Here is a 112,159-nt window from a genome sequence, read left to right as displayed (position 1 = left end):
GTACATGTGGTTCTGACATTTCCTGACTAGCATATCATTGGCATTGATTCCAAGCACTTTGTTTGTTCAAGTTGTCATGAACAAGGTACTGGCTGTTCCAGTTTCCAGCTGCATCTCAAGCGCTTATAAACAATGAAGCACGATTTCCATTTTGACTGTAATTTTTCCTTAATGTAACAAGTTAACAAAGAACAGTCTGGTGGATACAGACCTGCTGTGATGAAATGAAGCTGTCATCAATATATTGGAGCAGACTTTGGAAACCATCTCAAAGCTGAAGAAGTAAATGGTGGCTTTGTAAAGCTTTGTTTCCAATTTGTATTAATTGGAAGCAATGGTAGTGATATTAGAATTACTTTATATTGGGGGTCAGATGAATATTAAGCCACTGAATGTGATAAAGGATTGTTCTTAAGTGAAGTGGATATGGTATTCGTTTCCAGCTGTCCTCATAGTTTACTAATTGTATTTCTTCTACTCAAGTCTTCCTTTTAAGAGGGTAAAGTATTTAAGTAATATGCCTGAAAATCCTAGAAAAATATCCTCTTTAAAGAAGTAACATTTGTAACATGATCAACCTCCACTTTTAAACTACAACAGAAACGGTAACATCAAAATGAATCCGTACACTGCAACAGAATCATTCATCAGTTCCTTGTAGGGAGTTGTCACTTTTCAATAGAGCAAACAAGGATATTCTCAGTTAGCTGTTGCAAATGGTGCCAACAGATCCTGGCACAAAGTGCTACTCTTAAATCACACATTGGGAGCTTGATGAATAAGCTGCCAGTTAAAATCTAGCCTTTCTGGGTAAACACCAGACACATGGCAACCCTAGCTTCATTCATCCTGAGGTAGTTTGTGTTTGCTCTGATTAGAGATATTCTTCAGCTTGGGGGAAAAAAAATCTTCAAAAACAATTTAGATGTATAATGTCTTAATTCTCAAGCTTTTTTTGTTTAACCTTTTTACTTATTTGTCCTAAGCTACTCAAAGCTTTCTTTGTAGTTTGGTATTAACCTTAAAAGATGTTTAAATTACTATTAATGTATATTCTACACATAAAGGTAAAAGTCAACAAATAGACTTGAGTATCTTTAAATATTAGATGATTTAGTTCCACCATAGACAAATTCATATCCATTCAAATAACAAAAAAAGCTATTTTACAGGTAATGACCGCAGTAATGTGACTGTCACGCTTTTAAAAAAGCAAGCACTATCTTGCATAATTTTTCATTTTTTTGTGTCAGTTTTTTAAGAAGTTTGGTATTCTATATTTTTGACTTACTGTATATTGCAGTTGCTAGGATATTTTTCAACATCCATTTGGTTTTAGTCATTTCTGGTTTTCTTTCCTGGTGATTCTTAATTTATTGGTTTAAAATTTTAAAGCAATTGCACAATTTCACAGTTTTGTTAGTTTTGGCCTGCTTTTCATCAGTATACATTTGTGAAAACAAGTGACTTTAAGTTTCTGCACTACCTTTTTGTGATGTGATCTTTGTGTTGGCACTTCACAAGACACAACACTGTAAAACCAATAATACATTGTTTGAACTTTGAGTAAAAAAACCTTATCTACCCCAAATCTAGTTAATATCTGAAGGCTTAACTATAGTACATTCCAGTATTGACGTGAATGCCACAAAAGTTATTCTTTAGGAGCTTATATTTTAACCATTCAGACTAAATCTCAGTTTCAGCAATAGTATTTTCTTCTCAAGATAGTTGAGAAGGAATTGAGGTGATTGCTGTGGTTTGAACCAAGTTAGGTTTAGGAAAATGGTGAGAGAAGACTAGGCTTTAGCTGTTTAAAATGGATAAATGTAGAGATGAGATGTTCAGTTTGACCTTAGCCTGGAACTCAAAGCTAGTCCTATTTTACATTTTTGGCTCATTAGGTTTGATACTATATCAATTCACAATATGGACCTCACAAACATTTGCATATCAGCACTTGTGGCAATCGATAAGGCTTTAATCTTATTTTCTATGGAACTTTATTTTAGCTGCAGACGCTAGAGTAGCATTTACCTGATACAGCTCCAACACTAGATCCAAATACATAATTGTGTATGATGAAATTAGACAAATCATTATATGTCACCTTAACATGTAAAGAATGATGACTATAAAACAAATATCTTAATATTATAAGCCAATTCTGGTTTGCAAATAAACCTAGTGCTAAGTTTGTATTAAGTCTGGAATAGGGGGTACTTTTAGTTCGGAAGGCGAGAAAAAGCAAGGTAGTAAATAATATGGCTGTAATCCTAGTTAAACTAGTCCAAGTAATATCTGAACTGCCCTGCATTCCAATAGTGCATTCATCCAATGTTATTCTCGCTGATAACTCAATTGATCAGCATTCAGACTTGTAAAATTAATCTTAGTTAATATTAAAATCATGTACAGTAGAATTAAGAAACATTGCTTTCATGGCACAATGTAAAAAAGCAGTAAGGAGGTCAGGCTTGGTGTTGGGTGTAGAAAAAAAAGCAATTGTTTTCAGTAACAATCACTAATATCTGATTAATTTTAGCTTAAATTCATTTCATCCTTGGAATTAAAATAGTCTTGTGAGAAACAAGTAAGTTTAATGCCAATGATTGAGACCTATTAGTGCATAACTGATAGAGTACTATGTTGTATTCACTGATATCCAGTTTTAAGAAGAAAAAAAAGTTGCCCTACTAGAAGAGGTAGTTTTACTGTGTAAATGAACAATCCATTTAACGTCCTGTTTGAATTGCTGGTGTATTTCAATTTAATTACCACAAGAGAGCAGTAAAGAGTCATGGAATTGTTTAATTATTTCATACCAAGTTATGTATAGTAAGTATGGATGTAATTAGAGAAAAGAAAACTACTGAGACACTTGTTTTAAGTTGTATTTTCTCATATCTACCAAGTGTTTAAGTTAATTGGTTGAACAGTTTTTTTTACGAGCAACAGTTTGAGGTTTCAGCAGCTTTAATCAATTTCAGTGCAGACGTAATGCAGAAAAATTTTGAAATTTGAATTCTAATATTTTAATGGAGGATGGGTCTTTTTTTTTACTTTAAATGTATTTATATCAGGATAATAAATTGTTTTTTGATTAAATCTGCAAAATTTAAAATTTAACTGGTGAAACAAATCCCCTAATATTTTAAAACTGCCAAGTATACAGTATTTTGAAATACTGTATTTTTGAAAACGGTTCAGGTCATCAGCCTGGTTGATGCATTTTTAAGATCTATAAAATTTTTCATATTACATTATTTTTCACTTTATATTCGCACTGACAAGTTTCCGAGTTGATCAGTAACCTAGTCTTCTTGCCATCTCTATCCATGTTTTATCTAACTCATTAAATAAAAATCCTGACTTTCATTACAGACCTAAAGCTCTAAAGGGAATTTCTTCCACTACAATATTTACAGGATACATATAATTAGTTCTACAATGACTATGAGCCAAGCTCAACAGAGATCGTTAAATACTGCAAGAATAGTTGAACTCAGAATTTTGTTTTTGGAGATACAGCTGTAGAGGCGTTTTAAATCCTGTTTTTGAACTTTTCCTTTATGAGATGTCGGTACAAATGTCCTGTGATAAAATATTTTGAAATTTCCAGTTTTCACCTTCCAAACTAAATCAGACCAGCAGGTATGAAAGTGCAAATAATATCATGCAGCTTTCTTCCATTTGTAATCAATACAAATTACAGACAACAGGGTTGCGCTATGAGAAATGTTTATTAACTTTGTATAAAAAAAACAAACATTTGCAAAATGAATAAGCAGGTGCAATGTGAGTTTGTTCTTGGAAAAAAAATAGCTATTACAGTACTTGGTACATCAGAAAAAAAACAGCTCTGACTCCCTTAAGCACACAATTCATTGAAGGCACAGTACATACATGTAATAATTTAAGGAAATGGCTTTTTTAGTAAGGCATATTTGTGAAGACAAATTACTTTAAAAAAAAAAGTTAGGAGGCCAAACCTGTTACCTTATGTTTAGCAATCTAGGACACGACGCTTTCAATGGGCCTTCTTGACATCTTTATTTTCCTTACGGTTTTGTGACGCCCTGAGCCCTCTGCTGTTGAACGTTTCTCAACCTCCTACTGTATATGATTGCAGTGATTCTATAATGCATTTGCATATATGTGTAAATATATATAAAGTGTTGGAGAACATTACCTGTAAATTGCAATCAGTTATGATTACAAGGAGCTTATGCAAGGGATAATTTTTTTTAAATAATATATTGAGGGAAATGGTTTTTTGGTTGTTTTACAAAGCAAACAATTTCCCAAATGTTTTTTTTTTTTTAAAGTAACCCCAACCTTCCCATACAGTTTATATATATATACACAAACACTTATGCATTCACATACACATAAATATTTGCTGATTGCATTTTCTGAAACTGACTGTGTGGCTCTTTGGTCCATTCAACCTTACATGACTTTGTATTTTAAGTATTTATAATGTACAGCTGTAGGTGGTAATGGGCTCAGTAATAAGTTGCAAAGCAAGTATTTACCTACTATGAAGATTAGGGATCAAAAGGTAATGAAATCTTACTTGCTGCCTTGTCAGAATCCCAAATCCATGAACAAAATTGATGTTCATCCTGTTTCCTGGCTGCCATCCTTCCTCTCTGATTGCTTTCCCTTTTCTTTTGATTGTTTTAGTAGGAATGTTGCACGGAATGTACAGATTTAAAAACTGACTGTCGACACTGACAGACATTCAGTCTTCGGAGGGGGGGGGGGGAATTGATCTGAACCTTGTTAGGTGCTGATGACTCCTCTGCCCTAACTATAGTTATAGTCATAAAACAGTACTTGAGTAAGACTTTTCTGATTGTTACTGTTTTTACCATTAATGCATTTATCTTCTCTTTAAAGAAAGTCTGTTACTTTTAAATGTTTAGATAATCCTAAGAATTGGTGCTCTAACAACTTTAAAATAGTTAAATCAAACTTTTTTACATCTTTGATCCTTTCTGAAGTATACCAGGTAGTGATATTAATGATTTTTATATTTCTTCTATGGATAAACATTAGCAATAATAGCCTTACTAGGTAATGAGCTCTCATTACATACTGTGAGGCAAAACACATGGCAGAGAGTGCAGATTTCTGTCCAGCACCTAGCCTGTAAACAGGACTGGTACTGTACATAGCACAGTATGTTAAAGGAGAACTTATCCAATCTGATGATAACTTTGCTGTCCCCTTGTAGCAGCCATGGGAAGCCATGTGTTTGAATAATCGAGTTGAATACAAAACTATTCGCTTACTGTGCTCCTGGCCTTGTCAGTAAATGTCATTAGTACAAATCCCCCAGTCTGTCATATATCGCATTCCTCTGCCTTTTACTGTATGTCTTTCTTTTAAACAAAAGTTTGCACAGTTCTTGGTATGTTCAACTGATAACCTTTGTTCCCCACCACTCTGGCTCAATGTGAGGTACAAGAATCCTAATTAAACAGATAAAATTACTTCATTTAAAGAAGTATTCAGAAAATCAAACAAGACCAAAAAAATGAAGTGTCTCACAAATCCTTGCTTGAAACCAGTCAAGCAATTGTAGTGTTTTTTTTTTAAAGAAACCTAAAACATACTGCATTATACATGAAATATTAAAGCACCTTGTTAACAGTGTACTTAAATTTTTTTATAGTAGTACACACAAATGTTCACAAACAGCTAAGATGTATATTTCTGGTAGAGAGGGTTACCACTCATTGCAGTTATCGAATATGATAATTATATGCAAAATAGATGTATACAAAAACTGATCACAATTGTTTCCTGTCGTGGAAGACAACATCAATCAGAATAGGTTTGCTGTTGCCACGTGAATAATATCAGCATGTGGTAAAGCCAAGAACAAGGCTAAACAGCATTTAGAGAATAAAGCACAGAAATGACTCGGATTTCCTAAAATGCCTAGCTCCAAGCTAACCCTTTAAAATAGCACTGTCATTACTTTAATAAAGTAATGCGTATTGTTCTAGCTCAATAAGCTACACTGCTCATCGGCATATTTCACATCTTGAGAACAAGAAAGCCACAGTGAATGAACCCTGATCTACTGCCACGTGCATTGAAAAGTGCATAAGGATGCTCACTATTAAAGTTCAGTGATGAGTCATAAAAAAAGACACTGGGGGAAACAAAAGACCCCAAAAACACAGCACAGAAAAAAATCTGATTGGTTACAATTCAAAAGATCCACATTTTAGTACTTTAAAGAAGCTTACTTTCACTGCCATTGTTCCTTTCTATTGATGTGAATGACCAACTATTCTTTGAGGTATTCTACTGCACAGCCTGTTCCCTAATTTGGCAGTCCTGGCTGGAAAATCTTTTTTTTTGTGTACATTTTGCTCTACAACATTTCTGGTACAAATTCTACTGGTCTCATTTTGGTATAACGGTTACCTTATTCAGGTGTACACATTTAAGCTTGGAGCAATTCTAGAATATATTGAGTAAAACAGCACAGACATGGGTATATGAGTGTGTTTATATATTGCTCGTCTAATTTAGCTTTTGGCTACATACAAAATTACATTAAAGGCTTGAGTAATATATGGCACAAAAAGGTGAAAAACAGGACCTTAAGTTGTATTTTTAGTTGTCTATTAATATGGTAACTGGATTAATGTGTCCAGTTGAAAAATAACTTATTTACAGAAAACAGGATCCAATAATGCCTGATTATAGGGCTGTTTCTCTGCTGTTTTATGCCAAACTTTCATCATAACTTGAACCAAATGAAATGTAATAAAATGACAGGATAAAGGTAACAACTATAAATTAAAAAAGCTACTTAAATATAGCGTAAAAACAAATGCACTGTGTTCAATAGCTATGGTTTCTTTGTCAAATAATTGGAAGGGATCCAGCCCTCCATAGTTGACCCACTGTTAATATCTTTACAAAACCACCAGCCACTGGTGTTCTTCTCCAACACCTCAAACACTGTTCCCTCTTTAAACCCTGAGGTTTGGTCATCTCCTTCAAAATCTGCAATGGCCATATAAAGCTCTTCTTTAGGTGCTCCATCCTTGATCAGAGGTGGCAGCTTTTCTTTTGGTGGTTCCGGTTTTTCCATCTTGTTGAACGACTTGGGTCCCAAGGCTGCTTTAGGTTTTGGGTCATCCTTGGGTGGCGGCAGCACAAGAGCTTTGGGTTTGGGGGGAGCTGGTCTGCCTTGCAAGAGGGGTGGTTTATACTCGGGGAGCTCCTTCTGTGGGGCTTTAGTTTCTGTTGGGCTGGAAGGGCCTGATGTCTTTTTCGGTGGTGGGGGTCTTCTGGGTGGGACAGTGGGCCTTTGTGGTGGTTCTCTCTGAGCAGCGCCAGGTGGTTTCTGTAGCTCTGATTCATTTTGACCATGGCCGTTTTGCTGCTTGGGTGGAATTTTGTGTTCCTCAGATCCTTTGCCACTGTTAAGGGAGTTATTGGTAGCTTCCTGTTGGGAAACGTCAGCTCCTGAACCATTATTGTCAGCCAGTTTGGAAGGCCGCAGCCTACTCCTCAAGTTGGTTATGTCTACCTTGTTTTCAGCTTGTGCTTCAACACGTGGGGCAGGGATGGGTTTGGGCCTGAGCTGAGGTTTTGGCTTAACAAACGGGGCTTGACTGGCTGCTTCCGTTTTGTCTTCGAAAGATTCTGACTTACCCTTGCTTTTAGTGATCGGCTTGAGGTTAAACTTTTTGACCTCTTTGGCAGAAATCTTGTGTCCGCATTCCAAGCCCATCTCGTTTCTGAGGTGTAGCACTTTGTTCTTTTCTTCTTTTTTTGGCTCAGGGGGCTTGTCGAGCTTGAAAGGTGAGGTCTTGGGTGGGATAATGGGCAGAATCACGCCTGGTGCTGGAGGCTTCGGCGGCAGTGCTTTAGACATGTCAAGCCTCTGTTTCTCTGCAGCTTCGGCCTCCAAGCTTTTATTTATCGATTCCCTCCTCGGTGGCAATGCTGGCTTTTCTTCAGCTGCGGGGCAAGTGGGTTCTGGAGGGAGGGGGCCTGAAAAGGCATTAGGGACAAACCCCTTGTTATCAGTTGAGCCTTTTCCTGCATCCTTTACCTTCCAATCCTTCAGCTTGGGCCTAGCAGAAGAATCGCTGGATGATGGCTCATCGGGGAGAGGCCTTGAGGGACGGGGAGCGTCTTCATGACCTGTGCTGTTGAGAGAGCTGTCTTCAAGCCTCAGCTGCGCCATTTCATTTGGTAGAGGTGCCAAGAAGTTTGGTCTTGAGGCATTGCTGGTTTTCTTATATTTGTCTATGAAGGTGACTGGAGCCCAGCCTTCTTTATCATCTATCTGAATGTACCACCAGCCACTAGAGTTCTTCTCGATCACCTGGAGAAAGAAAAGCACACAAAATGTCTGACAGTATTATACCAACACAGCATCTTTGACTTTGCCGTGGTAGACAATTTGGCTGAAAAGGAATGACAGTCCAGTTTCTAAAGTCACCAGATTTTCTTAAGGAGAATAAATACCACTATCTTATTTATGTGTTGGGCCTATCTCGCTCAGCTCTCCTCTGCCAAAATACATATCTAGTGATAAGAATTATTCCTCAGACTCCAGTCTGAATCTGTCATTGTATTAGTAACACAAAGAAGCATGCATGCTGATACTTTTGGCAGTAGTGTCCTTAACTATAAAAACCCTTACTATTAAAACATTAAAATATACTTTTTGAAGTCTAACATAAGTATAACACACACAACTTAAACGTTCCTTCCAATGAACTGACACTGCAGAGGAATGGCTGCTGCAGGTTTTATACCCCTAGGTTGTCCTACCTCCACTTTTATTCCTGCCTGGAAACTGATGCCATCAGGAATGGTGGTCTGGAAGTTGGCTATGGTGTAGTACTCCTCTTCCACCTGAGGTGGGGTGGGAGGCTTGGGAAGGTTCAGTCCTCTTGGCTGGGAGTTACCAAGAAATAGCGCGTTTAAACGACACAAAACAGGAAATAAGGCGATAATAAAAAAGGCAAATATATCAGATGACTTCGGCAATACTCCGCTTCCAAGAAAAAGAATAAATCAATGAAGTGGTCAAAGATTTGTAAATGTAACAATCACAATATTTTGCAATTTAAAAAAAAAAAGGATGCAGAACAGAAGAGGCTATGAACAGCTGTATTTGACTTCAGTGTGTTTAAATATGTAATCTATACTTACACATTTATTGTTCTCTACAACGTATATATTGTTCAGGTTCTTATTATTTATTATGGTTGTAATGTCTACATTGTGTGGTGCTGTCTGCTGTACTGTGACTCGAGAGAGCAGAGCGAATAAGAATTCCAATGTACGAGTACATATGCCTTCTCTACTCTAAACATGCTATTTCAATCAATGAAAGAAGTGTTAAAGATCCATGATAGAAGGGATAGTTCTTACAATGGTGAGGTCACGACGTGGAGGGGGTCTCTGTCTCATGTCAGAGGATTCTGGGGGAAAAGAATCGGTTATAAGACCCAGACACTGCTAAGTAACACATGTAACTTTGGTTCTGTTAGCCATTATTACTCAGATTCTTCCTGAGGACCCTCCTGACAACTTTCGAAACACAGGAAAAGGTCAAATGAGGAAGTGTGAATTAGTCCAATAAGGAACAAAATTGATTTTTAGAAACCCTCATTTGCAGACTTCCATTATCCTATTGCAACACATCAGTGAACTGTACTGTTTGCTGTATGCGTGACACACACTTACTGCGCTTTGTGTCAGGGAAAACTGAGAAGCGGTTGTCACGGTCTCGGCTATCTTTGGCCAAATTCTGCTGTTTGGAGAAGCCATCCAAGTCTGTAGTGCTGGAGTGGGCAGCAGCACCTGCAGCCAGCTTCTGAGATAAGATATCTGCCTTCTTCAGGTACGACGCAGGGGCCCAGCCTTCCTGACCTTGGTACCTGCAAATGAGCAGGTGGTCAGCAACCTGGGCTCCCGGGTTACACACTGTCCAATTAGCAATCGTAAAGAAACAACATACAATACTGTTTCTTCCCACGGGGATGAAGCAAAGACATTACTAATTCAATACAACTGGTTGACACTGAGTTTGTATTGCTCACACAGAAGTCAATGAAAACAATAGGGTATACGTGCTGTAAAGGGCTTATTTTACCCACCTTTAGCAGTCTGCACTATGTAACACAAGCAAATAGAAAGAACTGTGAGAATGCTGTATAAAAATATGTATGTCTTAAAGGTCCAGTCACTACTTTGAGCTTCATAGGATAGCTCTTGGCTTTTTACCTTATTTTCCACCAGCCCTCCAGATTTTTCTGGATGACTTCCACGGTAGCGCCTCTCTCCAAATTGATTTCATCTTTATCTCGGGCAGTGTAAGGATAAATAACTGCGTACTTCTCTTCTGGAAAAAGAAAAACAAGGAAAAATAAGTAGTTTCAAAGGACAAGTTCAGCTACAGTATGGTCACCCTATGTTACTACCATCAATTGATGTTTATGAGTAACCATTAACAAATCATACTGGAATTATAGAATGTACTTCCACTTCCTTGAGCACAGTTGCTACTCCTTATAATGTCATCCCCACCTTTCAGTTACTGAAGTGTCAAGTACAACATTAATTTCTTACATGTCACCTACAGCAGGTGTCTGTTTAAATGCATTTAAACCAGGTCAGGGGTTCTCATCCCAAGCCAGTAAGATTTTTACAGAACCGTTTTTAAAATATCTAACTCAGGGGTTCCCAATTCTGATCCTAGATACCCACAAACCAGGCAGTGTTTGTTCCTACTGAGATTTGTGCTTAATTTAATCCTTAATTGAAGTGAAAATGTAATTGATTTGAAACTTTTCTAGCATTCTAAAAACTGTGGGAAATTCTGAGCTATGTACCATACAACCCTCTGTATCTTCAGGAACTGAAAACATTTAAAGAGTTCTATGAATCCTATTATCGCTTCTATTAATGGTTTAATCATTGCATTTCTATGACCAGGGTTAGAAAACCCAGCTCTAGTGCAAAATTATTAACTATACAACTAACTAGTTAATTTCTTTGTTTTTAAATTCTAATAAAAATAAGTTACAAGGGAGAAAAAGTAACGTGGCCCATTTTATTTATTTGGTTGGCTGTAGCCAACAACAACACTGAGCAGTTTCTGTCTGTGCAAAGAAGCACTTCACACAGGTTGCACAAATGGCTGGTGCATCTAAAACATACTGCAGTACTACAGGAACTATGCTCACAAGTAAAACATTATAACTCCATGAAGGTTCATATGGCAAACTCCTTTGGTTAACGTTACCAATGCAATAAGCAGAGGAAACAATCACTGCCCACACTGGCATAACAGATGCCATGAAAACCCTGTGCCCTGACACATGGCTGAGGTCTGAGGCACCACTGACACAGGCATGTGATCAGTGCAATACTGCTACAAGGAGGCAACATCTCTGTGACAGTTAGTGGTTGAGGATGCTTGTTTCAAACATGACGGCTCATCTCTTTCCACAGGCATTTAAGTGGGTATAAGTTTTTCCAATAAAGTGTTGAATTTGGTTTGACATTTTTTTTAAGCATGTGTAACCAAGCATAAGAGGTCAATGAAGGAAAACCGTTTCATCGGCCTTTAAATGTTCCATGTTAATGGAAGATGTGAGTTAACTTCAGCTACTTTTTTATTTTCCACTTTGCCTAACAAGTATCAAAAGTGCAACGAAAAGTTCATTAATAGAGAAACATCTCTATAGTAGCTATTACATCATTTGGCACTTATCACATGCACAGCACAAGAAAAGGATTAAATTTGACAAACAAAAACCAGTACTTCATCTTCTTTACTTTTCATAACAGGAACCTCTGTGAGAGCCCTTCCTCCAGACTAAAGTATGTCAATGAATCTCAGGGAATGCTTTCCAAGCAGGCTATAGAAGACAGCCATATTTTAGAAAATACATTTATCTTTTTCCCTCTTTCTTAAGTTATTTTTTATCCAGAGGCAGACATCTGTTAAATTTAGCAAACCATGGTGAAATGGGGAGAGAGAGAGAAGGAGAAAGTGTGCAAGTGGCTTTCATTGACTCTTGTCAGTTTCAGGTCAAAAATGATCTGCATGTTTATCAGGGAATTGAAAAGCCGAAAACATCCCTAGGGATAGTTCATTGAAAAAGTGACCTCCAAATGTCATAAACATCATCTTGCCAGAACTCCTGGAGTTTTGAACTCAATGTCAGGACATAAAGTGGCATGTATAAACGTGCCCTCCTACACCCCACATCTAAAACATACTGATTGTACATCTGGATTGAATTTATCTCATTTTGACAGAGTTAGTTATTTCCTGTCTAAGATGTTATACTGAATTAGTCTGCACCTGAGAGCATGTAGTTCCTCAGTAATGCAGCTTTTTCAAGTAAAAGCATGATGTTACAGCATCCTCACAAAGCCCTGGACAACAGATCTTCATTTACACAAAATCCTAAACCTCCCATCTAGTGTTGAAGGAATGTAGCTTTGGCGTTGGATGCTCTTACATGAGTAAATTATAGACATTGGATGTACTGTAAATGTTCAAGGTGACTGGTCCTGATGAGAAAGGGATTCTATCTTTGCCAACAGAATTCCCTTAAGCATTTAATTTTAATTCAGATTGGCAAGAGAAATGCCCTGAGAATTTATTACATGATGTCACCTTAGAGAATGTCATTGCATTTTTATTGCCTCTCAGTATAAATATATTACATATGTGTCAGGCATAAGGGTGCACTTTAGTATTTGGTTTCATAATGACAGGCTGGTGGATGGGTGGCTTGCTGGAAATCCTCATATATATATCCCTGCTGTATCAAGTGCAGTTTCACACTATTTTACTTTAATATTCCAGCTCCGTATGATACTTAAGAATGAGACATCCATGCTTTAAAACAAGCATTAGTAATGAATCCTTCATTTAACTAATTGCAATTACTTGACACGTGCAATATATAAGAGGTCAATGTGGTACCACATGCTTGAGGATCATGCATTGTGAGTGCATGCAATACAACATAACGCATGCACTGTTTTCACAAAATTACACATCCACAGACAGTGACAAAACACTGTCCACCTGTCCACCCATAACCTGTGCTGAACAGATCGCCTAATGTTCGCCGCCGACCCATGTGCCTCGGTAGAGACCAATATCTCCGAGGGACTGACAGCACAGAGGGGAAGTAAGCAAACAGGAGGTCAGCATCACAGACAGGGAAAGGCAAAAAAGCCAGTGAAGAAATGAAAAATTGTCACATCCCCCTCCCTTCTTCCCCAATTTGATAAGCAATTTATGCTTCTTTAAATGCATGTTTTTTTCCCCCAGTACAAGCAGCTTTTTTGTCATTTGCATTTCACAAACACTACCAGTTTGCCTCCTTTACTAAGAAGTCCATTTTACATTCCCACAATCCTCCGATCACAGTAAAAAGAAAACTAGTCCTTCACATGTACAGTATGTTGAGTTTCTGTTGAAGTTCAATAAATAGATTATTTTAAAATAAAAATAAAGAATAATAAAGTTGGTATAAAATCTATTTGTGTGACTAAAACCTGCTTTTCTTTTAAATAAACCTAAACAAGGCCATCTGTTAGAACAGGAATTAAAGGTTTGCTTCCCACAACATCCTATCACAAATTGTTTTGCTGCAGACTAATATAATCTGATACTGAGTGACCACACTGATTAGTGACCAGTGGAGATTGCTCTAAGAGTTCATTCCGGTGTCTGACAACCGAGGTAATTACCTTCTTCGGCTGGCAGGGAAAAGTCATCAGGGTCATCCTGTGCCTCCAGACAGGTTGCTGGGACCCAGCCCTGCGCATCCTCTGAGCTGACAAACCACCAGCCTGGAGAAAAGAGAAACAGTTCTTGGACACGGAACACTGTATTGCGGAGGTGGATAAGACTGGAAACGATTACTGAACTTGAACAGGCCTGTGACAGGAATTGTTGATATAAATTGCACAATGTAGCCTTGGTGACTCTTACCGATTCTCACGACCAGCAGAAGTTTGATTCAATCACTGGTAACACATGTTTACTGAATGCTGACAAAGGTGGAATAAAGGGTGAGAGCGTGCTCATTTTGACATGAGCTATATTTAAGCGGTTTGGAGATTTCAAGTACTAACTGAAAAGGAGAAGAGGAAGATCACTGCCCAGACCCCGGACTGGAGGCAGGGTAATACATAATCCTTAATTGTAAACAGTTTTGCGACTAAATATAAGAGCTTTTCTCACCAGAGTCCTGCATCAGATTTCAGATTACTGTTAAATAAAATTACTTCTCTTCTTTAAAAAAAAGTATTTAATTTTAATGTAATGCGATACCTGATCATTGATTTAAATCAGGAATGAGTTATTGCAAAGGTCTGCAATAGTAGAAAGGGAAAAGTCCAATAATAAATTATTTCAGATCCAAAAGTATATATTATTATATGTGATACAACAGCAGATCAATCAAGTTACCCTTACCTGTACTTTAGTACTTCAACACACACAAGTTTGAACAAATCAGACATTTTTTTCCCTTAATGAAACCAATTCTCAATTCCAGCACTACTTAGGAAGGCAAAATGCTTCATACAGTACCTTGTCTTAACTTAAAAGCTACAATATGTAAAAAACCTCAATTTTGATTATAACAAGTATTCTCCAAGTATAATCCTGAGAAAAACAGGTGACTCCTCTCCCTCTAATTTTCCCAATGTATGGCTGCTGTGTCCTCTGTGATGCACCACTGTTATCCAATGTCTCCCAGCATGAAGGCGTCCTTACCTGACTCATTCTTCTCAATGACCTCCACCACCTGTCCCACATGCAGGCTGATCTCCGAGCTCTCCTGTTTCTCATAGTCAGTCACGGCTACGTACTGATCTAAAAGAAGGGGGTCTCCTGACGTAAAATCTCCTACTGGAGAAAAACAGAGCACATGGTAGTCATCGGGCACTTCAGGGGACATGAGCTAGGACTGGAACACCCCTAGACACCCACAGAAGGGAGGACCCCTGAACAATGTGTTTCAAGAGAGAAAAAGGAGGATTAATGCAAGATTAATGTGAAATAATCACAGAGGAGGTACAAGATGATAATGATTCAAGAACAGTAAAAGAACAGAAGAGTGAAAAGATTTTCTTTAAAGCCTGCAGGATGTTAGAGCCTTTCTACTGTGCAAAATGGCTACTACATCTCTCAGTTTGGTACACACAACATAATAAATATAATAAAAGCACAAACAAGTACCTGAGCATCTTTTAAGATCTCTGGTAAAATACTGACAGGAAACATTTCCCCCACAATTCTTCATAAGATGTTTTTGATTAATACAGGAGAGAGGAATATGTTGATCAAAGGAGTGACAGTAGACATTTAAAAAACACAACCAACCGCCAAATACCAAAAGAAGGAAATATCACCAGTTAAGACAGCACCTACCTGCAAACTTCTAAAGAACGACTCCAGAGTCTGACTCCACAGCAACAGGAAATACATCTTTGAGTCAGACAGCTGATGCATTTTTAGCAAAAGGTAACCATTAAGTGGAACCACACAACTGAGTAAGATCCTAAAAATACCCTGCAATCACCAGGTATTCAATTCCTGTAGCTGTGCAGAGGCATAATTACATACCATAAAATGCATTGATTAAAGTTATAAAATGATAAATCTTTTAGAAACATATGCATGTGGCTGAAAACTAAGAAAAAACTTCCAATGAAACTCCTACTGTACATACGTATACACATTTCACAATATAAGTAACTTTAAGTGTTAGGAAAAAATGTCCAAGATTAAAAATAAATACACAGCACAACTTTTGTAGTTTGTTTTGATTTACTCTTGAGCAAATCAAACAAATATCTGATCAAACTTTATCACATCTGCTGTGCTTGTATATATTACTTAAATGGAGTTCCTAATATGCATTTAATATTAACCTGAACCTGAAGTATTTCATGATTTAAGAGCAACTGTTGGAATCTGCATATAAAGAATCCATGCTGTATATACAATGAGCAGATCAGAAATGTGTTCCCTTATCTTAATGATATTAACATTACATTAGCAGAAGCCTGAGGAATCATAAGAGCCCATGTTAACCCACTGGATTTAAAAGCAATTTATATATATATTAGAAAAGGGATTTCATGCAAACTCTAGATACCCTAATATTAACACAATTAAAGGATATTCTTATACTAAATAACAAACAGGACATTAAGTGAAAACACCTCCAAGAATCAAGCTGGCTTGAGTGATTCTATATAAATTAAAACTGAGCTAAATTAACTTTTACCAAGAGTGCACTATTGACACTGGCCATGCATGAAACCAAACCAAAGTGAGTGAGCATAAAGCTTGACCCCATACATCCATCTCAGTGCTAACTTCTTATACATTTTTTACAAGCTGCATGAAACCTCAAAGGCCGAATCAGACCAAATAAGCAAATCACTGGTTACGCAGAGATAGGGAAATGAGAGCATGGCCAAGCAAGTGTCTGTTACTACCTCTCTTTAGGAAAGAAGCCGCTCTCTCCACAAACCCTGACAAAGGAAATGAATGAAAAGCATGTGTAAGGGAAAAAAAAAACACACACACTGATGGAACAAAGATGGACTGGTTAGACACACATTCTTAACAAGGTTATGTGCTGAAAAAAAAGTAATTAGTTGAAAAAATAGAGCATAAAATGAAAGCTACTTCACACAATGAAATGATCACGTATGCTGTGCCCTTTTCTGCTGTCAAGGGAAAAAACAATTAATCCAAAAGACAATTTCAGGTATCGTTTTTCAGAGGCACACTGGAAATTTGTGAGCCATGAATGCAGAAACCAGACTGATTTACTTGTATTTGAGTCTTATCCCTAAATGTTTAAAATCTGTAAGATTATAATATAACCTTTATACTGTGCTGATGTGCAGTTCAACAGCAGGTGGAGCTGCAATCGCTGCTTTTAAATAGCTCACACTACCTACGAAATGACTGCAGTACCTATTAAGTTGTTCTTCCACCCACACATCATGATGTCAGTAAAAAACACACAAAAAAACATAAAATGCACAACAACTGAAAGGCATGACAATAAGAAATATATTCACCAATACATTTTTGAAAACAATTCAAGGATAGAAGGGAAATTGGAAATTACATTAGCTATTAATAGTCAATAGTGAAAATGTATTGTGAATTCATGTAGGAAAGAAGTGAAACAGCAGTATGAATGGTTTATGCTGCTAATATTTACTAAACATTTCTTACCCGTTAATATAAAAAAAAGTTTTGAAACTGCCTTACCTGACTTTTTCTTCCCAATTGGTTCCCTGAAAGATAAAGAGCTATTATAAATTTCATCTTTATGCAGAACAAGAGACAAGAACATGGGATATGAATATTCGTGGAAAAGTTAAATATGAAATACACTTTGGAATTGTATTTAAAATTCTCTTCACTTGGCCGTTCTGTTTTTTTTTTTATCCGCGTGCAGAAGGACGAAAGATACACAGATTTCTACACATACACTATGGTTCCTGTGCATAATGGTCCTACTGGACGAGTTTTACATGAGTTATTGCTGATCTGGTGTTCAGAGGGACAGAAAAGATTACTTTGACACTCAGAAAAACATCTCTTTTAAAAGGTATATAGAAAGTGAAAGGCTCTTTTGTCATCTGGAAAGCCTGTATTAGGCTTTTAAATTGAAATGCTAAAAAATAGGTCAGTGTACTGGATGTGTGTGATAAATGTGTTTTTCAATCAGAAATTTTGTGAAGATGACAACACATTACTGATTATTTTTTTTACGATGTTAGGTTTCCATTCGATTAGTTAAGAGAGGAGTTGAGCTATAGTTCACATACTGTACCATCTGATCTATTGGTTTTAATTCATTTGCTTTGTTTTCCATGCTTTCTTTGCTTTGTAACATTAAAATAATTCAAATTAAACTAAAATGTGCCACAACAAAATACGAGGTTTAAATGAACATGAACCAGTTTAAAAGGTCTGGATAATTCATCTATAGTCTGATATTCCACCAGGTTTTGTGTCCCTGCTCTAATCCAATATACAGAGCAAGCAGCAGACTCTGCACACAGCTAATGGCATCATGTTTTTTTCCCATCAGGACTTTTCTTCCCTGTACTGTTCATCCCTCTTGGTTCTTGGCAGGATACTCTATAGTTTCTGTTTCTTCATTACATTTCTGGCATAACTGCATAAGCTTGCCTTTTGACAATCTTCTTTAACTGATTTAGCCAGTTATAAATTCAGCCTAGTAGGAAACCTCTGTAAACTTCAATGCATATCGGAGGCAACGTGGCAAAAGCTAAGACGTCTTGCTCCGATTTTCTTAAAATCTACAGGCAGTGTGAGAAAATTATATTCTTCACTGACTCAGCACTTCAGAGACATGTTTATAAGCTGTGCCCAGATTTTAATATCAAATGTAATGTTGCTGAATCTCTTTACTAAAGCTGAGCAGATAAACTCAAGCCAAGACACACTTTGCTGAACGAACATCTTAATTCAGACCTGAAGGAGAGATAGAGGGAAAAGGTTTCAAAGTATTCCACCACACCTCCTCGTTTCCACTGTGGTGGTAGTTTAGAAACAAAAACAAACGTACAGCCAGAGCAAACTAACTGCTACTAAAAACATCCAGAAAAATCCAATCTACAGCTCACACCACGGTTGGATCTTCATCCAAGCACATCTGATCAGCTACAGTAATCTGTCATAACGAAACTGAGAAATGGGTGGAATATATCCCCATCTGCAGATGTCATTGCTGTTATAGGCTTACTAAATGAAATCTTAGGAATAAGTTTGCAGGTTTTCACCTTTTCCTATAGTACAGTATATGTCCATTTTACATCTACTGTAATTCTTAGATACAACATAAGCCTTTCCCAGAAACTACAGGATATTTATAATTCTCAGATTCCCAGCATGCTAATATGTGAAAGCTGTTACTGTAAATGAATAAAAATATAAAAACAAATACAGGGATCAACACTATTTCCTGGTATTTAATGGTATTTTGCGTTGCATCACTGAAAAAGTAAAGTCTCAGTGTGAGGCAATTCTTCACTGACAGCTAGACTATACACTCAGACCTTTATCCAAAGTAGCAGAAGTGGTTTTCTCAATAGGCAGCGCAGTACACACTACAATCTTTGATTCTTCAGCCTTTTTTATGATTTTAAGCAGGAGGTATCAGAAAAGTTACCACAGGGATAACAGGCCAAGCAATCACAGCAACATCACTTATTGATCCTTCAACCTTGGCTCTTCTTATCGTTGTGAACCAGAATTCACCAAGTGTTGGATTGGTCACCCACTGACAGGAAAGAGAGTCATGAGAGTTTTACCCTATTGATGCTGTGATGTTGCCGTTAGTAATCCTGCTCAGTGTGAGAGGAACCGTGGACTCAGACTTTTGGTCTTAACCAATGCTGAGAAGCTAAGGGTGCAAAGCGGCCATGCGTGGGAACAGCTCTAAGTCAGAATCCCCCCTAAAAGGTTAATGGCATTTTTGGTTCCCAAATTAGATTTTATTTGGGTGGAGTTAAAAATAAAAACAGAAGACGATAAACAAAACACCTTTTTTAACATGAAAAGGTGACTCATTCCTTGAACTAATATGCTAAACAGGAATCATAAAACCCACACAGCTGCTCAGAATGCGCCAAGTGACCAGCTGACATGCAGGTGCTGTGCCACAGAGTATTTTACGATCATTAGCTACACGAGGACCTGCTTTTCTTCTCTCAGCTGCTAATTTAATTTTCTAGTGTATGTTGTTTGACGTCCTGGCCTATACCAGAGATTTATAGTTGGCAGTATTTCATTCTTTAAAATGGCTAAATGGGGCCTGGCACAATGTCAAATTACAACAGCTAAATTAAAGGAAAGCTATAATCCCATTAAAATAAAGACAAACCAAGGTCTTTTCTATATTAATCTTTTTTTTCATATTGCCGGATACTTGGAGAATGTCTTGACGGTTAATGAGGAATATGTCCTTGGCAAGGTTGACCTCTCTTCATAAATTACATGTCAAAAAAACAAGATATGACAAGTTAATAACCTTATTGTTTCACTGTGACAAACAAAATGTAATGAGACATACTGTATCCACAGAAATAAGAGTGCAGTACAACAGGCCTTCAATTTAAAACTACAATTATTACAATCTAATGAATCAATGAAAACAGTGAAGTCTTAGCTATAAAAAGACCCACTAACTACTTAATCAACTCTACAACATAAAGTTAAAATAAAATGACATTCTCACTTTGGGCTCAGCATGAGCTGATCTTAAAACTGTAATTCACTCAGTGTCAGATTAAATTGCAAAAGAATTAAATGAAACAGAACTCACTCTTGAATCACTTGGTTAGAGACCCAACCCCTAGTGCTTGCAAGTGCATTTAATTTAATAAGGCTACAGTTCTTCTTACGTAAGAAACATTAAACTATTTTTAAATTTTCCATTTTAAATGAAAATTTGTCAGTTGATCACCAACATTTAGGAGCACAGCAATATTTAACTGTTTATGGTAAATTCTTGAAAAAGGCAAGGACATTAAACTAAATACACAGTATACCTATCAAGTAAGCCTGAGATAGAGAGTAAAAGTCCAAAACAGATTCTCTAGGCCATCGATCACAGATGTTGCTGATATTAATCAGGTTAAAACATCAGTCCTTTCTCTTGCAGACTGTTATTCTCATTAGAACCACTTGTACATATCTTGGTGTAATAGCTGGGAAAAAACAGGATGTTTTTCTTATAACTTTTATTATTTAAAGAAAAGACTATAATTTACATTTAAAAAAATGCTTTGGTGACATTTGCTCCTGAGGCAACAGCCAACCTTGTTTTTAGGATAAGAAATTGTCCTTTCAAAAAGACTAAATAGTGTAAAAAAACATCATTTGTCTCCTATCTCTCTGTATACTTTAATATTATTTCTGTAACTGGAAGGCAGAAGTTACAGAGTCTACAGGTTTTCATTGAAGTCCAGCACTAAATGTGCTGGTTAATGGCTTAGTTGGACTGATTTAACAGCTTCTCCTAGCTCTTCGAGTGCTGGTGATTTAAAGACACTTAAAAATTCCACTGACTCAATGACCAGGTTGGTACAGGGTGAAAACAAAATATTTTAAATAGTTTTTTAGCAAAATCCAAGCAATACATCAATCAATTCTACTGAAAATAGTTACTGTCATAGAATGGACTTAAGTGCACAATTCTAAGTGCACAACAGCAGACTACTCAGGCACATTTATAAAATATTCATTTCATCTATAGAAACTCACTTAGAACTTTTTTTTATCTGTAAATGAGAATGTCTCATTTAGAAAGCAATGCTGTAATAGCAGTTATTTGTTTCCATCCAAACTGTGAAAGTCACATGGAGCCAAGATGCATTTCTCCAGAAAGCCCTGGTTCACTCAGTTGTATAGCCAAACCACCAGAACACTGAATCACACTCCAGCAAATGCGAAATAGCTACCTCATTCTGTAAAATTCTGCAATTTCATGGTCACACATTAGATCTGTCAGATGCTTAAAACACTAGTTTTAAGGTAACGAGTAAATCTATGTAATTTATAAAAAATATAAATCAGAGACATTGTTGCAGCAGACAACCTCATTGTTTCCTTTACACTTTAACACTACTGCAGGCTTAATATCTCTGAAGGAATCCATCCCCTCATTACAAAAAACGTATAAGGCCTATTCCAGATTCCAACGGCCATTGGAGAACTTACTCTTTTGGAGGATTAAGGTCTTCAGGTCTGGTTTCAAAGAACAAGCGAACCTCCTCACATTGAGAAATGTATGCTGGCAGCTGGATTAAAGCCTGCAGAAAAGAACAGAACCCAGAATATTGTTTTTTTTTAATCAAGGATTATTGCAACACTTTGAAAAATATTGTGATCCAAAGCATCATACAGTAACTATCAGAATCTTGTATTGTTGTTAAATACACAGCACGGTGAACCGCTTAGTAACTGCATCCCAAAACTGAGTCGGTCGGATCAAAAGTTGTAACCAAACATTATTGAATCTAATACATTTGCACGAGTTTTTATCAATGGTTTTGACTGTTTCACCCTCATACATTTTGGTTTGGGGTACATGTCAAAACCCGATGACTGGAGGGCTTCAGATATTGATTGCAGAACTGCTCATTTGAAATCCCAGCAAAGGTTAGGATTAGGTATGTAAAGATGTAACATTTGAAGCAAAAAAAAAAACACCCCACCCTTTACATAATTCTGATTCCAACTTTATTAAGTGTATCTGTCCTGTTCATCTCATTTTAGAGTAAATAACTTGTCAAAATTGCCAAATTGTATTAATCTTCTGTCTTATTCCTGGTTAAAGGCACCAATCCTCTAATTTATCATTCTTCTGGGAAAGCACCCAGCCCTGGATACTCTATCAAAAACAACTTTAATTAGCAATGGGGAGATTCTAATGATAAAGTGAAACAGAAACAAAAAACACAGGGAATATGAAATAACAGCTAGTATGTTTTTTTTCTTGGGAGTTTTCCTTTGTATATACTAAGGGTCAAAAAGGAAACTGGAAAGTACACAGTGAAACATCAGCTACCAACCAGAAGATTAAATGCTATCATCATAGTGCGCACTGGTAAACAATTTCTCACTCACACAGGGAAATTCGCACACATCTGTACATATACTTAATACAGATTAATCATAATAACAAAGATGAAATCCAACTTGAATAAAGGGTGTTTTGGCCCCATCTAAAAAATGTATAAACTAAATTAACTGCTTACATACATTACCCTCTATATCTTCTTAAATTTTAAAGCTGCGTATTTTTCTGCTTTCATTCCCCTATATACTGAAGAAAAAAAAGTCAGCCTTTTTAATAAGATTAAAAGCCACAGTGCATTGTCCTTGCAGAAGGTTAAAAGAGCCTCTCAGCCTATTCTGTTCTTTAAATTATGTATTACAACCTGAGTGGCATAAATATGAACTAGCTCAAGGTGCCCTTTGAAGTCAAAACAGCACTTTCTTAATATCTCAGCATTCATTATCCATACCAGATTCTCAAAAAAGACAGTAGGATAAATGCTACAGACAGCAAAAATTCATTAGGCAATCCATTTATGTCCAAGTGAGTATAATTTTCAATTTTTTTTTTGTTTATAAGACTGAACTTCTATTTCCCATTTGACCTGAATCCTTAAAGATATGTTTCTGGCTGGGGATAAAAGACTTCAAATCCAGGATGAATCCACCTCCCTACCCCCAAACGCAACCTCCCTCCTCAAGTCATCAATGAACTCTCCCCTCATTAGCATTCCCCTAAGATTTAAAAGCCATGGAAACACATTACAGCAAATGGACTTTATTGGTGCAACTTACAGCAGCCAGCATTAACCTAATTGTGTATGGATGGAAAGGAAAAGCAATCTCTTCCAGAAGGAATACAAATGTGACAAAAATGGCTTCACTGCATGGCAGGGCCCACCTTTTTCAAAGCAGTCAAACAATCTAAGGTTCCTTCAAAAACAAACAAAACAGACAACTTAGTGAATATAATTCTTTGTAAATATGAATAGACTGATTTACATAATCTACGCTTCACAAATGTTGCAACTGCGCATCACCAGTTTGTGAAACGTGGCAATTCTATATAAATCTGTACAACAGTTAAGAAGCGAGCAAAGCTAAGGATAGCAATATGTTGTCTTTTATATAAGAGTGAGACATACATGTAAATTGCTCTAGAAAGTTTGTAAAATTAGCCAAGTGTAAAGGTGGGTAGCCCTATCTTATACATCATTCAAGATCAAGAACAAGCTGATTAATGGATCCTCTGAGTGAGTAGAGAATCCTCACAGACTTAATGCCTTCTAAGCAGGTGCTCTATGACAAGGAATCACAAGCCATACTGTACATGCTTATTTGAAAAGCAACCCACTGTCAGCTCTTCCTTCCTCCATTTGATTGTTTGCCTTTTCAAAGCTGAGTGGCACCACTTGCCAATAACAGCAGCGCCAAGAAAGCAATCCAAGGATGGGAAAGACCTAGGGAAAATGTCTCCTTAGTCAGTTAAAGGATCAATTTGCGTTCATGTTTTATTTTAAAAATGCATGACAGTTTTCTTAAACATCTCTGGTATGATACACCTTTTAAACTTTGCAACGAAGAAAATACTTTAAAAAGATCACCTAGACTGGCAACATTTCAGTGCAGCAGAAATAAGTAGTGGGGACCCTGAAAAGGGATCATTGCTGTTGAAAGTCAGCGTCATCACCTCACAGGCCTGAGGAGGCATCCAGTAAAGCTGACAGCCTCAGCATTTACCCCCTGCCTCTGCAATACACTGACATTCACACACTTCCTTTGATCACTGCATCAAAGCCTCTCCAAGAGTTCAAAGAACTAGTAAGGAAAACACATTAACCACAGGCTGGATGACTTTAATGTCACACCATTTAACTCAAACCAGTGCGGGAGGAAGTTAGGAATATTTCTAAAGAAAATGTTCACTGGGGGAAGTTTGTCTGAATGTAAATCTATCTAGCTGCTCTGTGGCTGAAGACAAGCAGTGCGTAAAAGACATTCAAGCCACATAGTATAAGAATGAAGCTCTTGAGGGTTCTTGTGTGCTGGATAATGTGGAAAGAATGCACATTAAGCAAAACTAGTCTCAGTCATTTTCTTCTATTTGTACTGACTGTATTAATGTAAGATGTACTTTTTTAAGACAAATAGCATGCTTCTAACATTCTACACAACAGTTAAAACACTTAGCCATTCTCTTCAATCTGGAATTACCTGTTTCTAACACTTCCCCCTCACGCTCTGTAAATTTCCGCAACTGGCGATCAATTGATCACCCAAGGTTTGCAAATTCTGTTCTGTCCTCCTTATCCTGTTTCTCTTCCTCTGACCCTCTAGAGGACAAAATACAGTTACTTGACAATGCTCTTTTATCTACCCTCGACACCTTTGCTCCTTTAAAAACTCGAACCATCTCCTTCTCTCGCCCTGCCCCCTGGTACAATGACCATCTGCGTTTCATGAAGGCAGCCTCTCGCAAACTTGAGCGTAGGTGGCGTCTTTCCGGCCTAAATGTACATTATCAGGCCTGGAGAGATTACTTATCTGACTATAAGGTTACTATAGAGTCTGCTAGATCCACCTACTTCTCTCACATCATTGAAAATCACCAAAACAATCCCAGACATCTTTTCTCCACCATCAACAGACTGCTCAAGCCAAACTGCCCCACCACATTACCTGCCTCATCACAACTTTGCAACACATTCTTAGATTTCTTTAGTTCTAAGATTGACAACATCCGGCATCACATTCTCTCCACTACGGATATAATTTCCACACCTCCTCCCTCCTCATCCAACTTCTCTGGTTCCCATCTCTCCAGCTTCTCTCTTCTTGACTCAGCATCCCTAAACAAACTAGTTACGCGCATGAAACCCACCACATCTATTTTAGATCCCATTCCCACCACTTTATTCCAGTCCTGTTTCTCTTCTCTCTGTCCCATTGTCCTCAATATAATACATGAATCCTTGAGCACCGGCATTGTACCAACGGTCCTCAAAACTGCTGCTATTACCCCAGTGCCAAAGAAGCCTAACATGGCTCTCGACAATCTTAACAACTTTCGCCCCATCTCCAACTTACCCTTTCTCTCTAAAATTCTAGAACGTGCTGTCACACTTCAGTTACATAACCACCTCATGACAAACAACCTTTTCGAACCCCTCCAATCTGGCTTCCGTCAACTTCACAGCACAGAAACCGCCCTAGTCAAAGTCACCAACGATCTCCTAATAGCTTCTGATTCTGGTTCTCTTTCCATACTCATCCTTCTTGATCTCAGTGCTGCCTTTGACACTGTTGACCATAACATCTTGCTTTCTCGTCTCGAGACTGTGTTTGGAGTCTCTGGCACTGCCCTCAAATGTTTTAAGTCTTACCTCACTGATCGCTGTCACTTTGTCTCTCTCAATGGGTACAGGTCTGAAATTGGTCTTGTCAAGTCTGGTGTCCCTCAGGGCTCAATACTGGGCCCCTTGCTCTTCAGCATTTACATGTTCCCACTTGGTCAGCTTTTAAGATCACATGGCCTCAGCTTTCATTTTTACGCTGACGATACTCAAATATACATCCATACCAAACCCGACACTGATGTGGCTGTCTCTATTCTATCTAATTGCATCTCTGACATAAAAATTTGGATGACTCAAAACTTCCTTCATCTTAACTGTGACAAGACTGAAGTCATGCTTATTGGTACCCCCCATCAACTTCGCAAAGCCAGTCCTGTAACCCTGTCTGTAGATGGCTCTGTACTTGAGCTCCAATCAAAATTGAAAAACCTTGGGGTTATATTCGATTCTGGCTTAACATTCGACCCACATGTACAGCATACTGTCAAAACATCTTTTTTTCACCTTAGAAATATCGCAAGACTACGCCCTATGCTATCATTAACTGTGGCTGAAAAGCTGATCAACATATTTGTATTCTCACGAATTGACTACTGCAATGCTCTGCTCCCTGGGGTATCTAAATCTACTCTGAACAAGCTGCAGTATGTCCAAAATTCAGCAGCCAGAATCCTGACCAGATCTAGTGCAAGTGTTCACATTACTCCTATCCTGGAGTCCTTGCACTGGCTTCCGGTCAAATTCCGCGTAGACTTTAAAATCCTCATGCTCACCTACAAGGCTTTACATGGCTTGGCACCTCAATACCTGTCTGAACTTTTATCGCCCTACTCCCCACCTCGCAACCTCCGCTCTTCAAATTCTGCCCTCCTTACTGTCCCCCAAGCCCGTCTACATTGTATGGGCGACAGGGCCTTCTCCTGCTATGCCCCCAAGCTCTGGAACTCCTTGCCCAAGGATATTAGAGAGTCACCTTCTCTAAACTCCTTCAAATCCAGACTCAAAACCCTCCTTTTCAGAAAAGCCTTTACTTAACTTGTTCCAATCTTCACCCCTCTGCTCTTCTTAATACCATCTTCCACGGTCTCCTCTATTGTTATTGTTGTATTGCTGTAATTATAATTGTGTCCTGTCTTGTGAAATTTTTCTTATTTATTGTTGTAGTCTTCTTATTTATTGTTATTGTCATCCTGTAAAGCGCTTTGAGAAGCCACCTTTAAAGGCGCTATATAAAATAAAGTTTATTATTATTATTATTATTAAAATGAATCCCTTTTGCTTTGGTTATCCTAATCAACCTTTGTAACATACAAAGTAGAAGGTCTATAAACTTCAATTACAAATTGAATTATAAATAATATTTTGAAAAGGCTTACCCCTACTGCAGACAGGCATCACCTTAAGTGTAACCTGTACTTTCTATGCAGTGCTCACACTTTGTGACTGTGCACGCACACTTGGTATAACTATGTAATTTCTCCTCATGCACTTAAGGGGTTAAACCCAGCAGTAACACTAGGATGGCCTGATTTCTAAACCTTCCTAAATTCCTGTTTTGTAAAAAGGTTCCCCAGGGCACAAAGACCGCAAACCCTCCCCGAGCAGAAATTCCCCGTCTCCCCACTTCTGTCTGGCAAATCACATAAACAAGAGAGCAAGAAGAGCTAACCGGCTAGATGTCTGAAGTTCACTGTTTTTACAAGTGGGAAGAACACTTTTTCTTAACGGCCACCTTTAGAGTCAACTAAGCCAAGAAAAACAAAGCATATTTGGTTTAAATTGGGCTTTAAACCCATTAAATTGAATGCAATTTGATGTGCTGACGAGGGCTACCTCAGCACTCTGAAAAACCTGGCACTGTTGAAAATTTGTGTACAAAGAAATCTGGCATCCTTTCTTAGTGTTACCAGTAAAACAGGACCAAAGAATGTCAGGGCTTTCTAAGACACGCAATTTCGTGAATGATTGTTTTATTTGAAAAAGGGGACAAAAAAAATCCCTTCATAAACTACAGCTCCAGATTGCCTTAAAAGGGCACAAAGACCTTGATGTGTGCACAATTTTCTTTTTTTGGTGGGAACTGATAGCAAGCCTTATTTGTTCTATTTACTTACAGTGATAATGATGTCATTTCAAGATGCTTTTCATATACTTTCATATACAAATGCTGAATATCAATGGCATCTTAATTTTTTTCCAATGTTTCCAAACATGAACAGAATCAAATTTAAGATAATCGAAAGATAAATTAACTGTCCATCAGAAAACCTACCTACTTAATAGCTATGAGACCCAGTAAATGGAATTATAGCATTTACCTTCTTCCTTAAAACGGTCGATAATATACAGTAGCTCATTCTCTGACAAAAAAAGGGTGTTTTTAATTTTCCACTCAGTCACAAGAAGTGACAATGAGCTGGTTTCACTTTTGAGTGAGATGGACACTTCTTTGAGACGGCAGACTTTATCATAGTTACATCAGTCCTTATTAGTGATCTGTACACACCTGACCCCTAGGACAGTAAACCAGCTTTGCCCTCCACTTACCCCACAGTATTCATTAATAGGTCGCAGCCGTTTCATTGCCACATCCCTGATGTGACTTCTTCTAAAGAGGATTTTCCCTGAAAACAGAAGACAAAGATATTGTTTGCTTAGACATGACTTGCATAACCACTGACATTTTAGTTAATATGACTTGAATTACTTTTGGAAGTGCTGCGGGTAAATTCAGCTATAATTCCATGACAGATGTATGGGTCAAACCAAAACAGACAGCCTGTTCGTTGACCCTGGATTGTGATACATGAAATATCATTTACGAAGCAATGAAGGAGCTATAGTTATTTCAAGAAAAGTAATGTTGCTCAATTAAGGAGCAGGGGCTGAGTCAATTTAGCAAAATTCTGTAGACCACATCTTTGCACAGAACATAAACTTGGCATGTAAACCATTCTTTAGTATTTTAAGGTCACCTTTATTAAAGCACAGGGCTAAATGTTTTCCATTAAAGTTATGAATGGCACTTAAGCTGATTGTACAGGCCTTCAGAGTCACTCAAACAAGGAAGGCCCTTATCCAAGCTCAATCATCAGGAGTTCGAGCCTGGGTCACGTCAGTACTGGGACATGTCACTTCACTGTGACCCGTATTCCCCAAGCAGCACACAATTGCCTAAGGGCCATCAAGGCTAAGGAGGTATTCAGTAAGTCATTCGAGCCTCTGAGCATTCAGTGACCCCTGCACCCTGTCCAATCAAACGCACAACGGGCACAACGGAGAAAAAGAAAAAAACTTAGAAAAAGGAACTGGATGTTCTAAATTTTACAAATTAATTATATAAGACACATTTAGACAGAAGTCCATCAATCCACCCTTTTTCTAAACCACTTTATCCAGTACAGAGTCACAGGGCAAGCCAGAGCCTAACCCAGGAAGCAACAGGTGCTAGGTGGTATATACTGTACAATGTGGGACACCTGTCAATCGCAGGGCCAGAGAGAAGACATTCAAAAAAATTAGTGATGCTTTAATGAACTGAATGAAAATTTCTGTTTTATTAGGCACCAATAAAATAGTCCTCTGGTTTTAACAATGTTATTTAGCAGCACTTTCAATTTATTTAAATAAACTCACTCTATATCAATATTAAACATTAAATCAATCTTAGTACTTTATTGTAATTGTAACTATTCCCTCCCCTTTTTATTCCCAACACACTAGAAATGTCACAAACAAGAACTGCCAAGAAACATGATGGAGACTCACTGCGCACGTTTATAATTCTGCAGATGGGAACCTCAGGTTGACAAACTAGGTGCTCTTGACGAAAACCTCTGATGGCTTTAATAAAGGTCAGGGAATGCTAACAGTGCAATGCAACACTAGCAAAAGTATTGCAAGCTTTTGAGTTGTTCGCGTATTGCAATTTTATGTTTTATCACACAATGAAATATATAGCAATGATTAATTTAAAGTAATTATTATCTGTACAGGTAAACTGTTAACATTATGTATGTGTTGCCTCACATAACAATAACATGAAATGAATAACATCTAAAACAGAGATTTCTTTTTTTTTTAGCAAGTTTACAGTCTGAGAGGATCATGGCTTAAGTTAACTGCATTGTCTGCTTGTCTTTGTCTGTCAAACTGGACAGCCAAGAAGATGAATATGGTGAATAAAATAGTCGAGCAAAATCCTAAATCCACAAACACTGACAACGACATACACCAGAAACAACAGTGTTCCGAAATACCTCAAATTTCACATTAAGCACCTTTAAAAGATGGCTTTAAACGAGGAACATAAGGAACTTAAAAAAAGGTCCCAAAAGTTAAATAGATCAGAACCATGTAACCTAAAAAAGACTAAAAAAAGATTTGAACTGAAGACTGGAAACAAATCTAGAAAAGTATCATAACCTTTCATTAGGCTGCTAATAAGACACAATTCACTATAATGGACTTCCTGAGACTAACCTTACAGTATGTAACACCTTTTATTCCAGATGTTTCAGTGAGAAAAGACCCTAAAGACGTGTGTTTCCACATTACAAAGGATATTTAATTTCCGCTATTTCCTTCAGTCCTGTTACTTCTACTGATTCAACTAAATTCACAGGCCATGGGAAAAGTTAAGGAGTGACTAAGAGGCTGCATTTGCAGTTTTTTCCCAGCAAACTGAATTAAAGGAGACATTATCAGTCTTAATTAAAATTCCTAATAAATGTTAACTAGCACATAAAGGAGAACACCGCTGTCTTCACTATGTATCCAAAATTCTAACAACGGAAGTCTGCAATAGAACAAGTCTGCAAACAATAGAAGAGTTTTGGCAGGAGTGTGGAGCACAGTACAAATCTCTCATCTTACAGTTCTTACAGCTGAGTCTGGACTCTTATTGGCAACTATCTACTCCAGCAAAAATGCTGGGCCAACAAAAAGCAGAAGTGTGACCTTAACCCAAGAGTCTGAGGAAGACTAAAAACTGTACAACACAGTACAACACTCTGCTGCCAATGGTGTAATTTCTGATGGGAACGGTACAGTAGGCCACAGACCCCATCTCCATCTTGCCAAAAAGTCCCTACACAGTCAACCACTCATTTCCTAGTTGTGAGCAAATGCACTTTTTCATCCCTGGCTATGCAAAGCAGTGTCGGGAGACTAGTATGAACAAAAAGCTCAAAGCAGTTTCAATGCACACTTGCTATTACTGTATGTGTCTTCTGCTGTAATTAGAAACATCAGAACTACTATGAACATACTATGACTGTTTCATCCAGAAATTTGAAATACATATATGGAATACATTACTTAAACCAGAAGATGGTATGCAAAAACAGATAAAGGATCCTTTCTTCCTCTGTAAAAATAGAAAAAAGAGCCTGAAAACCTCCCACAGTTAACAGTAAAAGCCTGCTTCATGAGTTTCCAAGTTCTCCAGGTCAGAAGAAAAAGCCCTAATACTGTACACTCTTTCATTCCCTGTAATAGCATCAATAGCCTGCCAGAAAAAAAAAAAACACTTTGAAAAAACTTTGGAAACAAACAACCACCTTTTAAATCACCCTTTCCATGCCTGTACAGAACCTTTGGAGATTAACCAGTTCTGTATCTAGATGGTATCAAACTAGCTTTTGTACTACATGATGGTCCGATCTATGCTTGGCGGCTGCAATGACTTTCCATAATGTACATGCTCTCCTCTTTTGCCATTGTGTCAAAGCAGACATTTACTGCAAATGGGTGTTAGTCACAGTACAAGCCTTATTGCACAATAGTATAAATCAAAAGCCCAGATGACAGCCCAGAGTTGGTCCCGGCCACACTCAGTTAATGCCAGCAGAGAAGATGAGTAACAGTGCTTCCAATTTTGCTCCTAAATGAAAACAACACGATACAGTACGACAGGGATGGAAAACAGAAACAAATAAAAAGACGCACTAATGATGAGCAATAGGCCCAGTGCAACCCTCCCCCACTTTTGAGACCATAGTAAATAACTAGCCAGAGGCATTTCTGGAAGATGCAGTCCAGCAAGTACAAAACACACCCTGACTCACCATATTCTAGGGAGGATGTTGGAACTTTGTGATTCCACCCTACATTTCCAAAAAGCTTTTTTTTTTCTTAGAAGCTTAAGTTAGTTTTCCTGTTACAAAAACACTGTCAAAATACTAGAAAGCTGGTATGAGATGTGTGAACATTGTCCTGACTCAGTCTTTCTGCTGTTACGTAATTCACACTACTGTCCGCAAAATAGCTAGTAAATGGCTGAAGAAAATCAGAAAGCAGTACTGAAGCCATATTATAATACATGTTCTGAATTATTTGTAATGATAATTACAAAGCTGTTATAATAGCGGAGTGCCTGCTCATACATAAATCTTCTTGATTAAATGAACTGTAATACACCGGAATAAAATTACCATAAATGAGGGAAAGTGAAAATAACTTTTCTGTTTCATGTCCAAAGCAAAACCTAATTAAAAAAATGAATTCAGTGTCCTGAAGAAATAAGAAAATATTGCAGACAACATGATTGTTTCAGTGGTCCACAAATATAGAAGAGGGGCTTAAAACTTATTTGTAAATGAAGAAGGAAAAACTGCAGTGAAGTTAGCACTGTTTTATTAGCTCAAAGCTTTGCAAACTTCAGCCAAATATTTTAAAATATCCCTCCTGAAAATGAACAACCTCAGTGTGGGCTGAGGTTAAGCACGGAACAGAAAGAGTTTCTTGTACAGTATTTAAGGAAAGCAGTGATATTATACCAATAAACAAAGTTATTCTCACTGGAAGTAGAGAAACCTCTCTAAATTCATTTAAAGACTTTAATCTTTCCAGATAGATGCAATAGGAAACAACACGAATTCCCACTCAACCCTTATGGTCTTTAAAACTCAAAAGCTAAGATACAATTCTTTTAAAACATAATACAAGCAGATTGGTGATTCTTTCACTATTTCCCAACCATTCTGCTTCTCTAAAGAGCATAAGTGCTTAACTGTTTGTGGACTGTTCAATGAGCCCATGTGGTCTTGTGTGCAGACAAAATTCCAATAAAAAATCCTTCCACAACTCTCCTTCACGAGGATAAGTGAAATTTCACTTCGGAAGGAAGTCTGCCAGTGTTACATAGCAATGCAACACCAACAGGAACTCAATGATAAACAGAATCTTTTTTCCTCTAAAGAAAAAAAAATAGCTGGCAAGGGCAAAACTGGAAAGAAAGAGTCCTTTCTAAATGTAAACCAGCTGAGGAACAAGCAGACAATACGCAAAAAGATAGTGTCCTGTTTCCAGAATAACCACATCAGTTTTGGTCTTATGTGACTAAATGCTTAACTCATTTTAAAGCATGTATTTATTCTTTATAATTTTGTGTATGAAACACTAAACCTAATTGGTGTATTGAACCTTAATTAGTTTATAGACGTGTTCTTTGGAAACAAAGGGCCTGGTGTGTGAGTGTAGGCAAAATAGTTTTCTACTTAGTATGGATTGAAAAGTTTGCACAAAGTGACAAATATGACCCAAAATGTGCTGGAAAATCTTTTTTTCAGCTTCAAAATTTACTAACAGGTACCTTCACACCCCACGGACAATAAACCCAGTTTTTCCACACTAGCAGAAAAAAACAATCCATGTCTGAAAAGAACAAACAATCATTAACAATAACAGAAAAGAACGCTACTTGTACCTCAGCACATTTAAAAGCAGATGCTTCCGGCGCTGTCCAAGTCATTCATCAGGCATTTATTAAGCTCATTTCATCATGTGAATTGTGAAAGCCCCAGCAACCTTTTTCTACACCTCAAGCAGCCAAGTTCAAAATACACAGCTGGTTATTAGTAAAAAACACCATTCTTCAGGAATGATGCTAGTGTTGGTTTCAGTAGCTCATGAAAAGGATTTGCTGTGCATATGGGTGAAATACACAGCTCAAAAACTGGGTTTAGAAGTCTTTCTTATCACTAGGTCTTAGGACACTGAAAGACACCATCAAACTTAAGATTTGTACAGGGGGAATCATCTCGAAACCAAAATTTAAACTTTTTTTTTCTCACCTGTGCTTGGAAATCCTTTTAAAATATAGAATAAGGAATAAGAAAATATAGAATAAGGAAGAAAACTGGCTAATGTGATCATCATATATTTAAGGTTATAATTATGTTTCTTTTCAATTTTTCAGAGGAACCCTCCTTCTACCCAAAAATACATAGAATGCATATTTTGTTGAACAAATCCAGGACAAGGAGGCAGCAAATGAAATTCAGGTAAACAAATTCAAAAAAAATATATAGCACTTAATTCTAGTGAAAAAACGTATGTGTTTAAATCTCCATTACATTCTATGGACATTTGAGCTCTGAAAGGTTTTAAATATATGGCCCTCGACATTTAAGCTATTGCCTGCCCACACCAAAAAAAAGACTAAATGGAAAAAAACAGAAAGCTTATATGGAAAATAAATTCAAGTTGCTCACTCCCCACATACAGAGTTCATTAAATAAACAGCTGAAATCTGGATTGTTGTGCCCCTCCCTCCCAGCATAGATCCCTCAATTAGTTCCAGACCTCTTCAACTTTGATTCATATAGAAACATCATATCTGGTTTAGCAGGAGAAGCCAGAAAAGGCCTCTGCAAAGCTCCACCTGGTTCAGCTCTCATTACAGGAATTGTCAATAAACACCATTTTCCAAATGGGCAACTAAATATTTTTGTCATGATACTGGATTGAAAGGGGTTTCAGGGCAACCATCTCCAAATATCAGATGCTTCTTAACCCCCAGACATGGCTTTTTTGATAGCAGGAATACTTTATGAATTGTCACAATATTATTTACGAATAACAGCCTGGCACGGTAGTGCTGGGGCCCTTGGTTCAATTCTGGATCTGGGGTGCTGTCCGTGTGGAGTTTGTACATTCTCCCCATGCTTGTGTGGGTTTCCTCTGGGTGCTCTGGTTTCTTCACACAATCTGAAGATGTACTAGTAGGCTTATTGTCTACTGGGAAAACTGACCCTGGCGTGAGTGTGTGCTTGAGTCAGTGTTTGTGTCTGGGTCTGCCCAGCAAAGGACTGGCGTCCTGTCCAGGGTACATCCCTTTTTGTTGGCTGAGACAGACCCTGGCTCCTCTGTGGCCCAGAATTGGATTAAGTGTTCAGATAATGAATGGATTTATGAAAAACACATCCTTTTCAGGAGGATTGGGGTGTGCCAGTATTCTGTGTCAAAATATTTGTGAAAGAAGACTCCATCAATGACTTGGACTTAAAAGGCAACTTTAGAATTAGAATTCCACAAACTCCAAAGTAGTATTGCAGTTCTTGTATGTGCAATGTCCATAGTGCCATACAGTTATACAATTGTACTTGACTTAAATGATGTCTGGATATTGTAGATTTTGTTGAGTTTCGTAATGGATGTACCCTACATTGCTGCCTTTCTCTAGTCTCATGTTACCTGGAAGAAAGGGTATGATCCTCTGCTTTGGGTCTTTTTGTCCTCCTTCCACAGGGAACTTATCCAGAAGCTCCATCTGCAAAGAATGTTGAAAGTCGTGTCACACGTAAATCACATGGCATTTGCAATGAAAGCACTCATGCTGTGGACATACATCAATTTTCACCATCAGTCAGGACTAAGCAGGGTAAAAGAAGCATATTAGCTCCCTCAGACTGAAAAATAGTTCACATGTTTTTGAGATAGAATTGCCCTTGCAAAGCTAACAAGTAGGGGGTCTGTTTTGGAAAAAAGATAAGTAACAAAGATACTAAAGAGCAAAAGCACCAAGACAAAATTGTTGTTCTTGTCCCTGCATGACAAAAACCTAGGTTCAAAGTGAAGTTGATCTCTCATTCAATACATAAATAAAACAGGCACAGTTCAGACAGTCCTTTTTGCAATTTAATGTACTGGGTTTACTTTCTCTCCCATACAGCATCTTTGTGCAAGAGGTGCACATTTAGAGCTTGTTGCTCATACTGCAATGAAGATATTCAAGATGTTTCACCATTGATTTTTAAATCCACGTTGTGTGCATATTTTGCTAAATATTCATCATAGGCAGTTCGTAAAAGTTGACAGTGGAACCTTTCTTTTTTCCAAAAAGGTTCACTTTCCAGAAATCACACTCTACTATACATGACTTTCCTATACCTGTGCCAATAAAACAGCATTCTATACAGCTGTTTTTTCCAAAGCCAAGCTATGCATGCACATTAGGTGAGCTATGTACTAGAGTTAAGCTGGAGCTAAAATACTGACAAAAATGAAAACTTTGGCATATTAACCTTCTTCTTTTTAAAAATGCTGCTTATATTAATTGAAAGATAGATATATGACCCCACAAATGTTAACGTTTAAATTTGACCAAGGTGTCGAAAAAACAAATTTTCTCGAAGATGAACTCAAGAGAAAAGAAAAAAAATCTAAATCAATAAAAACTACAGCACATACTGTCAGTCATTTAGAAAGAGTGACTGATTAATCAAAAACTGGGATATAAATCCTCATTATTCTGCAAATACCTTATATGATAGCAAACATTTTCTCTTTATATAATCTTCTTGTTTGCTGTGCCTTGTTAAAGCTTTAAAAGAAATGGGAAATAGCAGTCACATCTATAATAAAAACATTTAACCAGGTAAAACAAGAGCAAATGAACAAATTTATGAAGCAGTCATCTTAAGTGCAATCTACTGTATGTGAAAAAACCTTAAGCAGAGGTCCAACAGATTTGTGCCCACCCTGGATTTTAAAACATAACCTTCCATTTACTAGCCTGGGACCTTAACAACTATCCCACCCTACTGCCTTACTATTCCTAGGTCATACTGTACATGATACTATTTAGAAGGGTTTAGGGAAAAATAAATGTAGTAACACCAGATTTTTTGTTTGAATTCTAGGGGACCATCTGTTTTGGCAGTGCTGTTCCTTAAGTATCTCCTCATACTTCCATAAACAATAGAACACCATTATTTTATTGTAGAAAGCCTAAAGCCTATAGCACAGAGAAACAATACCAAGCAATCCAAGGCAAATAATGTATCAACCTTTCCTAGCCTCAACATTTGGTTTTCATTAACACACAACAATGACGTGTGCCCGAACAATATTCCAGGCACCAGTCCACAGCTCACGGAATGAGGTCAAAGTTTATTCAACTATACAAACAGGAATAATAACCTACCCTCCATTGTACAAAAACATACAGTATTATAGGAACATAAAGATTATAAATTAGAGGAAGCCATTTGCATCATCCAACTCATTTGGTTACTTGAAGCTAATTGATCCAAAGGCTCTCATCTGTCAAGTGAAGGGAGTCAGGGTGTCAGCTTCCTCAAAATGGATTGTGGGTAGCCTGTTCAAAAACTCCCACAACACTTTGTGTAAAAAAGTGCCTCCTATGGTTAGTTTTAAAACATATTTTGCTGGTCTCCACAGTGTGGTAACAGAAGCTAGCTAAATAGCTAAGTAGCACTTTTTTAGAAAGATTATGAATGTTAGACCCAATGTACAGGCTACATTCCTCTTTGGATATGTATAAACTGGCCTTCTAAAAGTCAGTATACAGAGTTTCTACCCCATTTCAAAGTACACCCCCCTGAATCCAACTGTTGAAGACGTTTGTCATTTCTTCACCTGATCTGCTGTGTACTGGTGTAAGCATTTAGTGAATGGTGTTTACCTGGCTTTTCTTTTAGCCAGTCTTCATCATCTAACAATTTTCATCTCAAACATAACAAATAATCCATGTGCAATATGAATGGTTCATCACTGTTCCTGCTTACTCATTCTATTCCAAGAAGCTACTGAAAATAGCTTGTTTTTCGTACCGTTTTGAACACACAGTTTGTTTTTGCAGGACGCCCCCTGGCAAGCGTCCTTTCCAGAATATTCCTCTCATGCGTTATGGAATGCAACAGTCAGTTCAGTTATCAATGGAAACTGAGGCTTCAGAACAGACAACAACAGAGGATAATGCCCACCACATGGGAAAGGATATGAAAAAAAGAAACCAATGACCCTGGAAAAACTCCAGGTATTTAGATGAAGACCAGAGCCAGGCTGCAGGAGTGGAAGTGATTTCATCTTGGAGCCCATAAAACATGTCAGCTGCTTAGTACCCTTAATAATACATAGCACACTGAGCCATAAAGGCTGTGCCATGATCTGTTTTCCCTCCCGCGTCAGCATGGACTCAGGCAGTAAACCTTCACAGCCTCCAAAAGCCTCATTCACACACCTGATGTTCTCCTTGCAAACTCGAGGATGAAAAAGACGTGGATATAAATCCACATTTGTGTGTTATCCAATACCTGATGCACAGTAACACACAGACGGCTAATGTTTAGACGATAGGTGCTTGAATTCCAGGGGAAAATAAACAATTTCCACTGTATTTGGAAGGGCTCATTTTAATCCAGACTGACTCCCTATTCACATCTGTTTCTTTAGCTATTGGCTCCGTATTAGACCCATAACCACAATGTTCCAATAACAGCAATCTCCTGGTACCGTGAAGAACACCATCTCAGGAGGTGGAAACCATTGAAACCTTTATCTTAGTGTTTCCTTGATGACTGCTGTAACCTCAGCGGATCTTTCAAAGCAGAGAATCCATACATCCTTCCACATATTGGCCATGTTGCCTGCTGCTGTTTTGGAGATCCTGTGTGTAGGATGTGCTCTCAGTTGTCAGTTACTGGCTAAGATGATGGAGACCTCATCCAGAAAAATTAAGCCTCCCACATTCACCTCTAGTGAGTAAGGCCACACACAACACTAACACTTTGCAAAACAAAGAAAATCAGATTCTTAAATTATTCAGCATGGGATTATTTTCCATGAAAAGCAAGCTCCACTTGTCAAAGCACATACAATTAAACACATGTATTTAAAAATTTGTGATTAAAACCAACCCCATCACTAACTGTACAACAAATATAAAATTATAAAAGAGCTCCCATGGTTTCCAACATGATGATGAGGATTATACTAAAAAACACACTGCAGGTATTGTTACAGTATATACAGTACACTTCTAAGGATAAATAAACTCTTACAGCACTTGTTTTGAATGGCAGTTAAATTGAAGCCGAAAAGGATTACGAGGAGAAAACCCGGGCACCTGAAGTAGAACATTTTATTTTTGTTTAGAACAGAAAAAAAAGCCATAAACTGGCTCCACTTGACAAACATTTGCATCTGTGACTAAAAAAGCAGACATTCCTTTTCATTTGTAATTTCTGGTTTTAGAAGGCTTTAGCAGGAAAATAAGCATCCTACATAAGGCAAAAGTAGCCAAAGTAAAATAGTCCCAAACTCTTTTAACACAACTGTATTCTATCAATACTCTCTGAACTTGATTGAAGCAGGTAAAAATACCGAATGTTCCTTCTGCCTTGTTTCTTAATCAATTATAATCCATCTGTATTAAAGTAAAATTACAATGTAAAAATTGGAAATGATGCCAGTATAGGATTAGCAAAATATAGAACCGACAAAGGAAGTCCAGAAAGATAAAGACAAAATTCAAGATGGAAAACTGTGGCAGAAAATATTAAATGTAGACAAAGTCAGAGTATTAAATGCCAGGACAGTAGTTAAAACATTGTTTAAAGATACAAGATGTGAAAAGCAGAAACTTAGAAACTCAACCGGCTGTGACAAATGGCTCGTGTCTATATTACCAAACTCTTTTCATCGACAATATTCAACAGAATATAATATGATGTTATATATACACTTTAAAGTATGGAATTTAAATGCACTGATGTTAAATAATTAGTAATTAGTAAGACCTCATTTAGAACATTGTTACAAACAATGTGTTCCTGTATTGGAATCAATCTAGAAAACAAAGTGACCAGATAAACAACATTCCTGTTCATGAAGGAATGTCTTGCTCTGAAAGGCTCAAATAAATTACGTTTTTTAGTCTTGGGGAGAAAACCTGATTAAACTATTCAAAATCTTCAGTCGGAATTGATGAAGTCAGCCAAGTGGACTTTTTCAGAAACAACTGTGAAACACAAATGAGAAGACACAAATGGAAACTATGAAGAGGTACATTTAGAACTGAGATCACGCAGCACTGTTTTAAACAAAGAGCTGAGGAAATCCAGAACAAAATATGCAGCCACAAAACTGAAACTAGACTGCAGTAACACTGTTGACAAAGACAAGCCTTCATCAAATCATTAGCTTTTGAGAGAAACTTGTGACATATAGCTTAAACGTCTGGCAATGCAAGCAAACTGACCCCATTTTAGATACCCATGTGGCTGTATTATGTGTAGAAGAAAACACTTTTTAGAGGAAAATATGATAAGCAATTTTCTTCATTTAAAAGACATACCAGAGCTTTGGCTCATTTGCTAACATTGTACATTGTACATTTGCTAACATCTGGCTCCAGGCTCTGTCTGTCAGGCATCTCAAAAGACAAAAGTCTTTTGCATGAGGTTCTTGAAGCAAGACACTCAAGAGCTGGAAATTAACAAGTGCGTCAGAGCACTCAAGACAATGAACACTATTTTTCATAGCTTATGAGACTTCACGACTAAAGAGAACAAAGCCATTTCTTCCAGAAAAAAACTATAGAAGAGTAATAAATCTATTTGGCATTTAAAGGAAACGGGCCAGGTGCAGCACCCAATCTCCAAAGGCCGGAAGTCGTTGACAACCTTGGCACTTCTGCCCCCTTTCCAGCACAAATCTTGATATTCAAATAATATTTCAAAATTTAAGTGATCTTCAAAATTGGATATACATTTGATTTCATCTACAAGCACCCACCACATTAGTCAAACATAGTAAAGGAAACCTATCATTGTCTTTCTTACTTTCTCGCACTGTTGCTCATCAATCAGTAAATCATTTTACTGTCAACATGAAAAGTCCAAAAACTGATTTACTTACTCCCTGAAAAAGAACTGTTTAACCAAACAACATCAAACTGATCCCCTACTGAACTTTACTCATAAGGAATAGAGTCTTCCATTACACAACACATTGGCAACTTCTGCTAATTAGTTTTTCAAGGCTCAAAAAAACTAAAAAATGTTATGGCTGGCTTAATGATGGATTGATGTATACTCATCCAATGTTCAGATATGGGCTGAAGTAGTAAAGTAATGATTCAATGGAACATACTCAGTTTGAGGGACAAAGTCAGCACTAGTTTTACATATTCAGAACGTTTCTAATACTCTTTTTAATATATTCTCCAAAGCTTTTATGCATTTCTCCTTTAACATAAGGATCTAACACAGAGCAGCTGTAGGGTCTAAGAAAATCAAGCTAATCTTAAAAAATAAGTATTTCCTTTAGAGCTAAAACAGTCTCCTTTTTTAGGCTGCATTTCCTTCCCCTGTATCTCTGCTGTGCACAATATGCTGGTTCAGCACATGGTTTTGCAAACTGATTTTTTTTAAAGAAAAAAATTGCATAGTGAAACAAAAGTCTCATGTTTCAAGCCTGACATTGGAAGGCCAAAACACTGCCTGGAAACTACTTCAAGAGCCATAAACAAAGATAGGAGCCATACACAATTCAGGAGGCACAATAACCCAGAGCAAACTTGGCAAAAAGGAATGGGTCAGGTACAGGATTTTCGGTATTACTCTTAACACACACTAGTTGCAGAGAACTACAACTGCATCTTTTCTAGATTTTTTTTTTAGTTCAGTAAACAAAGGTTCGAAAAGAGAGAGTGTGCTGTGTTAAAATAATTCCAGAAGTGTAGATAATTTCCCAAGTCCCTTGCATAAGGAATTTACGTTTAGTACGTTAAGTGTGTGGCTTTTATTTATAGAAACAGATTTCCACAGTTCAGCATCTTCTAAATGATGACATATGTTTTATTTAATTGTTTCCAGACTGACAATATTGCATAGGATGCAGTTTACTGTGCAATAGAGAATCCGGTCCTTATTCACTACTGATATGCAAATGTACTACTGTATACGAGTAATTTTCATGAAGGATGTTAGTAATCTTTCTGCATCTTTTTATTTTTCTGTAATAGTTATTTCTAAACTGTAAACCGAGTTGTGTAAAAGCAAGCACAAATATCTATATATATATACAGGTAGTGAACAAAGGAAACACAAATAAAAAGTATTGTAATAAGGGATTGAGGCCATAACGTGCAGTGGCCTTAGTGCATGACTCTGATGTTACCCATACGTCATTGCCTTCTCAGTCACTCGATCTTAAGCCAATGCTCAGCTGGAACATTCTTGCCTTCTAAGGGAATGAGTGCACCCATGGTATGTAACTATGGCAGGAAAATGCACCCTAAAACGCTGTGGAACAATCAGATCCTTTCATTCAGACCTGTAGGCTTCTTCAGGCTGATTCATCTGACTACATCACATTTCCCACTGTCCAGTAGTCCATTGCTGGTGCTCTTTGCACCACTAGGTGTACAGATGTGTACTGCCAGTTGTGATGAGCGATTTTTGCACTGAAGCACTATGCTACCCTGCTCTGTGGAGTATTCAGAGGACTATGTTTTTTTTAAGCTAACTGCAAAAATTGCATTCACTTGATCTCCAGTTGTCTGTAGAACTTGTCTGTTTGGCCTAAATTAATGCACAGATATCATGATCCTGGAGAATGCAACTCCACCACCTTTTGCCTTTTGCTATGTCTTTCCCTCAGAGTTCCATGCTGACATCACTTTAGACAGCTGCTTGAGAAGCAATAGGAAGTTGACCCATCTTGGTCTCAGAATCTCCCCTCAAATGCACCCCAGCAATCAGAGTCAGAGAGGTCTCCACTTCTAGCCACGATATTGTAATTATACACAAGCTGGCCTGTCCAGCATTTTTATACATGATCCTAAGCATGCTGGGATGTTATTTGCTTAATTAACACATTATATAAACCTTACATGGAAGCCCTGGCTTCCTATATACAGTAATTGGTAAAAGTCCTTAATTTAGTGTTTCCATTTTTTGTCACTACTGTATCTGTTGCTTGTTTATAGCATTACATAAAATACATATGTTTAAAGTATCATTTGTAAAATGTTTTTAAAAGGTAGTATAACCTACAGAAAGAATAAGTTAAAAGCATTCTTTGAAACTTTAAAAAAAGTTTTACTTATTTGAAGTTCGTCTTTCTGGCAAAGACTGACAGCTTTGACCTAAATACTTGAAACAAAGATTCGTGAATTATATGGTGTTTGCAAAACTACTTTAATTCATAAATTCTACTAAACATTTTATAGGTCTGTCTGAATGGTTCATATAACAGCCAAGAAAGGCAAAAAGTTCTGCTTACGGTCTTCTTTTTTTCCTTGCCATATTAAAGGTAAAGGTTTTCTTCACTGACGGATGACTGTTAGCACAACAGGGAGTATAATTTTCACCCACATCTCATCAGAACGGAATGTGTTTTAGGCGTCTGATTACTATTATGACAGTCTTCTTTAGCACTTTAGTTTGCAGCTACACTATTCCTAATGAGACAAGCAAAATATAGATTTTTAGTGTATTCATAGACGCTTGCTAAAAAAAAGACGGATGGGGTAGACAGATTTATGTAAGCCAGAAAAGAAACTATTTACAACTACACTACATGTGGGCATAATATTAATTGTTTTATTTCTGAATAGTGAATGTATTAACACACATGGACTTTCACAGTCCCACACATTAAAAAAAAACATTTAGTCTACAATTGCTTACTATTAAATATGTTAATAATATATAGCAAATAAACAGTTAATTCTTAGTTTTCAATCAACAGCTAATCTGCAGCCAAATCATACACAATGTGTACCTTTTATGCAGTTATGATATAATATTTATTTTGTACGTCTTTATTATTTTATTTACTGAAAAAAGGACTTCCAGTCTGAATGAAAAAAAAATATCCATCTGCAACAGCATGTAACAATTCAAGCACATGAATGACAGAGGAAGAAGGTTATGACAACTTAAAACACATCGTCATGTTATGGATAAAAAGGTAATGATTTGCGGATGGGACAGATTTTCAATTTAATCAAAGGCCCATAGATCTATAGTGCGTTCTTAGCTGCCCAGCCTGCAATGTATCCAGGTGCTTCTGTGTGGTAAAGTCAACGTGAATGATCCTTTCAGAGGCAGGCTGCTCTTCAGGGTAGCTATCTGCAGCCCCTGGCTTCATTTCCTTGGGCCCCTGACCACGAAACAGGCCTCAGGATACCTTTGCATTAATGGTGATAAATTATCTTGTGGCAACGTGAAGCTACACCAGGTAGGTCGATGAAAACAGAAATATCTTGAAATCCGTTCACACCTTTCTATCATGAGCCTGATATTTTCACACTGGAACAAGAATGAAAACCTTGTGAATGCAGCCTCTGAAGATGTGCCTTAAAACTTAACTATTGTCTATCACAGAAGTTGAAATAAGACTAATTCTATGTTGCAGACTATGACGTTACTACAATTTCTTTTTGGAAGCATTGTTTAAAACCCACATATGCATTAGAGGTAAAAACTCTTATTTGTAAGGGAAACAAAGCACTTTTCTGAAACCTCTACACTTCCATGCTTTATCAACTATCTAGGAATGCTGTATCAGAAGACTAGAAAGAACATGTACAAACAAGCCCAACACAAAAACACTGACATGCTTTCTCCATTTTATGTTACTGAAACCAGCAAAATTTGATGTGAGGCAAAGGTGAGCAATATGCAACAATTTAAGTTCCTATTACTGCGTGACAACTTAATACCTGAATTAAAAAAATAAAAACCATTGTTACTATAGCATTCTTTTGTTTTATGACGTACCCTACATAATATAAAAATACTGCAGATTTCCTTTGATTGATACAAGAAAAGACTCCAAACGAGAGTTAAATGTTGAATTGTAGCTACTGTATGAGCCTAACACTGTGGTGTAAGACTGCTCTTAGCGACCCCCCTTTTAAAAAAAAAAATGGAACAATGAAAAACATACCTGCAGATCGAAGAATTTGCTGTAGCGTCTGTATATGATCTCCGTGGAGCCATCAGACCAGGAGACTTTAATGATGTAAACCTAAGGGAAGACAGGGAGAAGATTACATGTCATTAACTTAACATTATTTTTCAATCCAAATAAAAGTTCACAACACTGCACTCTTATGCAACAGATTATGTTAAAGGCAACACAAATACAGATGTACTGTATAAAACAAGACTGGTAAAGGTCTTCATTAAACATGTCCATATTATTTGTTTGCAGTGGGTATAGAAAACATGTCAAAATGCTTTGATTCCAACCCTAACAGACAAACTTAACTGATCTATACCTAACCATAATTCTAGATTCAGACATATCCCTAATTCCTGCCCCAAAACCAACCCTAGCTCTAACTATAAATAGCTCCAGTTGTACCCTTAACCCAAGTCAAATCTAAGATGACTGAAAGGAGAAATGGATGGGGTCTGTGCTCCTGAACAGATGGCTGTGGGTTTAAATCCCAGGCAGGATGCTGCTGTTCTATCCTTGAGCAAGGTACTTCTCTCAAATTACTCCATTAAATATCCCGTTGTGTTAACGGCTTATCACTATAAATACGAATAACATTAAAGAAAATGAGTCACAAAAATCACTTTCTAATTCTAAACCCTGACGTTAACACTGGTCTTTGACCCCCAACCCTAACATGCAATGTAGATCTGCCACCATAATCTTAGACTCAGCTAATGCTAAGCACAGTATGCAGACCCGATTCCCTTAACAAACTGTGATTCTTATAGCAATCTTGTAGCTAGTATTTTGTATCCTGAACACAGCTGTAGCGAAGCACTGATATGTCACTGTGTTTGGGTTTTGCATATCTTCATTTACAGCAAATAGTGTCAAAGAGTCTCTTAACGCTATAGAGACTTTAAACTGAAAATTTTCAAATAAACATTTTCAGATTAAAAAAAAATACTTGTATTATTATTACAACAGAAGAGAGAAAAGAATAAACTAAAATACATAGAACTTCATAGTAGAATGAGTAACAACAATGGATTATACAGGATTTCTGCATTAATTACTCAAAGAAATGTGGTCTGATCTTGAACGAAGTCACAATAATAGACAAACACAATATGCTTAACTGGTAGAACCTCCTTTAGCAGCAATAACCTCCACCAAATGTTTCCTTTAGCTGCTAATGAGACTTGCACAATGGTTAGGAGGAATTTTAGACCATTCCTCCTTACAAAACACTGTTTCAGTTCATTGACAAAAACCCAACAAGCAAAACACATACAGAACAAAAGAGCTCATAGACTAAAAAACACAATGATTCCAAAAGAATAAATCCAACAAACAAATCTCAAAATACAATCCAAAGGTATCTCAGGCTCCATCGAATCTTATAAAATAGATATTTTGGTTACAGTTAGACCAGCTTTAAACAGAGTGTGTCTGAATATTGATAGTAGCTTGAAAAAGGTCACTGAGAAAGAGCAGATCTGCAGTATACCGTAATCACACCAATCCATCTGAAAGCACATTGGCCGTGTACGACAAAACCTCTTAAAACACATCTAGGTAGGTAATGGGCTCACCCTGAGTGCATCTATAAGGGTAGGGAGCAATATTCACCATTCAACAGTATAGTCATTTTATATTCTCTGTCCCACATTCATATGGTGGACAAAACATGGAGAGACATCAATGTAAAGTCACTTGGCTACATTCTGTGGAATAGGATTAACCAGCATCTGTAATTATTGCAGAAGGGATGAGATGCCATTCAGACACAAGAAAGTCAATCAACTTGACATTTGACTGATAGAGGTGGAATACACTTTCTCACCATACCTTCAGACTCAGGCATTGTTCTAAAATATCCAATAAATGCTTAATGGGATTCAGATCAGCTGACTGAGGAGGTTGTGACATGCGCATCATAGTCATTAAACCACTGGACGACCACATTTTCTCTGTGGATGAGGGCACTGTCATCCTGGAAGACACCCCTCCCAAGAGGAAAGAAATGCCTCAACTTGAAATGAAGATGATCACTCATTGCTATTAAGTAGCAACTAGCACTGGCCATGCCTTCTAATAAAATGAGAACACCCAAACCATACCAGGAAAATATTCCCGTACAACATTATAATCATCAGGGCCCTTCAATGTTGAAACCAAGCACTCAGGGCTGTAGGGTGCTTTAGGTTAACACCACACGTGCACTTGTCAATTTGTCAAGAACATGGTGAAGGCTGACCATCACCACTTCTGGTAGTCCTCTTTGTACCATCAGGTTGACCCATTTCCACTGCCAGGTGAAATGTGCAGTCACTTGATCTGCATTTGCTTGTCTGCTTGCACTGTGAATCAATGCAGGAATATCATGATCCTAGAGTATGTGCTTCTGTCCTTCTTTTGCTGTTTGCAGTCGATGGCTTTCCTTCGAGTTCTATCATGACCTCACCTTAAGACACCGCTGCTTGTGAAACATCAAGAAGTTGAGCTGTTTTTGTCATTGACGCTCATATAAAATGTACCCAAACAATCTCCACTCTTTCAAAGTCACTGAGGTGTTTCTTGTAGCCATACTAACCAGAATTATAAGCAACCTGGGTTGTTCAGCCTTTTTGTTTTGATACATCATTCTAAGCATCCTGGGATGTTTTTTGCTTTATGAACGCATGAGTCACACCTGTGTAGAAGCCCTTGTTTTCAACATACTTGGGTGTCTCATTTACCCAGGTGTTTCCATTTTATGGCCACTATCTGTATAAAGGAAAGTGGGCGAAGAGTGATTTTAAAAAGTCAAAAAGAGAAGAAAACAGACTGCTTGTGGCAATAGTTGAAACTATCTAATCATCCACTGCAGAATAAGTAAAGTAGTGCACTATGGTACCACATAAAGGAATGAACAGCATCTGAGATATATACAACAGGAAAGCCCACAGCAAGTTAAACCTCCCTCATATCCTGAAACTTTGTCAAGCCAATGTCAAAGACATCACAAAGACTACAAAATAGTCCTTATAGGGTGAGGGCAAGTATGAAAAGAATTGAGGCAGACGGTGTTATTCTAAAGAGTTGAGTGCTTTTTGTGGCTGCAATTTCCCAGTGAAATTTCCTGGGTTTGCATTCTTTTTCCTATAAAAAAGCATTCTTAAAATATCCCAACCTTTTAGGCAAAGACGGCAATTATAAACCAATCAGGAACATTGCATTATCTTTGCAACTGTAACACATCAAGGCCTATTTCTCCATGACTGGATGAAAAACACTTTCTGACTCCCTTTAGTTCTGTGTAATTGAATGCAACCTGCTTTTGTGGTTTCTCAAAACAGCTTTAGCAGCTTTCATTTCACTCTGATACATAATGGACCTGCCTAAAAAAAAATGTAAACACAAACATGATCACAAAGCAAATATCTCTTCTAAAGAGAACACACAATAGAACATACAATCACATGTGAATGGACCAGAAAAAATGATTTTGTCTTACAGATACTACAGCGACCCATAGCAATTTTCAAATTGATTGGGTTTTTTCATGTATCACAAAATTACATTTCTGTAATTACATTTTTTTGGATTACCTGAACAGTAAAAAAGTTCTTCAAGACACTTTAATACTACTAAAGTACTAATGTATTGCTTAATCCTATTTCCTATCAGTTCAGTTTTCAGGATGCATCTATTTTTGCTTTGTCAATGTCATTTGCCCCACAGAAGGAAATTTTTCTGTTAAAAAAGAAAGGAAATGTGACTGTGCACTGCAGGGCTTGAGCACAGTCCATTCACCACACATCCTTTGGTAATGGCTGGAAGTACATGTGGTACAGCTCAGTTCCTTTCTCTGAGGTTTATCTCTTTTTCCTTTCAACAGGGGAATTTTGACCATCCGTGGCCTGAGAAAATCTCAGCGCTGTCATTTCCTTGTGGGTTTCTATGGCATTACCAAACATGATGAACATTTACGAGAAACCCATCATAAAGGACATCCCCATCACTTTAAGAGCTATAAATGACACAATGATACATTCAATATCTTAAGCCAATGTGTAATCTTTGTCACACAGACGCAAATTGATGTGGTTTTATTCCCATTACAGCACTTATCATTTATGGTCCAAACAAAATCAAAAAGGCTAACATAAAAAAATGGTGTAACTGAGATAACAAAACTTATATGCATGGCATTGTTCTTTTAATCCAAAAATATCTCAAACTGATTCACGAAGAGTACAAGACTCACTTCTTCTGGATATCTTGGAAAGTATGGACAGTACAGGCTTGAATTAAAAGCAACCAAGAGTAAATACTCCTACCACATACATTGCCATGGAATATTTAATAACACGGAAGTCAGGACCTCAGTATAAAGTCTCATGTGAAGGATGGAACCTTATCACAGTATCCCTGGTCACCATACGGGAGCATTCGTTTTGGAAATTCTGGTCCAGAGAAAGGGTGCAACATAGTTTTCTCAGGAAGTCTCCCATCGCAGTATTAACCCAGCCAAGCCTTGTTTAGCTGTTTTAGATCTGTGTACATCATGCTTCAGGGTCAAAATGCTGCTGCAATAATCATTTGCTATAGAACACTTTTATTAAGGACTATACTCAACCTGCCCTTTAACATTTCCTAAATTCAGCCCATAGAAAATGTGACCCCTCTGCTGCAAAGAAACGGCTGTTAGTTGTTCTGTGAAGAACTCAGGCTGTCAACTGCAATGTGTTTTTTTTCTGAATCAATAGATTTCATGGGACTTTCAACACAAACACTGAGAAGGGATGCAATCCGGAGAGGCATGGGGATATCAGTTTGGGATTCCCAAGTCTACAATCACAGACTAGAGTAAAGTAGACATAATTAGCATGTATCCTTTTTATATCCACATTTCAGTATCCAGATCAAGGAAAATATATAACTTATATTATAAGACATTAATTCTGTGGAGGTTTTTTTTAGAATTACAATTAAACAAAATCCATACTGATCTTCATTGTTATGCTGTCAATTTAGAGATTTATTTTGAAACCTACAAAAAACGAAAAGGTATTGTACAATTAAAAAATCCAGTCTAACTCATTGCTTTGAGTGGTTTGAAACATACAGTACTCCTATAACCATGACAATGGGAACAGTACTTGTTCACAGTTGCAAATGGCAAAACAGAAAAAGTGGCCACATTTACACGTTTGAATTTTTACTTCTTGGCACCATCAGCAAGGGACACTGCATTCATACAGTATAAAAAGTGCTCAGGGCTCTTGTTTGAAAATAATGGTCAGCTGGCTGATGTTCAAGCACAACAAACACTTTCTTAAAGGAGAAAAGGGAGCTGGGGGGGGCAGTCGGAAACTACACAATGATTGTGTCTGGCTGAGTGCTTCTGTTGGCAGGGGGCCCAGTTGTGTACTCCCTAGTCTGAAACAAGAGGGCAGGGCTGCAAAGGGAGACTATTACAGCTCATCCCTGAGTCCTCTATACTGTACTGTCCTAAATTAGAGGCTATCCCTAGCATGAAATACTCAACGGGAAGGAAAATAGTGCTAGAAGAAAACTACACTACAAGAGCTCCTCCCTGACGTCAACGGCTGATGAATGGTAACATTCCCAGAGCTAAACGAAACTGGCTGACAGCTGCAAAAAGCTGTGTGCAGTGCAGTTTCTTCCTGGGTCGTTGATATGCTCAGTAAGCAGACAAAAACGTTGGGCGTAAGCCCCACTACTGGCAAAGTCACAGATTCACTTAAGTGAAGTCAAGGGACCAATTAAGAAATTGCAGAAACGCATATTAAAACTGTGACAACAGCAGACGAATGTACACAGATTGCTCTCTTCCAAACTATGTATAATTGTCTAAGTTATAACATTATTCACTGAAGAATTCTGAGAGTTTACATTTAGCAATTTAGAAGCATACATGTACTGTATATCCTTTTCTATATTTTGTTTGCAAGAAGAAGGAGATCCATGACTTAATCCAATTTCTGTTTTTTAAACAAAGAAGTTTAGATAAAGAAGTTTATCCAGAACATACTCTACATAACATTTTTTTCTGTTATCAGTTCTCATGCAGAGAAACACAGAATACTGTGCTTTAAAACATTTGTATTCCTTTTTGGGAAATTAAACCAGAACAAAAACTTTAAAAAGGCAGAAAAGGGAAGCACTTCATGTCAGAATGTCATTCCTTCTGTCCCAGTCAGAATAGCCACCACTGGCATTCAAGGTTGACCAGTAAATTAATAACCAAAAATCTTAGAATGGATGCTAGCTACAGTACTTTATTACAATCTCATATTACATCTGATGAGCTCTTTGAAAATTTCGTCTAGGATTTAGACAAAGATACAACACTGGGACTTTCTTAAGGTATTTAAGGATTTTGTGATGGCTTTTGGCTCTGGGACATTTAATGTTCTTCTCTTTCTCTATTTAAATGCAGCTTTTGATAATGTCAGTCACAGCATCCTACTGGACTCCAACAGAAATTTTTCTAAAGATAACTGGTTCTGCCCTTTGTTGGTTTGGCTTCTATTTGGCTAAAATGGGCCTTTTTTAAAATCTGATGATGTCCCACAGGGTTTTGTGCTGAGAGCTTTACTTTTTAGTATTTACACATTGCCTTCTAGTCAGCTCACTCACGATCACAGACTTCACTGCTATACTGAGAACACTCAGATTTATCTGCAGATAAAATCACATATTACTGTTGAAGATTGTGCACTTGACTAGTGTCTGTGTCACATTAAACTATGTATATACAGTATCAGAACTTTTTTCAAATAAACTGTGACAAGATAAAGCTTATGCTCATAGACTCCCAACATCAGCTTCATAAAGCTGGTGACTTCAGTGTTTTTGTTGACAAAACTGAAATTATACATTTGACGGATGTTGCAAACTTTGTTGTTAACTATCAATTGTAGCACATGTTGGGACCATAACAGGGTGATCTTACATCTATCTGAAGAGCACTGCTTGGTTCAGACTCTTACTCTGTCTGTCTGATGTTGAAGTAATCCATGTTTTTATTTAATCATGATTAGTCTCCTGTAGAGCTTTACTTACAGGGCTATCTTCTACAATAGTGAATATGTAGAATACATATTTAGTTAGCACATGGGTCACATTTCTGTGACACATGTGCTAACTAAAAGTACTCTGCATTGGCACATAACTCCCGAAGTCTGAAAATTATGCTGACTCCCAATAAAATTTAGAGAGGACTCAAGTATAACACACTGAATGGTCTAACTACAGATTGTTTTAAGGCGTTTCCATGAGTATATTCCAGACCTTAATCTAAGATCTGTTGATTCAGGCCTTCTTACATTGTAAAGAGCAGGCTCCACAGAGTGGGCAATAGAGCCCTCTTGTGTGCAGCACCATGTCTGTGGAACTCATTGGCAAAATGTATTAAAGACTCCGCAAATGCTGACATTTTAAAAATGCTCTTAAAGGCCCGTCTTTACCCTTGGTTTCACAAAGTCAGCCTAATGTGCCTTTTTTTGTTGAAAAGGCACTTGTACAATTGCATTATTATATATAAACTCAGATCTACAGTACATCCAAATCTTGTAGCCTCTATCTCACTTTCTTAACAGTACAGAATTCAAATCTCTCTCCCGCTGAAGAGCTCACATTACAAGACAGTGATTGCCCTAAGGCAGCCAAAGCCTGGGCTCCATGAGAAATGCTTAAATAACAGCTCTCTCTGAAAACACACTCATAATAGCCATAATTAAGGCACACTATTTACTGTTTTGCAACAATAAAGTGCTGCAGAAATAAAATGGACTGCTTGTCTGTGTGCCACTTGAAAAATGCCACATGGGACAACCTTTTCCATCCAGAGAGTAATGATAAAACTTGGACCAAGAATATTATAATGTATTTTAATGAACACTGTAAAACCTCTAAAAGAGCTAAGCATAAAAGCAACATAAAACTAAACAAGGCTCTTGCACCAAATTGCTCCATTATAAAATTAAACCTGATCTTGATTTAAGTTGTTTTAGAATCGTAGCATAAAATCCTATTGTGAGTTAGGAGCTCCAGCTAACCTATTTAAAGCACTTAAATCCTGATAGTTAAGATATATGACAAAACCTCCCTGTCCTCTGTTTGGAAACCACTGGGTTCTTTGCAATATAGCACATTTTAAAGTCACTACATAAAGTTCTGGTATTTGTCATAAGGTAAACTTTACTTTAATAAAATTATATTTGAAGTACTCTGCTGACAGATTTAGCCAAGTAGCTCTTAACAAAATGTATATTCAGACACCTTCCTGCCTATTTTGCAATTTGATTAATATGAATTAGCAACATTTAAACAGGCAAGGAAATTCTAATTTGATGGGATAACTTTCTTGTGACAGGAAAATAATTGTGTGTGAGAAGCTGAATGGTTTCAATTTATGGAAATGAGGTTTAGTTTTGCAAAACCACCTCCACATCACCAGCTACGATTACTGGATGTTTATTCAGTCCTAAGAGTGTTACATGCTACTAACAGTCCAGAGGGGAGGGAAAAAAACAAAAGAATATGATTGAAGAGAGCAGAAAAAAAGAGGTACAACAGAAAAGAGCAGAATGACCTGTCTGACACTGGACCTATAAGAAGGGTTACTGTGAAAACAAACTGTCAAGAAAAAAAAACGTTCCCGCTGGTGAGGAAACACTGAACCAGAAACAGCTCGCTTTAGATAAGAGCTGTTTAAAGAGAAAGACAATGGTCATTTTTCTAACAGGCCGTCTGATGGGACTAAACAGCCTTCTACAGCATTCTCTTCATACAAATGTCAGCATCCTTTCTCATGTATAGAAGCCCATGAGTTGACATTTAAGAATCCCAGCCCTCCACCACAGGCAGCTGGCATGATGCTTCTTAATAGCCAAGAGGCAATAACAAGGAAGGTGATAATATCTGCATTTCCAGTGTGGATGAATGTAAACTGGGTGTGTCCTGGTATAACCCTGCTCTTTCAGCGACACGTTACTTGACTTTCCATCGCACACTATGTTCGAAAGGAAAAAAAGACATCACATACCTCCCAAGAGACAAAAGAAACAGTTAACCAATTACAGCATGGGTTTATTCAATGGAGTAATGGTTTTCATTATTCTGGGAGGTTTGTGAGGGAGTGGGGCGGAGGAGGTCTTCTTCAGCATTAACATATGATTTGACTCTTTGGGAGGGATTCGGGTATTGTGTTATAATACCAAAGACTTTTACAACAAGAATGAAATTTATATTGTAATATGCACTTTTATTTTAAAAGTCGAATTCCGTTTTCGCAAAACGATGTAAAGGTCTCCATATCAAGTACTAACGACAGCTTTTGTCAATACAGCTCGTTAGCTAAGAACACAATCGCACTTAAAATTATCAAGACTTTTTGAGCCTTTTCCTCATGGTTGCGAGCTGATTAAAACATCCGATAACTTAACCGAATACAGTCTCACTCTTCAATTTTCGGGTTATCGATTGTTCAAAAGACACCAATAAACCAAAACCGCAGAGCAACAGTCTCGACATAGTTTTAAATCCAGAACTGGCATTATATCAAGTTTTTGTTCACGACTTCTTTAATCCTTCTTTTTAACAACGTTTTTCTTTTCTGAACCCCAAAGCACAGTTATCAAAAGTGCAGATTCTCCAACGTTGGTACAAGTCAGACTGGAATAACATACTAGGCGAACCAACAAGAAAGCAGACAGCTATCTGAAGTATATACAACCTAGAGTATTTTAGGCGAACTGGTAGTACTATTTTAACATTTCCCCCATTAAAATACTATACCCAAATTCCCTTCAAGAAAATATTACTTTAATGCATACTTAATTCTAATTTGTTGAGTTTACATCCGCACAAAAGGAAGTCTACAAATCGGTACATGTGGGTTGAGAAACTTTTTTCCTTATAAAACTTCATGATTTTTGCATGCTCCAGTTAACACAGGCGAGGCTTCCCAGTGTTGTGATGGATCAGATAAATATCTCGGATAAACAGGTAGTAAGTAAAGTACTTCTTTTTACATTTTAAGCACTAAGCATTTTATCACGAATAGCGACTTAATCCTTTACTGTTTGAACAACTATATCGCGTGATCACATTTTTCGAGGTTCAACACCTCGTTGTCAGACGCAAACGAAAAAGGGTTACTTAAATTACACAGACTAAATAGCTCGATTTTGCTTGTCTTAATCTCATCATATTCCTATTCACATTTGTATGGAAAGAGTTCACATAACTTGAATCGCTGCCCATACAGCTAACCAGCTACAATCCTTCGTATATGTTTGCGGATTTAAAGGGTGTAATGCAATTTTGTACCGCTGATTCCAATGTACAATAAATACAAAAATAAAACACGAAGAGAAGAAAAGGTTACCTAATGCGTTAAACAAGACAGTTTCTCTTACGTACATAATGCTTATTGGGGTTTCTCCTCTTCTGCACATCCTGCACAGTTACTTCTTCTATGGTCCGTCTGGGCATGATGGTGTAATCCGTCAGAAGTTCACTCAAGACAACAGCAGTCCCGATTTTGCAAAGATCACACCCGATTTCCCGAATATCAACATCCAAACTTTATCATGTGCGTGAGTCTGATCCTCGTCAGGAGCCCCAGGAACGTCTTAATCTAAGCTTTATGTTTAATGCAGTCATGTAACACAGTACACATATACTCGGTTCCTTCGTTTTTCACTCTTTCTTGCAAGGTCTCGCTGCCTTCACATCGGCCTGCCTTCAGCCCAAACTCCCAGCCTATCCCAGCTCACCGACTGCAATTATATTACAGCATGGCTTCTACTGACAAACCCTGCAGTCCTTAAAGGGGACGTTTTGCATCAGCCGTTCTCTTTCAAAAGTACAAAGCACCGTGACTGATTATTCTTTTCTATGTTTTATTTGGAAATACCGCTTACGTGACTATGCCAACGCTTGTAATTCGTCAGTTGAACCTCTGTTTTGCTTGGGGTTTTTTTTTTAATTTTCGTCATCATACGCCCGAAATACTATTTTTTTCTGAAAATTGTCATTTAGAAATTCAAACTTTTATACAGCATTAGTAGTATAGTAATGCTATTCAGCATCTAAGTATAGCATTACTATTGTGAAGTAGAGAACAGCAGAAGACAAAAACATCTGCTACATTTCAGGTTATGAACCGAGTCTAACGATTACTCTTTTCTTTTAGCCCTATATTTCTTTTCATAAAACTAACGTATATGTTCTTGTATTTTTGTATTTGGGATAACTAAACTAGAAATTAACATTTTTATTTGTCTTCTCTTACACAATGTTTATTCAATAAAGAATGATTAACAAGAAGTCGACTCTTGCTTTTGGGTCTCTGGAGCCTTTATCGGCTCCTCCTGCTGGCTGAAAAATGCCACCGTAATATACAGTATTATCCAGCCTAATAATGGAACCGTATAACCTGTAAAAAGGATTATTATATACAGTAATTCTAAGGTTACACCTTACACAAGGTTACACATTTTAAGGTTAATTCGACCTTGCACCCTGACCTTGCCAGAAATCAAAAGTTAACTATGGCTTCGCCTGGTCAACACTAGAATGTGAGACCTCAGGTTGCTGAAGCAAGCGGTGTTGGTAATAAGTGCCCTCATTCCTCTGGTGAAAAAATGTCTAACGCCAATGCCCCAGTATGGAGACTTTAAATTGAGATCCCTATTATTTGGTCATTAAAGATCTTATGACATTTTTCAAAGCAATGTTAAGCCCAAGCCCGGTGTCCGGCTAAATTTCACTCTGGCCTTCCTGAAGTTTCCCCTTAATTCAGTCTGTGAAGCAATATCTCACTACTTTACCTGATTTTCGTGTAGAGGGATTGCTGGGGCATAAGGTCACCCAGGGTATCCCTAAGGGCCCCTCCTCCATGTGAAGTGCTTTGGGATCATTTTGGATAAAGAGTGCTGCATACAGTAGATGCAAGTAGTTATTATTTATTACTAAAACTACAATATAATTGTATTTTGCACAAATTAAGAGTGTTCTTTTGTCAATGGACAAACTCCAAGAGATTTAAGAAAAAAATGTTAAGCTCCAGGCCCCATTAATGTGTACATATAGATGTGTAGTTCCAGTGGGGAGCTGCGTCAGCATGCGTAGGCTGCAAAGAAACAGGTAAAGGTTTATTCCATGCTGAAAAGAGAAGAAAGGAAACACACCGTTTTGGCTGTGGAGCCTTCTTTGGGTGTGTCTCTATCTATATGGGTTGTTCCCCATATAGATGTGTGCCTATAGATACAAATACAAATGACTTGTTACTCTTTTTGACAAACATCTTTATTTTTTTATTTCTGTACAATTGTTAGTTGTTACGCCCAGGGTTCAAATCCATACCTGGGATGCTTGCTGAGTGGATGTTATCTTTGTGTTTGTGTGAGTTTTCTCCAGGTGCTCCGGTTTCCTTCACAGTCCAAAACCATACTGGTACTGTAGGTAAATTGGTGTCTGGGAAATTTGGCCCTGATGTGAGTGTGTGCATGTTCGTGTCTGTACTGTATGTGCCCTACGATGGACTGGTGTGCTGTCCAAGGTGTATCTTGCCTTGTGCCCATTGCCAAGATAGGCTCCTTTTTTTCCCCAGTAGTAAGAAAATGGGTGGATGGATGTCAATTGTTACAAAAGGCAGTAACATAATAATTGTAATAATAATAATTCCTTTCACTTATATAGCGCATTTCTGGACACACCGCTCAAAGCGCTTTACATGGGGACTGGGGACTCCACCACCACCAGTGTGCAGCCCCACCTGGATGATGTGACGGCAGCCATAGTGCACCAGTTCTTAAACCACACACGAACTATCAGGGCATAGGAGAACAGAATGATGAAGCCAATTCATAGATTGGGATTATTAGGAGGCTATGTTTGGTATGGGCCAGTAGGAAATTTGGCCAGGACGCCGGGGTAACACCCCTACTCCTTTCAAGAAACGCCCTGGGTTTTTTAACGACCACAAAGAGTTAGGACCTCGGTCTTACATCTCATCCAAAGGACGGCGCCTTTTTACAGTATAGTGCCCCATAACTATACTGGGGGATTAGGACCCACACAGACCGCAGGGTGAGTGCCCCCTACTGGCCCCACTAACACCTCTTCCAGCAGCAACCTTAGTTCTCCCAGGAGGTCTCCCATCCAGGTAACATTTCTTGATGACCACTGTGTTTACATGTTACATGGCATTTAGAGAAGTAAATCACAATCATTGGCTGGTTGTGGCATTTTAAATTTGGCAACATTTTATACACAAAGCATTTCTTTTCAGAATAAGAGCCTATACCCCTTCTCTGTTAATGCAAACAATTCAGTGGCACTGTTGGAAAGAAAATCAACTCTATGTGGCAGCCTGTGTTTTCCAACTGAACCTGGGCATTATACAGTAAAAAGCCTACAGATGCACTATAATAATGGAGGAATTAGTTGGATGTTTTCTAATTACTATGATTTATAATCAATGTATTCAGTCAGTATGTAGTGGTAGTATTTTCTTATTGCAAAGTTTTTGCACCCTGCAGAACAAACCCACCTGGTTTAACTACCATTACAAGAAGTGTTTCAGTCTCCAGAAGGTAGGTATTCATTGTTTAATTTCCATTTAGGATATATACTGTATCCATATTCTGGTATCTCATAACTTCCTGGCATTCAGTAACAAACACCAGATATGAAAAACCTGTGAAAAAACTAGCATATGAACTGTAACCCAGTGAATGTCTTAGAATTAATTCTCCTGGAATTTTAACAGTTTCTGCATGAGAGGCAGGGGGTTATAAATGAAACAAATCTTTCCTGTTCTCCAAGGCACCCTGGAAGCCTGATACGTCTTCCCAGCCACAGATTCCACCAGATTCCACTAATGTGTGTTCAAGAATTTGTTTTTTCTACCCCAGAAGATCCACAATTCAATTCTATAAAAAAGAATGAATGCCCTTCACCATTAGCCTGTCTCTGGTTTGTTAGCCTAAACATGCTGGAAGATCACCAGATATGAAAGGGTTTTGGTCCTCACGTCTGTCTGATGGTTTGCCCACATTGGATAAGGGGAGGAGGAGAGGCTACAGTCCTTAGAAGCCAAGCCTGCATAAATGGTGAAAGAGGAGCCACTGCAGCCCATGCCCAGCCAAATCTGAGGGCAAGAACAGTTTGCCTCCCTGGGATATAACAGGTTTCACTCCAGCATGTCCTGTTGCTAGATTGTCAGTGCTTCCAGTTCTCGTGCTGGGACCACTGTGCACAGGCATCCTGTCACTCCCTCTGGATCTCCCATTGCCTGACTTGCTGCCCTCGGCTGTGCTTCACCTGGATGATCTGCTTCCCTCCACTGCTCCTGGTTGCAAGGATGCCTCCCCTCCCCTGCATCCAGTGTCCTCCTGCCTTCATCCTCCGGTCTTTTCTCAGCCCACTTGGGACAATAAAGTATGATTATGCTTGGCTGATTTTACCTTGTGGTCTCTGTACAAATACTGACTTTTTCATTTGTTGTGATGGATGATTCTTTGTGGTTTTAACATCATGATTAATTTTTATCAAGTACCACAATATTCTATATTGATGAAAAAAAGAAACATCACATCATGTGCCAGCATTGCCAGACACTATGGAGTAAGCTGCTCCATAGTGCAGAGAAGGTTTCAGCAGACCAGCAGGACAGATGACCTTCCAAGACCTGGTTGCCCTCAAGTGACCACACCAGAGCAGGACCGACACATCAGACTGATCTGAGAGATCGTTTCAGATCTGCCACCTGTACTGCTGCTGAAACTGCAGGCAGACACAATGCCCGCATCAGTGACAGGACAGTGAGACTCCATGCTGCTGGCCTTAGAGCAGGGCGACCTGTCAGAGGCCCTCTGCTCACACCTCCTAGACATCACACCCGACTCTCGGGCCAGACAGAGGCTGCGATGGACTTGTCAGCAGCAGCATCAGGTCCTCTTCATGGATGAGTCACTCTTCAGCCTGTTCCACGTAGATGGGAGGGCCACCTACATTGCTATGCAAAGACATTTTAATTGGATGTAATGGCCAAAAAGAATATTTACAGATTTTTAAACAAATCTTGAAATGTGTAGTGAATCCATGTACTGTGTGCAAGTTGGGTATGTATTAACAGTTGATGCATCACCTCCTGTTGCAGCAATCACAGTAGGTGCCCGACCTTGATAGAGTGGATGAAAAACCGTATTTGGCTTGGTTCTGTCAGTACAGTGACCACATTTAAAATGATACGGTATTTAAAAATTGTTGTCATATTCCAGAGACTGCATTTGTGCAGACTTAAATCCCAGCTCACATTATAGTTTATTAAGAACAGCTTCCCGTGTCAGTGCAGTAATATGCCGCTGGTGTCACGTGAAAGCAGCTGGAAAGAATGAAAACTAAAGCACTGCAGCAAAGGCCGCCGAGAGTCCTTGACTGGCAAGCGGAGAAAACGTGCATGGCTGTTATCACGTGAAGCGTTTGAGCAGCCTTTCCTTCAAGCTGCTGCGCTGGCTCAGTGCCGATTTAGCCTACTGCTAAATGACACACTGACCTACTTTCTGTTGTTATTGTTCTTTGCAATATATTTTGTTTGCCTCCGTGAGGCATATTTTTTAGCTCGGGAAAAAGTATTTTTCAATCAGTTCTCGCCTGTGTTGTGTTCGCAATACTGCAATGAAAGGATTAAGGGACGTTAAAATATCCACGTAGCATTTTAACTGTGGTATCATACATTATTATTAATAGTAAACATGATAAAGATACAAATACATGTCTTTATTTCGGATTTCTTTAAAACTTTCGAGTTTCAAATTGTTTTATTGATATCTTTAAAAATAACGATACTTTTTTTGTTTGATCCCAAGAAAGGAAACATAAACATCCTTGCATTTGTAACGTTGTTTCCTCTCCCGATTTAACACAAAACATCAACCGTTTTTTTGTTTGCTAAACTCGTTACTGTGCTACTTGAAAAGCTCTCAACATTAACTTGAATTTGCTTTTAAACAGATTCGATTCGGGACTTTTGGGAGGGGTTTTGCATCTTTAACTACATTTAATTGGATACGGTGATTTTGAAATACTTTTACTATTACCGACATATCTTTTGACACATTACAGTTGCATTACTCTCAAAAGGTTCATTTTTGAAATTATTTAAGCGATATGCTTATGAACAACAAAAAACATGTGCCTTAATGCATCCTCTATATTTTTTATAATTGTGTTTAGCTCAGTGTAATCCTACTCCATCGATTTTAGAAAGCTAATGCGTTACAGTGACAATCTTGTTAGATCTGCAGTTTGTTGGGGATATACATGTACTGAAGTACTTTTCACTTTGACAGGAATATTGACCTTGCTTGGCCACCTCTATGCATTGGATTTCTTATGAAATGTACAGTAATACAATTTACTCCCTTTATTCATGTAACCTTTAATTTAAGCTTTAAAGACTTGTAGTATTTAAGTAAATTTTATGATCTATTAGCTACTGTATGATCCTATACTGCATGCAAGCATGTACAATTCATGTACAGCTTCGAGATGAAAAGTATTCAGAATAGCTGCTATCTCAGTTATTAGAAGCAAAATCAAAGAGTTTATCTCCATAGCAACGAGGTTGGAAATCCAATATTGCAGCTTGCCTTCCTAAGGCTTTACCCTCAAATGTGTTACCCTGCGTCCTCCCGTCCTATAAGAAACAGCCAGACTGAATGACAGGATAGGTGAATGGTAGATTAACTTGTCACTCACGATTGCTTTGTAAACGTTGTGATTACCACACATACAACGCACCCATTCACGAAGATAGGACAACGCAGTAGGTTGGCTGGCGGAACCGAGCAGTACATCTTCATTTTATGTATTTATGTATTTTTGTATTTTATGTATTAATAAATGTTGCAATTTAACTAGCAAACCACACTTCTTCTGTTAATTGCTGCTCTGTTCGTTTTGTATTAAAAACTAACCGTCGAAGATGATCGCAATTGCGTTCAGTGGACCAGTTTTTCAGGACAGACAGTATTTCCTTTCTACCTAAAAGGTGTTATTTTATTTCTCGAGTTAAGCGATTTAAAAGGTGGACGTAAAACTGGAAGGAAGCAGAAAACCTCACATGGCTGCTGCCACCGCGTCTGTTCATTACTGTGCGGGTTACAGCTCTTCTGCGCCTTACAGGTGAGTGGAGTACCTCCTTGTTCTCAGAAGCTAGGTGAAGCAGTACACGGTTAATAATAGTCTGGTGGCAAAGGTCTTTTGAATAGAATATATGATTGCCATAAATGACAGAACTGAACATGCACATCCTTGAAAAGCGCAACACTGCATTAGTGGTCATTAGACTGCAAGGAAGTATTACGCGCGGTGGTAAATTTTACTACTTCAGAATAAACAACTTTGCGGAATTTTGAGAAGTTGAAGTTGTATCACCTTTTTACTAGCCGTGATTGTTGATACCATTGCTGCAGAAACGAAAACGGCATATGTGCTGAGAAGGTATTTTATTATGCAGATCATCGTGTTAGTAGCTGTTAGTAGCCGTTCAGCTTTGTCACTTATGTTATATATACTCTATATATTACTTGGCAATTAGAAACTTGAAATTTGTAAAGACCGTAATTTAATGTTCATTATACATTTTTGTGAAGGAGTTTGTATTATCGTAAGTTTCTTTAAAAAAGAGGCCAATGAACAATACGTCACCCCCTACCCCAAACACACACTCCCTTCATTTGTATAACTTTTCCAAGTTTCCATCCAAAGGCCTCGAAGTGGCTTTAGACAAGCTGTAGCCGCTCTGCGCCCTTAAAGGATTTGAGTGCTTTAGCTGCAGCACTGGGAGCTTCTCCTTCCTAGTCCTCCTCCCCAAAATCTCTCGCATCTCTGTTCTAAGCTGGAGGAAGATCCATATAAATGATAAAAATGATAAATGAGACGCAGCTTGGATCCGGCGATTCCAACAGGAGGGCGAGACGGGACGCGCAGGGTTCTCGTAGCAGCGTTGATGTTTTGTTTCACCTGCCAAACAAGGCTGTTTTTACCACTATTATTATTGGTTATACGATAAAATAGAAAATAATATTCCCATGGGAGGTAAAACATCACCCATTAATAAACCCAGAAATGTGTATTTGTATATATATGTATTATTCTTATTCTTTTTAGTGGCTGAATTTGCGAAATTCCAATCGCAGTTGCAACACTAATTTGACTGTGAGTACATAATGCTTGGAGAAACACATACATGCAAGTACAGTATAGATTTGAAGCTCATTATGTGCAAACCAGTAAGGACTAGTACAGCTAAGCGGAATCCATGTTTCTCCGCTCTCACGTGTAGAGTGAGGTAGTTTGCTCTGGTTATCAAGCTGTTGGCTTGCGGGTATCAAGCTGCTGAACAGGCAAGTTGCCAGAAGGGAGGCTTTTTATGGGACACTGGCCTACATTCAGGAGGAGCGTTCAAGAATAATCCGCAGTAATGGCTTCTCTAAACGAAAAGGGAATGGCGCAGAAAAAAATGAAAAAATAAGTTTAAGGCAGAACTAGGCGCTTTGCCGTCGTGGAAGGAGGCAATAAGAACGAGTAAGTTAATGGTGAAAATAAATGAAATTCGAACGATCCTTCAAAAAAAATGCAATAAAATATTTCACTTTCTCGCCTTTGGAATGTTAACCCACATTAGAAAAGAAAGCGACGAAGTCATCTTGTTTGCGAATGATCATTGTAGACTAATAAAGCGCATAACACAAAATGTGAAAATGAGTTTCAGGTTGCATACAGCATGTGTTCTCCACGTTTTGCCTTTGAAATATGTTTTACTGTAAAGCTTGGTTTTACTGTTTTGTTTACATTGTATCGTTTGCTGTATGGAGTCACAGGGGTGTGATTAATTCGTGATATCGATTATTTTATAATACGTTTTACCGTTCGTTTTACACTGAATATATTTTTTATATTTAATTAAGCGAGAAGAATCACACTTAGCTGAGTCAGTAATGCATGTGTGAAAAGGTGTTCGTACTGTATATCTGAGGGACTTCGCTGGAAATGCAATTCCGCACCTTCATAGTGCATTAACACTTGTTTTTCTGATTGGACCCCATCAAGTTGTATTGCGTTGCAGATGAAGGTGAAGGAGATGCTACTTTTTCGAAGCTTTGTTTTGAGGTGCTTTTCTTTTGTAATCGTGCGTTAATTTTTACTTTGAGGATTTTAATCCTAATTTTATATGTAGAATAGAATTTAACTGTTCTGTATATGCGAAGGGTTTGTAAGGAAACATTTTGTGCGCTCAGAATTCTAATGGAAAGACTGACGAGTCTGTTATTTTCATGTTGCGTACAGGGTGTGTACAGGCGTATTCAGTTTAAAAATTATCCTTAATCTCTCAAAGTCACTTTCAGTGTTTGAAAATCCTAACACATTCACAGTGAATGCACAATAAGGCAAGTTGCAACAGTAAGATCCGATGTTAGATTATTATTCTGTATGAACCTTTTTAGTGTTTTACCATTGATACCATAGATTTGAAACTTTTATAAATTGTTATCCAAAAGATACTTATCAAATGGAAAAGACCAAACTATTTGGAGCACAATTCCAGACGTGGCTTGCTTTGAGAAAACCATGCCTTCAGAAAGAAATATCAATGCATCTTTAAATAATTTTTTCATTACGTGTTTATGGACATTTTACCCGACTTTAAATACAATAGTTCCTGGTGCCTAGGACCCCAGTCTCCGCTAGAGCTAATTACAGTTGAGCACCCCCTTAATGTTTTATAATGTTTAATGAAGTGATAATATTTTAAGCACACCATTTCAGTATTTTTAGACTCGTGTGACATTCACTACTGACAATTTCACAGGTCATTTTTTTAATATAGAGTTTACAGCTCTTAAAACACTGAAAGCATTTTAAAACAATGTTGGTCCAGTGAAAGTCTCAAGTAATTAAGAACATAAGAAAGCCTGTTTGGTAGTTAGTAGTTAATTGATCCAAGGATCTGATACAGACTACAGATTTCTTTAAGGAAGCCGAAGTACTGGGTTTGATCACATGGCTTAGTTTGGCAACATACCCCCATAGCACTTTGGGTGAAGAAGTACTAAATGATACAGTTATTCATCCAATTAATTGAACTACAATGGGACGAAAAATTGAAGCCCCTGGGGGTTTGAGTGGAGCTGATCTTCCAAATCTTTGGTGCACAATCTCCTTCTTCCTGGAAAATGATGTAATGATGACCAATATCCATGTGGAGGACACATTTATTGTATACAGATATATGAGTATCTATAACACATGTATAAATGTGAAGAAACATGTAAAGGTTAATTAAATGCTGAAAATATAAAGGAGAAACAACTTTTTGTCTGTTGAGCCACATCTGAAGAACACTGATATTTTTCAGCATTTAGTTGACCTTTGTTCCTTTGTTGCCAGTGCTTCCCTCTCAAAAATGTAAAAATCTGTGTATAAAGGTGCAGGCACATACCAGCCAGGGTCTGATAACCCTTCATTTTATGCCTTCTCTTTCTTTGGGAGTGGGGAGTGTGTGGGAACAGTGGTAAGGATTCTGCAGTCCTGGTACCGAGGATTTGGTATGATAAGCCCTGCTTTAGAAAGCACTAATGTGAAAAATTCTTCTTTCCTTACTTCTTGATATAACAAGAAGTGATTGTGCTTATTTTGTTTCTTTTCATGCCAGATCTGTGGATTTACTGTGGATATTAAACTTACAGGAGTTTTAAAGAGACACAGTCAAGTCACAAGTTATGCTGCTGTTTCTTGTTGGAATCTGGAAATGATCAATTTGTCTTTTTAACTGTATCTTCCAGGGTAACATTGGATGTCTCAGCATTCCTTAAATATCCAAAATGTATTCAGAGATAAGAGTAAACTAAAATTAGGATGATGCAGATTGTGGTGCAAGTTCCTGTAGGCATGCTGCTTGAATTTAAAATTCATATACTTATGTGAAATGTTATTAGAGGGGAAAAAGACATTTGTTTGCACTAAAGTGGCAGAAAGACTAAATTTAGATGGAGTGAGATCATGGTCAAACAAACTCGGATGCACATTGCAATTATGAATCAGAGCTACTGAACCTGCAATGCTTCATCCAGCTTCATATTTGAATGTTTAAGTGAACTGATAATATTTAATTAATTGAAATGCTTCATCCAACATCATATTTGAATGTTGAATGTTGAATCTGGGAAGCTGATTCATAGCGCCTCCTTCTTTGGCAGGCATCTCACTCCATAACTGAATAACTAAATGAAAGGAAATTAGTTATTTGCACACATTACAAGTACCCACTTTCTAGCAGAAATCTTCTGTCTTGACTCTTATATCAGCCCATGACTTACTAACTAATAAATGCCATAGTGTTTAACAGGCCTCTTTAGGCTGAGAAAAGAAGATAATGATGTCTGTCCAAATAGTATTCTCATTACATTTCAGAAATTATATTTACAAGAGATAAACATGTAATCCCATAAAACTATAATATAATTTAAGAACTAACTTTGTCTTTTGATTTTTTATGTATAGTCTCCTATCACTGTAGTGGAAGATGGTACAGTAAAGTTTTTTATTTTAAGTGAAATACAGAAGATTCATTTGAATAAAGTATTCAATACTATATTATCATTTTTATTTTTAAGATATACTGACTTTTAGTTTCACTGATGTGTAAATTACAATTTTGTTTAAAAGGAACATGGTATAACAGGATATATGACAGGGTTTAAATTTTAATGGCTTAGTTTCAATATATTGTGGAGGAAGAAGGTTTTTTGAGAACTAAGAATATACGCACATGAGTATGTACTGTATATACACAGTTTTGACTCCTGTTGTCTGTTGAGCCACTGTAGGAAGAAAATGTGCAAGGAGATCAGTGAATGCCCATGGCAGCTGCTACCTCAGCCCATCCCAGTTTAAGATTTAAATCAGAACCATTCTTTAGGTAATTCTTTACATACTCACTTGTCCTTTAGGGACATTGATATCTGATGGCAGGAACAAAACAGAGGGGAGGGTTAATGTGGTCCAGGTGGCCACAATCCTCCCGGATTCGTTTGGCTCATTAACTACTCAATCTTGGCCATACCATTGTAAAGATATTCTCCAATCAGCATTTTAATTATTTAATTGATAATCATCAGCATCAGTGTAAGTAAAGTGATGGCAGTATTAAGTATTGCATTGGATTGTTCCTTAAACACCTGTAATACATGATAGGTTAGACCAATTTTTCCTATTTTACTAATTAGCAAGGTGAATTACATTAATGGTGTCCTGGCTTTCCAGGGTCTGCCTTGACCAAGCTCGTTATCCAGTTATAGTCCATCAACTTAATCGCAGGAATTGTAGGACACATTTTTAAAAAGACAATTAAAATACTCTTTTAATGATTTACTGCTTTTAGTAATGTTATTTTTCTTAATGGGTTCAAAGGAGTTCATTAATGCAATTAATGCATGGAGTGAGGAACTGCTTTGAAAAAATACAGTGCGAGCAGCTACAGTGTGTGTGTTTTTCTTCTTGTTTTCCTGCACAATTGTTGTAAGCAATTCCCTTTAACACCACTGTTTGGAATTTTGCTATAACAGGTTTAAAATAAGAATCAACATGTCTACAGCAGAGATCTTAAGAACACCTAAAAATGATACTTTAATCTTTATATTTTTGTTGGGTTGTATTTTGCCTGTATGCATTATAATGTTGTGGGCCCCAGTTATTAGTGGTTTTAATTTCAAAGTTAGTTTCAAAATATGTAGATTGGTCTACCTCGATAGACCAGGAGATTAAGAGTTTGGGGACATTTCTTGCTGCACAGGTAATAAAAGATGGGTCTGGTTCACATACTGTACATAATTTTTGCTGTCTCACTCAAACCATTTTAAAGAAAGTATGTTGGGACATTAATATGTAATTTAGAAAATAATTAAATATAAAGAATATTAAAAAAGTGCAGAAGTTGCAAAAGATTTTAGAAAAGGCACAAAAAGATGTAGGTAACGCTTGTTTTTTTTTCTTAAAATATTTAATGTCTGCATATGGCAAAAATTGAAGATGAACAAACACTTCACAATTGATGTTTTCTTGGAGACAGAGGTCAGTTTTATGGTACTCTTCCTCAATTCACCTATTTTTAGGCAGTATTTTAATAGATATTTACTTTACAGATGCACAAAACAGACTATATAATGGAGCATCTTTGAGACATATTGAATATGTGAGGTCCTCAAAGTTCATGCATGTGTATAAAGATCAGATTTTCAGCTTTATATGCAGGATAAAAGGAGACTTTTCACATAAATCTTCCCAGTGCTGGATGGAATGTACTGTAACTATTTCTAACAAATGGCAAGCACTGCAGATGAAGCTTGTGATAACTTCACCAGCATAGATGAGCTGCCCCATTTTTATTATTTGCAGTGCACAGGATCTTTATCAAAACAGGGCTTGGGTTCTACTGAGGTTGACCAGCTTGTGTGGAGTTTTAATAGACACATGGTGTTTCTAGACTGATGTAGTTAATTCCCTTAGTGTCTGCTGGCTGGATTGTGCTACTGTTCAGTGTTTAGTTTCCTCCTAAGCTGTGTCATTTTTAATAATATAAAGGAATTGTGCTGTGTTTTTTCATATGATTGGATTTGGCTAACACATTTTTTGCATCCTTGTGAAGCATATATTAATGTTTAATATTTAGATAAGATCACTTTTTTAGCTATATACAATTTCTTGTATTAGGAATTTGTCTTTTTCACAAAACCCCAACTTGCTTTCACACAGACAGGGAGAGAAGCTTGGGGTCAGAGCACAGGGTCAGTCATTTATATGGCGCCCCTGGAGTAGTTGGGGTTAATGGCTTTGCTCAGGGACCCAATAGAGTAGGATTCCTCTGCCGGCCGCTGGATACAAACAGATAACCTTCCCGCCACAGGTGCAGATCCTTAGCCAAAGGGATTTTTACTAAAATAAGCATATTGTTTTTTTACATTTTTTGGGGGGGTGATATGTATCGGATCCCTACCTTCTTATTTGTCACATGTTTAGCAAGTAATAACAAAATGCACAAAAAAGAACACATGCACAGATTGCTGGACCTTGATGTTGTAATCATTAAGGTCTTGGCACTGTGTGAGGGGCAGGCCAGCTCATGCGTAGCCACAGTTCACAGAGAGTGACGAATGAGAGAACAGGTAAGTATCTTATGGAGTCTTAGCACATTGGACTCCATTGAGGTCATCACTGGTCTGATCCTTGTGCTCAGGATAATTAACAACTGGTGATTGTGGCTTAACTTCTCCACAAGCTGTTTAAAAAAACTGCCCTTGAAGCAAAGAGGCTATTCATGTGTAGGGTTTCTTTAATTTTGTAAAAAAAAAGTCTTGCGCAACCTTTGGATATGTGTTTTACCACAGCCTGAAATTTCTTACTATGTTTCACTTGAGCCTACAATGAATGAGGTCTGTTTTGCATCTAAGACGAAGCAGGTTGGTGGGGATGGGGGAGTAATAAGAATTCTGCAACAGTTGATCGTGTTTAGAAACAGCCTTATTTAGAAGTGTATGAGGATATGTACGTGTGTTTGTGGAAATGCTTGTTTTGATGCAGTCTGGTTCTGTTTCCCTCCCTTTCTGTTTGTGTGCAGAATGAAACGAGGAAGAATAAATATCAACCCGGAGAGTCAAGCCCCTTCATCTGCCGAAGAAGGAAGCAAAAAGCACAAGGGCAGATCATCAGGCTTCCGTCTCGGGGCATCCTGCAGACAGGACACCGTGCAGGACTGGGGGAACCTGCCTCACCATGTGGTGCTACAAGTCTTCCAGCACTTGTCCCTCGTGGACCGGGCGCGGGCCTCCTCCGTCTGCAGGAGGTGGAACGAAGTCTTTCACATCCCCGACCTGTGGAGGAGGTTTGAGTTCGAGCTCAACCAGCCTGCCACGTCATATCTCAAATCCACTCACCCTGACCTCATCCAGCAGATTATAAAGAAGCATGCTCAACATCTGCAGTACGTTAGCTTCAAGGTAAAGGATCTCCCGACCCCCACCCTCTCCCCAGGTTTGCACATCGTTACTGCCAGCACTTTCTAATCCGTCTGACAACCTAACCGGCTAATCTGTAGAGGGGGTTGCAATGACTCATCATCCCCAAGCACAGCATGGGATTTGAATTGGAGGCTTTATTTTGCGAACATGTGTTTGAAATATTTTAACTCGCAGCATCTTTTTTTTCTTGTTTCACAATTAGGCCTTCTTTTTCAAAACTGCGCCATCTTTCTTTTTTAAACTAAGATGCTCATCAGTGCAAATCATTGACCTATTGGTGTGTTTTGTTTTTAGAAAGACAGGCAATTGATATGTGAATGAATAGTGTAGTATCTGAATGTTATATGTTAACTTTAATAAAAAATAATATATCTTTAAAAATCAAGGGGCTGCTCATCGGTTCATCCCGTAAATGCATTGACGTAGAATATTGGTCGTGGGTCATGTGTTGCCAGCATTGCAGATTTGAGCCTGGATTGTCTCAAACTGATTGTGACTGGGATTCCCCAAGTGACAGTACAGGACTGGACGAGTATGATTCGACTTGGCTGTTCAGTTTTTGATACAACAGCAACTTGGATTCATGGGTGCCAGCGAATTGGCAGTGACATCATTGAAACATACGTAATGGTTAATTCTTTGCTGCAAAGTAGGAAGGAAAACAACTTTTTGGCTGTTGAGCCTTCATTTAGGTATGAGGGCGAGAGAGACAGGATGATGGGATATGAAACAGGGGAGAACAAAAAAAGGGTATGTGAGAATGGGCACAGTGAGTGAGAAAGTGTCCAAACAAAGGGAAATCTGAAGGTCATGTCTGTCTTTTCCAATGTGGTTCAGGGTTTCACTGTAATGCTGTGCTTATTCAACACTGGTGATTCTAAACTGGGTGGATATAAAACTGAAAATACTGGTGATTTGTGTGAAGTGAAGCTGCTTTTAAAGTTAGCGTTGCAGTACCACAATCCACTTACTTATTTTGCTTAAGGTTGACAGCTGTACTGAGTCTGCAGAGGCAGCCTGTGACATTCTCTCACAACTGGTGAACTGCACTATCAAGACTCTGGGGCTCATCTCTACAGCAAGGCCGAGCTTCATGAACGTATCACAGGTATGCATTGGCTGTTACCAGTATTGCACAGCTATACTCAAAAATGCATTAATAAGCTAACTGTTTTTGTCAGTACTCTGTATGAAGCATGTTGTCAGCATTTCGAATGGCTGTTATCTTGTCATTTAATGCACAGACTCCCTAATTTCTATAACATTAAGCACTAACATGAAAATACACCTTTGACCTCTCATGCATATACTTTTGTATTGTGCAGTTTAAATATGATGTTTTATTTCTTTACAAAGTAATATATTAAGTACAGAATGAATACAAAGAGAAATTTTAGACAGTTTGAGTGGTTATAGAATCATGGAACACATATGTAGGTTAAAAAATCATTGATTTTAAAAATCATTGATTTTTTAAATGTTAACCATGATAAGAAGCAAATTTGTTGACCTCTTGTGTCCCTACAGTCTCACTTTGTGTCTGCCCTCACGGTGGTGTTTGTGAACTCAAAGTCCCTGTCTTCGATAAAAATTGACGACACACCTGTGGATGACCCTTCTTTGAAGGTGTTGGTGGCGAATAACAGCGACACGCTGAAACTGCTGAAGATGAGTAGTTGTCCCCATGTCTCCCCTGCTGGTGAGCTAACGCAATGATTTCTGTACTGCTGGCCACACTGTTGACCCTTGTCTTTTGAGTTGATTTGTAGCATTCATAGTATATTTTATTTAGCATGATATTAAAAAAAAACATTTATCATATGTAGACTTAGGTGATTTTAAATTGAAGCAGTGTTCTAGGTGTTATGCACATATTCAGTAAATCCAGTCTGATTTAAAACAGCAATATAAAAGTTATTTTTTATTACATTTATTTTTTGTTAGAAATATGTAGCAAGGTCTTCTGCAGTTCTCTTTGGACATCTGTTTATTCTTAGAACTAAACAGAAGAACATTGCAGGTTAATAAAATAGTTAAGTAGGTAGCTGCATCAGCATGCGTAGGCTGCAAAATAATGGTTTATTCCATGCTGAAAAGAGAAGAAAAGAAACACAACGTTTCAGCTGTGGAGCCTTCTTTGGATGTCAATATAATAAAATATGATAAAATAGTTGGAGAAGAACTACTAGTTGAAAAAGAATGATTGCAGATTCAAGCATACTGTCTTTATAGGGTAGAAAATAATTGTCTAAGGTAGATGGAGCTCATGGTTTTAATGACTGTAAGGAGAACAATCACTATGTGCGTATAGCACATCCGTTTGTGCCCTTCTGTAGTAAGAGTTGCTAAGAGATGTAGCTCATTCACTGCACTCTAGGTTGACCTGATTTTCTGGTTGTCTATACTGTGTGTTGCCAGAGACTTTGAAAGAAGTGAATTATTCAAGTACATGAAAATTGATTCTGGGCCGGCACTATTTTCTGTTCATTAAAGGAGAAAATTACATTTTGTCCAACACTGCTTTCAGAAATCCATTTATCTGCGTAATACTGCACGCGGTGTTTAGTTTGTAAATGTCAGTGATTACTGAAAATTGTATATGCCATGAGTTGTATATGCACCACTTGCGCAGATGCTTAATTAACTGTTGAGTGGAATTAACTATTTTTTAATTCATGGTTGCTTGAAGCACTTGGTTATAAATGTACTTGGTACATAGGGCTCTGTGGTTACTGCCCTCAGACTTCTTAAGTCTTATAAAGAACATTGCATATAAAAACTGAAACCTAATGAGCTGTAATTAATTCCCCTTTGTTTGGCAAAAAAACGTTTCTGTACAACATGAAGTTAATGCCTAACATTATGCCATTCTTCTGCAATATGTCAACAGACGGTTTAATAAATCCCCACCCATGTACAGTATCTTTGAATCCAGTTTCCATGTTGTTTAAAGCTCTTAATTTGTATTTGTCAACCTTTATCTTTTTGAATGTTTGTCAGATGACAAAATATTTGGTTTTTATCTGTTACTACATGTATTTAAGGGACACTCAACAAGTCTTGCTTGTTAAAGAACAGGCTAGAAGCTGTAATGATACTTACCACCACTAAAGCTGTTACTGGTTGAGTGATGCCTGGTTTTAGCCTTTATTAAATGTGTGCTGAATGTCAAATCAAGCTACTGAGAAATTTGCTGTTTTAAAATGATCAGAATAGTCTACGAAAACAGGGGGCAGCTTAAGTACATACTTCTTAGAACAGTGCACTGCAAAAAATGTTCTGTATGCCTGAATGGCGTATTGTGATTCGAATGCCTTGTATTCAAACATATTTCAATTTTCCATGGTCCTTTCTCGTATAGGTATTCTTTGTGTGGCAGACCAGTGCCATGGCCTACGGGAGCTGGCGTTGAATTATCACCTCCTGAGTGACGAACTGCTCTTGGCTCTGTCGAGTGAGAAGCACGTGCACCTGGAGCATCTTCGCATCGATGTGGTCAGTGAGAACCCTGGGCAGACTCAGTTCCATACCATCAAGAAGAGGAGCTGGGATGCCTTGGTGAAGCACTCCCCCAAGGTCAACATCGTCATGTACTTCTTCCTCTACGAGGAGGAGTTTGACCCCTTCTTTCGCGAGGAGACCCCTGTCACGCACCTGTATTTTGGCCGGGCCGTCAGCAAGGAGATGCTGGGGCGCATCGGGCTGAACTGCCCCAGGCTGGTGGAGCTCGTGGTGTGTGCGAATGGCTTCGAGCCCCTGGACGATGAGCTGATCCGGATTGCAGACCGCTGCAAGAACCTGACGGCCATTGGGCTGGGGGAGTGTGAGGTCACCTGTAGCGGCTTCATCGAGTTCGTGAAGATGTGCGGCGGGCGGCTGACCCAGCTTTCCATAATGGAGGAGGTCCTGATCCCAGACAACAGCTATAATGTGGAGCAAATTCACTATGAGGTGTCTAAACATCTCGGGCGGATGTGGTTTCCAGACATGATGCCGACTTGGTAAAGGCCATCTAATGTCTAAACTCATCCTCCTCATAATGAAAGGTCCCAGAAGGGAATCTTGTGCAAGAATCTTCAAGAAAACAAAAAAAAAATCCAGTAAGGATGGATCTCCTTTTCATAGGTATACTAGTGCAGAGTTTGCGATTCTTGAAAGCACAGAAAATGGAACCTGACTGAGCTGAGAAATTATGAGGCAGTGAGGGAGGTTTATTTTACTTCTTTTGCTTTTTTCCTTCCACTACGTGCTGTAAGAGCTGAATCCACCCTTTCTTTAGGAACAGCAGTTAACGCCCTGATCCTTTAGAATCCAAAGATGATGTCTTGTGAAAGAGATGGTCATTACCAAGTTGTAAATAATGTTCAAATAGGAGGCAATGTAGAATTAAATGAGGAGGTCCGAGAATGAAGTAACTACATAATGAACAAAACAAAACTGATAACAACATTTAACAGAATCCGTTTTAATTTACATATTGCCATAGAGCATTAATCAGTATCCTTTTTTATGGAGCTAAGGATTTTTTTGTACAATTTACACATGGCTATTAATAGCTGTTGCGTTGTCTTTTAAGACGTTTTCTTTTAGCAGGTTGCGTCCATGGACAGTTTGTGAATGCATTTATGCATTTTAAGAAAAAAAAAACATTTCAAATGTCTGATTCCTTTGAAGCCGATTATATCGGGCTTTTTAAAGTATGACTTGAGCTCTGTTTGTCCTGTGTAAGGAGTCAGAGGAGATGACATATTGTTAATAGATATAAGTCATTGGCTTCTCCATATTTGCTGCGCGATTTAGCACTTGATCTCTTAAAACTGTAAATACATAATAGTTTTTATTTCCATTTGAAATAAGAACAGCAGACTTTATGAAAGCTCCATTTGCATCGATAGTTAAGACTTTTTAATTTCCTTGTCAGCTAAGTGGCAAATGAGATGTGGTAAAGGTTGATATTATTTTCTGCAGCAATGTCCGTGTGATTTATTATGTATTTGCTAAGGCTTATTTCTAGGATTTAGGGCTGAATTTGACAAATTAATTGTGTGTAGTGATTCTATCTTTTAATTTTTTCCAGTGTTTTTAGATTTACACAGGAAAAAGGTGTAGTTCAAAAGAGAAGTTCTGTTGTCATATTTTTGTTTGAACATCCTTAACCAAGCTGATAGCTTGTGGGATGCTGTTCGAAGTTCTTTGTTACCAGTTTTGTAAAGGTGATTGTAGAAGTTATAGGGTTAAATCCAACAAGCAATAAGACAGACATGGGGAAAAAAGGGCTTGGAACTGCTCTTTTTTCCACACAGAGTTTTTCTCAGTGGAACAAATTTGAACAAAAATACTTTCACAACCGTCATGTTAGTTGTTTTGTAAAGCTTAAGCACACTAAATGATTTGTCTTCATTAAGCATATCTGTATTGTATGCAGAACTGCTTCTTTGAATCAAAATTGTTTTGTAATTGTTATTAGGTACTATAGTGATGATCGATGGATAATATCCAGCTGGAACATAGGGACTGAAGCAGTTTCAAATTACAGAAAAATTGCAGGACATTGGTTTGTAGTCAGAAGTTAAAATTCTAATTATTGAGGTGTATATAAAAATCAACATGCTAAATTAAGGTAATGTAAAAAAGTTAATTAATGGAAAATTTTAAACATTTAAATATGATTTATTTCATTCTTCTGGTGAAACGTGCATAATAGCTCATCGACTCTCCCAATGATTAATATGAAAGCATCCCATCCAATTAGCAGTATTTTGTATGATGCATTGATGATGAAAAGTGATCCAAAGTGAAACAGGAATAAAATTACAATCAGTTCTTTTAAAAATACAAATAGAAGAAGAAGAATTATTTCACCAGAAATGTTTGGCAGACAATTAAAATACAGCCAAGTAAAATGGCTGAAGGAGATATTTTTGAGTTTTGGGATTTTTGTATTGTTTCTATTTTTGCTAGGCTCACTTCAAATCACAGTATTCAAACTGCACACAAGGTTCTATCTTTAAGCTTTAAATGTTGGCTATTTAGAGGTAAAAGGTGAAGAACAAAAATCAGACTAAATCTAATCTTTTACCGATTACAAGTTCTACTTCTCACCTGTTGGCATACATCTTTCATCTTTCCAATATCACGCATTAGGGGGAGGAGGCCTGAATCGTTCTTCATTCCCCTTATGAAAATGTTCTTTGTGGATACTGTCCAGGAATCCTTATTCTATGATGCTGGAGAATGAGGTTCATTTATTCATTCCTTAAGGTGCACATATTTGCTGTTCCACTTTCAAGGATAAGGGCCACAGAACATAACCTTAATCATTTTGAGTGCTTAATTTTGATTCGGGATTAAATACAGAATGAGAAATGGCCATTCCGTTCTGTTCTCTGTTCGTCCTAGAAATTCCAAGTTAAAATACATGGCTTTGTAAGACACTTTTTGAGTTACTGAACAGATCCTAGTACTATTATTTGTTATTAATAAAATGCTAGTTTGCATAGGTCTGTATTAGTACTTTTACTCATAATTTGATGTTGCAGCTGAGATATTTAAGGCAAAGAAATATATTCCCTCACCTGAATTGTCAGTTTCGAAGGGGATTTTTTAATATTTCTCTGTTTAAAAGGGGAGTACTAAATACCAAATGTCTAATATTTAGGTAAACAATCAACTTAGTGTTTTACCAAACTTAGCTTTTGCCTTTTGTGCAAATTAGTTTAATATACTTATCAGATTTAAATATTTATCTTGTGCTGATGCTGTATGTACAAATCTTATACAACCAATAAAAAATCACAATTAACAAAGCACTTTAAAATAGATGAATATTTGATTGTGAAAACCATGTTTACATTTTTTTTCTATTTAAGGCAAATCCTTTCATATTTTGTGGGCCATAAAAAAAAGAGAGAGACTTCCTTCGGAAAATGTTCAGGGCAATAAAGGACAATAGTACAAGGAGGTAGCTGCGTCAGCATGCGTAGTCTGCAAAGCAACAAGTAAAAGGTTTATTCCATGCTGAAAAGAAAAGAAAGGAAACGCAACATTTCGGCTGAAATGTTGTTTCTTTTTTTTCTCTTTTCAGCGTGGAATAAACCTTTTACTTGTTCCTCATAAAGGGCAATATACAGGTATGTGGCACAAGTAAAACCATGTGCTTAAAGGTGAGCCTTGCATTATCCACACACACATTTAATCAGTATCTAACAGAAAGAATACACTTTATAAAAGCAGTTACCTGATTGAATCCAACTTTGGTCCCAAATGCCAATGGGTGCCTCAGAATTTAATTCAATCTGGATTGCTATTGTGTTTGTTTGATTTTTTCACAGCTGTACTCATACGCATTAGACACTCTGAATATGTGGTTATGGTTCCTCTTTAAAAATGTGTTGTCCACGATTGATAAGACAATTTCAATCTTGAGCTTCTTTTTTAAATTTACAGGGTTAAATAAACTAAATATAGGTGTTTTTCTTTTGGTGGACATGTTTAAATTCTGCCTTAAAGTAGCTTAATTGTGTTCCAGTTTGAAACTATACGTATACATTATCTAAATACATGTAAACAATGGTGTTGCAATCCTGAGGTTGTTTTGAAACATTCTTTTGTTGACACGGATTGTAGAAATGTCTTGAATTTTGTTACAAAGAAATAAATTAACACTTGATCAAAACATTCAATGTCTTTTCTGGTTCAGTTTGTACTTCCTGTGTATATGTAGTTTCTCCTCGTGTTTTATTTATTTTTGACCTCTTGCACCCCTGACACAGCAGCAGCTAGTCTGTCGTTCACTTTCCCCCCTCTGAGACCGCACACCTGTGGGCTGATAGTATAGTCAGGGTGTTACTGCTTGGCGAGTGGATGAAGAGAACTGCGTCTTGCTGAAAGGCTGAGGAATCCAAATGCTTGATCCCATTGAGCTGATGGATATAGCCGAACCAGATCGGAGTTTCAAAGGCAGGCAAAGATAGCCGAACAAGACGGGCGATGGCAGGTGAGAGCAATCTGAGGCTGGAGGGGAGCACAGCAATTGGGGCACAGCAGGCCAGGGGCATCAATAACCATGGCTGGTCAGTTAGAGATACAGTATTTTGCCACTGGTCCAGTGCTCAGCTGTGTAAGTGGGGTGCTGATAGACTGAGTGTATTTCTTGAAAGCAGGTTTGTTGTGCTTTGAACACTTCTCTTGCCAGAAGGTAGCTCTATGACAGAGTACCGGAACAGGATTAAATATCCTGGACTAACGAACTAATAACCTGTTAAGTGGAGGCGGGCAGTTGAGACAAGCAGCATGAGCGAGTCGTCACAGCCCTGGGAGGTGTTCAATTCTCGACAGGTGTTGTCACCTGTCAGCCCTAGCTCAGCTGGCCATCTTTGTTCCTCAGCAGCACACTTCAACCCCATTGAGCCTGGCAAGGGAACAACCTGCCCACCACTTGTGGTGCCCCCTAGTATAGACTAAGCTATATTTTCCCAGGTATTCCTAGTTATTCACTAGGTCCCACAAGCCTGTAAGCCATCTCAACTCATTCAGTCAAACCAGAAGTAGGCTGCACAGCTGAAAAATAATGTTTCTTTTCTGAAACTTCTGTAAACTCTCTAATATACTGTATGTGAAAAATGGCATACACTGCTTCTGTTCATCCTGCAATTATATGAAACTAATACTGGAAAATAGTTTATAGTCAAACAATAGTAACTGCATATTAAACTAAATATATTTGTTATATTTTATTTGTAATGAACAAGAGTCTAAGAGTATATAATAAATGGGGAAAAAGGAAAATGAGCTCTACACAAGGTTGAAATCGATCCTAAATTTAATTCATTTAAAACATTTGCAATACCTATTATGATTTTAAAAAGCCACAAACAACATGAAAGCATGTTCACTTTATAAAGTAATTAAAATATGAATGCAGGGCATCCAGTCCTGGTCCTGAAGAGCAAGTGAGTCTGCAGGTTTTCTAGGTGTCTTTAAAGCAGTACTTGAAGAACTGAGAGAATCTGTTAAGTGTACCAGTCCCTGGATGTTTTAGTTCATTTACTTTCAAGATTTAATGAAAGCCTGCAGACACTTTGGCCAGGACCCTGGCAATTGGCTTATATAATCTTTGATTTATATGAAAGTAGCTGTAAAGCATATAACTTGTAGTGTATGCATAGTGAATGAAAAATATTTATGTGAAAGATCAGCAGTCTGGCTACCACATAACCTGAGAAATGCAGCACAACAGTGAAAATGGACAAAGCAACACTTATTGATGATAAGCAAGAGTTTGTATCAGATAGGTACAAAGCTCATGTGATTGTAATAAAAGAGTTCAAAGATGATTATAAGCCAGGCCAAAAGGAATCAGATATTTGTTCCCCCCAAATTTGGCTGGAACAATACAACTGTTCTTGGCCCTGAAAAAATTAGCCCTCAGCAAAGATTAATTAAAAAACTATTAAAAATTAGGATAAAAGTTCTACTTTGTCAGCATAACTGTAAATATTGTTGAATTTCCTCAAATGTATCTATAAATCAAAATTAACAGCATATATTCCGAGATAAACACAGTACTGATCTGAGCCAATTTTGTCTTAAACATAACCTACTGCATTTTAAGAGCGTTGTAAATGATAATTTGTGTTTTTGTTGGTGACGGTCGCCATCTAGTGCTGCGTTATAGACAGTGCCATGCACAGACTATACTTTTTCTTTGCAGCCTACGCATGCTGACGCAGCTACAGTACCCACCTGAACGACTATTAATAAAATGCGTTCTGCCCTCTACTGGTTATAATAGAACTTCTACAACATATATACTCTCTTGGAGTAATTATCCGGTTACAATAATATGATTTATTATTCATTGTTTTTGTATTGGAAAATACTCCCGGGACACTAAAGTTTAATGGAATTGCCTTGTAGGTCAAGTAATATTTAGCAACAAACTAGACTCATGCCCACTTTCTATTTCAAAGCACGATACACTTTAAATGTAGGGTGTAGGATCAGATTTGTCACACATCTGGAGATGAAGGTGAGAGGTGATCCCAGAATACTTTTCCTGCATAGGGAGCACGTAGCCCAGGCTCTCGCCTTTGGAGACGAATCCTTTGTATCGGCTGGGACGGATATTGAAAATCTTCACGCAGTGCACTTTAAAAGATAAAAAGGTGAATAGGCAGATGGATTGATCAATGGATATGTAGATATTTTCTAAGCAGTCCTTTTTAGTTATAATATTATTATATAATAGTATATACTACTACATATGCCTGCTTTCTTTTACAATTAAAAGAAAAAATGACCCTGCAAAATGTCTGTAAGAATACTGCGTTTTAGCTAAATTATGTGACTTGCCTACAAACACGTTTGACACAAAACTATTGGTTTTTTTGAGACAGTTGAAAGCCAATATATCTGAAAATCTGTGTTAAGAAATTATACCTGTTTTGTTATGAAGAATCTGTTCAAGTCTGAGCAAAAGAAACCCAAAAGCTTGCTGTAGAGCAGGCCAACTCTTGACTTTATATATGTTATAAGGAAATCTTATTAAGCAACCTTCTGGATAGACTTACCTACAATCATCAGTATCTGGAATCTGACATCGGAATCCATCTCAATTTATTTCTCAGTATCACTAAAAAGGCTTTACTAATTAATAGCTTGTCCTAGCCAAAGCCATGAAAGCCATATTTTACTGTGATTTTAATAAACATTTATTAATAGTCTTCTCTGATATGAACTTCACTCTTTGTTTTCTTTCCAAAATTGCTTGCTTTACAAAAACAGCATAAGCTGCTGTGTGACCTAAAGTGTATCTTTCCTTTAATGAACTGTTTTCTCTCCTCACTTAATTACGGCTAATGGCAGCATGGTTGTTTTTCAAAGCAAACCAGCCAGTTTGTGTATATATGTGAAATGGAAGCTAATGAGAGATTGCAGATGTAATCTTAATTACCATCGTTGCTGTCAGATGTTTGTGCACTCCTAGCCTTTTGTGAGATATTAACATTTCTCAAGCTTCCTGGGTCAAGTGTTACAGAGAATGTGGAGTTCATCAAAACATCTTCGTGCACATTGGCTAGTTTACATTACACTAATTTTTGCTTGGCATAATCAGACAATGGTAATATTATTGCACATATGTAGCTCATCATTTGTTTCAAACACAGTAAGATTTTTTTAGCTGCTGAAGATGTAGAAAAAAGATAATTTGATGTCTTGTTACTTTGTTTAAATTGAATGTGCTGTGAGATTAAATCAGTTCCATTTAGCACCGTCATTATATTTGCAGAAAGGTGGGCAGACACCTCAGGACTGAGATGGGTTAGTTTTTCCTTTGGGAATAAGGTGCTTATGAAACCGGACACTGAGGCATCATATCTCACCTGAGTTTGAGAGTTCAACACCGTCATCATTAGTGCTGGAATCCCCATGTGGCTGAACTCGACCCCTCAACATGCCTGTGAAGGGAGCGTGGACAACTGTGTAATCATCACACACTATGTCCACAGCCTTGTGGACGTGACTGCCCCTAGGGTACAATGATATAGAATTGAATTCAACAAAGGCAAAAGAAGAAAACACACACAAAAGTTTACAATTTGGCATTTTATGGATTTAGTACCCATTTCATTTCTTTAGGAAAAAAAAACATGTTTTGTATCTCTGTGAATTAGCCCAAAGGATTGATTTGGAACAGAGCTGGGGTGGTGCAGTGGCTATGTGGCTAAGGATCTGTGCCTGTGCTGGAAGGTTGCTGGTTCATATCCTGCAGCTGGCAGAGGTATCCTAATCTGTTGGGGCCCTAAGCAAGACGCTTAACTCCAACTGCTCCAGGGGTGCTGTATAAATGGCTGACCTGTGATCTGACCCCAAGCTTCTTGCTCTGTCTGTGTATCTCATGGAGAGCAAGTTGAGATATGTGAAAAAAGACAAATTCCTGATATAAGAAAATGTGTATGGCCAATAAAGTGATATATATATATATCTCTCATCTTATAGATTAATGAGGGAATTTCATTATTGACTTACTATTCTCATCTGCCTCATAAAATATTTCAGATTTAGTTGATTTTTTTGTCATTGTCTCAGATACCTTTTATCAGACCTGGAAAAACTACAAATTATCAGTTTGGAAAAGGCTTTTTGTAACTTGTCCAGCTAAACATTAAACTCTTAGAGTAGCTAAATTAGCTGGTAGCATTAAAAACACTAATTAATCAGTGTGAAATCTTAGAAGGAAACATTTCAGTAGTTATATCAAACAGCAAAGGATGCAATTGACAAAGCCTTGTAGTTTTTTTTCTTTTTTGCATAACAGTGGCATTACAAAGGTGGAGATTTAAGTATATTTATTCTCAAGTACAGTAACAAATGAATGTATTCATTTAAATTTACATGCATCTCATAGTTTTGAAGTTAGGGAACTGTTAACCTTTTATTAACTCTGGATCAATAAGCTACAGCAGTAGCAACTAAATCAGCACAATGTGACAGTACTGTATATTCTCCTATGAAAGCCTCTTATTTGATGTTGTTTTTAATGATCTATAACAATTAAAATACAATTAGGAACAATATTTGATCACTGGTCAATACATTAGCTCCCATTGTGCTGGGCCTCCGTAAGCAACAGGAATGCCTTGGACAGGATGTCACTGTATAGGTTTTGAAATATCTAGAGCCGCGTCTCATTTGGGGCTGTGATGAAGTAAATGGGGTGTGGGATTGAACGGCGTGTTCCACTGGTTCCGGCTGATTAAAATAGGATTGAGATGTACAGTAGGGATTGTTCTGGCCAGGGAAGGTGATGGAAGTGTGCTTCATGCTTATAAAGTCAACCACATATTGCTTGCCACTGAGAGATGATTCACTTGACTGGGGGCTCATGGAATTTTTTTAGGCCAGGATGTGTATAACAAAGATAGCATTTCCTTCTCCATTTTAAAACAAGAACATTTGAAAGGGTGGTATATTTTTGCCGATTGATATCCTGTCTTGTTTTAAATGAGCGTAGGTTTTGCTGTAAAAACAGGTTTCAGTAACCTATTTAGAGAAAGCCTGAGGTGACAGAGGATTCTAAAAATAGCACTTGTTAAATAATATCCTTGCACTTGTGGTTTTGCTGTTTTTCCTCTCAGAATGGTTTTACTCATAAATACCTTCTGTATAAAATCTTTTTAAGGTTGTGTCTACTGGATTTGGTTCTAGAGAAACACACAGTAGAAATAAATAACTGCCAGTAGGATACCTTTTAGAATTGAAATGTCCACAGCCAAATTTGTCACAGCCCCTTACTCTGTTCGAATGGTGACCAGAACATAGAACATCCCATGCCCCAGAATCTGGAAGAGGGGATGGAGAGTGAAATGTAAAAACAAAGAAAGCCACAGCTGTATTGACTCAGAAAGCAATAGAGAGCAATGTTTTCAACAATGGCAGAGGTATAGTAAGTGCTATAGAAATTATTAATAACTATAAAGAAAAAAAGATCTAAAGCTATTTTAATCCCTCTTTCCTCTCCAGCGGGTTTATAAGACTGTGACTCACCACATTATATGAGGTAAAGATTCTTTAAAACAAATGTTGTCCAAGTGGATGTTGATAACAAAAACATAATCCTGATCAAAGCCTAAACCAACCCAAAGGGTCATGGGGGTGTAGTCCTTTTTTTAACCCGTTATAGCGTCATCAATAACACACAAACAGATTCTTATTGACAGGTATTATAGGGATCTAAGCTTGAATAATATGTTGTGTGCATAGCTCTGTATAATTGACTTAGAATGTTGTAACTGCTAAAAAGAGATGCTCTTGGCAGGTTACTAACATCCACACTGCTTTCTGTCTCTTTGGCTGCTGTGTAGCTGCTCTATCGATTTCCAGTGACAGTGCTCCCGGTGGGTCAGATTGCCTGGTACTGTACCTTGCAGACAGCACTGACGGGTTGCAGGGCCTGCACACTTGCTCTTCAGGTATCTCCCTGCGCAGACGTATGAGGAACGTTGACAAATGCCTCCAATTCTGCTACAGGCAACATCGCTTTTCACTTTCTTCGCCTCTCTCTTTGGAGTGGCAAGACCATGACATAACAAGAGCCCTATAACAAAGAAGAATAATGAGTAAGGGCAAATGTACTGTACAGTAGTATTAATACTTATACAGTAAATGCATCTGGATATCAATTATACTACTAGTAATAATAATATCTGTAACTATGCATGGTTTGGATTTCAAAATATTAATGGAGTTCAAAATCAAAATCATGACATTGAATACCAGTTTTGTGGTCCATTTCCCTCTCTATGGGTAATTATATTTTGCAACAGCAGCCAGAGTGGTGGTTACGTACAGTTATAGTCACCTTCACTGACAGGTAATTAATTCCCATTGCACTTAGCAGCCCCTGTAAATTAATGCCTGTAACCTTAATTGAAATGAGTTAGTTCTCACTAGAGGACAATTGTAATGACAGTATCCCTGGATGCCAAGCACACTTTTGTGGCAGCTTTTAGCAAAGAAAAACATTCTAACCAATTGATGTCAGCAGGTTACCTCACTCTGCTTATCAGGAAATATAAGTGAAATAAAATGGAGTAAGCATCCTGATCTTCTGTCTCCCTCCTGACAGATATAATATAGGAATATTCTTCTGTTATGGCAGTGTCAGAGGTTTTATTTAGGCAAATATTGCTCCAGAAGCTTCCTATTGCAGTTATAAAAGTTAAAGAAAATTGAGAAGAACTGCTGTTCTCCTGTACCAGCCTGGGATAGGCTGTTACCATACGTAAACACATACTTTACAGTTGCATTATTATGACAATGCAAAACAAATGTTTGAAATAAAGAATATACAAGTGTATGTTTTCTGGGCCAGTGACAATTCATTTGAATGTTCCTGGCAAAATGTAATTAAGCCTCAAATGTTTCACATATCACAGTGATCTCTCTCTCAGAGCTCAACGATTCAGTCCACATCTTCTGTTTGTCTCATTGTACAGTATATACACACAGAAGAGTTTGTTTAGTGAATTTGTAAATTATTCATCAAATATGTTTAACTGCTGGGTTATTTATGCACTCATAACAACATGATGCTGGTTACTTCTGAAGTCATGTCATCACTGAAGCCATGACCATAGCAAACTTCTATCACCCATATGGCTGCTGCCCTAAAAAGCAAGGCAACTCTTAGAGACAAAAGACAAAAGCGACAAGGCAACATGGACCTGCTGTACACAAAGTAAGATCTAGAGTGTAGAACATTGAGGACCTTGATATTACAGTTCAGATCCTGTACCAGTCGATTTTTATCTGTTCAGCTCAAAGATGGACTTCAATGATGACAGTGAGGTCTATATGGTGGTACAGCATTCTCTCTGGAACTCATCAATATTATTTTCTGAACCTTGTGAAATGGTGACAAAGTTTAGCGATATGCAAGTGGTCTATGCCGAAACAAAAATAATAAATAGTCTTCGCCACCTGATAATCATGTTAAGCACATAATTTACACATTTGCTTTAATATTGTATTGATTAACTGTGATGTAAATACATGGTTTATCAGAGTTGTTTCTTTGGTAATATGTTTTTTGTTGTTTTATTATCCCAGACCTCTGAAATTATCGGTGTGCATAAAAATAAAGTTAAGTAACAGTTCATATAGTGTTTTTTTTTACATACTTTGAAACTTTACTTACAACATGCAAGAACCACTGAGATAAAAGGTGTCTTTACTGACATTCTCATCTTTTCTTTATTGGATGCTTAAACAGAAAAACAGAACAAAACAAGTTTTCTTCAATGACCACCTTTAACATTTGCTTTTTCACTTCTTCACACTTCCCTACACTTTAACACTTTACATGGTTTTACATAACACTTCCTTACAAAACAGGCATTCTTAAAAATAGTTTGCAATGAATTGGCACGTACTGTACGTAGCCTTCTCTAGATCATTAAATGTAGCATTAAAGATCTAAAAACATTCAAACCAGAACAAACACAGTGCAGGGAAAGCCTTTATAATTATATATCTCAAGCAATAAATATGATCAATTTCAAATCACAGATCAAAAGAAGAAAAAGACCAATGTAGCGGTATCTCTTACCAGTCCATTCGATTCTAACTGCACTCTCAGGGTGGCACAAAGAGACTGCTGTTTAATCACTGCTCAAGTCACAAATGAAGTGCTGGTAGTAGGTCATCTTCTGTGTGTCAACATTTAGATTGGCAATAAAATACATATACTTGGGCACATGTCTCACAGTGTAGGCTGTTCCTTCAACTGTGAGTTATTTTTAAATAATAGGGACAAACAGTGTGTTTCAGACATAATTCAATAGCAAAGGAAAGTGCCTTGTGTTTGAAAATATAACTCACACTGAAACTGGGCACAGTGCATTTTTTAGTTTTTACTGTGCTCCAGTATTTGTGAATTTCCAAAGTAATTTGTTTATATTTACTTAGTACAGGATCTAGTATGGCTTTAAACTTTTCTTTTATGAATCTTGTTTACGGTCATATTCCATCACAAACAACATAACACTATACAGTACGAGACACACTGTATAGAACAGGGACTGTTCCTGGTATCTTTTCATATCTTGTACAGATGTGTCCAACAATTGGACTAAACAATTCAAAACACTGGCATCTTTTCAGCCTTGCACATTTTGTGCACTTGTCCATATTATAATTGGGAAACATTTTTATTAATTACAGGCTTTATATGATGATACACTGTGGGGGAAAATAACTTGTTTTCTTTTCTTGTCCACAGATCATCGATGAATCATCGAAAGCACTTGAAAATGCACTGCTGTTATCTGTACCAACAACACGCAAGAACACCCACAAAACAGACACACAAAACACTATGTAAATGTTGTACACAAGATGCAAATTTTTATTTATCTGGTAATGTTGGAAGACTACCTAAGGGTCAGTACATGTCTGTTGTGTTAATTAGAGAAAAAATATTTAAAACAGACAAAAAAGTTACTTAAAATGTATGATGTACAATTATTCATTTTAAGTAAAGTGATAGGCTGCTTGTGAATAATGTTTTATTTTGTTTTGAATGTGGTATCCCTAGTACTGGAGAACTTCAGTCCTGCATGTTTAAGAAGATTTAGAAAACTTGCCCTTGAGTCTAAGCTTACAGCATCAAGGTGCATCAAGAGTTTCCTGCATGGCAGAGTGATGAGGTTTGGCACCCAAATTTCTTCTTCATGGTGACCTGATAGGGAGAACCAATTTAATGTAGACAGTTTCACCTGTACTGCTTGTTTTTGCAAGGATTGTGAGATAACCAACATGCACATGAGGAAGAATTTGTGAACAGATTGGCACCCTAAACTTGTTCCCCTTAACCCTCTCAGATGTCAACATGGTCTTGTGTTTCATCATTCTTTTCCTGGGAGTTTCACTCACTCAGATCTTTATCTCAATACCACTAATTGATTACTCATCTAATTAGGCATTAGAGTATTCTATCTAAGCCACTCCATGTCATGCAATCATAGTTCTTCAGTTCCGTGATCACTAATCAGCTACTCAATCTGCTCTGCTCTGTCAACTTTTTACTTCTTTTTTCCCTTGGTATGCTGTTCACAAACAATCATTCACTCTTGTCATTCCTCTCTACACCAGCTGATCCTGTTTGGCCAGGGATGTCTCTCTGTCTTCATTAATCACCACTTGTACCCCTGACAAAACAGCAGCCAGTTTGTTGTTCACTCTCACACTTTCTGAGATCGCACACCTGTCAGCCAATAATATCTGCAGTATTAAAAACTTTAGCTGTTCTATCTACACCCCCTTCTTAGTTATGGGGAGAAGATGGATTGCTACCTTGCAATGCATTACTCATACAGGTGCCAATACCTCGTTTCAACCCTGGTTGAGCTGCACCTAGGTACTGCACACCAACCCTCCTGAGCCTGCAAACAAATTACTATGACCTAGAATTGCTGGCAGCCCTTTCTGCCTCACCTTTGGGTCTGTTGGGCAAGTATTTTCTGCCACCACCATCATCTTCATCATCATCTGGATCTCCCACTCTCCTTTCTTCCAGCCCAAATACAGCTCTTAATTAGTGGCCAGTTCCACACAGAACCTATTCTATCTCTTCTTCTCCCTCATGTATAATCTCACTCCCTCTGGATGCCAATTTTTCAGTTAGGCCAGGTGTGTCTTATATTAAACTTATTTTCTCTCCCTAATAGGTGGCTTTCTCTTAAAGCCGTCTCTCACTCCCTCACAAGGGAATATTCATTTCAAACTATAATTCGATTAATTTAATTGAACCCCTCGGCTCTCCAGGCCTGGGCACCAGATCCCTTACTCTTTGCACCAGTAAGGACTGGGTCTGTGTCCACTGCCAATATATCACTGTGAATTTCTCTTCCTAAACAGGTCTCATCTCTTTCATCAGCATGTGAAACATGCCAGCACAATCTCTGAACCTCTGACCTCTCATGCATTATGCACTGTTCAGACATATCTTGACAGAAAAATTAAATGTGCTGATAAATGTGCTGATGTGTTTCTCTTCTGTCTCACAATACAGGGTCGAGCGTGGAATGCACAATGTTCTAGGATGTCTGCAGTATTAATCCCCTAATTTAATTTTAACAAGAGTAGCAGCAAAATCAAAATTATGTGGTACAGAGATCTAATAATTACAGTGAATGCAGCTTTGAATAAAAATGTCATTCATTTTCAGGTAGTTTTCAAAGTTAAAACCAGGGAGCCTGACAAGCATTCTAGTTTAAAAAACCAAGGATCTTCAATAGGATATCCACAGTGACAGTGTTAATGCTGCAGAAACTGAATTTTAATGTGGAAGAAAGTTCAGAAGCACAGAGCGTGAGAGTGATTTGAGCCTTTAGCTTTGATAATCAAATATCTTTGCGGGGATTAAGCGCTATAGAATTGATAGAGCATATGGTAAAGAATCGAAAATGTACCTTTGCTTTCACCTAGTACTGTACATTTATTTTTTTTTGCAATTTTTTTAAAAGTGTTCATTAGATCAAAAGCTCCTTATACCAATATGTCCTTATATTCAGAACAAATCAGGTATTTCATACATACTTCGAGAACAAAATGGCATTCTTCTACCTTGCTGAACTAGTATTTCAGGGAGATTTTAGGGAAGCCACAAGTGTTTCCTAGCAACAGCAAGACACTTCATTCCATTCTCCCTTATGTACTGTGAAATGTTGCAATGCACCATTTACTGCATTGCAAAAATACATTCTAACTCTCCAGACACTCTGCTTTTTAAAAACCAGAGAGCTTAATAACTGACATTTACTCCTGGAATGTTTAAATGGAGAACAAAAATAAATTCGTATTTGACGGCAAATTGCAATTTACCTAAACTGCTCACAGAGAAATGAAAAGGGTATGTGACCTGTTTTTTGACAAATCTGTAAGCTGTGCCGGAGTTCTACGCATTGACTTATAAAAATCCTTTGTGTTTAACAAAAGCACTTTTCTTTAAATCCAGATGGATTTTAGGATCTTAGGACCTATGTCTCCTTAAGGCTTTTGGAGAGAATCTGAGTGAAAAATCAGTGTTTTTTAGATAGCATAACAATGTCAACGAGTGACAATGAATCAGGGCTTTGTTCTTTATAGCCCAGTTCACTGTGATTAGTGACTTTTGTCGCTCAGGTCACAACAATCCACTGGGCATTCATATTTTATCTACTATGATTTAATCTAATCTATTGAAAAAAATGAAACAGTGAAGAATAAAAACTACATTACAATAGCGCTAAAGCTGTGACTTAATATGCTGTGCATTTTGTATAATTTTTCTTTGCTGATTTTTAACGATACCCTTCTGAGACATGGTGAAGCTGTTAATCTGACATCTTTGGACAGTTAAATCCTGTGTGTTCTTCTCTAGAGCTGAAAACAGAGGAAGCTGGAGATTCTGGAAACTGTGGTGGTAACTTGCTTTATACCAATATTTGCTTACAAGATGGTCATAACACTTAAAAATATAGTAACAAAAATAGAGATGTGAACATACTGGCATATTTATGATTTGTTTCAAGGTACAAAATGTACAACAGTGTCATAAGCCATGTACAGCATGTCAATAATAATAATAATAATAATAATAATAATTGCTTACACTTATATAGCGCTTTTCTGGACACTCCACTCAAAGCGCTTTACAGGTAATGGGGACTCCCCTCCACCACCACCAATGTGCAGCATCCACCTGGATGATGCGACGGCAGCCATAGTGCGCCAGAACGCTCACCACACATCAGCTATCAGTGGGGAGGAGAGCAGAGTAATGTAGCCAATTCATAGAAGGGGATTATTAGGAGGCCATGATTGGTAAGGCCCAATTGGAAATTTGGCCAGGACACCGGGGTTACACCCCTACTCTTTTCGAGAAGCGCCCTGGGATTTTTAATGACCCAGGTTTTACGTCTCCTCCGAAGGACGGCGCCTGTTTACAGTATAGTGTCCCCATCACTATACTGGGGCATTAGGACCCACATGGACCACAGGGTGAGCACCCCCTGCTGGCCCCACTAACACCTCTTCCAGCAGCAACCTTTTTCCCAGGAGGTCTCCCATCCAGGTACTGACCAGGCTCACACCTGCTTAGCTTCAGTGGGTTGCCAGTTGTTGCCAGTGGGTTGCCAATAATACTTAACCATGCTAAAATATAAGATCCCTAACATGAGAGGTTCTTCATAATTTAGTTAAAATAAGTAAATGTTGGCATGTTATATGGAATCTAACTACAGTATGTAAGTTTTGCTTTTTGAATAGTTTATAAATAGGATCCAGTGGGAAGTTCTGTCATCATGTACAGAATATTGCAAAGGAACAAAGAATTATCCTCTACTTAAAGTTATTTATTATGTACTGTATTTATTAATATAATGCATATATTTTTAGATTTATTTTCTAAATATACTTTTGTATCTATGGCAGTTTGGAGAGAAATGAGTCAAAGAAGCCAAATATTAGAAGCTTCAGAGAGTGTCACAAACAAACACCTTTGTATTCCTATTTTTGTGGGGATTTCCCATTGACTTTTATTCTGTTATTTACTATTCTAAGATCTGCCCAGAGAGTATTTTAATTTAAATAAGATGTAATTTGGTTTCTAAAAAAGGATTTATTGCATTTTAAGGATTTTCCCTACCTTATCCATTAGAGTTACTATCTTTCTTTGAGAGGACATTTTCTCACATTTTGTCTCCACATTAATAGCAATGTCTATATCTGTAACACTGTTCCTAAAACGTCAATGGGCCTCTATTTTTAATTTCACAGGACTTACACAACACTACTTTCAAATGAATCAAAAAATATAATTACAGTTTGGGAACAGTGGGTTATCAAAGTTAATTGTTAATTATTGTTTAGTTGAATGTAGAGGGCCCAGTACAATTGCCAAGAAAGCAAAATCTGATAAGGTCTTTCAAATTATTGGAATTGGCTCACAAGAAATGTAATTAACACACTCTCTCCTAATCTATACCCTGCGTTTATTTTTACTTCTGTGAATTATTCTGATGGGACAGAGAGCAATTGTGATTTCATGCTGCTGCAAAAAGATATGTTTCCAAATCTTTGTGTTAGGTTATAAAACTTAATGAGGCCATAAGAGGCTGGTGCATGCCACATTTATTAATCTCTGCCTACTGCCCATGTTGAAACCCATTTGTTTTCAGGATACAGAACAAGGTGCCCCTTGATACTTACAACACAACAGTGGCATCAAAGCATCAAGAGAGTTCAGCTGATGGATTAAATAACAGATACAGATCAATGTATCTGTGAGCACTTAACAGTACTGGATTCTAATATGTCTGAAATAGTTGATGTCAAAGATATGTGTCAGTGTGAATCTGAGGTAGATTACACCTTGACTGATCTTGATGAATTGGCTCCATGGAAACAAATCCATCTCTTAAAACAGGGTGACTACCATAAGAAAAATTGTAATGATATATTTTTGAACATTCACATGAAAATGAGGGCCACAAATACTGCTGGAGATATGAATTTCTAAGCTGGCAGGCAATTGTTGAAGGATTCCCAAGGCAAGTTGCCATGTGAGCTATAGTATTGCATGGCACACTTTCCTTCCTGGGAACCAACCAAGCGTGTCTGCACACTCTCTCAATGCTGTGCATGTTGTGAAGCACTGACACATCAGTAGTCTGTTTATTTCCACCAACATCTTAAAGGAGATCATTGTAAGTCTATTTCAATAAGGACAAAAGGCTGACACATCAAAATGTAGTTTACCATGCAGATTAAGAAGAAACAGAAAATTTGTACAATTGTAAAACAATCATATTGGTATATTTATGCATCAAAGTAAGTTTTTTCACATAGTTGTGAATTCTCACAGGTAGCATTAATAGACTTATGTTGAGTGAGTACAATTGGTGACCCAAATGCCTCTGTGTTACAAAAGCTCTATTATTTTCCATTACAAATACTTCACTTACTTATACTGATTAGCCAGAAGGTAGCAAAGTGATATGTAGTTGAAATGCCACTCAGAAAAAATATTACAACATTTCAGACTCTTTCCCTATCTTCACCTTCCGCAAACAGGTGAATAGAAGGATGTTAAAGAGAACTACACATGAATATTTATAACACGATGCAGTCTGCTTACTTTACTGCAGATAAGAAACGTAATTAAATTGAAATACTTTTTTAATCCAAAAAATGTGTCAAAATAAATTTGTGAAATACAGAAAACAACATTACAGAGAACTATCTGGATAAAACATACATTTGGAGTTGAAACTGACTAACTTGCTTAGTAAAGGAAAATTAAAGTATTAGAATATCAGATAGCCTCTGAATATAGGATGAGGCAAAAAAAAACAATCCATTACCACACATCTTGAATGTGACTAACACAGTGTTTTTTCACTGCAAGGCAGCCTAATAAAAAGCACATATCTAATTAATAAATTAAATATCAGTAACAGTTACTGTGATTGAACTAAAGTGCACTTCATATCTGTATTCTGAATTGCCATGTATAAGTATGAATAAGATGTAATTTAACAAGAGACATTTAATTTAGATAATTAAATGCTAACCATGGAACGGTTGTAGTTGTAATCATCACTTTGAAACAGAGGGAGAAAATGTGCTGTTGATGAAGAAAGCAACTATCTCCTGCTATGTTAAGATGCAAACTGAAAACCTGAAGACACTTAAGGAATGTAGCACAAAACATTGATATAAAAAAAGAAATTAGCTGATTGGATTCTTATAAGAATAAGTAAAATCAGTCACCAAGCTATGGCACAGAAGCTCTGAACCCTAACAGTGAAATTCACGGGTATAATCACTAGGTGGCAGAAAGTCTCCATAACACTAAGACCACAAAGTATACTCATGAAAGATGCAAATTTTTGTTACCGTGAATTCATACATAGAGGAAAGTGATTATTATTATTATTCAACTCTTATTATTTTTTAGAAATCAGATATTTTCCTTCTTTCTTTATTTCAGTTTAAACTGTAATTGGAATTTGAGTCGAATCATTAACGCATTTTGAGGTTTGGTGATAGCTGAACACTCATTTGCTGATGCACAGGTCTCTACATTTGGATGAGTTCTGGACATCTTGAGTAAATGTATTTTCTGGCATCAATCTAGGATATTTAAATAGATTTGTGCACGAAAGAAAAGATTTTAAGAGTTAAATCAGAATTAATATTACAGACGGTAGTTCTATGTGGCTGCCTCACAGTTCTTCAGTCCTGGGGTAGAATCTGACATGGGGCGCCTTCTGTGTGGAGTATCACTTTGTGATTTCTTAGATTTTCTTCAGGAGCTATACAGAGTCTCTTAATTGTCCCCTGTGCATGTGCTCTGAGAACAACTGGTGCCCGGCGAAGGGTGTATCTCGCCTTTTGTCCAAGTTAGGCTCCATGACCTTATGATGTTGGACTAAGGTGTTACTAACAATAAATGATAATGTGGGCAAAATGGGGGAATGAACCTAGTTCAAAAAGAAAAGATCATATAGCAAAGACAGAGGTTAGCCTTAACTATTTTGCTGTAGCAACCTAAAGCTGATAGAATTGACCCAAACAAAACAGCTAGATAGGCTAAAGCCATCCTTTTATTTGCTTTTTATGCTCTAGGATTATCTACTAGGATGGGTGTTATAAGCTGTTCTAAGCAAAGACAATTTGCAGTCTACGGCACTATATTACTGAACAGAAATATAACTGAATAGTTTTGTGCATTTACGGACATGGTCTGTAGAACAATGACTTAAGGACTTGTGCAAGGAATGACTATCAATGGAATGAATCACAAAATATTTTAATCACCTTTCTTTGGTTTATTGTTTGTTTCATACTATTTGTTTGATACATACTAGTGTTGCCCCGATTTATCAAAGTCTTTATCATTCTCTCCCAGGACTAGCAGAAGCTGATGTGCTCCTACACTCTCATGTGATCAAATCTGAGTTTGCTAAGCCTTGTTTCATGGCAATTCTGAAGACAAATTGAAAGAATGTGAGATGATCTCTGTCTGTTTCCACCTACAGCCTACAGAGCAATATGTAACTTCTTTGTATGTCTTTGAGACTCCATCTGATTTTTTCCTTTTTTCCAGCAAGAACAAAAATGTTCTTTTCAAAATTGCACCAAAGTAGAAAGAATTTTTTTTTTTGCTTTTTGCTGCCTACGCTATGCATAATGATTAACAAATACATTGTACTGAATAATTTCTACTGTCTATCTTTTCAGCTATGATTCTGGAGATTGGAAAATAATATTAGTAATTAGGCTTGCTGTGCTTTATGACATTTATAGAATACATCAGTTAGTTGGTGGACTTAAAAAATGTACAATCAGAATATAGCTGTTTACTAATCTCTCAGTTTGCTTATTAAACAAAAAATACACTGCTTTTTTCATTACACTTCCTTGGAGATGAACATACAGCCTTACCATCTGATCAGATAATATAAATACAGGTTGAGACAGGTCAGAGTTTGAGAAAGGTGCATCTTAATTACAGTGACACTGAAATTGGTCAAAGTTATGAAATACATTTCTAATCCCTGACTTGACTATTGTTATGAATATTTTTATGTCATGGTTTCTGCTAACAAAAACCTCACATTCATCAGAGCAAGGGAACGTCGGTATAATTTGTTTGACTACGTCTCTGTACTTTAGGATGGTTGATTAACTAAGAGACCCAATTTACAGTGTGGTACAGGTATGTGAAGATAAAAAGAAAAATAATAAGTGAAAATATTATCAATGATCTTTAATAAAATGTAATGCCACAAATTCTTTTTGGTTGAGACTTTGCTTTCTCTGCTGTGCAGGGCTGAGATTTGAGCTTTGCTGGTTGACATTGATTGTCAGTCACAGTTCAGTTACGATCAGTTATTCCGATAAAGTCTTCTGCAATAAGTTCTTTACATGTCAATGCAAATGAATTCAGTTATTGGTTATTGCATTTATTTTTGCATGATGTATAAGTCCCAGGACTAAATATTTATTCCATTGTTTTTATTATAAAGTATAATAATAATAAAATAATGTCAATACTTAGACACACAACATTGACCAGCTGAGCTCAGGGTAAAGATGAACTCTTAATGTCAGTGTCAAGTGCTTGGAACAGGGGCAGAGATTGTTTGTTAATTGTAACAATATTGAAACAATATTGTCACAGGTGCTAAGGCCATGTTAGAGGCATAATATGACTTTCTGAATTTTTTAAGAAAATGCTTGCTTTCTCTACAATCCTACAGACACAGCGGGTTAATTAGGATTGCCGCTGAACCTTTGAATTAAAAAATAATAAAATAACTAATACTAATGATGGTTGTAAATAAATAAACTATATAAGGAGAAAGGAAATAGAAAGGAAAGGAAGGGCTTTGGAAGGCCATTAGAAAGTATTCAGATGAAGTTACAATGAAACCCTGGCAAGAATCATAATGAAGAAATGTGTTTGATTTTAAAAGGTGAGCTATGTGCTTTATCACATATCTGCAGAGTATGCACAGTGCACTGTGCATATCTTGGCAGCTCACCTTGGCTGTTCAAGAATAAGGCAATAAATCCTGGCTTATCAGTAATCTCAAATATTAAAAGATATATTGTTTATGAATACATATAAACAGTGCACAATGGGGGTGAATATTGTAAAAGCAGAATATTACTACCCAGGCAAGGAATTAAAGATTATAAAGGGTATAAAACCAGAATTGAACAATTCAATATCAATTTGTGTACTTGTATTCATTATGTAAGAAAATAAAGACATCAGGTAACAAGGTAACACACCTTTTAAAAAACATTTTTTTTTAAAAAAAAGAGCCTGAGTTACACTTACAACAGAATTAAGTTCTCCAGTACATGACAGTTATACAGTTTTTAAAGTTAAAAAAGTTTTCCCTTTGGTGTAATACTCACTGTTTGTACATTCAGTTTCATTATCAATACATTTCAGTAGCACATGGAGTGCTAAGCATTCAGAAAAAATGATTCCAGAAATATCTGTCTATACCCAGAATATGGTGTCTGTTTTTAATGTGTACTGACTCTTCCCAAGATGAACAGTTTGATATGAATCAATACAGAGCTTGCTTAAAGTATTTTGCTTTTCTTTTTCATTGCCGAACTGGGATAAGGAACTCATACAAAGTCGAGTCCAGGACTAGTCATTAAACTCTGAGGGAACAAAAAACAACCAATTAAAGCCAATTAAATTAACAACATGAAAGTGAGAAGACAGCAGTGGATTTCTGAAATCTGAAATTCAGTGTGGGTGGAGTTTCAACCCTCTGTCTCAAAACAGAAAAATCTATTTTTTTCTGTATACACTATTTGACTTTTCCTCAAGTCTAACAAAGACAACATTGAATCACATGCTGTTATTATATGTGTATACGTATATGTAATTATACATATGTTATGTATATATATACATATACATATGTTTTAGCAATGAACAAGGGTGGACAAAGACACACTGCTCTTTCCTGTCTCTCATGTTCCTGAGAGAAGACCTGTACCCTCAGGTGAGCACCCCTTGGCATGCTGCTGGCATGCCGTGCCAAACTGCATGAGAAGCCTGTTAGCCACTGGAGATCACCAGGTTCATATATCACTTGCAGCCTTTTGACAGCTTCAATAACAGCACTCATATCTTGCTCCTTCAAAGCAGCACCATCACATGCAGCAAATCCACATGCTTCAATGAAGCAGACACCTCATTAGACATGATTTACAAACAGACAGGGGACCTTATTCGTGAAACTGTAACCCCACAGCTATTTAAAGTGCAGGTGATATTAGGGTACAGGGACCTTGGAGAGGGGTAGGGCGGGGGGATTGGGGATCTAAATTGTAATGGTTGAAAGATGCTAAATTGGCAAGAGTGTGCATGAATTGTATGGCTTTTGTTTGACAGTTTTCTCAGGGAATCAGAATTTACTGAAGGATCTAAAAAGTTAATGGAATCTGTTGATAGGCTTGAGAGTTTTTGTGTAAATGAGAAGAAGGAAAGGCAAATAAATAAAACTTTTATTTACATCCATCCTCAACATGCTGGGTGACAAGCACACAGACTCATTCAAAGCCTGTCACTGTACGTGAATCACGCAAGGCTTGAGGGCCAACACTCCTGTGCTCTTGTGGCCCAAGTTAATTTAGAAGATTAAAAATAGTTAAGCATCTGCATCAGCCAGGCTACCCTAACTGGACAACCAGGCAACCAGCCCTAGGGGCAGTCAGATACAATCCCTCAGATGATTAATAGTGCTGTCATAAATGACAAATGAGTTGCTTTATTACCTGAGCTGATTTTTAAACTTTTCAAATGAGACCAGCCTGTGCCTGCCTCCTTTTGGGACAGTGGTCCTATGGCTGGGCCATTCAGGGACTTACTGGGACCGTAGCGGGACACAGGAAAGCTGTGGATATGTGACAGCTGCCCTGTAAGAGGCCCCACTGGGCCTTGGCACTTTGAGACACACTGCCTCATGCCTCCATCTGTGCTAAGAGGTGACATTGAGACAGAGAGATCGTATCTGTTAATTCTGCAATTAGCTTTAAAAAGGCTCAGAAAACCAACACTGCCTGGTGCTTCAGATGATTTATACCTCAATCAATACATAAAACTCTTTAACACAATACAGGCCAATGGTATAAACCCCTGCATTCAATATATCAGGGTTAAAGACCTAATAGATGTATTAAATAACAGTAAAGCTCCTTAGAGCAGAATCCTGTCACATATGGTCCATAAAAGCAATTCAAGCACCTGTAAGTCTTAATTTAGAAAATAAAGCACATGCTTTTCAATTTTATTATTGAAGAATGCTTTGAATCTTCAATATTTTACAATGCGCATAAAATACTGTAGGTATGCTACTGTAAGTGTGTATTGTGAAATTGTTAACACTATAAACACTTAGTGTTTTTTATTCTTAAAACTAAAAGTTGACCTTGGTTACAAACACAAATATATAATCTGAAATGAATATAGAGCATAAGCTGTGCAATAAGAATTTGAAATGTCATCATAAGCATAATGTTGATAATCTGTTTCGTAAGAACCTAATTTGCAAATGACAGGCCTTTTAGTCCATCAAGCTTGGTTGAGCTTTAGTAACTAAGTGATCCAAGGACCTCACCCAGACACTTCTTGAAAGAAGCAAGGCACAAAAAAGCCCAAGCCAGAGTCAAACCCACTGTACCAAAATACCACTCACCTGGTGCTTAGGTGTGAAGCTCTTGAGAGACCTGGAGACTGAAGAGAACATGACAATCTCATAACACAGTGAGACTTGTGGCAATACCCCTTCTAAAAGCAATATAGCCTCAACAGCAAACACACATCAGTTCAGAATTTGGAGCCATGTCAGTGTGTAAAATGCTGATGATTAAGTAATTAAAGATGTTAAATTAATAAAGGCTTCAACAGTCATGTACTGTATTTGTTTGATCAGAAATAAAGAGGTAATGTCAGAGAACCTGTAGCTGTTTTCTGGAAAGAGTTCACTTAGTGTCTGTACTTTTGCTTGAAGACATACGTTTTGACATTCTTTTTGGACTGAATAAACCCTGGAACATAACACATTGAATTAGGGAATATTTGATAAATTATCAACTTTTTTTAAACTGTCTCCTAGTTATTTTGTAGATTGTGTTCTAAGCCCCTTGGTCTGCTCTTCGCTTGTTGCCAGAATATTCCCTTGAAGTTGCTGCTGAGAAATTGTCTTAACAAATGTATTTTGTTTTAATCCCACGGAAGAAAGTGGTGCAAGGCTCTTGATTTTTTATGTTTAATCACCACATGGCATTTGGTACATAGAAAGTTGCAGATTTTGTTTTTCTAGATTAAGGAAATAAACATCCATTCTAACATCTTCATTGCACTAAAATGACCTTACAAACTTTCCTTTGTGACAACTCTGGCTGTAGTGTTTGTTAAGAAGCCTGTTTCTCTTGCATTAGTGTCAATTTGAGAAGAAAAACCTTATCTAGATTGTAGACTCTGACTCGAATGGTTTTAAATCTTCTTCTTAGCTAGGACTTAGATTATTGTGCAATGTTAGAACTCACTTTTCTTTAAGATTGTTAAAGCTGTGGGCTGTTTTCCGAAAAGAGTTCACTTAGTGTTAGTAAGATTTAAGCTTTGACATTCTTTTTGGACTGAATAAAAAGGGGAATAATATATTAATACAAGGTACGTGCCGAGCAAAGTTAAAAGGAGATGGAAGTGGTGAGGCAGTATTGTGTAATATCTGGAATCCATTATAATTTTGTTCAGTAAGTGTCTACTTAATTTAAAGGTTTTAATATTATGGTTTTAAAATATTATACATTAAAGTACCCGTGTTAATTTGCTCTAGCCAACCCTCAGCCCTTAATACTGAGGTTATTAAGGTAATGTTTGCTCAATGATTCCTATTATTTATTTGCCTGTTATTAGTGTAAAGTGTTAATTACCTCCTGTAGTCATGGTCAGAGGTTTCATCCTTTTTAAATGCAAATCAACATCCACATTAAGAAAAGGAAGATGGAAAGCTATTGCTTGCAGATCAGCAATGAAAAGATAGCATCAGGAAAAGCCATGAAACAATAAAACCCTCTAACATCAGTAACCATATTTTAAAATTGCTTCCATTCTTCATTGCGGTTTTATAATATAATAAGCTATGAAGGCAGACAGCTGAGTACGACTAGACGTTAAAAGTCAGAAAACATTCTTATTGCTGTTTGCCACATTTCTTTTCACATGGACTTCTTGGATGAGACTTGTTCTCGGGATCATCTATTCAGCAAAACTAGCCAACCACAAAAGCTGATCATTAGAGGCTAAACCTATAATCTACTGAAAGTGAACTAAGATTTCTGCTTTTGAGAGTTTGCCTGGTCAAGAGGCAGCTATGGGTCTAGCAGTTAGATTATCAGTTATAAAATAAACATGTGGTGGTTTGTTATAAGCATTTTTTAGACATAAAATACATGCGAGTAGAAAGATATCCCAGCTAGGCTGAGAAACAGAACTCTGTATGTTAAATTCAAGTAAAGGGGACATTAATTCCATGTTATAATAATGAAATATAGTATGTTACTTCAGGGGACGTCACTGACCTTTGAAAAAAAATTGATAACCTAATTTCTCAGTTAATGCCTACAATAATAACTTTATTAACCCAATGATTTTCTTTATGTACCATATTCTACTGTTAGCTGAATTAAATATCCTGATATGCTGAGTATAAGGGCTAAAAACACAAAACGTTCTCCTGTGAGAACTTGACTCATTCTGTAGAGCAGAGAGTGCGTTGGTTTTTCCATCTGGACACTTGAGTTCACATTTTGTATGACAATCACAGGCTTCTATACAGTGTGAAGCCACTGCTGAGTCATTCCAGCTGTACCTAACAGAGTGATGAAAAGCACTTTAAGTTGAACCAACTCTGACTGGCAACAGTAAAGGTCCTGACAGCCGACATTAAATACCTGGGATATGTCTTTGAAATAAACAACAATGCAAAACTTTAAAACACAAATTGAGGAACATGACAAATCCTTTTTCACATTTTGGTAGATACATCCTACATTTCCCATAGAGTGAAAAAACTGTGAACCTTTGTTACCAGACAACCATACCAACACAACAGGAAGAGCTAACTCTGCCCTGTTAAAGTGACCTTCACAGTCATGTGATAGTCATACACAAAGGACAAGTGTTCATGAGGTGGTAGGTAGTGGCCTGCAGTGTCTTTCCTATGAGACAGTTTCCTAAATTTGCTGGTGGAATGTTCAATATAAATATTCAACACTCTAAACCTTGGAAAACTCCCCCCTAGGTTCTGACTCTCTTTAATTCAGTTTGAAGTACCAGGCTCAGGCAGTTTTTATTCTACAGTGTGTCATACTCTCTATTATGAATATTAAGTAGAAGAATAATAAGACCATGCAGTAAATCCCTTTAATCAAAGAATGTATGGTGCACAAATTAATTGATTGAAAATCTTGTGAATAATAAGAGATCACCGTAATTGCACTTCAAAATTGACAAACCATTCCAGCTAGTCCTGTGCAGGCTTCTCCTAAATACATATAGCCTGGCAAAGAATAACTAGCACAGGACACAAATATATTTTTGGGGTTCTTTATTTCCAGGTAAGTATGGTGTCTGATCTGAATTATTAGTTTGGAAATAATAATTAAAAAAACAAAAGAAATGACATAGAATGATATATTTAGCTACACAAAATACGGTAGTGGCTCTTCCTACCATGAGGGAAAACATAGAAAAAACACATTTTAGTTTGACAGTTTCAAAATTCTTGGTTCTCCATCTAACCGTTACAAAATCGCATTTACACTGATCAAAAAATTAAATTACATTGCAATTTAAATTTAAATAACTCACCGCGCAACACATGTAGAAATAGGGCGCTCACATGCTGCGCAGGTCAATTCTCAGATCTACCCTCACTGAGAACTACATTACAACGCTAATTAGTATAATACTCTTACGATGGCATACACTTGGCAAACTGTGCTTTACCCATTTCACAACTAAACATAAGGCTCAGCAAAGAATAAAGGAACATAAAATACACGGAACGTGTGCAACACATTACTTGCGAATGAGTAACACAGGGGCACCTCAAGGGACAGTTCTTTCTCCATTCCTCTTCACCCTCTATACTTTGGACTTTAAGTACAACTCAAAGTCATGCCACCTGCAGAAGTTCTCAGATGACTCTGCAATTGTGGGATGTATCAAGGGTGAGCAGGAGGAGAAGTACAGAGGACTGGTCAGCAGCTTTGTGGAGTGGTGTGGGGTGAACCACTTGGAACTGAATGTAACAAAGACAAAGGAACTGGTGGTAGATTTCAGGAGGAAAAAGGTCAAACCTACTCCTGTCTACATCCATGGGAGTGGCGTGGAGATGGCGGACTCGTACAAGTACTTGGGAGTGCACATCGACGATAGACTGGAATGGTCTAAGAACATCGAGGCCATCTATAAGAAGGGACAGAGCTGACTTTACTTCTTGAGGAGGCTCAGGTCCTTCATGTATGTAGTAAGATACTTCATATGTTCTATCAGTCGTTGGTAGCGAGCGCCATTTTCTACGCAGTGGTATGCTGGGGTCCTGGGATTAGAGCAGTGGATTCTAAAAGGCTGAACAAGCTCATCAGGAGAGCAAGCTCTGTCATTGGGTCTGACCTGGACCCCTTGGAGGTAGTGGCTGAGAGGAGAATGGTGTCCAAACTAGAGGCCATCATGGACAACATCTCCCATCCCCTCTATGACAGGCTTGCAGAAATGAAGAGCAGGTTCAGCAATAGACTGATTCATCCACGGTGCGACAGGGAGCGCTACAGGAGGTCATTCTTGCCTTCTGCCATAAGACTGTACAACGCATCCATCTTGCGCCTGGGCAGAGGCAACATTGACAGTGACCTGTTTCTGGACTGAACGCATCTACACATCTACTGCTACAGTACATCTGTTCTCTTTCTTTTCTTTTACCGTTTACAACCGTTTTTTGTGCAATATATGCCAGGGACCTGTGCAATACATTTCTATCTATATTTATGTCCATATTTATATCTATATCTATATTTACATCTATATTTATATTCATATGTGTGATACAATTTTTCTGTGTACTGTTCTGTTCTAGTTTGTTCTTTGTGTGTCCGGACTGTGAGTAACTCTTTTAGTGCACCCCTCACTGTACTGATTGTATTGTTCGTATTGTACTATTATTATATAATTCGTTACACTGTGGCTGTGTTGTCTGTGTTAAGCTGCTGTTGCACTGCAATTTCCCTCACGGGATCAATAAAGTATCTATCTATCTAAACAGATTTTTCTAGCCCGAGTAGATGTCTAGAAACTGGCTACAGCCTCAGTCCACTCGGGTAAAATCCGCAAACATCTAACATCAATTTTACTCATCTTGTCTTAATCCTATGCAATACCCCTTTATACTTGTTAATACTTTAGATTTGAGACCTTATTTAGGGTGTAAATAGGGAAACAACAGTATTTACCATTACAACACAATTGTGTTTTTTTTCACCTGTAACACGCTGCTTCCTAGTCCCTACTGCGCATGCTCAGAATGCTGGAATTAACTGGCAGGAACTAAGAGACACCACTATCTAAGAGGCATGCCATCTAGTGGATTGGGCATAACAGACAGCTATTCACCAGTAGATCAGATTCTCCCCTGCTGCATAATCAACCCTGGTGACTATCAACCCTTCACCCCCTTGACTGCCTCCCTAAAATGGAAAGCAAGTTTATCATCTGGGAAAAGACTTCTGGAGTTAAGGAGGTTGCATTACAGACAGACTTGGGTTCATGAAAAGGATTAGTGTGCACCCCGGCATTGGCTCTATGACTTCTGCGTGGAACAGGAGTACATACATCTAATACAGGTTCACTAGGAGAGAAGTTGGTAGTAGGCTTAGCACTAGAACGCTCGGTAGCACCCTCAGTCCTAACCTGCACAACACCTGTAGATTCAATAGCAGGTTGAAACCTAACTCGGTCAGAGAAAACTTCTGATTCACTTCCATAGGGGCCACTACCGTATTTTATGTACTTCACTGCCCCTACTATGAGAGTCAGATTACTGTAAGAACCACCAGACTATCGGAAACCCCACTCCTGGTATCAAAATTGTGTCCCAGAATGCCAATATTTTTGTCAGCTGGGTAGAACAACGCTTCTTCGCTTCCTACACTGGCTATGTCCCTGACCTCTACAAGCGATACATTGATGACTGTGTCAGTGCTGCCACATGCTCTCACGACCAGCTTGAGCACTTTCTGCATCACTTCATCAACTTCTACCCGTCCCTCAAATATACAGTTAACATATCTTCCACTACTCTTCCATTTCTAGACATCAACTTCTTCATTAACTACCCCCGACTCTCTACTTCGGTCTATTACACACCCACAGAGACAAAAACACCCCTCGGACCATCAACTCAATCAGGAACTCCCGCCGTAACAACTGCATTCCTTTGGTGCTTCCCTACCACCCCAACACTTACTATCCCCAGGACTATTAATGACAACTTTTCCATCCTACAGGATGATCCCTCCATTGGGGCCCTCTTTTCTGACCACCCCATCATCTCATATTGCCGACCACCTAATCTGTGTAACCTTCTTGTTCACACCTCCCTTGACCGCCCTCAGCAACCATCCACACCAGGAGCTTTCCCTTGCAACAGAGCTCGATGTATCACCTGCAAGTATATATCTAACACCACACTCATTCAAGGCCCCTCAGAACAATTCCGGATCACTCAGATGACATCTTGTACTTTCAGAACCCTTATCAGGCAGCTAGGATCACACCTTCCCCCTTCTCTCAACAACAGACTACTTTTCCTCTAAATCTCTCTATTCATTGTAGGTTTAATTTCACACCTCTCTTCACCTATCCTGACTTCACACTTCCTGATTGGCCACTCTGTATGTCCCCTGCCCCTGCATCTGGCTCCTCCTCTCTCCCAGCTTTTGTTCTCCTGCTACATTACCTTTGCTTACTGCCCTGTCTTTCTCACACCTGAAGAAGGCTCCATGGCCGAAAAATTGTGTTTTCTTTTTTCTCTTTTCAGCATGGAATAAACCTATGACTTGTTCCTTTGCAGCCTAAGCATGCTGATGCAGCTACCCACCTGAACTACTATAGCTTTGTATATTTTCAAATATCCTTTAATTTATGCTTACAATAGCCTTCACATTAAAAGGGCTTTGCTAGGTTAAATCAGACTTTAAAATTATTTAAAAAATGTTTATTTCTAGAAGGGACTTAGGTGCTTTTATTTGACATTTTACCGTGATTTCTGACAAATGGCTGTCAGGCACTATACATTCATGCAGAGAATAATTTATTTTCAATTTCTGTGCAGCAGTATGTGCTAAACAGCGAGGGAGACAGTGCAGAAGATTAAGTTTGCAGCAACACTCTGTTTTCAGGTCATGGAATAATTTTGCAGGTTGTAGTCTTCCTGCTTGAACATGAAACCCTTTGAAAGAGAGTTAAGACTAGCTATCACACTGATCTTCATCCCTTGTGTTTCAGGTTTTAAACATGCAAGGTATCTGTACAAATGCTTTTATCCCTTTTCTGCATGTCTTGTAAAGAGGAAAATCTACCATTTTCTTGCCCAGTCATGTCATTTTGATATTGTTACTTCTTTTTTGGTAAACCATTTTTATGAGTGTAAAATAAAAAAATAAACCAACAGAACAAGACAACAACACTGACATGTCCCCACTCCCTTCTATTGGTAGTATACTGTATCGCCACCAATAATGTGACCTAAGGACCCCTAAGCAGAAATGTGTTTAGAGTAAGATTTTGACAGCATCAGCTTTAGCTTTGTATGGTGCAAGGTTCCAAATAAATAATTTCAAGAAAGTGATTCAGTGATTATAGGAGAGGGTAATGTCGCACAATGTAGCCAATGTACAGTAACACCAGTATATTTTTAGCTGCAATAAAACCAACTAACTAAACCTGCTACTGCCACTATCCAAGACCACCATCCAAGTTATCAAGAAAAAAATACTGAGGGAGAGCAAGGTACATCCTTGTTTATAATAGTGGATAAAGAAAAAAGAACTCTATTTCCTAAATAATTACATCTGGATGTTACCTAAACATTTGTAGAAGGCTCCCACAATAATCCTTGGTCAAGGTGAACACACAAAACTAGGGACTAACTTCAATTGATAACATCTACTGTTTCACCTATCAATGAGGGATTAACTGCCAGGAAATTCAAGTGAATCTTTCAATGGTTAGGATTTTGGAAGTTGAATTTAAATTGTCCCAAATGCTGTCCCAGGAAATGTCTTCATCAATAACATTCAAGCTCCTGCTCCAGATAGTTACAGCTGCTTAGAGTTTGTATGAAGCCAATAACTGAAAAACACAGAGGAGGCCAGCTCCACAGCTCCTCCATCAGATTGTATGTTGGGCAGCTATACAATATAACTTCACTCCACAGAAGGCACCATAGGCACATATTGCAGTACAGATACACAATAAAAAAGAGAAAAGCCATATTGATTACTAAACCTGTAATAACCTGTCAGGATAGCTTATAATTGCAAGTCCTGGACCAAACAAATCATAAGTCCGGAAATTAGAGTGGGATTGCCATTTGCTCCAAGACATTGTGAGTCCACCAAATACAAAATGTAATGTGCAAAAATCTAGTAAAATTTGGACTACACTTAATTGCTAATTGCAAAAAAAAAAACACAAAGGGTTTCCAACCATACATTTACCAATTCCAGATCAAGCATAGTATGTTTCAAAATTGCATGTCAGTGTCAAGATGTAAATTGGTTTGATTTTAATGATTGATTCAATATTTCAGATATATGGTTATAACTGCATTTATATCTGCATCAAAGATAGGAAGTTTCAGCATCATAGAGTATAAACTGAAAGTGAATCCTGAAATATTAATCATTAGAAATATTTTCGACTAACACCACGCTCCCTAGTTCACCCCCAAACCCCAAAATAAGAATTATAAAGTTTCTTTGCAGTAAAATGAAGGGACACTTTGTCTTGTTCCATGCAAAAGAGGAGGCCTCCACCCAGTAATATGTATTAGTAAAACTACAAAGAATAGTTATTTTAGCCTTTGGCTCCTGTACTATGGCAATATCTTTTTTTTTTCCTTAGAAAGAAAATCCAGACAGCTAGGACTTTTGGTAAGAGAATTTACCCTTGCACTAACTGCAGGACAGAGTAGAACATTTAGTGATAAGTATCAAGGTCAAAATTTAATCTGAAAGGGGTATAAATAATTTCTTAGATAATCCTCTTCAAAATTGTTACTTTGAAGATGACAATCTCAGTTGAGGACCATATGGACTTTTTTTCAATCAAATTCAACCGATGGTTTCTGGATTCTGCAGATAACATGCACACCACCAGTAGCTGTTGCTCTAGATGGGACAAGCCCAGTGTGAAATCAAATCCTATCAAAACAGGAAAACTATTTATTTTGTAATGAAAACTATTTATTTTATAAAGAGTGGCATTTAATTATAGCATATTAATTAGTAGATGTAAATTATCTTTACTCAATATGATTCAGGGTGTTTAGGGGAACCAGGTATTATTAGGTGTATGAGTGGAGATGCACAACATTTTTCTTTTTTTACCCTGATATGGGAAAAAAGTAAATGGCCTTACAAAAAAATCACAAACAAAAGCTCTTTTTTTTGCATTTGCTCTTAATACTTCCGATAAGATTATGAAGCGTTCCTCTGAGGTCAATCAAAGGAAGACAAGAACCAGAACTGCAAGAGCAGAGCTATCAAAGGTACAGTATGGACCAGTGAGAAGCAGTGGTCTTCACTGGCAGCCTCAGTCACATATTTTATACACTGTGTGTAGTTCATGCTCCAGGATTCAGTTCTATTTCATCCAGGTTTAGTCAGATGTGGAGCTGGGAATGGCAAATTAAACCCTTCCCCAGAAAACAAAATTGGCAGCAGTGACTCTTTTCATCCTGGTAATCACCTGTTTTTTTTTCATAATTGCTAATACTTGGCTTGCTCTGAATTTTAAAACATGAGCAAATGTCTTTGAGTAGTGGGTTTTAACTAAAATTCAAACTCCCGAGTCATTTGGAAGTAATGGAACTGTAACTCAAAGTAAGAAAAATGAAAAAGGATAATCGTGAATCAGGTCTTATTGGAAGAAACCTTCCATTTTTATAGAAATAAGAGCACTCCTTGGAAGAACAAACATCTGCACCATTGGATTTAATTTATTTCCAGTTTCCGAAGTATCAGTGTCTTATGCTGTATATGTATTCTGAAAAATACTCAAAAATGGTAACGCCAGTAGCAAAATTCTGTGTTTGCATGCTGTCTCCAAAGAATAAAAAATCTGATATAAGAGGCTAGATCTAGTCATTGCTCCTGCTAGGGTTAGAATCACTAATAAGACAGTTTAGATATAAATAAATGTGTTGCCTTCAGGCCCATTGAAAAACTAAGCTAAAGAATCAGTATGAAACTTAAAAATTTCACCTTGTCTCACTACCAGAAAACATCATTATAAGCCCCAAGTGAGTTCTTGTTTTCATTGAGTGTAGTGGAGCCTTTACATTTAAACACAGATGTTAATCATATCATCATGTTTCTTTGCCTATCAAGGCCATGCAAATTAACATTAATACAGTTAATATTTGCAGGTAAAATATTATTGGGAAATGGATAATATCTGGACGTTTTTAAAATCCAAGGTAAAAAAATAAAAATAAAAGTGAAATCAATCAACGTAGTGACCCAGTTTAAAAATGCAGTATTTACACCCGTCTATGGAATAAAGACTTGAGGGCACTGTGGCAATGCTGGCATCTTTACCTCTCTACCAGCATGTCACCTTAGTTGTCTGTTTTAAGTGGTCTGTCATTAATTATCACAGACAGAACCCCTCTAGGCTCCTAGATTTTCAATTGGTGCCCAGTATAGCTTAAGCTATATTTTCCCAATCATCCTTTGCTCACCGAGTCCCACAAGCCTATAAACCAGCACAGCCCCAACTTTTCCTCTAGAGCTCTCACTTGTCTTCCTCTCATGCTGGAACCTAAATACAGACAAAAATCATTTTAGTCCAGGGGAGCATCTGATTCCATACAGAGCCTATCCTATCTGCTCCTAAACACAGACAAAAATCCTTTTCTTATACAGTACTTCTCCCTCATGTGGAATCTCACTGCCTCTGGATGCCAATTATTCAATTATCCCAGGTGTGTCTCACTTTACCCAGTTTTCTCTCCTTAATAGGTGACTTTCTCATAGAGTCAGCTCTCCTTCTCTCAAAGCACAAATGGAAATTATGAGGAAGTCTAATTTGTACTGAATATACAACAGATGTTACTTCTTTACACAGAGTATTGTATAGTGGTGGAACAAACTGTCCTTTGCCATTGTGCCATGTTTTTGAAGCAGATTCTCTGAGATTCTTTCGGAAATGCTACGTTTCACTAATTTAAAGACCAAGACAAACTAAATGACCTTGTTTGCAGCTTATAACTATGTGAGGTTTTTCATTTTATTTTTTCTAATTGTTTTCATTTCAAACAGGTAATGCAACCCAGAATTAGGGTGCTGTCATTGGAGTTTCCAACTTTCTGTTTTCCTGTTTCAAAATCGGTGATGGTTAACACTTCTCAATGAGCGTGGCAGGGTGCCCTAGTTTTCAATCCACCTCTGATCCTAGTTACTTGATTGAACTAATTACTCTCATTATAAGTTAAATCTCCTGTTCCTGTTCCTGGGTCATTTCTAGGTCTTAATCAGTTGTTAATTGAAAAACACAGTTAAAACCTTCAATAGTCCAGTCTTCTAAAACTAGAATCCTACTCTAGCCCAAATGATTCTTCTCCATGGAGGTCTGTGGATTTCTAGGTTGCAAGGCAGCTACAAAAAATGATATGTTAGTAATAGATCTTACATGGCTTTACAGATCAATGTTGCTTTACAAGAATCAATGTTGCTTTGTATAACATACAGTTTTTCCATTTTAAGAAATTACAAATCCAGCATCCTTCCGTTTCTAGAAAAGCTCCTGTCTTGATGAGTATCATGGCAAACCACAGCCTAGCCTATTCTACAAGACAGACAGAGAGGACATGGCTGTTAATTTAGCATAATGTGACCCAAGATCTGATGTACGTATGGGAGTATACAGATACAGCACAGCCTCCATATTTTCTCTGACTTCATTCTCTGATGTCAGTGTTATCAGCTGTTTCCAAATTCACCTGTCACCTATCAGGTTATTTTACATACATATCTGCTAATGCTTCTGAATTTTACATTCAAATATGTAAAAAATTAAAATGTGACTCAAACTTTTACCCTTCCTATCATGTTTTTATTCATATACGATATTAGCATCTTGGCTAAGAAAATATATATTGTTTTTAGTTGAAACTTGGGAGGAATTATTTGACCATAAATAACTATTAGTCTAATTCCAATAATAGAAAAAATGACAAAAAAACCAATGCAATGGAATGAAGTTATATGGTTCAAACCAATACAGTATACAAAAAATCTTCCTTGAAGAAAGAATGTAATTTGAAAACAAGACTCCTTTGCCTTATGGGTTGTATCTTCACTCAAACATTTTTCCTTGTAAAACAAAAGGAGCGCAGCCCAGAGTAGCCAAGAGGTTTGTGTGATAGGCACATTGTCAGCTTGGGAAAAACTAGCAACGGAAGCAAAACACAAGCAGAGACACATCATGCATACAATATACATAAAAGCTGCTGACTGGAGTAGAGAATAAGGCTTTGGACTCTGACCCAGAGAATCATGAATTCAAATTCAACTGGTCCCAGTTAATGCACTGATGTATAAATGGGTATACATCCCATTTATAATGGTAATGGTAATAGTAAGTCAGGAAGGTACTGGAAGGTGCCAAGCCATGCAGAGTCCTGTAGATGAGAATGAGGATTTTGAAGATGACACGAAGCCTAAAAGTTTGGTTACATTGAAGATTTAAATCATAAAACGAAATGAAAGAATACTGTTGACTCTTCTCATTCTTGACTGTCCAATAGTACTGACAAAGAACTTAAAAAGCTTTTTATGTATATTTTTTTGTATATTCTGTACTGTGAGCAACTAGTTTTAGTGTACTTCTCCCTGACTGTACTGACTGTTTTGTATGTATTGTATTATTGTATTATTTTGTTACACTGTGCTGTGTTGACTGTGCTAAGCTTCTGTTGCACTGCAATTTCCTTCACGGGATCAATAAAGTATCTATGTAGGCCTGTACTCACATACTGTACACTGGGCTGAAGTATTAGCTTTTATTCTGCTGAAACTCTACACAGAAGCAGAAATAATGACACAGGGAGACATGCTCCAGTATTGTTTTGGTTTATTTTTTTACCTTAATTGCACTGTCTTTTCATCACCTTCATCCTGCTGAACAGGTTACTCACCCTAGGGTTTGTCCTCAGTAGCTGCTGCTGCCCTTTGATTTTGTGGTATTGAAAAAGCTATGCCTCTAGCTGCTTTGGCTGTCATAAAAAATACATAGCATGTGACACAAACTCCCATAAACAAGTTGAGGAGAAAAAAAAGGAAAATGAATCCCAAAGCTAAAGACATTCTGGATGCAGGAAAATATGAATTCCTCTGATTTTCTTTTGTAGAACTGAAAATCTTTCCTGAAGGCATCACCTTGTCTCACCCATAGGTACGGTATGGCAGGAAAACAATTTAAACAGTAGATAGGTCTAACTGTGAGCGATATTCTGTTTCTGTCAATTAAACTTCCACGCAAAACCTTGTTCTGTATTAAACAAAGTAAATAGTTTGTTCAGTCATATGCTGCTAATTATCAGCCTAATATTAAAGAGATGTTAGATAAAATGTTATCTATCTTGAAAACTGTTTGTGCAAGCAATAATTAACTGCTTAAGGGT

At 37.5% G+C, this 112,159-nt stretch overlaps 3 protein-coding genes across 8 annotated transcripts; 1 reads left to right on the top strand and 2 right to left on the bottom strand.

Annotated features, from left to right (window-relative positions):
• Positions 1–3,724: 3,724 nt before the first annotated feature.
• On the bottom strand, positions 3,725–55,853 carry sh3pxd2b (SH3 and PX domains 2B). Of its 5 annotated transcripts, XM_088604066.1 has the most exons (15): positions 55,438–55,853; positions 45,001–45,081; positions 35,491–35,566; positions 28,561–28,637; positions 21,818–21,909; positions 17,333–17,358; positions 16,543–16,578; positions 14,810–14,941; positions 13,777–13,878; positions 13,106–13,192; positions 10,282–10,396; positions 9,742–9,935; positions 9,427–9,476; positions 8,821–8,946; positions 3,725–8,368 (listed from the first exon to the last, which is right to left on the bottom strand). In XM_088604066.1, the coding sequence occupies exons 1-15, from the start codon at positions 55,507–55,509 to the stop codon at positions 6,878–6,880; spliced, it is 2,757 nt and encodes a 918-aa protein (XP_088460192.1). In that variant the 5' UTR covers positions 55,510–55,853; the 3' UTR covers positions 3,725–6,877. The 5 variants fall into 5 exon arrangements, with proteins under 5 accessions (XP_088460192.1, XP_088460188.1, XP_088460189.1 ...); XM_088604062.1 differs by lacking the exon at positions 13,106–13,192 and having other exon boundaries at positions 10,282–10,399; positions 14,810–14,944; positions 55,438–55,832; XM_088604063.1 differs by lacking the exon at positions 13,106–13,192 and having other exon boundaries at positions 10,282–10,399; positions 55,438–55,832.
• A 6,055-nt stretch (positions 55,854–61,908) lies between these two features.
• fbxl3l (F-box and leucine-rich repeat protein 3, like) lies at positions 61,909–77,785 on the top strand. 2 transcript variants are annotated; one of them, XM_088604057.1, is made up of 5 exons: positions 61,909–62,211; positions 69,704–70,082; positions 71,089–71,211; positions 71,631–71,802; positions 73,465–77,785. In XM_088604057.1, exons 1-5 carry the CDS (start codon positions 62,150–62,152, stop codon positions 74,106–74,108), a joined length of 1,380 nt encoding a protein of 459 aa, XP_088460183.1. In that variant the 5' UTR covers positions 61,909–62,149; the 3' UTR covers positions 74,109–77,785. The 2 variants fall into 2 exon arrangements, with proteins under 2 accessions (XP_088460183.1, XP_088460184.1); XM_088604058.1 differs by lacking the exon at positions 61,909–62,211 and adding an exon at positions 63,369–63,615.
• A 1,121-nt stretch (positions 77,786–78,906) lies between these two features.
• On the bottom strand, positions 78,907–86,322 carry LOC148650341 (leukocyte cell-derived chemotaxin-2). The gene is made up of 6 exons (XM_088604059.1): positions 86,215–86,322; positions 85,804–85,869; positions 84,028–84,201; positions 83,353–83,446; positions 81,488–81,633; positions 78,907–80,252 (listed from the first exon to the last, which is right to left on the bottom strand). Exons 2-6 carry the CDS (start codon positions 85,850–85,852, stop codon positions 80,086–80,088), a joined length of 630 nt encoding a protein of 209 aa, XP_088460185.1. The 5' UTR covers positions 85,853–85,869; positions 86,215–86,322; the 3' UTR covers positions 78,907–80,085.
• Positions 86,323–112,159: the final 25,837 nt, after the last annotated feature.

The sequence above is a fragment of the Lepisosteus platostomus genome, chromosome 13 (genome assembly GCF_059453375.1).
Source record: "Lepisosteus platostomus isolate fLepPlt1 chromosome 13, fLepPlt1.hap1, whole genome shotgun sequence".
Classification (NCBI taxonomy): Eukaryota; Metazoa; Chordata; class Actinopteri; order Semionotiformes; family Lepisosteidae; genus Lepisosteus; species Lepisosteus platostomus.
The sequence above is the reverse complement of the archived record's forward strand: the minus strand, read 5'-3'. Positions and strand labels throughout refer to the sequence as shown.

Bases quoted from the DNA above. Each gene is read 5' to 3' on its own strand.
- sh3pxd2b (XM_088604066.1), bottom strand. From the start codon at position 55,509: ATGCCCAGACGGACCATAGAAGAAGTAACTGTGCAGGATGTGCAGAAG. The intron at 21,910-28,560 runs GTAAGTGGAGGG...TCTTTTCTGCAG, and splicing joins CTATTAATGAATACTGTGGG to GCTTTAATCCAGCTGCCAGC. The intron at 17,359-21,817 runs GTAAGTTCTCCA...TTTATCTTTCAG, and splicing joins GACCTTAATCCTCCAAAAGA to GGAACCAATTGGGAAGAAAA.
- fbxl3l (XM_088604057.1), top strand. From the start codon at position 62,150: ATGGCTGCTGCCACCGCGTCTGTTCATTACTGTGCGGGTTACAGCTCT. The intron at 71,212-71,630 runs GTATGCATTGGC...GTGTCCCTACAG, and splicing joins GCTTCATGAACGTATCACAG to TCTCACTTTGTGTCTGCCCT. The intron at 71,803-73,464 runs GTGAGCTAACGC...TTTCTCGTATAG, and splicing joins TCCCCATGTCTCCCCTGCTG to GTATTCTTTGTGTGGCAGAC.
- LOC148650341 (XM_088604059.1), bottom strand. From the start codon at position 85,852: ATGAGAATGTCAGTAAAGACACCTTTTATCTCAGTGGTTCTTGCATGT. The intron at 84,202-85,803 runs GTAAGTAAAGTT...TCTTTGTTATAG, and splicing joins CTCAGTGGTTCTTGCATGTT to GGCTCTTGTTATGTCATGGT. The intron at 81,634-83,352 runs GTATCCTACTGG...ATTGTACCCTAG, and splicing joins GGACATTTCAATTCTAAAAG to GGGCAGTCACGTCCACAAGG.